At 30.7% G+C, this 144,179-nt stretch overlaps 7 protein-coding genes, 1 long non-coding RNA gene and 1 other non-coding gene across 15 annotated transcripts; 5 read left to right on the forward strand and 4 right to left on the reverse strand.

Moving 5' to 3' along the window:
• Positions 1-10,573: 10,573 nt before the first annotated feature.
• Positions 10,574-11,430, reverse strand: LOC140955004 (uncharacterized). The gene is made up of 2 exons (XR_012168722.1): positions 11,259-11,430; positions 10,574-10,844 (listed from the first exon to the last, which is right to left on the reverse strand). It is a non-coding gene; the product is annotated as an uncharacterized lncRNA (long non-coding RNA).
• Positions 11,431-12,710: 1,280 nt separating this feature from the next.
• LOC118050634 (uncharacterized) lies at positions 12,711-54,366 on the reverse strand. Of its 2 annotated transcripts, XM_035061024.2 has the most exons (7): positions 54,143-54,321; positions 52,643-52,786; positions 51,602-51,669; positions 51,456-51,506; positions 51,323-51,382; positions 50,788-51,243; positions 50,112-50,383 (listed from the first exon to the last, which is right to left on the reverse strand). In XM_035061024.2, exons 1-7 carry the CDS (start codon positions 54,285-54,287, stop codon positions 50,345-50,347), a joined length of 963 nt encoding a protein of 320 aa, XP_034916915.1. In that variant the 5' UTR covers positions 54,288-54,321; the 3' UTR covers positions 50,112-50,344. The 2 variants fall into 2 exon arrangements, with proteins under 2 accessions (XP_073262809.1, XP_034916915.1); XM_073406708.1 differs by lacking the exons at positions 50,112-50,383; positions 50,788-51,243; positions 51,323-51,382; ... (1 more) ...; positions 51,602-51,669; positions 52,643-52,786 and adding exons at positions 12,711-13,034; positions 13,114-13,173; positions 13,247-13,297; positions 13,393-13,460; positions 14,379-14,522 and having other exon boundaries at positions 54,143-54,366.
• Positions 54,367-68,140: 13,774 nt separating this feature from the next.
• LOC118050630 (serine/threonine-protein phosphatase PP1 isozyme 3) lies at positions 68,141-74,434 on the forward strand. The gene is made up of 4 exons (XM_035061022.2): positions 68,141-68,649; positions 71,961-72,520; positions 72,888-73,139; positions 74,138-74,434. The coding sequence occupies exons 1-4, from the start codon at positions 68,475-68,477 to the stop codon at positions 74,159-74,161; spliced, it is 1,011 nt and encodes a 336-aa protein (XP_034916913.1). The 5' UTR covers positions 68,141-68,474; the 3' UTR covers positions 74,162-74,434.
• Positions 74,435-84,708: 10,274 nt separating this feature from the next.
• Positions 84,709-86,583, reverse strand: LOC118050640 (phosphoenolpyruvate carboxylase kinase 2). The gene is made up of 2 exons (XM_035061032.2): positions 85,751-86,583; positions 84,709-85,233 (listed from the first exon to the last, which is right to left on the reverse strand). Exons 1-2 carry the CDS (start codon positions 86,532-86,534, stop codon positions 85,187-85,189), a joined length of 831 nt encoding a protein of 276 aa, XP_034916923.1. The 5' UTR covers positions 86,535-86,583; the 3' UTR covers positions 84,709-85,186.
• Positions 86,584-99,643: 13,060 nt separating this feature from the next.
• On the reverse strand, positions 99,644-99,715 carry TRNAK-CUU (transfer RNA lysine (anticodon CUU)). The gene has a single exon. It is a non-coding gene; the product is annotated as a tRNA-Lys (tRNA).
• Positions 99,716-110,187: 10,472 nt separating this feature from the next.
• LOC118050635 (transcription factor MYB4) lies at positions 110,188-112,439 on the forward strand. Its single transcript, XM_035061027.2, has 3 exons — positions 110,188-110,448; positions 110,865-110,994; positions 111,965-112,439. The coding sequence occupies exons 1-3, from the start codon at positions 110,316-110,318 to the stop codon at positions 112,368-112,370; spliced, it is 669 nt and encodes a 222-aa protein (XP_034916918.1). The 5' UTR covers positions 110,188-110,315; the 3' UTR covers positions 112,371-112,439.
• Positions 112,440-113,843: 1,404 nt separating this feature from the next.
• LOC118050639 (protein CHLOROPLAST J-LIKE DOMAIN 1, chloroplastic) lies at positions 113,844-118,601 on the forward strand. The gene is made up of 10 exons (XM_035061031.2): positions 113,844-114,111; positions 114,471-114,567; positions 114,681-114,785; positions 114,935-115,012; positions 115,601-115,656; positions 116,177-116,234; positions 116,507-116,632; positions 116,766-116,861; positions 117,618-117,689; positions 118,393-118,601. Exons 1-10 carry the CDS (start codon positions 114,005-114,007, stop codon positions 118,453-118,455), a joined length of 858 nt encoding a protein of 285 aa, XP_034916922.1. The 5' UTR covers positions 113,844-114,004; the 3' UTR covers positions 118,456-118,601.
• Positions 118,602-120,151: 1,550 nt separating this feature from the next.
• Positions 120,152-127,337, forward strand: LOC118050641 (cell division cycle 5-like protein). Its single transcript, XM_035061033.2, has 4 exons — positions 120,152-120,506; positions 120,864-122,582; positions 124,338-124,619; positions 126,094-127,337. The coding sequence occupies exons 1-4, from the start codon at positions 120,330-120,332 to the stop codon at positions 126,961-126,963; spliced, it is 3,048 nt and encodes a 1,015-aa protein (XP_034916924.1). The 5' UTR covers positions 120,152-120,329; the 3' UTR covers positions 126,964-127,337.
• A 5,474-nt stretch (positions 127,338-132,811) lies between these two features.
• On the forward strand, positions 132,812-137,485 carry LOC118050643 (low-specificity L-threonine aldolase 1). 6 transcript variants are annotated; one of them, XM_035061036.2, is made up of 11 exons: positions 132,812-132,971; positions 133,654-133,759; positions 134,273-134,720; positions 135,578-135,689; positions 135,873-135,923; positions 136,024-136,095; positions 136,189-136,321; positions 136,452-136,510; positions 136,779-136,879; positions 137,156-137,222; positions 137,320-137,485. In XM_035061036.2, the coding sequence occupies exons 3-11, from the start codon at positions 134,278-134,280 to the stop codon at positions 137,359-137,361; spliced, it is 1,080 nt and encodes a 359-aa protein (XP_034916927.1). In that variant the 5' UTR covers positions 132,812-132,971; positions 133,654-133,759; positions 134,273-134,277; the 3' UTR covers positions 137,362-137,485. The 6 variants fall into 6 exon arrangements, with proteins under 6 accessions (XP_034916927.1, XP_034916930.1, XP_073262629.1 ...); XM_035061039.2 differs by having other exon boundaries at positions 132,835-132,980; XM_035061034.2 differs by lacking the exon at positions 132,812-132,971 and adding an exon at positions 133,013-133,267.
• The last annotated feature ends 6,694 nt before the right edge of the window (positions 137,486-144,179 follow it).

Below are 144,179 nucleotides of genomic sequence, written 5' to 3' on the forward strand. Positions count from 1 at the left end.
TTATGAGAATTTAAACATGATGACTTTACTAGCGATTGGAGAATTTAAATTTTGAGATGCAGATATTGTTGGTGTAGTTTATAAATAAATAAATAAATAATTTTTTATATTACATAAAAAAAAAAAAAAAACATGTTTTAAGTATTTATATATAAATTTTTTGATTATGTGTAAATTAAGTAAAAATGAAGGTGGAAAGACGCTTATAGTAAACTTTCTTAATACTATTACTTGGCATTTATAATATTTTTAAGTCTAATAAAATTTGTTATTAAATTATTTTATTTTTATTTTTTTAAAGGATTTATATATATTCTAAAACTGCTACGGGATCGGTGGTCCCGGTGACTGTGACAATGACTAATTAAAGAAGAAGAAAAAAGCCAGTTGTATACATGCTACATCCCGACCTCATTAATAAGGTGACTTCTTAGAAAGGGGATTAAATTCATGGGATGGTACGTGGAAATGGAACTACGTAGCTCGGGAAATGGACATTAGAGTTGAAAATGATAAAGAGTTCTCGGCAGCCTAGTTTGATTTTTTGCTAGTCTATATTTTCGAAATCTCACTACATAGACAGGAAATCTCAAACCATTGGTACCTATGGAATACAAATCCTATTTTTGTTTCGACTACTGTTTAAATAGCCATATTTTTAATAAAATCAAAGATTATTGAATAAACAAACCTTATGTAGTGCTGCCTAATTTGGAATTGAAGATCAATTGTAAGACAGACAACAAAAAAACATTTTATACTACAATATGCTCTATTGCGAGCTCAGAATCATGCTATAGCCATGAGCACTGCACAAGTGCTCGAAATTAGAACATTGTAAAAGGGATAACAAAGTTTCGCCTTATGAAGCACACAAACCTACAAACTAAGAAGACAAAACAAAAGGCCAAGGAAACTTGAACATGAATCATGCGGGCAGTAGTACTGGCATACAATGGTGACGGTGCTGGGTGTGGGCTGTCATGGAAAAAAAAACATGCTCAACGGAAGAGTTCTTTTTGAGGAAGGAGAGCCAAGTATGCTGCGATGAAGGTGGAGGAAACTTTGATGTTATTAACTACGTTGTGGTGGTGGAGGGTAATGAGGGCTGCCATAGGTATGTGGTGGTGGTTATATTTTTGGTGGTGGAGGAAGACTAGGATGATGGCCATCATTGACTTTTGATGGTGGTAGTGGTCGTGGAGGAGGAGGAGGAGGAGGAGGAGGAGGAGATTCTGGTACTGGTTTCCTTTTTGGACTTGGTTGAATCACAGGAGGATTTCTTTTTGGTGGTGGTGGTGGTGATAGTCGACGTCGTAACGAGACATTAACCATGCAACTGGTTTGTGATAGTATCATCCCATGAAAAATGATGAATGCCAACAAGCAGGAATAGATTTCCATTGCTATTGTGGCTGCCTGCCTGTGTCGAAACTCAAGATATGATAGTGCTTTTTATAGGAAGATGATCAGAGGCATGGAGTTGTTGTTGGTAACTAATTTGGACAAAGCCCAAGTCAAGTCTACTGTACTCCGAAGCCTCAAGTTCTCACGCGTTAGAACATTCAAAAGTTGAGACTTCGAAGACTTTCGTAGAGATTTTTTTGGCAGAAGGACCTAAAAAGAAAAATCGTTTTATCCCTTCCAATGAATTCTAATTTCCCTCTTCTTTTTCGTGATAAATGACTAGGTGTAATCATAAGAGTGATGCCGAGTAAATCGATGCAGCTATAGGATGTATATGGGAAATTAATTAGTTTACCAATGGATATTTCAAATAAGGTAATATAATAGATTACAAATAGTTATTCCGGTAAATGTTTTTTGACAAATAAAAAAAAAATGCAAGCGTTGGCAAAGCTTTTTACACCATGAAAAACAAATTATAATTATGAATAGAAAACTATTATATATGTTTAATAAAATAATTTAAAAATAGAAGGAAATATCATCTAATTATATAATCTTGAATCAAATAACCTTCCCTTGATGAACCTTCTTTGGTAAACATGAATGATTAAAGAGGGAAAAAGGAGAGAACATAATTTAATTAATTGGCTTCAAGACTACCAGTCTAATGGTAACCTCTGTCTTGGTAGGTTAAGAGCTTGAATATATCATATATACTTACGGTATTCTTTTGGAGCTTTTAATTCATTTTTTTTTTCTAGTCTATATTTTCGAAATCTCACTACATAGATTATCATTTCAAAATCAATGATTATATATATATATATATATATAAACCCTATTGTAGTGCTACCCTAATTTGGTATTGAAGATCTAATAGTAAGACAGACAACAAAAAAACATTTTATGTTTGGCAATGAAATTTTACAATCAATAGGGAGCTATATAGGAGATATTACAATATGCTCTATTGCGAGCTCAGAATCATGCTATAGCCATGAGCACTACACAAGTGCACGAAATTAGACATTGTACAAGGGATAACAAAGTTTCGCCTTATTGAAACACACAAACCTACAAACTAGGAAGAAAAACCAAAGGCCAAGGAAAACTTGCACATGAATCATGCGGCAGTACTGGCATACAATGGTGACGGTGCTGGTGTGGCTGTCATGGCAAAAAAAACATACTCATTGGAAGAGTTCTTTTCAAGGAAGGGGAGCCAAGTATACTGCGATGAAGGTGGTGACAACTTTGATGTTATTAACTACGTTATGGTGGTGGACTTGGAGGGTAACGAGGCTACCATAGGTGTGTGGTGGTGGTAATATTTTTGGTGGTGGAGGAAGACTGGTATGAAGGCCATCATTGAGTAATTTTGATGGTGGTGGTCTTGGTGCTAGGATAATTCATGATCATGATTGTGTTAGTGGTTGTGGTTGTGGTTGTGGTTGTCATAATAATAGTAGTCGTAGTCGCGTAAATGACATCAACCATGCAACTGGTTTGTGATAGTATCAGGATGAAAAATGATGAATGCCAACAAGTAGGAATAGATTTCCATTGCTATTGTTGCTGCCTGCCTATGTGGAAACTCAAGATGATTGTGCTTTTATAGGAAGTTGAGACGTCGAAGACTTACTATTCCTATATATTTCGTTGACATTTTTCTGGCAGAAGAACCCAAAAACAAAAATCGTTTTTTCCCTTCCAATGAATTCTAATTTCCCTCTTCTTTTCGTGATAAATGATAAAGTGTAATTAAAAAAATAAACAAAAAATAATTTAAAAAACACTGCTAACTAATCAAATAATTTTTTTTTTATGGTTGAGCAAAAAATAAAAACTACAATGATGTATGCATTTGTTTGTTTTTTTTTTTTCTGGGTCTTCACAGTTTCTTACAACTTTTAAGCATGGTTGGACAAGTGAATTTTTAAAGGCCTAGAATCAAGTTTGATTTTAGTTCCTTTAATTTTGATTATGGATTTTTTCTATAGATATGGGCTCCCTAATTCACAATTTTAATTCCTTTAACTTTGATCTCAATTTCTCAATCACCATCTCTAAGATTCGTTAGAAAAAGTCCAACAACTAATTCACAATATCAACATAGAAGAGTGAACACACCAAAAAGTCCAACAACTAATTCACATCTTTACATTTATAACTATACATCCTTTTCATAATCGTTTAAAAGACAAGGGTATTAATAGCATGATGACTTTACTAACGATTGGAGAGTTGTTGTTTATGAGGATTGGAGAGTTTAAATTTTGAGATGCAGATATTGTTGGCGTTTAATGAAACCATATACTTCTCAAAAAAAATATAAAAAAACACATGTTTTTTAAGTATTTATAAGTATAAATTTTTTATTATGTAGTCAATTAAGTAAAAGTCAGGGTTCAAAGATGCCTTCTAATAAACTTTCTTATATTATTATATAAATATTTATAATATCAAAAGATATTATTTGGTATTTATAATATTTTCAAGTCTAATAAAATTTGTTATTACACAAAAACATTAAATACAATAATGTATTTTTTTTTTTCAAGTATTTAGATATATTCTGAAACTGCTACGGGATCGGTGGTCCTGGCGACTGTGACAATGACTAATTAAAGTCAAGACAAAAAAAAAAAAAAAAAAAGCCAGTTGTATACATGCTACATCCCGACCTCATTAATTAGGTGACTTCTTAGAAAGCGGATTAAATTCATGGGATGGTACGTGGAAATGGAACTACGTAGCTCGGGAAAAGTAACTACAGAGGTGATGGACATGAAAGTTGAAAATGATGATCGTTATCGGCAGCCTAATTTGAATTTTTGCTAGTCTATATTTTTGAAATCTTACATAGACTATCATTTCAAAGTAAATATATTATTCGAACCGATTGCCAGGACAGGAAATCTCAAACCATTGGTACCTATGGAATACAAACCCTATTTTTGTTTCGACAACTGTTTAAATAGCCATATTTTTAATAAAATCAAAGATTATTGAATAAACAAACCTTATTGTAGTGCTGCCCTAATTTGGAATTGAAGATCTAATTGTAAGACAGACAACAAAAAAACATTTTATACTACAATATGCTCTATTGCGAGCTCAGAATCATGCTATAGCCATGAGCACTGCACAAGTGCTCGAAATTAGACATTGTAAAAGGGATAACAAAGTTTCGCCTTATTGAAGCACACAAACCTACAAACTAAGAAGACAAAACAAAGGCCAAGGAAAACTTGAACAGGAATCATGCGGCAGTAGTACTGGCATACAATGGTGACGGTGCTGGTGTGGCTGTCATGGCAAAAAAAACATACTCAACGGAAGAGTTCTTTTTGAGGAAGGAGAGCCAAGTATACTGCGATGAAGGTGGAGGAAACTTTGAAGTTATTAACTACGTTGTGGTGGTGGAGGGTAACGAGGGCTACTATAGGTGTGTGGTAGTGGTAATATTTTTGGTGGCGGAGGAAGACTAGGATGACGGCCATCATTGACTTTTGGTGGTGGTGGTCTTGGAGGAGGAGGAGGAGATTTTGGAATAGGAATAAATGGTGGTTTTGGTAGTGGACGAATAATAGGACTGTTTTTTGGTGCTGGTGGTGGTGGTGGTCGACGTCGTAACGAGGCATTAATCATGCAACTGGTTTGTGATAGTATCATCCCATGAAAAATGATGAATGCCAACAAGTAGGAGTAGATTTCCATTGCTATTGTGGCTGCCTGCCTGTGTCGAAACTCAAGATGATTGTGCTTTTTATAGGAAGATGATCAGAGAGCGTGCGAATGATTTGTCAAATAAAATGCGAACTTAGAATCTTTGATTAGTTAGCTGTAACCCGTGAAACAGGCATGCAGTTGTTGGTGGTAATTAATTTGGACAAAGCTCAAGTCAAGTCTCTACGGCTGCGTTTGTTTTGCAACTGTTTTAATGATTGCGGTGAAAAAAATACAATAAGTTTTTCGGTAATAAATTAAATTGTGTTTTATTATCATAGGTTTCATTAAAAAATTAAATTTAAAATGTAGTTTTTATAAAGTAATTTTTATATATTTTTTTAATTAAGTTTCATAAAATCCTATTTATTTTTTTATTAAGTTCCATACCTAACTATACTTTTTAAAATTATAACTATAAAAACTACCTCAAAAACAAACACACTCTTCGCCTACTCTACTATGAAGCCTCAAGTTCTCACGCGTTAGAACATTCAAAAGATGAGACTTCGAAGACTTACTATTCGTATCTATTTCGTTGAGATTTTTTTGGCAGAAGAACCTAAAAAGAAGAATCGTTTTTCCCTTCCAATGAATTCTAATTTCCTTCTTCTTTTTCGTGATAAATGACAAGGTGTAATCATAAGAGTGATGCCGGGTAAATCGAGGCAACTAGAGGAATTAGGATGTATATGGGAAATTAATTAGTTTACCAAATGGAGATTTCAAATAAGGTAATATAATAGATCAGAAATAGTTAGCACTAGCCTATGTCCTCTCACTCCACTGCAGTTCGGGTAAATATTTTTTGACAAATAAAACAAATGCAAGCGTTGGCAAAGCTTTTTACACCATGAAAACAGATTTAGCCAACGCAACTTTCATGAATCATTACCTTTTTCTTATCTTGGTATGCCCTTAGGAGCTAATCCCAGGCAAATCTCTACTTGGAAGGTTGTCATTAACAAATTCACGATAGCTTTTCCTCATGGATGCTTAGTATGGCAGGAAGAATATGTTATATTAAGAGTGTTCTAAACTCATTGCCCATATACTTTTTGCCAATATTCTTAATGCCTAAAGGGGTATGCAAGCTTCTGGCATCCATTCAAATGAGATTCCTTTGGGCAGGGGTTGCTAAATAAAGAAAGATTTGTAAGGTTTAAGTACCGGGTCCTTGCTCGAAATGCATAAAGCTATGTTTCTCAAATGGCTTTTGTGACTAAGCACAAAATGTAAAGGTAAATGGAGAGATTTAGGAAGCATTTGCACCGCGTTCCTACCAAATTTAAATTATTTTTTTTTATTAAAATTTAATACGATTTGTATTTTTTACATCTTTTTGATGTGCTGATGTCAAAAATAATTTTTAAAAAATAAAAAAATCATTGGCATGCATTTCGGCACGAAAAGTTATTTGAAAAGCAACCGCTACCACACTGTCAAACATGCTCTTAATATGCAAAAAGCACCTCCCAAGTTTCGAGAATGGTCGTCATTATTTCAACAAGAAAATATCATGTATTTGAGAGGTAATAATGAAAACAATAAATTGTTAAGGATTATCTACAACACAAACAATAATCATCCGCTGCAGATAAATAAACTCACGTATGTTATATACCTACCCTCTGAAGGCTCCTTGTAAACATACAATTTCAGCTGAAACAAACTTCTAGTCATTATATTTATATTACATGCAGCTTGTACGTTACCTTATAAAAGGAGTTCACGTCAATAAAGAAAGTATGTTCAGTAATTTCCTTATGGTATCAAAGCTTACCCTTTCTCTCACAAGACTCCCCAACATGGCCTAAACTGTAGACGTTGTCATCATAAACTCTGAAATTCATGGCAATGGTGATACTCATCTCATTGCCTTTAATGCTAGTTCTCAACTTCCCCTGAAATTAACACCCTCAAATTTTCCTTCCTGACGTGCTCAATTAATGTCCTTGCTTATAGGCTACAACCTACAAGGATATATTGATGGAACCACTGGTTGTCCATCACAAACATTACATGATCCAACTACTGGATCATCTACTGCAGGTAATTCAAATCCTGCTTTCTGGCGCAGGTTTCGGCAAGATAACTTACTCCTTCATGCAATCCTTGCAGTTGTTTCAGAACCAGTTCTGCCACTAATCACCACTTCCACCACTGCCCGTGATGCATGAGTAAAAATACAACGACTGTATGCAAACCGATCACGCATGCATGTCATGCAACTCAAGGAAGAATTGACACTTATACAAAGAGGAAGCCAGCCAGTTTCAGATTATCTCAACACTGTCAAAAGACTAGTTGATGAACTCACTGTCATAGATACTCCCATCTGTATAGATGACATTACGTTATATATTCTCAATGGGATAGGGGCAAAATTTCATGATATAGGAACCACAATACGAACTAGAGAAACATCCCTCACATTTAAAGAACTCCATGATGTATTAATCAGTCATGAAAATTATCTCAAACGTATTGATGCCTCCAACTCCAGATTAATAGCCACTATCAATACAACTTAACACAGCAGATACTTCAAACCAACACGATCTTCAAACCCTCCTGCTGGTTACTACAAATCCAATCAACGTAGATACGTTTCCAGAGACAAATCCAGTCAGCCTCCACTAATTTGTCAACACACCAAAGGGCACTCAGCTAAGACATGTCGTAAGGTATCACGGCTAATATCTACAAATTGTGCGGCTACAAATGGTACACAGGAGAAAAAATGGTTCATGGACTCAGCAGCATCACATCACATTACCTATGTTCTTACAAACCTCTCAATTCACTCTGAATACGATGGAACAGATAAAGTAGTCATCGGTGATGGCTCAGGTTTGAAAATAACACATGTTGGCTCTATGTCATTGAGCTCATTGTCAAAATCTTTTCTTCAGCATCACATCACATTACCTCTGTTCTTACAAACCTCTCAATTCACTCTGAATACGATGGAACAGATAAAGTAGTCATTGGTGATGGCTCAGGTTTGAAAATAACACATGTTGGCTCTATGTCATTGAGCTCATTGTCAAAATCTTTTCTTCTGCATAATACTCTATGTGTTCCAAACATACACAAGAAGTTAGTTTCAGTTCATAACTTTACCCGCTCAAATAATATCTACATAGAATTTCATCTATTCTATTCTCTTGTGAATGATCGGAACACAGGGACAACAATACTTCGCGTTGACTGCTAGGATGGTGTCTATCCACTGCCATAGCTATCATCAATCAAGAAACCTTCAGCACTTGCACTTATCGGTGAAAGAACCTCCATTAATCTTTGGCACACACGACTTGGTCATCCCTCCACCAAAATATATCATTTTCTAATTAATTGGTTTTCCCTTCCAGTTTTAGGCTCCAGCCAAACTTTATCAACTCTGTGTTTAGCTTGTCAATGCAATAAAAGTCATCAATTATCTTTTTCCAAAACATCACTTACAAGCATACATCCTCTAGAATACATCTACACATATACATATATATGGGGGCCAGCAGCATCAACCTCCATTGATGGTTATCGATATTATGCTTTATTTGTAAATCATTTCACAAAGTATTACAAGTTATTTCCAATTCATTACAAAAATAATGTTCGATCCATATTTATTCAATTAAAAGGATTTGTTGAAAAACAGTTTGGTTTTCAAATTAAGAATCTATACTCTAATAATGGCGGTGAGTATCAAAGTCTGTATTAGTTTCTATTCGCTCAGTCCATAAACATGCTCATCACTACTCCACACACACCTCTACAAAATGGGACAAGTGAACGAAGACATTAACCATGCATATATGGAGGACTGCTTTTTGGTGGTGGTGGTAGTGGTGATAGTCGACCTAACGAGACATTAACCATGCAACTGGTTTGTGATAGTATCATCCCATGAAAGATGATGAATGCCAACAAGTAGGAATAGATTTCCATTGCTATTGTGGCTGCCTGCCTGTGTCGAAACTCAAGATGATAGTGCTTTTTATAGGAAGATGATCAGAGGCATGAAGTTGTTGTTGGTAATTAATTTGGACAAAGCTCAAGTCAAGTCTACTGTACTCTGAAGCCTCAAGTTCTCACGCGTTAGAAAATTCAAAAAGTTGAGACTTCGTAGACTTACTATTCCTATCTATTTCGTTGAGATTTTTTTGGCAGAAGAACCTAAAAAGAAAATTCGTTTTTTCCCTTCCAATGAATTCTAATTTCCCTCTTCTTTTCGTGATAAATGACAAAAGTGTGATAAAAAAAAAAAAATAATAATTTAAAAAACGCCGCTAATTAACGCGTTACCGAATGGAATGGTTACAGCAAAACTTAAAGACTATTTATTGCAAGGTGAAAGGAATAAGAAACGACTAGTGAGACGACTAGGGTGAGTCGTTAGAGGAAAGAGCTAACTTTATATTCATTAAAATCTCATCAAACTTCATTGTATTGATTAGAAAAACACAGTAAGATTAAAAATCCGTCAATCTAGCAAAATACGAAGATAATCAAGATAATACCGTATGAATATAAAAGAGGGGGCGGTGGAGGAAGAGGTCGGTGATATGGTTGAAATAAAAATAATAATTAAAATAGTTAGATGGTATTATAAATATATTATTTTTTGTAACATATTTTATAGAATTTTATGACCTGTAAATACTTTTTAGCAAATAAATAAATTTTATGGATGACTATATGGATGACTATAAAAATAATTTTCAAAAAATAAACATAGAAAAATCTAGAAAATATTTTCCTGTCAACTCTTAATTGTTTTTATTGAAATTCAAACAAAATACTAAATTGGACATGCATTAAGATGGGAAAATGAAGTACATGGATTACATATTAAATTATTAAATCAGACATCAAAAATATTTATACTATCAAGAGTTTTTTTTTTTTTCAAATTGTATATTTTAGGAGAAAGTAAAAATGGACAAAATGTTTTTTTAATTTTAAATTTTAATTTACTCATAATATTTTTTACCCAAAAGTAATAATTGGCAAATATTTAGTATCAATAATTAGCTCCATTTAACCATAATTAATTATATATTTATACCTTTTTTAATGAGAAGTTTGCCAATATGTCATATATATATATATATATATATATATATATATATATGGGCTTGGCATGCAGATGGCCTAGCCACTAAATGGCAATAAAGCTCTGCCTAATAGATTTAAGATATAATTCTTTAGCATTTCATGAGTCGTCCAGTCGTTCCATTCATCAATTTGTTCACTATTTGCTTACAAAAACAAAAACAAAAAAGAATCTTTGCATTATTAATAAAAACTTAAAAGATGGGGAAAATGTCATTAGTTCTTAAATTACGGACATTAAGAAAAAGTTTCATTAAATTAACAAAGAAATATGGAAAATAAATTATTTCTATAAGATGCATTTGGGGAAAAATGAGAAAAATTGTAAATAACTATTAAAAATAAATAAATGTAAAGCTCCATCACTAGTGTAGTGTCTGTTTTATGTAAAATATTTTACATGACTGTTTTTCGGACACCTCACAAACTAAGTTAGCATACAGCCACACAAGAGATGGCAAAGTGGCCTCCAAACTCAATACTTACAAGCTGCATTGAGGCTCCCTTCAATCCCACAATTTGTATAGAACTCTTTCGGAGCAGAATCATGATTGTTTCAGCCCTCTTACAGCTGCTGCAAATATCTAGAAAGCCAAGGGATCACACTGGTCATGAACCGGCAGTTTGTATAGTAATTATAGGGATCAACTAAATCACAAAAAAGATCAGAATCATGCCATACGGATATGAAATGAGAGATGAGGTCCATAAGGATGTGCATCCAGTGCCTTATGCTTGTAGCATTAGCTCACAACCAAACATAGGATCTTGGTCAAAATTAATTTGTATTTGGATCAAAGACATCTGAAAATGGAATCCGACTTGAAAATGCCAAGATTTTCCTAGTATATTATATTGCAACACAAGCACGAGCTATTCACATGCATATTCCTCTCATACATGATTAAATCTGGAAAGGTGCTTTTCTAAAGGAGCCAAAAACAGAAAAAAACTAAAAACAACAAAAACAAATCACTGGTTATATGTCAAGAAAAAACCTTAGTAGAAGCTCCGGGAATCTGTTTCAGATCTTCACGAGTTTGACCGCGGCTATTGCTTTCCTCACACTTAATGGGATTGAGTTGCTCTGTTTTACTTGGAACTGAGGCCTCCTCACCAGAACCTCCAACTGAACAGCTCTCTAGCATTTTATCTTCTTCCAATGATTTGCTGTCTTTTTTTGGAATAAGTCGATATATTGAAAGGGCTAACCAGAAGGTAGCCAAAAACAAGATACATGAAAAAAAAAAAATCACAATAACAAAAAGCAAACACAAAAAGAAAGGAAAAGAAAGTCAACAGATACATAACCGAAAAAGGACATTAGGAATGATGAAGCTGATACGCCATGCTAAAAGCCTTTATTTGGTGTTAGACCAATCTATAATACCTTCAGGACCCATAATTAAAGAAGTGCCAGTAGCCATGAAGAACTTATCTGCAGACTTGAGCCAATTTGAGAGGCGATAAAGAATTAAGGAGAAAATATCTTTGAAGGTCGCAGTTCCATCATTGAAGATTACCTTGTTCCTCATAAGCCATATACTCCAGCTAACACAACAAGAAAGCATAGACCAAGCCTTACGCTGGAATTTTCCGAACACTAGGTTGGGCCATTGATGTAAAAGATCATCCACACAGCAGGGAAGGCAACCACTAATACCCCACCAATCCAAGAATTTCATCCATAATTTCCACACTGGTCTACAATGGAGGAGAAGATGATTTGAAGTCTCAATCTCATTTTCACAAAAGATACAAAAGGCTTGATCAACTGGGATTATATTACGGCAAAGTAAGAAATCCTTAGTGCACAGTCTATTCTGAACAGCTAGCCAAAGAAAGATTTGAACCTTATGGGGGACCCTTTTTTGCCATATCGAAGCCTTGAAAGTTCTAAGCCCTGGATTCACAATCCTGTCAATAAGTAAAGAACAAGTTTTAACTGTATACCCTCCATCTGTTGAAGAGGACCAGACTTTTTTATCTAAAGTTGTTGCCTTTATTCGAAAGCTTTCTAGAGATGAGAGAAGGTAGACGACCTGCTCAGTTTCAAAGAGGAACAATTGTCTCCTCCAAGCTAACTCCCACTTCCATTCTCCTTGCTCCCAAATTCCCATGTCAGCAATTGTGGCATTCGGTTTAGTGGTAAGAATGTAGAGTCGTGGGTAGATGACTTTCAATGGAGAGCTATCAAACCAAACATCAGACCAGAATCGAGTCAGAGAGCCATTTCCCACTACAAATCTGCAATTATTGGCTAAAGCTGAAGAGACAGAGTCTGTTGAGGTCATAAGGGATGTTATATCCCTCCAGATACAAGACAATCTTCTACTAAAAATAGGGAAACCATTTTCAAACACCGGCTTGAATTTGTTGAATATCATCTTCTTCCACAGCTCATTACCAGGAAGAGAAAGCCTCCAAATCCACTTGAAAATAGCTATTTTTAGTATATTTATGGTTTAGTGGTATGAATCCAATGATTTGCTGTCTGGTCGACCACTGCTTGTGGAGTTGGAATAGCTATTTGTTGTGGTATTAGATACAAGGTTTTGATCTTTCTTGTTGAACTGTGTAGCTGCTGCTCGTGCACCAGCAATGGCTGCACTGAGACCTTCAGATTTCTCCACAACAGATGCTTTATTGTCAGAGAATCCCACAGAAATAGAACCTGGTTCCAGGGAAAACTGATCTTGAGGATTTGGGAGAGGGAATTTTACTGGCATTGGACCTTTAACAGGGACGAGACCTCTAATTGCAGCCTCATGGATCTGTGAGACAGGAATATGTTAATCCCAAGCACATAAAAAGCACAGGTCACGACATTTAACTTTGATGTACTGCATATACCTTCCTTTCCAAGTTATAAACACCTTGATACCCTCGCATCTCAAAAGGAACTAATAATTTCTGCATTTGTTGAGGTAAAATGATCAGCAAGCTAAGCACATTTTCAAATAATATATATTCACAGATTGCATACCTGTGGCTGCTCACAAAGCCAGCAAAAATCTGTTTGTCCTTCTAGCCTCACCTGTAGCAAAGAAACTCATCTAGATTAGTCACCAGATACACAAAAATATCAGATGACATACGTTAACGGACAGAAGGTAAGAAACAGCTGCCCACCCCGTCAGGTACTGCCTCCCAGCTTGCTAGCTCTTCACATTTCAAACAGCCAACCACTTCAACACACCCTGTATAATATATAAAGATATCGTATTTTGTATTCACAAGACAAAACAGGAAGCAGCGTTCTAACAATGCTCACTGGTTGTCACAACGCATAATCTAAAACTACAGAAAATAAGTTGAGGCTTCCTACTTCAGCTCAGGATAAACATCACGGTCATGTTTGTTTGTGGAGAATTTTACAGCTTTGGGAAAAAAAAATTCTACAGAGCACTGGAAAACAGCTAAAAGTTGTTTTCCAAATTCTCCACTATAGAAAACTAGGGCACTGCTTGTTCCCCTCTCATTCTATCTCTTTGTCATTCATTACTTTCAGGATAAGCCAAATGATGAAACCCTTATTTTCTATTTTAGAAAAATATTAGCAACCCTATGCGCAGGAGGTTGCTATTGTTGATCATTCACAAGAAGTTGAGGAGCATTTCCAATAGTTATGGGCAGGCGCATAAGAGGTCATGCACAAACATTCATATTAAACCCAGATCATGTTCTACTCTGGCCTGCCCATCCAGCAATTAAGTGGAAATTTAATTTGGTTTGATGCATTGTCAACACCCAAGGCTAGCCAGCATCTTTAGCCATGTGTGAGAGCACCCATGCTAGAAACCAATAACCATGTTTGTGAAATGGTCACACAGATTCCTCACTCCATTCATGAGATGGGACCAAAAATTTATGCCTACAGCATGATCTTAAGCCACAGTTGACTTACTGCTCCCTTTCATAGTAAAAAAATATATAGAGAGAGAGAGAACTCACAATTCTGAAAACAAAAAATGACACAAAGTGGTACCAGCAAATCCAAAACAAATTATTTCATGAATCTACAGAATTCATTGAGAGGAAAAGAAAGTGTTGAATTTGTTGCTAAGACTTGAGAAAAACATAGAAACACATGATATCAAAAGTACTCATGCAGATACCTAAGAGTCTTGAAACAGGATAATGTTCCGGAAACTTTAAGTCAGTAATGCCATTCACTGCATAAATTTCTCTATAGAAGTCTTCCATCGCTTTGATTGTATCTTCCTCCGGAACTTTACTTGCAGCATGAATCCAAAGGCGGCCTTCAAAATAGAAGATTCTTTACACTTAATAACAACTTCAACAAGAGGGGAAAAAAAGAGTAATGCTGAATCTATTACTTCATATTTATGAAATAAATGGAGTGTCCCCTGGACTTCCCACAAAAACATGCGTCATACAATTGTGGTCAAAGGGTTCCATAGTTAAGCCCCAAGACCTTTACTGGCTGTCAACTTTAAATTTGTTTATGCTTGTATTGATATAGATATTTGAATTCCAAGAAATCATTCCTTCCCAACATTGGTTAAATGATCATATCTTAATATTATAGAACCAGATTATCAAGTGGTGCATTGATTGTCCTATAAACAGTACCAACTAATTCATTTCCATGACAAAATAAAAATCCAAAAGGAAAAGTTGAAGTGTGCCTTAACAGAACAACTGGTGAGGAGAATTTTCATTGAAGGTAGCTACAGCAATGAGAAGGCATCTTGTCATAGGAGATTGATTTCACTTCTCTTATCCATGACTCTTCCATAGCCCACAAAGAAAAACTTAACCAAACTTCTGAGTTATCTAATAAGACAAACACATGTGTAGGTTATGTTATTCAAGCAAATCAATCCTAACATTTTTCTCAACGATGCTTCAAAACATTTAACTCATGCTAAGAACCACAACCTAATATTTCATTTCACGATAAACTAGGATAAACTTTTCTTGTGTTGTCTTTGTATCGGCGTACTTGTACATCTTGGAGTTTCCTCTTTTGAAAGATGAAACATGATACAAGAAGATACTCCTTTTCTTTTCTTTTTCTAAATTGAGCAAACTTCCTAAGATTAAACCAAAGAGGTAACCTCTTTTTCTAAATTGAGCAAACTTCCTAAGATTAACCCAAAGAGGTAACCAACATCCAACACCATGGAGGCATTCAATTTCCCTTAACCTTTCTTTTCCACTTTGCCATTTGAATTGAAATTCAACCATTCAAGTATCCAATTTAGCAAACAAGACAAAACCACAGCCTAAATAAAAACAAAACAGTGGTTTCAAACTTCTGTTATCTCATCAATACTTAGTATCATTCAAACCCTTAAAAATCAAAAGAGCAAAAAAAGTTTCAGCTAATTAAGCACAGCCTTCTGATAAACAAAAAAAACAAATCATTCCTTTCTTCTTCCCTGCTTTTCTCATCAACCAAACAACACCAAACTCCAAAGAAACAAGCTCTTAATATTTACTAAGCACAAAACTTGAACATGGTACCAATATCATTAATGCTTGACAGCACGTTTTGGCCCCGAGTGTTTCCGGATGTGCCTCGTGGATATTAGCAGTGTTTTCTTTTTAAGAAGAAGTCTACCATTTTTAAACTTCTCTCAAATCTTGAGAATATTCTTGTTGTTAATGCCATTTACAGTTTTTTCTGGAGCTATAGCTAGTACTTGCACTGCTTCTGGATCGGTGGTGCTGGTGACTGTGATGATGAGTAAATTAGAGTAAAAAAATTCACGACAGACAAAGCAGTTTAGGATCTTCTATTAACTATTAACTAAATTGTATACATGATATAGTTACTCTTGTGTCCAATTAAAAAACGAGATCCTTCCTTCTCTTGATTTTGGTGTCGTGATTATTGACAAGGCAAAAAAAAAGATGGAAGTGTTTTAGCCTTGCGTTTCAAAAGGATAAAAAAACAAAAAAGAAGATGTTGGAGTGCAAAACACCTCATGCTGTGAAAGTAATTCTTAGTATTGATTGATGGGATATCCTCAGTCATGCTACTCCCTCCTTGCGTGCCCATTCTTTTAAAACTCTTGAATTTTTATATTTTTATATACTGATATTAAAAATAAAATTTCAAAAATGAAACAAGCAACGAGGCTATCATATAAAAAAAAAACACTCAAGGCTATTATCATATAAAAAATCTCGACCTCATTAATTAGGTGACTTCTTAGAAAGGGGGATTAAATTCATGGGATGGTACGTGAATTGAGAAGGCCTAAACATGCATGCCAGATGGTGTTGGAAACCTTTGTAGCTTGAAATGCAACTGGATTGGAAGATGTTGGGAGGGCACATAATTAATAGGTACATACTAGCATCAACAAATCCTTTAACTATCACTCGTCTGGTCTACAAGTCCTTTATTAAAAAGCCTCATAGATAAAATACAAAGCAACAATTGTGATCAGCAGTAAATTGAGAAACAGAGAGTAGTCTCTTTTTAAGAGTTGGAACAATAAGAGCATTTTTAATGGTGAGTGGAGTACGAGGGACTTTAGAAGTACCAATAGCAGGCTTGCAGCCATTCCTGGTGCAGGAGAAGCAAAATTAATCATGGGCACATATTAACATGAAATACAGGGCGTGAGTCTTCCATTATAGCAATAGATACAGTTTATCGTAGAGTGCTAAGTGAAATTACTGTTTTAATCATTGGTACCTATGGAATAGAAACCCTATTTTAGTTTCGACTACTGTTTAAATAGCCATATTTTTAATAAAATCAAAGATTATTAAATAAACAAACCTTATTGTAGTGCTACCCTAATTTGGTATCGAAGATCTAATTGTAAGACAGACAACAAAAAAACATTTTATGTTTGGAAAGAAATTTCACAATCAATAGGGAGCTATAGAGGACTAGAGCTCCCTATTACAATATGCTCTATTGCGAGCTCAGAATCATGCTATAGCCATGAGCACTGCACAAGTGCTCGAAATTAGACATTGTACAAGGGATAACAAAGTTTCGCCTTATTGAAACACACAAACCTACAAACTAGGAAGAAAAAACAAAGGCCAAGGAAAACTTTGTTGGTGGTGGAGGAAGACTAGTATGAAGGCCATCATTGAGTACTTTTGGTGGTGGTGGTCATGGTGCTGGATGAATAATAGGTTTTTTTTTATGTAGTGATGGTCGATGTGGTGGTGGTGGTGGTGGCCGTGGTGATGGTCGACGTGGTCGTTGTGGACGTTGTCGTGGCGGTAATGGTCGACGTCGTAGTGGTGGTAATGGTGGTAGTCTTGGTGGTGGTCGTATTCCGGGTGGTAGTTTAAATGATATGGCATTAACCATGCAACTGGTTTGTGATAGTATCATCCCATGAAAAATGATGAATGCCAACAAGTAGGAATAGATTTCCATTGCTATTGTGGCTGCCTGCCTGTGTCGAAACTCAAGATGAATGTGCTTTTTATAGGAAGATGATCAGAGAGCGTGCGAATGATTTCTACTGTACTCTGAAGCCTCAAGTTGTCAAATAAACCAAGTTTTATGATTGACTATAAAATATTTTTTAGAAACAAATACATGAAAATCTAGAAAATATTTTTCTGTAAAATATTTCAAGCAAAACAAATAGACTATTAATTTTGTTTTATTAAAATCCAAATAAATACTTAATTGGACATGTATTAAAATGGGCAAATGAAGTAAATAGATTACATATTAAATTATTAAATCAGACATAAAAAAAATTTGTATACCATCAAGAGTTGTTCTTTTTTTTTAAGAGGAGATATTTTACCGGTATTGAGTATAATTCATTAGTTATTTTGCCAAGAAAAGATCAACCGAATTACTAGAACCAAAAAACTAGCAACCTTATCTCATGCCTCGGCTTGGCCTTCAAGCTCACGGGATAGAATCAAATTTCATCTCTATTAATTTCAGTTCATAATTGGTGGGCTGATGCTTTAACTAATTTAGTGAGAGCTCAATCTAGAATGATTAAAATAGATTTTCTAGCTTAGACATATAAATAAGAATAGTCAACATTGTACAACGAATCAAAGCCACTGCTGTTATTGTACCAGCTCATTACAGCTGTCCAGGCACAGTGTCAGGGAGAAGGATCATGGGCAACTAATTAATTATACATAAGACTACTTAATGTATGAGATCAGAGTATAATTGGTGGTCTTTTAAAAAAAAAAAAAATGCCAAGAGGACCACATGGTATGGCAAGTGGCAAAACGTAGAAAGGGGCCATTTACCCCAAGTGAAGGCAAAACTACAGACATACTTCAACAGTCTTATCCTGTTCTCATACAATCCCGAGAATGATCACCGATCTTTTGTGATCCTCTTCACGTGCTGTCCAGTGGCACTAGCATCACTCCTTGTTCAATAGGATCATGCATGTACTTAGCTTCAAAACAGTTGAGCATTGCTCTAGTAAGCTGGACAGGAACCCATTTGTTAGTCTTGATGAATAAAATTTATTTAAACAACTTGTATTCTAAAAGACAAAATAAGTTTGAGAAATGCAATAATGATACGACAATGACAAATATTTTATAAAAGTTATTGTACATGTTGTGTATTTCAGAGTATGCAGAGAAAAGATACTATATATATATATATATATATATATATATATAGAGAGAGAGAGAGAGAGAGAGAGAGAGAGAGAGAAATAAATGAATGAGGGTTCGGACAGATAGAAAATTAATTGGAGAGAACATGAACAGAGAAAATGAAGAAAGAAGACAACTGAATAATTGATCAAAACGTGTGACTCCCTCCCTCTTTTCCTTTTAAAATATAAAACAAAAACGAGACACAACTATTCTTATTAAAGAAGCATCTTAATTTATCAGGTAAAGTTTTATGATATAATTTATATTATTCTTTAATATATCCTCTCAATTAAAAGCTTTTTAAACTTGAAACTTGTACAGTTTTACATTACCTTATACTTGATTTATAAAGGTTTAAGTATCGGGTCGTTACTCGAAATGCATAAAGCTATGTTATTCAAATGGCTTAAGCACAAAATGTAAAGGTAAATGGAGAAATTTAATCTGCAAAAAGCACCTCCCAAGTTTCGACAATGGTAATTCATTATTTCAACAAGAAAATATCATGTATTTGAGAGGTAATAATGAAAACAATAAATCCATCAAGAATTTATGCATAAGTTTTAAGAAATAGCACTAGATTTATAGTCGGGAATGACGAGCATGTTAACTTTTGGAATGATATGTGGTTGGGAGATTCATCGTTGAAAAATAGATACATGAGACGGTATAGAATGTCTATATGTGACAATTTTGAACATGGGTTCATGGTGTAATGGATTCTGGACATGGCAGTAGGGTTGGACAATAGAGTTGAAGGCTTTTGATCTTGATCAAGTTTTTTTCCCTACAAGGCCTCCTGAACGAGATTCAGCTGTTTCGATGGAAACCAGATGCTAATGTCGAGTAAATAAGAATGGAACTTGCTCTTTGAATGATTTCTTAGAATAAATTTAACAGACTTTGCTCCAAAGGTTATTGTCAAGTAAATAAGAATTGCTTTTTAATATTAAATTTGACTGATAGTAATAAATTAATTAGAAAGCTTTTTAATTAATTTACTCATAATGTCCTTGATCTTTCTTAACTTTAAAGGATATCAAATTTATTTGCTTAAATTGTAAGGATATTTATTTCACTGTGATGACAAACAGATTTATGTGAATGCATGTATAGACCTTTGAACTGAGTTCATAACATATCGATTTATCATTTGTATTTTTATAATTTTGTTTCTTTAATTTTTTGAATTCAAATCCCCCCGTCCCTTTTTATTTTGGTATCTTATAAGAAGATTAAACAAAATTTCTCTTGGGTGTGATATAGTCTTCATGATCATACTACAAAATTATTTTATTTTTGATAATGAAATCAGTATTATATTTTGGTAGTTCCAACAACTGACCACAAGAAAATTGAACCAAACTGCAAAACATGCCCCATAATTGGAGTAATTTGTTGCAAAATGTATCCCTGTTTTACTGCTAATATGGCTTTATTTGAAGGAGACAATGAATAGTGCTCTTTAAGGAAACGACTCCATTTCAAAATTTCAACATGAATATTTTCGATTCGATCTTGGTTGTTTTGACAATTTTGTTATCAAGCCCCCTGGATGAATTGTAATTGGATCCCTTGATTTTACCTTCTTATCTAGTTTGGTCCTTGGTTTCAGATTGTTTCAATTAAATCCCTAATTGGCCATCAAACTTCAATAATTATGCAATTAAGCCCCTAATTTGACCAAATCAACTTTTTAAAATTATAATTGGACCCCAGAACTTTAATTTCTTCCAATAAAAGCCTAAATTGAAAAAAAAATCAATTTTTCTTGCAATCAAACCCTCCATAAATTCAATTAAACCTTAGATAAAATTTAATTGAGTCCATAAACATCTGATTTTGAACTTTTCCTCCTCAAATTGAATTTTCCTTGTCAACAAGGCTCTCACCAGTCAAAAATATAATGTCAAATTTAAATCTTTTGCATTTTTGAACCTCTTCAACCAATTTTTGACCTTTTTTCAGCATTCCAGCATCCTTTTTTCACTCCTATTATTTTTTGGATTTCTTATAAATATTTTTTTATATTATTTTTTTTTTGTATTTTCTCTTTTTTTTTTTTTGGAACCCAAAAATGGGTAACAACAGAGTAAATAAGAATTGCTTTTTAATATTAAATTTGATTGATGGTAAGAAATTAATTAGAAAGCTTTGTCTAATTAATTTACTCATAATGTCCTTGATCTTCCTTAACTTTAAAGGATATCAAATTTATTTGCTTAAATTGTAAGGATATTTATTTTACTTTGATAATCAATAGATTTATAAGAATGAATGTTTAGACCTTTGAACTGAGTTAATGACATATCGATTTATCATTTGTATTTTCAAAATTTTGTTTCCTTAATTTTCTTAATTCAAATCACCCCCTGATCTTTTTTATTTTGGTATCTTATAGGAAGATTAAACAAAATTTTTCTTGGGTTTGGCCTAGTCTTCAAGATCATACTACAAAATTATTTTATTTCTAATAGTGAAGTCAGTATTATATTTTGGTGGTTCCAACAACCGACCACAAGGAAATTGAACCAAACTGCAAAGCATGTTTTACTCTAACATTGCACTGATTGTTGGCCGAGTTTAAAAGTTTTGACTCAAATTTTAGCTACACAGGTAATGACCTCACAAGAAATTCAAACGATATCTGAAGGTGGACGAACACCAATAGTCGATGGATTCAAGTCATATAGATTGACAGTGTTTGGATTTTTAGTGGCTAGCCATTTAATAACTACTTAAATTTTGTTATGTTTTATTTTCAACTTTTAATTTGTTTTTACCAATCTCTAGGTTTGGTAACAAATAACTTTTTGTTATTTTGCTTTGGTCATCCTCTAAATAGTTATTTTAATATATTCCTTGATTATCATAAAATAACATAAATATTAAAGATATAGTCAAAAATAAATTATGCTATCTTTTAACCGAGTAATTTTTTTTTTAATATTAATGAAATTTTTCCAAAGATATCAATTTTTTTCCTTTTAGGAATTAAAAGATAACATATGGCAATATCCAAGGGCACCATACAAAAACAAAATTAAGATCCAATTAAATAATTTATCAAATTTTAAAGAAATTTTATTATTTTTTGTAAAAAACAAAAGCTAAGGATTCAATTTAATTTATTTATTTATTTTGGAAGAGAAGAATTTTATTAATCAATTGATTTAGCGAATAAGAGCATGGATAAATAGAAGAAGAAAAGTATCAAAAGAATAGCTAAACAATTTACAAATTAAACATGAACCAAAGAAACATAATAGATTTCTCTATTATTTTTATTTTGGTCTTCAAATTTCTAATTTTTCATTTTTTAGCTAATTTGGTGCTCAATTTTAATTTCTTTTCAATTAGGCCCTTAATTAATTTTCTAAATTGACTAATTGTTTCAAACTCATCCTTGAACTTTCAATTCCTTTCAACTTAGCCAAATTAAATTAATATAAATCATTTCTTCAATTTTGTTTTCAAATCAACCATCAATTATGACCTGAAATTTCTCAAACATAATTTTTACCTATGATACTCAATTATTGGTCTAATTTCAACAATTATTTTTTTTATTTTTTTCTTTTTAGATTTTTTTGTATTTTTTTCTTTTTTGTATATCTTATGATTATTTCAAGGAAAAAATTTAAAAAAATAATTAAATTTGACTACATTTGCTGAAAAGACACTTTTGTTTTTGGATTTTATGTATTTATTTGAAATAAAAATGAAGGGTAAAAAATTAAGTTCTGACATTTGGAGTGCTCCAATGATGGGCCTTTCCCCTTTTTTTCTTGATTATTTCTAAGTTTTGCATTTTATTTTTACTATTTGTAACCTTTTTTGGTTTTTATCAGTACTTATTTTAATATTTATCTTGTTTTTATGAGTATTTATTTTGCTTTAATTTTTCTTTCATGCTCTAATGAGTTTTTAATCTATCTTTCGAGCGGCTGGTAGTTAATGATTCAGAGTTTATATTTTGAGTGTTTTTTTTCTTCTGGGTCTTCATAGTTTCTTACAACTTTTGAGCATGGTTTGACAAGTGAATTTATAAAGGCCTAGAATCAAGTTTGATTTTAATTCCTTTAATTTTGATTATGGATTTTTTTTATAGATATGGGCTCCAAGTCCAAATTCTTTAGAGATTTAGAAGGCTTAGTTATATTCTAAAAATATTATTTTTATATGAGATAAATAAACATATTAAAAATAATATTTTGACATCCTTAAACCAACTCTTTATTTATTTATATCTTAAACTATTTCTTTATATCTTAAAATTAGAAAAAAAGGATGTGGCACTTGAAAAACTGCAGTACTAAAGTTCACCCAACCAATTTCTCAACCACTTGATAATGGATAAGCTCACCAGCTGTCATCTTTTTTTCATTTTCCACCTTACTAAGAAGATCCATAATACCAAATCTTAAATACTAAGGCCCAATGCATGCAAATTATACTTATCCATCCACCAACCATGTCAGTAAACAAAATAGCTATTACTAATGTAAATTACTACGTCCGATGAACACCAAACAACCCTTGTAATATTAAATAATATTTATTTAGTTTTAATTATTAAGAGTAGAATAGTATTTTCAATTTAACCTATATATAATTGTTTTGTATTTAGGTTAACTCTAAACATTTATAATAAATAGATTATTGAGAATTCTAGCCTCTTTTTATGTTTGATCTTAATTATTTTAACATGCTATCAGAGCTAGTTTTATGAAACGAGACTTAATCTCAAACACAGCTTTCGCAGATCCAACTGATACTTTGTCTTCTGTTTTTGCAAAATCTGGTATTTCAACTTTCCTTCAGCTTCTATAATTTGGTATTTTTGTTATGCCTATGCAATTGTTTTGGTATTTCATCTTCCTTTCAGTTTCTGCAAATTTGGTATTTGCATTCAGTTTCAGCAAATTTGTTTTGTGTTTTGACGTAATCATATTCAAGAAGTTATTTGTTTAGTTTCTGCAATCTCTATTCAGCTTATGCAATTTGGTATTTTATTCAAGAAGATATTTGTTGAGCATTTTATAGGTACACAGTTGGTGAAGTATGAGACAGTAAAGGAGGTTTGGGATCATCTGCAAAGGTTATTCACGCAATCAAATTTTGCAAAGCAGTATCAGTTAGAGAATGACATACCAGCTCTTCACTAGAAGAATATGAGTATGCAGGAGTTCTATTCTGCCATGACAAATCTTTGGGATCAATTGGCTCTTTCAGAATTGACAGAATTAAAAGCATGTGGTGCTTATATTGAGCATAAAGAGCAGCAATGATTGATACAGTTTTTAACAGCACTTCGCAGATATTGATGAATAATATTTATTTAAACAACTTGTATTCTAAAAGACAAAATAAGTTTGAGAAATGCAATAATGATACGACAATGACAAATATTTTATAAAAGTTATTGTAAATGTTGTGTATTTCAGAGTATGCAGAGAAAAGATAATATATATATATATATATATATATATATATATATATATATATATATATATATAAGTGAAAGAGACAAAAATAAATGAATGAGGGTTCGGACAGATAGAAAATTAATTGGAGAGAACATGAACAGAGAAAATGAAGAAAAAAGACAACTGAATAATTGATCAAAACGTGTGACTCCCTCCCTCTTTTCCTTTTTAAAAAAAAAAAAACAAGACACAGCTTTTTTTTATCAAAAAAGCATCTTAATAGCTTAACTTATTAGGTAAAGTTCTAAGATATAATTTATATTATTTTCTAACATATCCCCTCAAGTAAAAGCCTTTTAAACTTGAAACTTACACAGTTCTACATTACCTTATGCTTGATTTTTTTATCAAATAAATAGGAATGGTGAAATTCAAACTTGTCATCGTTCGGTCATTAAGGCTCTGATACCATGTCAAAGAACAAACTCAACCCAATAGCTTAAGCTATTAGATGAGGTCTCAAGATATAATTTATATTATTCTCTAACATTCTCATCTCTAAAAATCCTGCAATCTTTATTTAAACTTCCTGACATACCTGAGATAACCTCTGAAAACTTCCATAAAAAAACTCCTTCATGTGAGCCCTGAGCAGACATGAAGGTTGTTGCAATAAGCTTCTCCAGCACAACAGCTGTGGAATATAACTTCCACATAACTATCAAAAAATTATCTCATTCAATATCTTAAATTATTAAAAAATATTTAAATATATAATTTATATAATTTTCTCTAACATATTCTTTTAAGTAGAAGTTTTTTGAATTTAAAACTTATATGGATCCACACTATTTTGTACTTAATTTTTATGAAATAAAATGAGGGTGGCGAAGACTGTTTGATCAACAAGGTTCTAATATTATATCAAACAATTATATCAAACAACTATCTCACTCAATAATTTAAACAATTTAAACTAGTAGGTAAAGCCTTAAGTATGATTTATATAATTCAATCTAACAAGATCTTCATTCCCATGAATCATGATTTTCTCCAACTCTAAAAATTATGAACCCTTTATCTAAGTTTCCTGTTATGCTTGAGATAACCTCATAAAGATTTCATAAAACAAAATCCTTCATATAAGCCTTGAACAGACATGAAGACAGTAGTTGCTGCGATAAGCTTCACCACGACAGCAGCTGTGCAACAGTTCTTAACTCCCATGAATCACGGTTTGAATATCATGCTAAATATTGTCACCTTAAACCTGTTGATTGATATATTCTATAAAGAATGCAATGTTTTAAAGGCTCAAGGTGTCTTAAAAACAATGACTGAAATGGGTGTATCCAAACCCCAATTAATTAATACAAGATCAGTTTAAGCTTGCTCACTTAGCGCCTCTTCAATGCAGTTTAAGATAGAGGAATATTTTATAATTTTAAAAGCTTTTAAAAGATTAAAGTGATTACCGAAGTTGTGAAGATACTGGTGGAAGAAGAGCATTCCTCATTTTCTATGCAGTTTAAGCCATGCTGGATTGTGGTTAGAGTTGGTAGCAAAATGTGCTTTTGGTTGTCAGGTGAGTTTGGCATTCCTGACTTGGTGTTGTTAGGTGCTTCAACAACACCACTTCAAGAATGGCTTTTGAGAGTTGCGAGACTTGTGAGATCCACTTAGAACCACGCGCATCTAAAGCACCTTTTACTAAGATCAATGTAGTTGTATGTAAACCTAGAGCAATAGCATGATGAACCAAGAAGTCTTCGGGCCCTATTGTTAAGAATAATGAATTACTATTTTCATTAATAGCATTTAACCAGTCGGGCAACCATATGCTTCGACCTGCATTGAAGGCTAGACTATTCGTTAAAGATAAAAGTACATCGAACCCATATGAAGTTTTACCATGAGCGGATTGTATCCATTGGGCAAATATAGGTTCGATCAAGATTTGTTTCTCCGGAGTACCAAAAGCAAGCATGACATCATTATGAACATAAAGTCCTAAAGTATGGAATCCCAGAAAGAGGCTGGCCCAACTCAATTGGGATATGATAGCTTCTTTATGATCTAGCATTCTTGCCAATACATTATCCTCATTCTGTTCCGGATTGTAATCTCTAATAAAAAATATAGCTCCATGAACAAAAGCTCCTGTCATAATGAATCCTGCGATGTATTGGTGATGAGTATATAATGCAGCTTGAGTAGTAAAGTCTTGTGCTATAAACACATAAACAGGTAACGAATACATGTGTTGAGCTACTAAAGAAGTAATAACCCCTAAAGAAGCTAGAGCAAGGCCTAATTGAAAATGAAGTGAATTATTGATTGTGTCATAAAGACCCTTATGTCCACGCCCCAATTTCCCCCTGGAGGAATATGTGCTTCTAAAAGATTTTTTATATTGTGCCAAATCCTGAAGTTAGTCCTATACATGTGACCCACTATCAGGAAAAGAAATGTAATAGCTAAATGATGATGTGCCACATCAGTCAGCCATAAACTTTGTTGGTCGGGTGCCAGCTTGAATTGTTGTTGTTAGTATTGGAAGATGAGCGCCAACCTATGTTTTTGCTAGATGAATAGGTATAAGAACGATTTACTAGATGCGCAGAGGCAGGAAAATAGGCTTGAGTAGTGTTGTTGATATTTTGAAGAGATGCTTCAAAGTTTAGAAGTTTTTCATGAAGTTCATCAAAAGAGATTGGAGTATCTCGAGCTTGGACTGCCCTAGCCAACTCTTTGTATTCAACACCAAGTCCCTCAAGAATTATTTCTTAGAGATCTTCAATATCAATTGGTGCGCCAAGAATAGCAAGCTCATCAGCTCTGGCTTTTCAAAAGGAACTTAGAGACACCCATTGATCCTTTTATGATTTGTTTGAATTGGTTTTTCAATGTTTTGATTCTGCCACGAGATGGTTTGGCATATGTATTAGCCAATATTGTCCATGCTTCCTTTGATGTTTGTGCTTGAGCAATGAATGACATTATTGTGGGTGAAAGGGAACCAAGGATGGCATTAAGAAGTAATTGATCCTGTCATATCCATAGTGTGTGTGCTCGACAGGGATGTTATAATCCAATGAGATCATATCCTATAAACAGAGTCTGGAATTGAAGTTTCCAGGCTAGATAGTTAGTGGAGGTAAGTTTTACTAGTGTTTGGGTTGCTACATTGATGGTAATCAATGTGCTGTGAGATTCATTTGTGTTAAGTATGGTGGTGTTGATAGGCATTAGAAGCCAGAGGAAAAGAGGAAGAGGAAGAGGAAAAGGAAAAAAAAAACACGGTAAGATTAGAGAAAGATAAGATTAGTGCTCTGATACCATAACGAGCAAGAATGAGAAGAAGCTTGTTTAATCAATTAGGTATATATACAACAACAAAAGAGAGCAGAGCTGTCAGGATTGGTTAGCAGAATTGCCAAATCTTAAGCTAACAGAATGGTTAATAGAATTGCCTAATCTTAAGCTAACAGAATGGTTAATGCAGCCTGAATCTAAGTTGAATTACACATATCAAGATTTCTACGAAGGTATTATAGGTAAAAATCCAAATTCATTTGGACCTCTAAATAGATCTACAAAAATCAAGTCAAAATCCTACTTGTAATAGAATTCTCTCTTTTCACACTTAAGATTCATATGTGCAAATCTTGAGCTTTAGATACCAAAATCAGGTGATTCAAAGGCTCAAATTCATCTACATATTCAAGGCTACAACCTTAATGAAAGGATCCAAGTCGGATAAAATTGCTTTCAAGATGAAGATCCTAGTGCAAGATGAAGGACGAGTTTTATCTCGTGATATGATGGGAAACTAATAGCTTGGGAGTCTTATCTTAAGAAAAAATCTGATGGGATCAGATGAATTTTCTCTAGAGCCTGTAACCTTCTAATCTTTAGCTTTAATAGCTTATCATGAAGGTATCCTATAGGGACAGAGGAGAAGAGAAAAACAACCAAAACGTTCTCTGTCCACAAGAATTTTGAAAAGATCATCTTTGCTGCTGGAATTTGTAGAGACCATGAGACCCTAATTCTCAATTTCGATTCAAGGAGAATAGACTCCATCTCCATTAGCATTTGTGAGAAGAAACGTTGTCATTATAATCCATTCGTATTCAAGTACTTATTTATCATTATTTCAAAATTATATTATTGATTTCTTTTCATGCTAATTGAATTGGTTTAAGATAGCATATATGTTGTATGGTTTTCTTTCATTCATAATTGTTGTTAGAGACATGAATGAGAAGCAAAAGAGTTAACTTGATTGCTGCAACTTCCACTTTAATTTGTTTGGAAGGAATGAATTAATTGAGTTAAATTGTTCAAGTTTTTGAATGGTTTCTTAGAATAAATTTACTAGACTTTTCTTCTAAGGCTACTACCGAGTAAATGAGAATTGCTTTTCAATATAAAATTTGTTTGATGGTAAGAAATTGATTAGAAAACTTTGTCTAATTAATTTAATCATAATCTTCTTAATCTCCCTTAGCTTTAAAGGATATCAAATTTATTTGCTTGACTTGTAAGAATATTTATTTTACTTATGATCAATATATTTATAAAAATGGATGTCTAGATTCTTGAACTGAATTCATGACATATTGATTTATCATTTTTATTTTTAGATTTTTTAAAAAAAAAATTAATGATTCAAATCACCCCGTGCTTTTTATTTTGGTATATAATAGGAAGATTAAACAAAATTTCTCTTGGGTTCGACCTAGTCACGATCATACTATAAAATTATTTTATTTGTGATATTAAAGTTAGGATTATATTTTTAAAGTTTCGACGACCGACCACAAGGAAATTGAACCAGACTAGGAAGCATGTTTTATTTTAACATTGCATTGATTGTTGGTCTAGTTTAAAAATTTTGACTCAAACTTTAGCTACACTGATAATTACCTCACCAGAAGTTCAAACGATATTCAAAGGTGGACGAACACCAATAGTCGATGGATTAGAGTCATACAGGTTAACAATGTTTAGATTTTTAGTGGCTGACCATTTAATAACTACTTGGGTTTTTTATGTTTTTTTCAAACTTTTAATTTGTTTTTCCCAATCTCTAGGTTTTGTAACAAATAATTTCTTGTTTTTCTGGTCATCCTCTGAATAGTTATTTTAATATATTCCTTGATTATCATAAAAAAAGATAAATATTAAAAATATAGTCAAGAATAAATTATGCTATCTTTTAACCGAGTATTTTTTTTTTTTTTAGATATTAGTGAAATTTGTCCACAGATATCAATCTTTTCCTTTGAAGAATTAAAAGATAACATTTGTCAACATCCAAGGGTACCATACAAAAACAAAACTAAGATCCAGTTTAATAATTTATTGAATTTTGAAGAAATTTTATTGTTTTTGTAAAGAAAACAAAAAACAAAAGCTAAGAATTCAATTTAATTTAATTTTTTAATAAAAGAGAAGAATTTTGTTAATCAATTGATTTAGCCAATAAAAATATGGCTAAACAGAAGAAAAGTAACAACTAGAAAATTTACAAATTAAACATGAACCAAAAAAAACATAATAGATTTTGCTATTGTTTTCATTTTGGTTCCCAGTTTTTCAATTTTCCATTTTTCATCTAATTTGGTGCTCAATTTTAATTTTTTTTTTCAATTGGGCTTTTTTTTTATTTTTTAAATTGATTATTTATTTCAAACTCATCCTTCAACTTTCAATTCCTTTCAATTTTAGCCAAATTAAACCAATTTAAATCATTTCTTCAATTTCTTCTTCAAATCAACCATTAATTATGACCTGAAATTTCTCAAACTCAATTTTTACCTATTATACTCAATTATTGGTCTAATTTCAACCATTAATTTTTTTTTAATTTTTTTCCTTTTAGATCTTTTTTTATTTTTTTTATTATTATTATTTTTGTATTTCTTATGATTATTTCAAGCCAAAAATTAAAAACAAATAATTAAAACTAACTACATTTGATGAAAATACACTTTTTTTAGGATTTTATGTATTTATTTGAAATAAAAATGAAGAGTAAAAAATTAAGTTCTTGACATTTGGAGTGCTCTAATGATGGGCCTTTCCCCTTTTCTTTCTTGATTATTTCTAAGTTCTTATTTTATTTTTACTATTTATAACCTTATAAGTATTTGTTTTTTTTTGTTTTTTATCAGTAGTTATTTTAATATTTATCTTATTTTTATGAGTATTTATGTCGCACATGACCCCGCGCAACGGTTCGTTGGCTATTTTTCATTTGTTTGCTTAATTTGATTCATTGGGAGTCGTCACCTAGTATTTGCTTAAGAGTTGCTAGGAAACTCAAATATACTGGTCTTTGTCAGAAATTTAAAGGTAAGGGACTAGTTGTGGCTAGAAAAGATATTAGCATTCCTAGCACATCCTATATGAAGTAAGCTCCTTTAGTGATATAATCACAAAAATTTTCCATCTCGTGGCTAATGTCAGAAAAAGCCGAAACTGTCTCAATACCATCTCTTATCATGGTAACTCTTACAGCACTTTCACGGAAATTAAAGGGGCGGCAACTGGGTACTATTGTCAATTGCTCACGAATCATACGACAACAAGACCACTAACGGGGCCGGAGGGTTTTCAGAGGCTTAGTCCGGATAAGGCGGCAATGTTGGAAAGGGGGTGGCTATGGAGGAGCTTAAAGCAGCAGTGTGGGATTGTGATGGCTCTAAATTACGGGGGCCAGATGGTTTCAATTTTAAGTTTTATAAGAAGGTAAGGGAGTTGATTTGTCAGGAATTGTTAGAATAAGTTACGTACGGAGTTTTTTAGAACGGGAAGATTGCCAACAGGAGTTAACCATGCGTATATGGTTTTGATTCCAAAGGTAAAGTATATATAAGATATATAGTGCCAAAGATCCTCTCAAATAGACTCAAGCTAGTTATCTTGGAAATGAACAGCGACAATCAAACAACATTTATTGCAGGTCGTCAGATTATGGATGGCTTCTTGATTGCTAATGAGACAGGGCATGATTTACAAACTAATGGCAAGACAGGTATGATCTTTAAAGTAGACTTCCATAAGGCATTTGACACTGTGTTATGGGATTATCTGGATGGAGTGATGGGTTATATGGACTTCGGGGAAAAATGGAGAAGAATGATTCATGAATGTCTCTACAACAAAGTTATCAATTCTAGTAAATGATTCTCCATCAGTATAATTCCAAATTAGCAAAGGGATCCACTAGGGTGATCAATTATCTCTCTTTTCAACATAGCTACAGAGGGATTGTCAGTCTTATTTGAAAGAGCATCGATCTGTAGTCTACTCAGGGGTATCCGATTAAAGAATATGGATTTCTTCAGTCATATGCGGTATGCAGATGATACTTTAGTGTTCATGTCAGCTAATCTTCAATCATTGCTTAGGTGAAGAGAATTCTTCTCTGGTTTGAGTTATGTTCAGGATTAAAAATCAACTTCCATAAGAGCTCTGAGGTGGGAATTAATGTTGATGATACTTTCTGTGCAGGTTTAGCCAACGCAACTTTCATGAATCATTACCTTTTTCTTATCTTGGTATGCCCTTAGGAGCTAATCCCAGGCAAATCTCTACTTGGAAGTTTGTCATTAACAAATTCATGATAGGTTTTCCTCATGAATGCTTACTATGGCAGGAAGAATATGCTATATTAAGAATGTTCTAAATTCATTGCCCATATACCTTTTGTGAATATTCGTAATGCTTACTTGGAAGTTTCGAGAATGGTCTTCCTTATTTCAACAAGAAAATATAATGTATTTGAGAGGTAAAATGAAAGTAATAAATCCATCAAGAATTTATGCAGAAGCTTTAAGAAATAGCACTAGATTTATAGTCGGGAATGACGAGTATGTTAACTTTTGGAATGATATGTCGTTGAGAGATTCATCGTTGAAAAATAGATATATGAGACGGTATGTCTATATGTGACAATTTTGAACATGGGTTCATGGTATAATGGATTCTGGACTTGGCAGTTGGGTTGGACAATAGAGTTAAAGGCTCTTGATCTTGATCAAGTTTTTGCCCTACAGGGCCTCATAAACGAGAGTCAGTTGTTTCAATGGAAACCAGATATGCTAAAATCTAGAACATTGAAAGAGATGGGAAATTTCTAGGTAAATCTTGCAGTACACGAATTGATGGATTGGATTATAATGGAACTTGCTCTTTTACATCAAACATCTGGGATTCTGCAGCTCCTCCAAAGATTCAAACATTTTTATGGTCACCTGTGCAAAATAAATTGTATACAATATCCTTTTTATTATTATTATTAGACGGCTACTTCGAGTTGATCAATCATGTTGCTCTTTTTGTGCGGATGATCTAGAGATTTCAGACCATTTGTTACTTCAACGCCAGTTTTCTTAGAAACTTTTTCAAAATTCATCTCGTAGTGGGGATATCTCTTAGTGCATCCCAAAGACTTTTGATGAGCTACTATTCGAATGGCATGCGATGACCAAGGACAAATTTCGAAGGAAAGTGTGGAATCTTCTCTCTTTAGTGTTGGGTGGAGTATTTGGCTAACCAAATTTAATTTATTTTTCAAGGTGATAAGAGGTGATATATATATATATATATATATGTTTTGAGCTTATGAGATCTTATTAAAGGTTATTTTATGAGTCATATCTAAAAGACTTTGTAAAATAATTGATAAAAAATAAGAAAGTTTGCATTTTATGTTTCAGGTCTTACTTCATGTAACAAATTTTTCACAAAGTTAGAGTTCTAAAATGTGAATGTGAGCTAAATCTAACTTAAATTATACATATCAAGATTTTTAGGAAGGTATTATACATAGAAATTAAAATTTGTTTGAATCTCTTAATACATCTTCAAAAATCAGACTGGAATCCTATTTGTAACAGGATTCTTTGTTTTCATGCTTAGCATTTAAACATGTATATCTTAAATTTTGAATATCAAAATCAAGTAATTTTAAAGATCCAAATTCATCTATATTTAGGGCTACTGTCTTAATGGAATGATGCAGGTCAGGTAGAATTGTTTTCAAGACAAAGATGATATTGTGTCAAAAAATAATATCAACTCATACACAAACTATAGTGTTTAGGTGACTTTTTTAATAACAAGTTTAAGTTATTGTTTGACACATATTTCGGGATTTGAACTCATCTAAACTATTTTTATTATTAAAATTAAAATTATGATATCATGAATAAAAAAAAAATTATTAGTTAACAAATACCCTCTTCTTTCAAGCATGATATTGACTTCTCATTGGGTCTCTCAAAAGGAGCTCTCTATTTTTGAAGAAAAATAGTATATCATCATAGCAGCCATCTTTGAAGTGCTTCTTGGTCATCATCTTTAATAAGGGACTTATCACATATCACGACCTTTTTAGGTGACTTCTTAGAAAGGGGATTAAATTCATGGGATATGGTAACTTTGATATTATTAACTACGTTGTGGTGGTGGGGAGTAACGAGGGCTACCATAGGTGTGTGGTGGTGGTAATATTTTTGGTGGTGGAGGAAGACTAGGATGATGGCCATCATTGACTTTTGATGGTGGTAGTCGTCGTGGAGGAGGATGAGGAGATTTCGGGCCCCTTCTTGGACTTGGTTGAATCTTAGCAGGACTGCTTTTTGGTGGTGGTGGTGGAGATAGTCGACCTAACGAGACATTAACCATGCAACTGGTTTGTGATAGTATCATCCCATGAAAAATGATGAATGCCAACAAATAGGAATAGATTTTCATTGCTATTGTGGTTGCCTGCCTGTGTCGAAACTCAAGATATGATAGTGCTTTTTATAGGAAAATGATCAGAGAGCGTGCGAATGATTTCTACTGTACTCTGAAGCCTCAAGTTGCCACGCGTTCGAAAATTCAAAAGTTGAGACGTCGAAGACTTACTATTCCTATCTATTTCGTTGAGATTTTTTTGGTAGAAGAACCTAAAACGAAAGATCGTTTTTTCCCTTCCAATGAATTCTAATTTCCCTCTTCTTTTCGTGGTAAATGACAACGTGTAATAAAAAAAAATAAACAAAAAATAATTTATAAAACACTGCTAACGCGTTACCATATGGAATGGTTACAGCAAAACTTAAAACTATTTATTGCATGATGAAAGGAATATGAGACGACTAGGGTGACTCGTTAGAGGAAAGAGCTAACTTTATATGTTGGAGGAATGTCTCTAACTGGCAATTAATCTTCCTTTTTGATATACGTCCCTTTCTTTCCGTTTTGACTCATTTTAATTAGGGCATATCGAGTATTAATTCCTTAACATCTCTTCCAACTTCATTGTATTAATTTGCATCAATCTAAGCAAATTACAAAGATAATCAAAATAATACAAATGAATATGAAAGAGGAAGATAGTACCGTAGTGATGGCGGTGAGATGAAAATGATGGAAAAATAATTTGATAATATTAAAAGTGCATTACTATTTATAAAATATTTAATGGAATTTAATGGGCTGAAAATATTTTAAGCAAAAATAACGGGCTCTAAATTTTGTTTTATTAAAATCCAAATAAATACTAAATTGGACATGTATTAACATGGGCAAATGAATTAAATAGATTACATATTAAATTATTAAATCAGACAAAAATATGTATACTATCAAAAGTTTTTTTTTTTTCAAATTGTTATGTATATTTTAGGAGAAAGTAAAAATGGACAAAATGTTTTTTTAATTTTAAACTTTAATTTACTTATAATATTTTTCACCCAAAAGTAATAGTTGGCAAATATTTATTATCAATAATTAGCTCCAGTTAACCATAATTAATTATATATTCATACTTTTTTTATTAAGAAGTTTGTCAATATATATATATATATATATATGTGTGTGTGTGTGTGTGTGTGTGTGTGTGTGTGTGTGTGGGCTTTGCATGTAGATGGCCAAGCCAGTAAATGGAAATAAAACTCTGCCTAGATATAATTCTTTAGCATTTTATGAGTCCTTTTGTATTAAAAAAATCTCAAAAGGTTTTTTTTTTTCATTTTTTATCATGCAATAAGCACAAAAACATTCTTAAATCATGAACATTATATTGATAAATTATTAATAACCAAATCCTAAAAATATATTTTTAAAGACAAAATCTTGAAAGATGTTCGGTGAACAAACCAAAAATTATAATATATAACTAATTTTTATACGATAAATTAACAACGAATACAAAATGATATTACAACTTCCAATTATATAAAGCGTTACATGACTTCAAAATTCTTCAAAAATTCATGATATGAAATGTAGTTTTTTAAAAATCAGCTGCAAAGTTAAAAAAGGATCAAATTATTGGTTGGTCTTGGTAATTCTCTAAAAAACAAAGTGCTTGTTATCGTATCATCAAAGTAAAGTTTATAATTTGAATTGCGAGTTTTGCGAATTAAGCTTCAAAGCCCAAGTCGATCCAATATATAGATATATTAATATTAAAAAATATATCATCTTGAGTTTTTTTTTTTAAAAAAAAATCAAATCATATTCTTACTAATCATTTAGATTGTCTATGAAACCACCTAATTAAGTATGTGAAGTCAACTCTTATACAAATTAAGTCTAAACCTACACTACATAAAGAGTCAGGTCGAAAGATTTCAAATTTGATCCATCAGATTCTTTTTATTATTATTATTAATTTTCTAGCAATACAAATACTTTTTTTCTTTAATTTTTTTAATTGTATTGTTCAATATATATTTAAATTTAGTTGATTTTGAATTGGTATTTATAATTTAATTTTATTTGTATTTCGTAGGATTATTATAGTCTTAAAAAATTATCTTAGTATTAGTTAATATTTGATTTTGCAAAAGCTTATTTTTTTTTTTGTAAATAAAAAAAAATTATAACAAAGAAATATAATGGTTTAATTAGAGAAACAAAGAAATATAATGGATAACTACCATTTTCTATGTTTTTGATGAACTCGTTTGTATAATTTCTTAAAAAATCATGAAAAAGGTTTCATTAAAGAAACAAAGAAATATAATGGATAACTAATTTTTATAAGATACATGGAAAGTAGATACAAAAATGGTAAATGATTATGCAAATCAATACCTAAATTTAAAGCTTCATCCCTAAAATAAAAATAACTGAATAAATCATTTTACATTTTTATGGTAAAATCCCACAACTTTCGCTCATCACTTTGTAAGAAATATTTACTAAATATTTGGCCACTATTGTATACACAAGAACTACATGGAATAGATTCAGAGTTTATAGTCTAAGATGAAAAATACCATAAAGATAGTTAATATGTAGGAACTATATTCAATAATTTAATGTGTTGAAATGATAATTACAATATAAGGAAAAAAATGTCATTAAAATTTCTTAAATTATGGACATTAAGAAAAAGTTCCAATAAATTAACTAGGAAATATGATATATAAATGATTTCTATAAGATGCATTTGGGGAAAAAAAGAAAAAGTGTAAATAACAATTAAAAATAAATAAATGTAAAGCTCCATTACTATTGTAGTGTCTGCTTTATGTAAAATATTTTACATGACTATTTTTCGGACACCTCACAAACTAAATTAGCATATAGCCACAAGAAAAGGCAAAGTGGCCTCCTGTTATGTGTGGTCCCGCACCATGTGATGGTGAGACCACCACATTAATTAAAAAGAGAGAGTCAGCTCTCTTTAAATTAAATGGTTTGGCTACTTTAGAAGAGGGAAAAATAGAAAAGAGGAGAAGAGAAAAAGGGAGAAAGAAAGGAAGAAGAAGCAGTAGAGCAGCCTGTGTTCTTCCTTTGATTCCCAGCTCGTTCATCGTTGAATCGGGCTGAAATTTTGACAGCAGCTTCTAGACACGTTACTCTTCATTCTGGACTGTTGGATCGAAGATTTGTGGTGTAGAAGCTGGTCGTTTTGACAGAAAATGGGGCTGTCAGTATTGTGATTTTTTCTCAAATAATTCTTCTTTAATCTTGTTGTAATCCAAGAATAAGTTATTCTTGATGATATATATGTTGTATCCCTTAGTTGAATCTAAGGAAGAGCAGTTGTGAGCCCATTATTTGTTAATAGTAGAAGTTTTTAGATGAACTACAGTCCTGTGGTTTTTCCCGCATCGGGTTTTCCATGTAAAAATCTTGGTGTTGATTTATGTGATTATTTGCATTATATGTGGTCGTTGTTTGATTTTGTTTTTTACTGCACAAAGAGGGAAAAGGATTGGGACTTGTGAATTGTATTCCACTGAATTGATCTGGTTATTTGTTCCTAGTTTTCCCAACAAAGTGGTATCAGAGCACTAGTTGTGTAGATTGAATTTCTTGTGCAGTTAAAATGAAAAAGGAAGATTCGGGCATGATAAAGCTCACTTCCTCCAATTATTTTCTATGGAAAACAATGATGGAGGATCACTTATATTGCAATGATTTGGCTTTGCCAATTGAATGTAAAGGAATAAAGCCTGATGAAATGGATGATGCAAAATGGAATGGGCTTAATAGAAAGGCCACCGCTAATGTTAGAAAATGGGTATCTTCTAAGTCCATTAATCATATTTTTCAAGAACATGACTGCTATACAGTTTAGAAGATGTTGGAAGAAACCTTTGCTAAAGAGAGTGCACAAAACAAGGTTTTTGTAATTAAAGACCTTGTGAATTTGAAGTATAGAGATGGTGAAGATGCTTCAGTGCATATAAATGTATTCCAAGGGTTCTTGAATCAGCTGTCATTGATGAATCTTGAGTTAGCCGATGAAATGCAAGCATTAATCCTATTGAGTTCATTGCAGGATAGTTGGGAAACTTTGGTGGTGTCACTTAGCAATTCTACTCCGAATGGAAAGATCACTTTGAAAACAGTTAAGGATTGTATCCTCAATGAAGAGAAGAGGAGGAAAGGGACAAGCACTTCTGAGTCTCATGCACTTGTTACAGAAAGTTGGGGGAGAAGTCAAAGTAGGTTCTCTCGACAAGCAAGATAGAGAATCCAGCAATAGAAAAGGCAAATGGAAGCCAAGAGGAAAATCTCAATCAAGGAAGGGTTTTAAGTGTTATTATTGTGACAAGCCTGGGTATATTCAAAAAGATTGTAGAAAGTATAAAAAGAGATTTAAAAAAAAAAAAAAGTAAAGATGAAGACAAGAATGAAGAGAATGGTACAGCTGCAGTTATATTTGATGGTGATGTTGCCATTGTTTGTGAAGATGGTTGTGTTAATCTTGCATGTCAGGATACCACCTGGATTGCAGATCCAAAAAATTCTTACCATGTTACACCCCGACTTGATTTCTACACATCTTACACTGCTGGTGACTTTGGTCAAGTTAGGATGGGAAATCAAGGGATGGCTAGTGTTGTGGGCATTGGAGACATTTGGTTGGAAACCAATACTGGGTGCAAGTTGCTACTCAAAGATGTTAGGCATGTGCCTGATATGCTCCTACACTTGATCTTTACAGGTACTCTTAATGAAGAAGGCTATCACAATTACTTTAAAGATGGTAAATGGAAGCTCTCCAGAAATTCCTTAATTGTTGCTAAAGGGAAGAAGATGGGTCTCTACATGTCACAAGCCAAGGTGATCAAAGGGGAGGTGAATGCAATTAAAGATTGCTCTACTGATTTATGGCATAAACAGCTTAGACATTTGAGTGAGAAAGGCCTTGGCATCCTTGCCAAGAAGAACTACCTTCCATTGAAAGGTATGAATTTGAACACATGTACTCATTGTTTAGTTGGTAAACAACATAGAGTTGCATTTCAAAGATCACCTTCACATGGAAGGTCACATGTTCTTGATTTAGTTCATACTGATGTTTGCTCTATGATTGATAAGTCTCTTGGAGGTGCATTGTACTTTGTTAGTTTTATTGATGATCACTCCAAGAGAATTTAGGCCACTTGTTTGAAATCCAAAGATCAGGTGCTTGATGTCTTTAAGGATTTTCATGCCAAAGTTGAAAGAGAAACTGCTAGAAAGCTTAAATGTATTCGAGCTCGTAACGATGGTGAATACAGTGGTCCTTTTAAGAAGTATTGTAGGGAACATGGTATCAAGTTGGAGAAGACAGTTCCTAAGACTCCACAACAAAATAGAGTGGCTGAGAGAATGAACATAACCATTGTTGAAAGAATTAGATGTATGCTCTCTCATGTAAAGCTGTCTAAGTCCTTTTAGGGTGAGGCAATGAAGATTGCAGTTGCCATGATCAACCTTTCTCCATCAGTTCCTCTTGATTTTGATGTTCCAGATAGAGTTTGGAAGGGAAAGGATGTCTCTTATCCACACTTGAGAGTGTTTGGATACAGAGCATTCGTACATGTTCCCAAGGATGAAAGGTCTAAGCTTGACAGCAAGACAAAGCAGTGTATTTTCTTGGGCTCTGAAGATGATGAGTTTGGCTATAGGTTGTGGGATCTAAAGGAGAAGAAAATTGTGAGAAGCAGAGATGTTATCTTCTTTGAAGATCAAACCATTGAAGACTTTGAATAGAAGGAGAAAACATAGTCTACTATTTTTATTCCATCTAATTCAAATACAATACCTACTCCACAGTTACCTTTGATGCCTGCTAATCACGGGGGAGATTTGCAAAATGATGATAATGGTGGTTTTATTAATGAGCCATTAGTGGATGGTCCTAAATTAGCTAATGATGATATTGATATTATTCCTGAACAGGTTATGCAGGAAGCTCCAGATGAGCCACAATTGAGGAGGTCAACTAGACCTTGCCAACCTTCCACCAAATACTCTCCTCATAAGTATGTGCTGGTTACTGATGGGGGAGAGCCAGAATGCTTTGATGAAGTTATGTCACATGAGAAGAAAAGTGAATGGTTGAAAACAATGCAAGAAGAGATGAAATCCTTGCATGAAAACCATACTTTTAAGTTAGTGAAGCTTCCTAAAGGTAAGAGAGCACTCAAGAACAAATGGGTGTTCGGGTTGAAAATTGATGAACATTGCTCACAACCAAGGTACAAGGCAAGATTGGTTGTGAAAGGTTTCGGTCAGAAGAAGGGTATTGATTTTGAAGAAATCTTTTTACCAGTGGTCAAGATGTCTTCAATCTGAGTTGTGCTTGGTTTAGCTGCTAGTTTGAATCTTGAAGTTGAACAACTTGATGTGAAAACTGCCTTTCTCCATGGTGATTTAGAGGAAGACATCTACATGGAGCAGCCTGAAGGGTTTGAAGCAAAAGGTAAAGAGCAGTTAGTTTGCAAGTTGAAAAGGAGCCTATATGGTTTAAAGTAAGCTCCAAAACAATGGTACAAGAAGTTTGATTCTTTCATGGTGGATCATGGTTATGATAGGACCACATCTGACCATTATGTATTTATGAAAAAGTTTTCAAATGGAAACTTTATTATTCTCTTGTTGTATGTGGATTATATGTTGATTGTTGGCCATGATGCTAAGAAGATTCAGATGTTAAAGGAAGATTTAAGCAAGTATTTTGCAATGAAAGACTTAGGACTGGCAAAATAAATTCTTAGCATGAAGATCACACGTGATAGGAAGAAGGAGAAACTTTGGCTATCTCAGGAGAGATATGTTCAAAAGGTACTTGAGAGATTCAACATGAGCAACTCCAAACCTGTTTGTTCTCCACTTGCAAGCCACTTTTGTAAAACCTCCAGGTGAAAAATTATAAATTGACTAGTTTTAGGTAAAACAAAAAAAAATTCATAAATCTTGATTGGGTGATCAGAAAATTCTGAAAATTTGCGTGGAGCGTTCTAATATCATGCCTTAGATTGGGTTAAAATTTCAGAATTTTTAGAGAAATTCAGAAATTTGACGAAAAATCATAAATTCAGTTTTATTCATAACTCTTGAGAGTGTTCTAATATCATGCCTTAGCTTGGGTCAGGACGAATTTTTTTTTAATTGACCGGCCATCGGATTGAGCCGAAATTTTATGAGGAACCTTAAAATATACTGAATAAAACCTGGTTAAAATTTTAAGATGAATGGAGCTCGGCAGTGCTAGCAAAAAAATAAGGACCGTCAAATAGAGGCAAAAATACTCATTAGGGGTATAATAGTTATTTGCCATTGAAAAGAAAATATATAAGCCCTCCTTCTCTTTTATTAACTGCCAAATGGGCAGAAACAAAAGGATGAAAAGAAAAACAGAGCATAACGTGAGAGATAGAGAGAAAAGTAAGGAAAAACAATAAGGAAATTGAGAGAATAACTTTATAAACTTGCAAGTTAAACCTATAAAACACTAAATCAAGTGAAGGAAGGAGGATTGAGAAGGGGAATTCAGCTAACCTTGGAAGAGAAGAGAAATTTGGAGAAAAGCAATAGGTAAGCATGAGAAGTTTGGATTTAATGTTGATTTAGATGTTTTCCTAAGCTTATTTGATTAAGTTAGGAAGTAATTTCATGGAACTTTACCTTAGTTTTCCTTAAATCCTAGATTTTTGAACTTAGGGTTCTTATGTGAATTTGGGGGAATTAGGAGGGGAAGGGAAAATGATGAAATTATAGAGGAATAGAATGAAAACAAGTTGAAATAACAAGTAAATGAACAAAGATTTAGGGGAGGAAAAAGAAACACCACATTTGGCCAATGAAGGAAAAAAAATAAAAATGGGAGAATGAGTTTTGATGTTAATGTTTAGAAAAAAAAAACCATGTCTAATCATGATAAATGAAAATGTAAGAAAGACTAAATGAAGATATAGCATTTAAGTTGAGAAAATAATAATAATAATAATATGTAAATTCAAATTAAAAGAGAAATAAACTAGTTAAAAGAAAATATGAAGACAAGATGCCTAGATTGTGTTTGAATATAGTATTTAAATAAAATAAATAATATGATGTGAGGGTATAAAGAATAGAAGAATTATTTGATGGAGGAATTATGAACATAGAGAAAACAAAGAAGTAACTTGAGTTAAATATGAGGTTGTATGTAAAATAATGATGTTATATTTGAGAATGAATTTTTATTAGAACAAATTACAAATAAAAATATTATGTGCTTTGTGTTTCGGCACATAAGAAAAATATTGATGGACTAATGATATAATGACACTTGATTGATTCAGGGGCTGTGTCTGGAGTTGGTTATCAGACAGGAGGAGCTGGGTCATCCCGAGCAGAAGGTAGGTGAATTCGTCACCTCATTTTGTAATTTTTAGTTTTCCTAATTATCGATGTTGCTTATTTAATTGATATTAAATGAATGGAGCAAATGAATAATTTGAGCTATGATTATGTGAAATTATCAGTTTTATTGGTTAACAAAGAGGTTAACCGGATATGGGGTAATTCGTATAGAATTACCGGATTGTTTGACTAATAAAAGAGATTAGCCGGATGCTAGGTAATTCGAATGGAATTACCGGATTGATTGGCTAACAAAAAAGATTAGCCGGATACGGGGTGATTCATATGAAATTACCAGATTGATTTTGCTAACCGAAATGGGTTAGTCGGATTTTTGAGTAATAAAGAGAATTACCGGGTTTATTGGTTAACAAAGAGGTTAACCGTATAAGAAGTAGTTCATATGGAATTACTGGATTGATTGGCTAACAAAAGAGGTTAGCTAGAATGATAGGTAATTCGAATGGAATTACTGGGTCTATTGGTAACCGAGGAAGGAAAAATAAATTTTTGAGTATCTATATGGAAGTGTTAGATGTATTTGGTAATTAAGAAGAATTAGCTGGATTTTTAAGTCTTAAAAAGATTATGTAAATTATAGGAGTAAGTTAGATTGAAGTAGAAGTACTAAATTTCAAAGGTTAAGAGTAATTAATTAATATTAGATTAATATAATGAGAAAGTTAATTAGTAAGGTTGTTGTTGAAACAGGTACGCCACGAGGTGATGCAGATCGTTAGATGTAGGAATTCTCCTGTTTATAAATTACCATTTTGGAATGTAATATTCATGTATTTACTTTCAGTGTAAATCCTTTTGTGATGCAAAAATCAAGTAGAAGGTGTAATAGGTAGTGGATGTATTATATATATGTATAGTTATTAGTATGATCAAATCATTTTCAAAATGATAAGATAAGATTTATTATAAACATAATATGACTCTTAATCTTAATGTTGTATTTATGTAGTTAGTTAGCATTTATTATGTTTATGATGAATTTGTTTATTCTTTGGGTTGTTTTGGGAGTACATTTATGTTGATTTATTAATTGATAAGTATAAGTATTGCGTTATTGTTTGATGATTGGTATGTGATCCAGGATGATTGGATCAAGATGGAAGTCATAATGATATATAATAGAAGTGTTGTCGATAACTTGGTACCAACAAAAATAGAGAAAACTCTGCTGAAATTTTCAAAAAAAAAAATATCCCATAAATTTAGACATATTACCCAATATTTGACATTGGTAAAGAAATGTTTGGAGATTTCATGACATTATGATTTGAGACTGTTACAACTTTAAACTAAGTTCTAAGTAGTGTCCTTCAAGTGATGAAGAAGAGATGAGATGAAAAAGGTTCCTTATGCATCCACAGTTGGTAGCTTGATGTATGTCATGGTTTGTACAAGGCCGGATATAGCTCATGCAGTTGGTGTGGTTAGTCGGTTCCTCTTCAATCCTAGTAAAGAACATTGGTCGCAGTGAAATGGATACTCAGGTATCTCAAAGGTACTTCTAGTTTCAGCTTGTGTTTTGGTACTAATAAACCTGTGTTGGATGGATACATGGATGCAGATATGGCTGGTGATGTTGATTCTAGAAAGTCCATATCAGGATACTTGATGAAATTTATAGGGGGAGCAGTCTCATGGCAATCAAGGTTGCAAAAATATGTTGCATTATCCACTACAGAAGCTGAATATATTGCTCTTACTGAAGGGGGTAAAGAGTTGTTATTGATGAAGAAGTTCTTACATGAACTTGGCCTAGTTCAAGAGAACTTTGTGTTGCACTGTAATAGTCAAAGTGCAATCCATCACAGTAAGCATCCTACTTTTCACTCTCGATCAAAGCACATTGAGGTTATATATCAATGGATTCGAGATGCTATGGAGATGAAGTCATTTGTTGTTAAGAAGATCCAGACCGATGACAACATGTCAGACATGATGACCAAACCTCTATCGAGAGAGAAGTTTGAGTTTTGCAGAAGGGAAGCAGGCTTGTCAGAGCCATCTAAATTGAAGCTTACATATTGATTGCCAGTATGGCGAATTCCTCACATGGTGCGTGAGGGGGAGAATTGTTGTGTGTGGTCCCGCACCATGTGATGATGGGACCACCACATTAATTAAAAAGAGAGAGCCAGCTCTCTTTAAATTAAATGGTTCGGCTACTATAGAAGAGAGAAAAATAGAAAAAAGGAGAAGAGAAAAGGGGAGAAAGAAAGGAAGAAGAGGCAGCAGAGCAGCTCGTGTTCTTCCTTTGATTTTCAGCTCGTTCACCGTTGGATAGGGTTAAGATTTTGACAGCAGCTTCTAGACACGTTACTCTTCATTCTAGACGGTTAGATCAAAGATTGGTGGTGTAGAAGCTGGCCGTGTTGACAAAAAACAGGGTTGTCAGTATTGTGAGTTTTTCTCAAATAATTCTCCTTTAATCTTGTTGTAATCTGAGAATAAGTTATTCTTGATGATATATATATTGTATCCCTTAGTTGAATCTGAGAAAGAACAGTTGTGAGCCCATTATTTGTTAATAGTGGAAGTTTTTAAGTGGACTACGGTTCCATGGTTTTTCTCACATTGGGTTTTCCACTTAAAAATCTTGGTGTTGATTTGTGCGATTATTTGCATTATATTTGGTCATTGTTTGATTTTGTTTTTTACTGCATAAAGAGGGAAAAGGAGACTTGTGAATTGTATTCCGCTGAATTGATATGGTTATTTGTTCCTAGTTTTCCCAACACCTCCAAACTCAATACTTACAAGTTGCATTGAGGCTCACTTCAATCCCACAATTTCATATAGAACTCTTTCAGAGCAAAATCATGATTGTTTCAGCCCTCTTACAGCTGCTGCAAAAATCTCGTAGTGGGGGTATCTCTTGGTGCATCCCAAAGACTTTTGATGAGCTACTATTTGAATGGCATGCGATGGCCAAGGAAAAATTTCAAAGGAAAGTGTGGAATCTTCTCTCTTTAATGTTGCTTGGAGTATTTGGCTAACCAAGAATAATTTATTTTTCAAGGTGATAAGGGGTGACACACACACACACACACTCCTCTTACATTATACTTTTTAAGGTGTTTTGAGCTTATGTGATCTTATTAAAGGTTATTTATAAGTCATATCTAAAAGACTTTGTAAAGTAATTGATAAAAGATAAGAAAGTTTGCATTTTATGTTTCGGACCTTACTTCATGTAACAAATTTTTCACAAACTTAGAGTTCTAGAATGCGAATGTGAGTTGAATCTAAGTTAAATTAAACATATCAAGATTTTTAGGAAGGTATTATAGATAGAAATTCAAATTTGTTTGAACCTCCAAATAGATCTGCAAAAATCAGACTGAAATCTTACTTGCAACAGGATTCTCTGTTTTCACGCTTAACATTTAAACATGCATATCTTAAGTTTTGAATATCAAAATCAAGTAATTTAAAATATCCAAATTCATCTACATTTAGGGCTACTGCCTTAATGAAATGATCTAGGTCAGATAGAATTGTTTTCAAGACAATGATGATATTGTGTCAAAGAATAATATCAATTCATAAACAAACTATAGTGTTTAGGTGACTTTTTTAAGAACAGGTTTAAGTTATTCTTTGACACAAATTTGGGGATTTGAACTCATTTAAACTATTTTTATTATTAAAATTAAAATTATGATATCATGAATAAAAAAATATTTTTATTAGTTAACAAATACCCTCTTCTTTCAAGCATGATATTGACTTCTCATTGGGTCTCTCAAAAGGAGCTCTCTATTTTTTAAGAAAAATAGTATATCATCATAGCAGCCATCTTTGAAGTGCTTCTCGATCATCATCTTTAATAAGGGACTTATCACATATGCTTGGCAGCATGTTTTGGCCCCGAGTATTTCCGGATGTGCCATATGGATGTTTAAGGAAAAAAAAATTGAGAATTCTTGTTGTTAATGCCATTTACAGGTGCTCGGGAGCTATAGTACATGCACTGCTTCTGGATCAGTGGTGCTGGTGACTCTGACAATGACTAATTAAAGTCATGACAGAAAAGCTAGTTGTATATATGCTATAGACTATAGTTAGTCTTGTGTCCAAATGATAAGAGTTCTTATCACGACCTTTTTAGGTGACTTCTTAGAAAGGGGATGAAATTCATGGGATATGGTATGTGGAAATGGAACTACGTTGCTCGGGAAAAGTAACTACAGAGGTGATGGACATTAAAGTTGAAAATGATAAGAGTTCTCGGCAGCCTAGTTTGATTTTTTGCTTGTCTATATTTCGAAATCTCACTACATAGACTATCATTTCAAAATCAATATATTATTCGAACCGATTGCCAGGACAGGAAATCTCAAACCATTGGTACCTATGGAATAGAAACCCTATTTTAGTTTCCCTTGTACAATGTCTAATTTGGTATTGAAGATCTAATTGTAAGACAGACAACAAAAAAACATTTTATGTTTGGCAATTATGAAATTTCACACAATCAATAGGGAGCTATAGAGGAGATATTACAATATGCTCTGTTGCGAGCTCAGAATCATGCTATAGCCATGAGCACTACACAAGTGCTCGAAATTAGACATTGTAAAAGGAATAACAAAGTTTCGCCTTATTGAAGCACACAAACCTACAAACTAAGAAGACAAAACAAAGGCCAAGGAAAACTTGAACATGAATCATGCGGCAGTAGTACTGGCATACAATGGTGACGGTGCTGGTGTGGCTGTCATGGCAAAAAAAACATACTCAATGGAAGAGTTCCTTTTGAGGAAGGAGAGCCAAGTATACTGCGATGAAGGTGGAGGCAACTTTGATGTTATTAACTACGTTGTGGTGGTGGAGGGTAACGAGGGCTACCATAGTAATGTGGTGGTGGTGGAGGAAGACTAGGATGATGGCCATCATTGACTTTTGGTGGTGGTGGTGTTCGTGGAGGAGGAGATTTTGGAAAAGGAGGCTTAATTGGTGGTTTTGACGGTTTTGGATAACTAATTTGATTTCTTTTGTGTGGTAGTGGTGGTGGTGGTGGTGGTCGACGTTGTATCAAGACATTAACCATGCAACTGGTTTGTGATAGTATCATCCCATGAAAAATGATGAATGCCAACAAGTAGGAATAGATTTCCATTGCTATTGTGGCTGCCTGCCTGTGTCGAAACTCAAGACGATAGTGCTTTTTATAGGAAGATGATCAGAGGCATGGAGTTGTTGGTAATTAATTTGGACACAGATCAAGTCAAGTCTACTGTACTCTGAGGCCTCAAGTTCTCACGCGGTAGAACATTCAAAAGTTGAGACTTACTATTCCTATCTATTTCGTAGAGATTTTTTTGGCAGAAGAAAAAAAATAAAATCGTTTTTTTCCTTCCAATGAATTCTAATTTCCCTCTTCTTTTTCGTTATAAATGACAAGGTGTAATCATAAGAGTGAAATTTGGATGTATATGGGAAATTAATTAGTTTACCAAATGGAGATTTCAAATAAGGTAATATAATAGATCAGAAATAGTTAGCACTAGCCCATGTCCTCTCACTCCACTGCAGTTCGGGTAAATATTTTTTGACAAATAAAAAAAATGGAAGCGTTGGCAAAGCTTTTTACACCATGAAAACAAATTATAATTATGAATAGAAAAGATATTGTATATGTTTAATAAAATAATTTGAGAATTATATACATCAAGAAATTAATGATAAAACAAATTTAATGCTAACCAAAATCTCAGTCAGTAAATTGAGATTATGATGATGCACATTAAGATACTAATAATTGCATCAATCACAGAGTTCTCTAATTTTTTTAATTTAATTATATAATATTAATATTATTTCTCCAGAGAAAAGTAATTATTTCAACTCTATTATAACGAATTTCCTAGAATAATTCCATATTTTCTTATTAACATCTTTTTTAAAATAAAAAAAAAATTATGGTTATTGTAAGATTAGTAAAAACATGGCTTAGCTTTTAAAAAAACTTTTAACATGATAACTTTTTAAAAAAAAATATTGAGATGTCATTAGATTAAATTGATTTTGATTACCTCGCGACCTGAATAATAGATTTCACTAGATTTAATAACTTTATTGTTTTTCTAAATTATTTCTATTTAATTATATGATAAAAATAAATTCTCACAAAATAAAGCACCAAATATGAAATAGATATTTATTTTAGATTGTATTAACCTTAATGAAAACAAACAAAAATAAATCATGATGTCTGTTTCCAACTAATCTAATATTAAAAAAGGTAATATAAAAAAATCAACTAAAAAAATTAAAAGAACCAACAACTAAAATAAAAACATATCAGGTTTGAAGAGTAAACCCGTCAAACCCAGAACAATACTTCAAACTTGTAAACCAGGTCATGGATTTTATTGTGATTTTTAATATTTTTTAATTAAAAATATATTAAAATAATTATTTTAATATTTTTTATTTTTTACTTTAGCAAATTAAAACTATTAAAAAAATTTAAAAACACTCACATAAATAAACCAAAAATAATTTAAAAAACACTTAAAAAAATAAGCTGATGCGTTACCGAATGGAATGGTTACAGCAAAACTGAAGACTATTGATTGCATGATGAAAGGAATATGAAACGACAAGTGAGACGACTAGGGTGAGTCGTTAGAGGAAAGAGCTAACTTTATATTCATTAAAATCTCATCAAACTTCATTGTATTGATTAGAAAAACACAGTAAGATTAAAAATCCGTCAATCTAGCAAAATACGAAGATAATCAAGATAATACCGTGTGAATATAAAAAGAGGGGGTGGTGGAGGAAGAGGTCGGTGATAGTGATGAAATAAAAATAATAATTAAAATAGTTAGGATGATATTATAAATATATTATTTTTTGAAACATAATTTTATAGAATTTTATGACCTGTAAATACTTTTTAGCAAATAAATAAATTTTATGGATGATTATAAAAATAATTTTCAAAAATAAATATAGAAAAATCTAGAAAATATTTTCCTGTAAACTCTTAATTGTTTTTATTGAAATTCAAACAAATACTAAATTGGACATGCATTAAGATGGGAAAATGAAGTAATAGATTACATATTAAATTATTAAATCAGACATCAAAAATATTTATACTATCAAGAGTTTTTTTTTTTTTTCAAATTGTATATTTTAGGAGAAAGTAAAAAATGGACAAAATGTTTTTTTAATTTTAAATTTTAATTTACACATAATATTTTTTACCCAAAAGTAATAATTGGCAAATATTTAGTATCAATAATTAGCTCCATTTAACCATAATTAATTATATATTTATACCTTTTTTAATGAGAAGTTTGCCAATATGTCATATATATATATATATATATGGGCTTTGCATGCAGATGGCCTAAGCCACTAAATGGCAATAAAGCTCTGCCTAATAGATTTAAGATATAATTCTTTAGCATTTCATGAGTCGTCCAGTCGTTCCATTCATCAATTTGTTCACTATTTGCTTACAAAAACAAAAACAAAAAAGAATCTTAGCTATTTGGCCACTATTTTATACATTATTAATAAAAACTTAAAAGATGGGGAAAATGTGATTAGTTCTTAAATTACGGACATTAAGAAAAAGTTTCATTAAATTAACCAAGAAATATGGCAAATAAATTATTTCTATAAGATGCATTTGGGGAAAAATGAGAAAAATTGTAAATAACTATTAAAAATAAATAAATGTAAAGCTCCATCACTAGTGTAGTGTCTGTTTTATGTAAATTATTTTACATGACTGTTTTTCGGACACCTCACAAACTAAGTTAGCATACAGCCACACAAGAGATGGCAAAGTGGCCTCCAAACTCAATACTTACAAGCTGCATTGAGGCTCACTTCAATCCCGCAATTTCGTATAGAACTCTTTCGGAGCAGAATCATGATTGTTTCAGCCCTCTTACAGCTGCTGCAAAAATCTAGAAAGCCAAGGGATCACACTGGTCATGAACCGGCAGTTTGTATAGTAATTATAGGGATCAACTAAATCACAAAAAAGATCAGAATCATATACGGATATGAAATGAGAGATGAGGTCCATGAGGATGTGCATCCAGTGCCTTATGCTTGTAGCATTAGCTCACAACCAAACATAGGATCTTGGTCAAAATTAATTTGTATTTGGATCAAAGACATCTGAAAATGGAATCCGACTTGAAAATGCCAAGATTTTCCTAGTATATTATATTGCAAATCTGGAAACGTGCATATTCCTCTCATACATGGTTAAATCTGGAAACGTGCTTTTCTAAAGGAGCCAAAAACAGAAAAAAAAAACTAAAAACAACAAAAACAAATCACTGGTTATATGTCAAGAAAAAACCTTAGCAGAAGCTCCGGGAATCTGTTTCAGATCTTCACGAGTTTGACCTCGGCTACTGCTTTCCTCACACTTAATGGGATTGAGTTGCTCTGTTTTACTTGGAACTGAGGCCTCCTCACCAGAACCTCCAACTGAACAGCTCTCTAGCATTTTATCTTCTTCCAATGATTTGCTGTCTGGTCGACCACTGCTTGTGGAGTTGGAATAGCTATTTGTTGTGGTATTAGATACAAGGTTTTGATCTTTCTTGTTGAACTGTGTAGCTGCTGCTCGTGCACCAGCAATGGCTGCACTGAGACCTTCAGATTTCTCCACAACAGATGCTTTATTGTCAGAGAATCCCACAGAAATAGAACCTGGTTTCAGGGAAAACGGATCTTGAGGATTTGGGAGAGGGAATTTTACTGGCATTGGACCTTTAACAGGGACGAGACCTCTAATTGCAGCCTCATGGATCTGTGAGACAGGAATATGTTAATCCCAAGCACATAAAAAGCACAGGTCAAGACATTTAACTTTGATGTACTGCGTATACCTTCCTTTCCAAGTTATAAACACCTTGATACCCTCGCATCTCAAAAGGAACTAATAATTTCTGCGTTTGTTGAGGTAAAATGATCAGCAAGCTAAGCACATTTTCAAATAATATATATTCACAGATTGCATACCTGTGGCTGCTCACAAAGCCAGCAAAAATCTGTTTGTCCTTCTAGCCTCACCTGTAGCAAAGAAACTCATCTAGATTAGTCACCAGATACACAAAAATATCAGATGACATACGTTAACGGACAGAAGGTAAGAAACAGGTGCCCACCCCTTCAGGTACTGCCTCCCAGCTTGCTAGCTCTTCACATTTCACACAGCCAACCACTTCAACACACCCTGTATAATATATAAAGATATCGTATTTTGTATTCACAAGACAAAACAGGAAGCAGTGTTCTAACAATGCTCACTGGTTTTCACAACGCATAATCTAAAACTACAGAAAATAAGTTGAGGCTTCCTACTTCAGCTCAGGATAAACATCACGGTCATGTTTGTTTGTGGAGAATTTTACAGCTTTGGGAAAAAAAATTCTACAGAGCACTGGAAAACAGCTAAAAGTTGTTTTCCAAATTCTCCACTATAGAAAACTAGGGCACTGCTTGTTCCCCTCTCATTCAATCTCTTTGTCATTCATTACTTTCAGGATAACCCAAATGAAGCCCTTATTTTCTATTTTAGAAAAATATTAGCAACCCTATGCGCAGGAGGTTGCTATTGTTGATCATTCACAAGAAGTTGAGGAGCATTTCCAATAGTTATGGGCAGGTGCATAAGAGGTCATGCACAAACATTCATATTAAACCCAGATCATATTCTACTCTGGCCAGCCCATCCAGCAATTAAGTGGAAATTTAATTTGGTTTGATGCATTGTCAACACCCAAGGCTAGCCAGCATCTTTAGCCATGTGTGAGAACGCCCATGCTAGAAACCAATAACCATGTTTGTGAAATGGGATGGGACCAAAAATTCCTAACAGTATTTATTCCTCACAGTATTTACTATCAAAAATTCCTCACACAGATTCCTCACTCCATTCATGAGATGGGACCAAAAATTTATGCCTACAGCATGATCTTAAGCCACAGTTGACTTGCTACTCCCTTTCGAAGTAAAAAAAAAATATAGAGAGAGAGAACCCACAATTCTGAAAACAAGAAATGACACAAAGTGGTACCAGCAAATCCAAAACAAATCATTTCATGAATCTATAGAATTCATTGAGAGGAAAAGAAAGTGTTGAATTTGTTGTTAAGACTTGAGAAAAACATAGAAACACATGATATCAAAAGTACTCAAGCAGATACCTAAAAGTCTTGAAACAGGATAATGTTCAGGAAACTTCAAGTCAGTAATGCCATTCACTGCATAAATTTCTCTATAGAAGTCTTCCATCGCTTTGATTGTATCTTCCTCTGGAACTTTACTTGCAGCATGAATCCAAAGGCGGCCTTCAAAATAGAAGATTCTTTACACTTAATAACAACTTCAACAAGATGGGAAAAAAAGAGTAATGCTGAATCTATTATTTCATATTTATGAAATAAATGGAGTGTCCCCTGGACTTCCCACCAAAACATGCGTCATATAATTGTGATCAAAGGGTTCCATAGTTAAGCCCCAAGACCTTTCCTGGCTGTCAACTTTAAATTTGTTTGTGCTTGTATTGATATAGACACTTGAATTCCAAGAAATCATTCCTTCCCAACATTGTTTAAATGATCATATCTTAATATTATAGAACCAGATTATCAAGTGGTGCATTGATTGTCCTATAAACAGTACCAACTACTTCATTTCCATGACAAAATAAAAATCCAAAAGGAAAAGTTGAAGTGTGCCTTAACAGAACAACTGGTGAGGAGAATTTTCATTGAAGGTAGCTACAGCAATGAGAAGGCATCTTGTCATAGGAGATTGATTTCAATTCTCTTATCCATGACTCTTCCATAGCCCACAAAGAAAAACTTAACCAAACTTCTGAGTTATCCAATAAGACAAACACGTGTAGGTTATATTATTCAAGCAAATCAAACCTAACATTTTTCTCAACGATGCTTCAAAACATTTAACTCATGCTAAGAACCACAACCTAATATTTCATTTCACGATAAACTAGGATAAACTTTTCTTGTGTTGTCTTTGTATCGGCGTACTTGTACATCTTGGAGTTTCCTCTTTTGAAAGATGAAACATGATACAAGAATACTCCTTTTCTTTTCTTTTTCTAAATTGAGCAAACTTCCTAAGATTAAACCAAAGAGGTAACCTCTTTTTCTAAATTGAGCAAACTTCCTAAGATTAACCCAAAGAGGTAACCAACATCCAACACCATGGAGGCATTCAATTTCCCTTAACCTTTCTTTTCCACTTTGCCATTTGAATTGAAATTCAACCATTCAAGTATCCAATTTAGCAAACAAGACAAAGCCACAGCCCAAATAAAAACAAAACAGTGGTTTCAAACTTCTGTTCTCTCATCAATACTTAGTATCATTCAAACCCTTAAAAATCAAAAGAGCAAAAAAAGTTTCAGCTAATTAAGCACAGCCTTCTGATAAACAAAAAAACAAATCATTCCTTTCTTCTTCCCAGCTTTTCTCATCAACCAAACAACACCAAATTTCAAAGAAAAAAGCTCTTAATATTTACAAAGCACAAGACTTGAACATGGTACCAATATCTAAACTAGGAAAGCTCATAACTTTCCTATCATTACCTACACTACCAATAAAAAAACTAAAAGGGTTTTCATGATTTGCACCAAATATACATTCTATGACTCTAAATTTTCTTCTTTTTGTTACCTCTAATAGGAGTAGTCCATGACCTGCCTTCAATACGTTTGATGCCGTATACCAACAATGAAGCCCATGGTTGATGCATGGTCAAACACGGGTTCGTGTAGTTCCCATACCCCCTTCCACCTCCTCCACCTCCACCTCTTCGCATATCTAATGAACACTTTTCACTAATTGAGTTCGCTTTGGTTTTTCTCCCTTGGTTTTTTTTTTTTTTTTTTTTTTTTTTTGCCCGGAAAGGAGGAATCTGAAAAAATGAAATTGCAGGTCCTTTTTTTCACTAAACAAAAGTGTGGGTGTAGTAGACTTTTTATCACGTGACATTGACACGTGCAAGTTCTTTATTTTTATTCCTTTTAAAGTAGAAATTAGAAAAGGTTTAACAAGTTGATTGGATTTGTTTTTGAATTTAAAAAAAAATAAATGTTTTATGATTTTAAATTATTTTGATTTATTGATATCAAAAATAAATTTTAAAAAATAAATAAGAATATTATTTTAATATATTTTTTAATAAAATATATTTTAAAAAATAATTATTATTATAATTTCAAACACTATATTGTAATATGTTTTGAAAATAATTTATGTTGTTTTTTTAATAATTATTTTATTTGATAATTTTTTTAAATAATAAATAATAATTTGAACATTTAAATTTCAATAATGAATAAGAATATAAATATAAAAAATCTACCCACAAGTAATCATTATCATTCATGCGACTGTAGTCTTCCCTAAGAGCATCTTCAATGCAAAAATGCTATTTTAAAAAGCTAAATTGATAAAATAGCATTTTGAATAGTATAAATATAGCTTTTTTTACTATATTTATTCCAATAAAAAAAAAGTTGTTTATATTGGAGTGAAAAAAACAAGTGGTTTATTATTTTTTAATAAGTTTGATGTTATTTTTTTTTCAAATGACTATATTTTAGTTGGTTTATTTTTTTTACTGGCCCCACTTTGTTGGTTTTGGCTATTTAAAGAGATATATAGAAATAACATTTGTAAGAGAGAAAAAATATTTTAGCATTTTGTTTGACTTTTCCCTTAGAATATGTAAAATGAAAAAAAAAAAACTAAAACATTAATTTTTTATTTTTAACTTTTCATGTATCTTTTCCATTGGATGCTACATGGCCAGCAGTCTTCCCCTTCTAGTCGATAGCTCTATATGACAGCCTTCCTTGTTTCTGGGGCTCTGCTCCCTTGTCTACGAGAACAAAATGCATTAAGATTTGTTTACAACTTCCATGGAAGTGAGGACTTTCTCCAAACAATGATCTCACTCCAGTCCTCTCCTCTTTTGACAACAAAATATCATTCTAGTGTTGGAGGTGCTTCCCTCTTCAAAATTGAGCAAATCCCATATTTCTGAGTTTATGAATAAGGATGTCAAACCACTGGGAAAGGAGCATCCATGGTTGTGTCCATGCCAGTGGTCACAATGATAGGATCAGTAGAAGTGGTTCACGCCTATACCTCCATGCCAACGAGCCAGCGACACGATCGGTTCTCTCTGGATCCATGTTGTCACTGGAGTTAATGAGCTTCCAGTTCCTCCTAAGTGGTCTCCTCTTCTAAATCACTGGCTTCTATTACTCCCCTTGCTCTCCTCCTAGTACCCTTTCCCGCTGCAAAAAAATACAAGACCAAATTTGTGAAGGATTAAAATGCCAGACACAACGCTGCATTGGATCTTCACTGGCCAAAAGCATCATGTCTGCATATCCATCCTCACTAGTGCGAAGTGTTGGGATATTGTCATTAATAGACAACAACATGTGTAACCTAAGTTGTATTGTTAAAATCGCTATAATAAAAATTGTACCAACTATTTAACAAAAATGGTGCAACTCATGCGCTGTCACCATTTGTGCCATAAATTATGGTCAAGTTGCCTTATCATCAATGCATATAAATAAAGACATTATTTGAGAGCAAAATGAGAGAGAGTATGTGAAGAAAAGAGAGGAAAAGAGAAAGGAGTGGCTGTCATGTTCAACAGTGTGTCAAAGCAATGGGAGTTGAGTTTGATCAATGAAGGGATTTTTCTCATCAATGTGTGTTGTAACAATTTCTCTATATTTCTAATAATATTGGCTCTTTTTTCATGAATATAGCCGGTTTGTCAAATCACGTTAAATATTGTATTAATGTACTTAGCCACTAATAAACAGCTATTAATACATCATCAGTCGGATTCCCAGAAAATTGATCACAAGATGTTTTTTTAGAATTGAGAGCATATAAATAAAGACATTATTTATCATCGATGCATATAAATAAATACATTATCATCGTTGCGGGTGCTAGAGTGTTAGAATGGTTAAAATGGTTAAAATGGGCAGAGTGTTAGAGTTCGTTGCGGGTGCTCTCTCTGGGTAGAACAGCACCCTTGCTTCTCATATGTATATATAGTCTCCTATAATAATACAGTGTCTCCTGTTTACCTCACCACGATCCATTTGACTCTCCACCCAGGTACAGATTCTAACCTCCATTAATGGAATGTGTTTACTACGAGGGCAGCGACGAAACGTAAAGAGCTAGGTAGTATCGCTGCATGCTGCCATCTATACATCTCCTGATCAACTTGTAGCAAGTTTTAAAAATGGACACCGAGAGAATTATATGTTCGTAAAAGGTTAGAAATCTCTTAAAAGCTGCAAGTATCACCCAGCCATTAGGGTGAAGTTGGCTAAAACATATTCCATAGCTCGTGAATATGTTTTCTTTTTAGTGAAACCAGTCTAAGAGAGATTGTCGCCACACCTAAAAATAGAAAATGACATATTTATCTCGGATTCCCTGCATCTCCTACCCTCGATAATCTGGCTAGTTCTTTATTCAGGACGGGGAACTCTATATATCTTCATATGGAGTTGAGGATGATGATGGCATTACGGATATACATGGTTATTGCTATGAGAGTTACTGTTACCTTTTAGATGCCTTTCAAGAAATTCAGCAGCAACAGACCTAGACATGGTGATATATACACACACACACACACACACACGATACTTAAATCTTCGTACACACACACACACACGATACTTATATATATATATATATATATATATATAAGAACACGAAGATTTAAGTATCGTTGAACACTATCCCAGAGGAATAAATGGTAAGATATGTATAAAGAGCAATGTTTGCGCTCGTGAGTAAGGCAATCATGAGATTTTGGTGCAAATGTTCTTACACTTGAATGAAAAAAGTTTATAGGGCAAGTGCTCACCTGGGTTGCTAGGTGTGTGCTCTCTAGGCGCCAGCTCGCCCTAGGCTAGGCCCAAACGAGCATCCAGGTATGGCCTAAACCTTTCTTCTTCTATATTTTTTTCCTTTTTTGTTTTACACATAACCCTATAATTTTTCCTCATAAATACCCACACGACAATATTATCAAAATAAGGTGGTTATTTTTAGTTTAGTTTAGTTTTTATCTAAAAAAAAATTATAAAAAATTTATTTAAAAAAAATTAACAAGTTTTGGTTCGGTCAGGTTATTTTAAAATAAAAATCAAAACTCAACCGATAGGTTTTGGTTTGGATCGGATCGGTTTTGGTTCGGTTATTTTATATTAAAAACCAAAAATTATATTGTTTGTTGGGGTTTTTTTGTAATTTCTAGTGGGTTTAGTTTTGGTTTTGGTTTGGCTCTATTTTTTTTTTGTTCAGCTCAGTTTTATCAGTTTGGTTTTTTATCAATATCATTCAGTTAGGTTTGATTTTTTTATTTCAAGCTTATGAAATAGAATCGATTGATTTTTTTTAATATTTTAATTAATTTAACTGGATTTTTTTTTTACAATATTGGTTTTTTATTTATTTATGTTTTCAGTTAAACCAATTTTTCAGTTTTTTTCTAACCCCTCTGTCAAACCAACACTTTTATTGAAAACAACACGGAGACCTTTTCCACGACCAATGAACTTCACTCTCTTATTTCATAAGGTAAGAATCTAGCCACTTTAGGGTAGCCACCCTTGCAAGGCGAGCTACAAGTAGCGTCGCCACCCCTACGCATGTTGTTTTCCTTGGAAAAGGTAAAGCCATGAAACACGTTTTTATAAGACTTTCAACAGGAGAGGACATTCATCTCTCCACTGCATGCAACAAAACATATCTTCCTTTTTCTTTATCCTTGTTACTCATGATTTTAAAATCGGTCAGTCTGGCAAACATGTTAACCTGAGATTAAAACTGGACTGGCTTGAAAAAAAAAAAAAAGAAAAACCCGGTGTGACCTGATTGACCCAACTACAAATTTATTGACTTTTATTTATTTTTATTTTTTTTTACTAAAACAACATCATTTTAATTTAAAAAAATATATATTTTGACTCAACTAACTTGATATCCTAATCAAAAACCCAAAACCTGAACCTTGACTACCGAGACAATCACGGGGCGTTTAAAACTATGCTTTTACTTGCTCATCGCTACAACGATCTATCCGCTGTGAAAAAGCCTAGAGATTTATTGAAGTTTTTTTCTGATTTTATCGGTGCTTGATATTTGCCAAAGTTAGAGAACTTACATTAAGGGTCTGTCTTTTTCTCCCATGGAATTAGTTGGAATTTGCCTATTAGCAATAATATATTAAAGTAATGCTACTTGAACTTCCAATTATTCTTTTCAAAATGAGTTAAAAGAATAATGTTGTTTTTGGATTTAGGTTAAAATAACTAAATTATCAAGGTAAAATTACAATTTGCAACAAAGTAATTATGCAGCTTTTTTTATATGAAGTGTATTTGGTAATGTGACGCAAGGTGTTTTTTAATTGAGAATACATTAAAAAGATATTTTTAAAATTTTTTTATTTTTTATATCAAAACATTAAAAAAATATTTTAAAAAACATCAATTTAATATCTTTTAAGTAAAAAACAGTTTAAAAAAAAATATTGAAACGTTATAAATATGCAAGACAAAAGAAAATTAAAGGATTCTACTATGAATGAGCAAAAAACCTGAAAAACCGATTAAATCGAGAAAACTAAAAAAAATAACTGAAAAAACCAAACTGTAAAAAAGTAAAATTTTTATAAAAAGAAACCGACCGGTTCGATTCTGTTTTGGTTTTATAAGCCTGAAACCGAATTGAACCGAACCCAAACTGAAAAAAAAAAAAACTAAGCTAAACCAGTTTGAACTGGTTTTATCCTAAAAAACCGAACTAAACCGAACCAAAATCAGTCAATTTGAAACCTATTTCGGTTTTTTAAAAAAAAATTAGTTTGATTATTTTTTTTATAAAAATCAAACCGAATCTACCCTTAGATCTTACGCCATATTATAAAATTTTGCTTTCAAATTGGACATGGGTGATCACGATTGCACTTGTAAAAAAAAATATTTTTGACTTTAAAAATTTGATTTGATTATTTGTTTTCAAGATCAATTTGGTTTCGTTAGGTGACAAAGATGATGGGATCACGTGATAAAGATCTGTGCAAATCCTTCTTATCCTTCTTTTTTAAAGTATAATTGGTGCTAAGTCACCATTCAATTTTACTTTCATTCAAAACACCTAATAACATCTAGTGGTGGACTCAGTCAATAATGTCTTTTCTCCCTTTTAAAAAAAAAATGAATTCTAACTTTTTTTAGTATTAAAATGAAAAAAAAAAAAAAATGGACACGTGGAGCAATACGTATATAAAAAAAATGGACACGAGTGAAAAAAAGCTTCGACCTGGGCACTGAGAGCTCCCACCTACCTATGGATGAATAAAGTAAGTTGAATTGAGAATATGGATAATAATTTAACTTGAATATGATGAATATTGAATTGGATGAGTGAGTTTTTTTAATTATTTATTTTATTTAATAAATAACAAATAAGATATAAACATTGTTAAACTTGATTTTTGAAATCCAATTTAAACACAGCTCTATATATATAAATACACACGCATTGCTCCTTGTATCTAAATTTTTTACCTAGTAAATTTTATGATTTAATTTCATGAGATAAAATTTTAAATTATATTAAAAAGATAAAATTTAAAGTCAGAGGAACATAATATAAAATATATAAAAAAAAAAGTATAGTCCGTTTCAAAAATTTTAGAGTTTTTATTTGGATCCAATAATTCATTTTGTTCATTTTTCTATTCCTGAGTTTGAGAAATAAAATAGAAATTCATTGAAAAGCAATTAAATTACATGTTGGCTACATTTAGACCACTTAAAAATAAATGATATTTGTATCAATGAGTTTATTTTTTTTAGAGGAGTTCAATGAAGGTGGCTTTTCTCTCTAAACATGGTAAAAAAAGTAAATTAAGATTCATTTGGTTTATTTTTGATTTGGTTGATTTTTATTTTTAGAGTGATTTTGATATGATTGTAAAATTTTATGTGATTTTTCAAGGTTTATCTGATGTTTTGAAAGTGTTCTTAGATAAAAACAAGCTAAAATTTGGTTTTTTAGGTTCAAAAACATGAACCCTATTCTTTAGGTCACCTCAAAGACTAGGCGCTCGCCTATAATAGAAGATGATTTGTTTCCATTTCTAATAAAAAAAAATAGTTAGATTTTGATTTTTTATTAGAGCCAGATGCATTTATTCTCTTTTATTTTTACCCCTTTTCATTATTTGTTTCAATTTAAATATTAATCTTTTTATTTATTTATTTTTAGTTGCATGATGCTTCAAAGAAATTAGTTTCATTTGTAATAAATTATTTTCTTAAATATTTTATATAAATTGACTATGTTTGTAAGAAGTTTGTATATAAACAAAAATGAATATTTTATTTATTATTAGTGACAACATTAAACAGCTAAGATAATATGAATGAAAAGATTTAAAATAAAATAGTCAATTGGTGTTAAAAATATATGTGCACATTTATTTTTTATTTTTACTATAAAAATTAGCTTTTATTTTAATATTTAACTAGTATCAATAACGTTTTTTTTATTTATCAATTCATTTACTTCTTATTTTATTTTATAAGGAATAAACAATATCTCTTTATTTCTTAATTAAAAGAAAAATTATACATGAAAATATATCAATAACGTTGTAAATTAACTTAAAATTCTATCCGCAACACAAACAACATATTAGTATTTTAAGATTAAATCATTATATTTTAAAAGGCATCCACATCAATAACATGTTATTTTATTATATCCAAAATTAACCTAAGATTTTATCAGCAGTCAATAGCTTAACAAGGATGATAAAACTAAATATATGCTCAAAATACTCTATATCATAGTTTTGAAATCCAGTCCGACCCGGCAGATCGACCTAAAACCTGGCCGATCCGGGACTAGAACCGGGTCAGGTTAAAAAAAATAAAGGAAAGAAAAACATGTCATGATCTCGTGGGTTAACCTGGTAAAACTCGGCCAGAAATCTATTAACTTTTAATTTTAAAAAAATTAATTCAATCGACCCGATAATCCAAATCAAAATATAATAACTTAATAAAAACCTGAAGAGCAGGTCTTAAAACTATGCTGCAGACAACTACCTCAGATTGAAAGCATCCCACGCAGAGGTACCAAAGCAACAGGTTGCAGACCAATCATTTTCTAAGAATTAGTCCGACCTAAGACTAGAAAGTCTAGAACAGACATTTGCTTTGTTCAAGTGCATGGATTTCTGTTACTAAAACTTGGAGTGCTGTCTGCCACGAGCTTTATGGGCCCCATCAATAACTCCAAATGGGCCCGGTTGCCCCACCGCTCCTTGTCATTTCTTCTACTCTAGCCGCCTCAAAGCATTCACATTCTTTTATTAAAATCATTTTTTTAATATTTTTTAAAAATTATTTTTAATATCAATTCATTAAAATCATTTAAAAAAAATTTCAATCACATTTATAAACACTATATTAATTAAAATATCTAAAAAAAATCATTTTAGTTAGCTACCTAAAAAAAATATTATTACATTCATATTTGTTTAGAATAAAGACTTATGAATATTTTATTATTGTGTTTTAAAATTGATTAATGATTTTTATTTTCAAAATTCGAGTTATTAAAATATTTATAATTACACAACAAAATCATTTATATGAAAGCTAAAACTGCACCTTTAAAAATTATTGTTGCAATTTTATTGATGTTTCTCAAGAAATTGATTACATAAAATATCCTTACCAAACATGTTTAAAATGATCATCATTTAAATAATAAAATAAATTTTCATTCCTTAAACTCTTTGTCAACATTAATCCATAGAATAAGCATTAATATTTATTCTTCTACAATTACAAAAAACACTAATGACAATGAGAAGGTCACTATATCCACCATTGTTAAATCCATCAAAATCATCTTTACATCTACACCAGCACCCCTAAGACATTTTCTCCAAAAGTACATATAAACAAGTAAAAATGATATCATAAAATAACATTTCAATGTACCTAAAAGCTACATGTTTCTCTTTATTTATTTATTTTAGCAAAAACAATAAATGCATGAGTGCATTTGTGCTTAAGAGGGGTGTGCACATTTTATTAACAAACTTTGTGGAAACTAAATAGCTCAAGAAAAAAGAAATTATTAGGAGAATTTATATTTATATAAGTTGTCAAAACAAATATGTTTTTTTATTATTATTCAACAGATTTTCTTATTGAAAAAACTTGTCCAAGATTATCACTTCAGTATTTAGCTCATGCTTGTACTTAAGCATATAATAGTAATACCAATAATAATGTACCATACACTACAAAATACAAAGGAAAGAGCTCTATTAACTACAATAACAAAGAGTTTACTGGAAATTTATATACCTTAATATAAAGGAAATGGTAACCAATTCAATCAACTTATTGATCTCATAGTCATGAACATTCTTACGCTAATTATCAACCTATAAATAGTTTCACAAAATCAAGAAATTACTTGTTTTATTTTGATGCAAAAAAAAAAAAAAATACTAAACATATATGAAAAAGCAAGGTAAAGGGATAAATCAGGGCATATTGAATTGGAAATTACAAGGTGAATTGTTTTAGTATGGTGCAATGGGTATAAACTTTGACCAACTAGGACATCCATTTCTACAAGCATTCAAATATAAAAGTGATGAATAAATAAATAAATAAAACATGGCAAATGAGATTGAATCAAATCAAATGAGGGTGCTCATTAAAAGAGAAAAACAAAATATCAAACTAAATAAACATGTCGAAAAATAAATAAAGCAATTAAAAAGCAAAAGTGGTAACAATCAAAAGGGGAAGGATAAAAACTAGGTTTTGAAGATCAATTTATACCTAAATGGAGAACGAAGTAAAGAAGAATAATTATGTAACAACTTCAATTTTTAAATCATATTCGATAATAATATCATGTCATGAGTCATTTAAAATCATGAAAAAAAATTAAAAGAAAAAAACCTTATAATCCTTGATTCATGATTACAATTTACTATTTTTAGAGTCATTTAAGATTCTATTAAATTTAGATAGGTTTCTTTTAAAAGTGAACATTTTCAAGTATCGACATGAACAATCCACATACAAAATCAAGACTTAATTAATAATCCAATAATCTTGGACCTTTCTCATAAACAACAAAAACCATCATCATTTTCCAAAATCCATAACCATTCACATTAAAAAATATTTCCCAACAAGGAACATAATTAAGAGTATAAGAAATACTATGAACTAGTTGCATGCATTTTTAATTTAATAAAAAGGAATAAATCTTATGTTAAATTCCAAACCTAATAAAAGAAATTCAATAGTAACATTACATGCATATTAATACTAGTTTATTTTATATTACAAAGTTAGTCACAAAAAGAAATGTTATAAATAATATATTGCTCTGTCCAGGTCTTTTATAAACCTAAAATCAATTTATTATAAAAATACAAGTATATAACTCAATAATTTTCATAACAAAACATAAATGCCTTGATTTTTATTTCATTAATCCGAAGTCAACACTTTAAACATAAAAGCATAATCTTTTTTTACTTGTTAACTATTTGATTCCACTTAAATAATTCATTAATAACTCAACGAGTTAGTTATACTAAAACCATCAATCACATTAGCGTCATTAACTCCGCTCTGGACAGCTAATCAAATTAAATATTCCAGTTGTTAATTATATTGATACCACTAGCTTACTCATGATAACTAATTAAATTAAATATATTAGTAGTAAACTACATTGATATGACTTGCTTAGCTCCCGACAGCTAGTCAAATTAAATATTATAGCAGTCAATTACATTGATACCACTAACTTCACCCGGGAAAACTAGTCAATTATATTAATTTCACTAGCTCCATTTAGAACAACTAATCAAATCAATTCTTCTTTAGTATTAGCATTTTTATAAATAAATACACATGTTTAAGAATTTACAATTTGAAAGACTTAAGGAATCTTCTGAACAGAAAAGTGCAGGGCATCTACTTAGAGTCGATGCACAAGTCACTACTCTCTGCAATTGTCCTATTCCAGTAGCCTCTCTTGAACCATTAGAGATATAATTGTCGTAAACAATTCAATACATTATAATTGTTTTTCTTCAAATTCCTATTCAACCAATATAATCAAACCTTTAATAAGGAAAACCCTTAAAACTTCTTGCACATACACATTTATTAGGTTCATATTCATTCTCAAAGGTTCAATTGTCCTTTTTTTCTTTTTTCTTTTTCTCTAGGTTGGTAAAAACTTCAAGGTTTAATCCCTTGAGTTTTCATTATAGTTTCTTATAGTTTTTTTTAATACAATCATTCAAATACATTACATATTCACAATTCAACATAATCCTCATGGAAGTTTAAAACAACAACTCATTTTTCTCCTACCTTTTGGCAAAAAACATTTATTTAAGAACCAAAGGTTCCTTTTTTAAATTCCATACAACTTTCTTCATATGAAATCATATAACATGTTATATAACACAATCAAACATAATTTACGCACCAATTTGATTAAGCAATCCAAACTCTTTTATTTCAACACATGGTCAAAACTACCATTAATGGGAGACATGAGTTTTCTCCAATTTTTGTGTTAATTTGATATTACCCACTCATTTTACACATCACTTAATGCAATTTATTTTGAATATCACAACAATTAAATAAAAACATCAATTTTCATTCTTCTTAGTCTTGGCTGATTCTAACTTCAAGGGAAAATGGTTTCCTTTCAAAAAAAAAAATTTCATTAATTAATTTTACCTATTAGTTATTTATGATTAAGAACACAAAATTAAACAAAAATCATCATTTTAACCAACCAATCATCATAACCCTAACTTTACATAATGCAATCATTAACATTTATGCTTAAAATCATAATAAAACTTCGATCAATCATGGTAATAAAGTTCCTTACCTCTTAACAACACTAATTCAAGGTAGATTTTACAAAGAAAAACTCAATTCCTCTTTACTCTTTACTCTATCTCTCTAGCTTCATGAATCTCTAGCTTTTAAGCATCACAAACTTAACCAAAGCTTGAAATTCTTTGCTTTGATCCTTTTAAACTTTCTTTAAAGCTCTTAATCCAAGTATTTTAAGTGTTTTTTTTTATGAGAAAATCAAGTGAAAAGAAAAAGAAAATTCTTCCCCTCTCTTGTTATCTTTGTTCGGCCAAAGCGGCTTCCAAAAGAAGCCAAGGCTACAAGTTTATATTCCCACGTTATTGATATTTACAACAATGTCATTATGTCTAGTTCATATGTTTTTCATTTAATCGGATACATTGTCTCGATATTCTTTTTAAATACCGTACATATAAGTTTATTTCCCTAAAATTTCCTTTATAATTATCCAGTACTATTTCATTTTATTTTTTTATTTAACCTATTTCATTATTGAGTTAATCTTTCGATAGTTTACTAATACCATACAAATTTTATATGAGGGTTTACATATTTGAAATTGACGGTGATATTAAATTACAAGGAAAAGGCCTTAAAATAGAGAGAATGGAAAGACGATTTGAAACTAAAGATGTAAAATAAAGATGAAGAACAACCTACCCTTCAATCTTTCCTTTCCTCTATATCTTTTGTTTTCTTTTCCCGCTATCTCAAAACAATTTAAAGAGTTTAACAGTGCTCGCTATATGTAGCGGGCACTATTAATGAAGCTAGAATGGAAAGCTCGTTAAAGAGCATGAATATTATAGAGAAAACCATATTGACTACTATTATATCTAATGACTTTATTTATAGAGCAAAGTGTGGATGCTATCAATGGCTGAATTCAAAATTATTTTGGAGCACCCCTAAGCCATTGTTTGTGAGTTGTTCATGAAGCTAGAATGAAAAGCCTTTTATAGAGCATAAATCTATGGAAAAACACCACATTATTATAGCTTAGGACTCTCTTTAGAGAGCAATGTGTAGATGCTTTTAATGGCTGAACTTAAAATTAGTCTGGAGATCCCCTAAGCAATTGCTTATAAAATTAAAGTTATAAAACTCGACTTAGAGGTTGCCTTAGGGTAAAATATAAGTTATGGGTTGAAAGTTAGAATTAATCTGGGTCGATAAAAATATTTGTTTAAAAAATAGATTCCACTCAATTCTATACTCGTATAACAACTTTCTCTTTTCTTTTATCGTCTGTTTAATATTTATTGATCCTTGAAATCGATAGTCAAAGTATAGGGCTTGATCGTTTCAATCTTGATATATATTGATACAATTGTGTATATTTCATTTATTTGTCATCATTATATTACCAATTATAATGTTTGTAACAACAACTTCAATTTTTCCTTTCTTCTTCAATCCTTTTAAAAGTACAAAGAACAAGAAAGATGTAGCCTATAAAAAATTTAATCTTTTTCTCTCATTCCTTTGATGAATCCTTTCTTCATTGTCTTAAAACTTTAACTAATTCCCCCATTTCATATTCATCGTTGATTGCAATCAATTTCTCTTAGTTTTTCTCAGCCCTTGATTCTATCCTTTGCACATTACAAAGCCATTAATCTACTTTCCTCTCTCAAGCTTGATAATTCTCTGGATTTTACCTAGATAATAGTGTTAAACTCCTTAATCTTTGCAACTCGATTAGTTCAAAGATTAAACCTTTTTGCCATCATCATCTTGTCCTTAATTTTTCACTTCACATCCTTAATGATGATTTAATAATATCTTTTTTTTGTTCAGCTTTTCTAATTTCTATCAGACTTTTGGAAAATAAACTTCAATCTCTCAATTCATCATCTTTCATTAATTCAATTAAAATCTATTTAGAGATGCAAAGGAAAGATCTCTTAAAGATTTTTTTAACCAATCCAATATATATGGCAAAACTATAGGAGATTGAACCTTAAATCAAGGGATTTGATATATACAATTGGTGTTTCTATTTAATATAACTCTAATGACTTACATTAACACTTCCCCTCAAGTTGGTGTATAGATATATTTTTATTACCTAACTTGTCAAATGAGTCATGAAAAATCCTACTAGAAATTGTTTATGCTAGTTTATTTGTCAGCTAGTCTTTTGATTTAACAAATGAGAAACAAATAATCTTTTTTTTTAAGGTTTTGTTTAATGAAATGTCTGTTCAACTCCATATGTTTTGTTCTATCATACTGAATAGGATTTTATGAGATATCAATTGTAGTTTTATTATTACAAAACAAGTTCATTTTCATGTTAAGACCTAGCTTATTTCTATTATTAACCTTCTAAATTATTTTAATCATCCAAGTGAAGACACTTTTCACACATTTTATTTTTAAATTATCTAAGTAAAAAATTAGATTTCAAGATTATTATATCGGTCAAGTTTAATATTACCAAATAGTTTAAAGTTTTTCTTTTTTTACCTTCAATTTTTTTTTTATTCAAGCAAAAGCATGGCACCGTAAACTATTACTTTCTAATAAAAATTTCAAATTTTATGAGGTAAGACGTCTCATTCAGAACACTTTATGTAGCTATCATCATATTATGAAACTTATGACTTTTCTATATAGATAACAATCAGAGAGGAAGGAAAAACACCCTGTCTCAATCCCATTAACAAGATTTCCCCCTCTATGAAATTTACCGAACACTCGCTCCCCTCTCTCATCAGTCTAGGTCAGCCCATTTCTCCCTCTCCCTCCACAAATCCCCACTCCATATAAACGACACCCTTCTATTGACAAAACGTCACCGTCCACCATTCCTGGCCATCCCCCAAAGACAATCATGCAATTATGCCTATACTCTCTATCCCCTCCATCTCCTTCCTTCTCTCCATCTCCCAACAATCACAACCATTGACTTTTTGGCGTAAAAGTTTTGATTCTTAGTAGAAAAGAGTACATTTTTTTGAAGAAAAGAAGAAAGGATGGAGCAAGCAGTTCTTGATGATATAATCGAGAGGTTATTAGAGGTTAGAGGGAAACCTGGGAAGCAAGTTCAGTTATCAGAGTCCGAGATCCGGCAACTATGTGTGGAGTCTAGAGAGATTTTCTTGCGCCAGCCTAATTTGTTGGAGCTTGAAGCACCCATCAAGATTTGTGGTATTTCTTTTCTTCCTAGATTTGCTTTAGTTTGTGTTTTCTAGCGTTTTAAGAATGTCCCATGTTTTTATTTTAGCAACCCGTGTAAATTTTTGTGGTCTTTTATGCTTTACCTTTTGTTTATTTTTTTAGGCTTGGAGGGTTTTTTTTTTTCCTTTACTTTTTTTAAGGATTGGTGTTTAGTTGCTTGCCATGTTTTTTTGTAAGTAAAGATTGTGTCTTTGATGACCCTATTAAGATTTGTAAGTAAAGATTGTGTCTTATATGAACGTCACTTTGTTGGTTTTGTGTCTTGGAGGATTCTTTTGTGTCCTAGGTGTGATTTTATTGCTTATTATAAAGTGTTTGTAGGGACTTATGTTTTTGTTTAGATGAAAGGTTTAAATTTTACATGGATTATGGTAACCCCATTTGGTGTTGACTAGTTTGTGATTCTTGGATTGGATGGGGTGCTTCATTGAAGTGCTTTTTTGTGATTTGTAGTTGTCTTTTGGTGAAGCCTTGGAGAGTTGTTTTGGGTTTGTTTTACCTGAAATTGAAAGTTGTGACTTGCCAGTGATTTAGCAGTTGTTTATTGCTTCTTTTTGCTGCACAACAGTATCCAAGTCTATATTTTGGCGCAGCTATCTTTTTATGATGTCAACGTATTCTGGTTTTTTGGCTTGATTGGGCTCGCTTGCTTGTTGATTGTGTTTTATATTTCAATGATCCTTGTCTGTAGTTGGACAAACCCATAAATTTTCATTGTATTTTATGCTATCTTCGCTTGGTATGCTGCTCTTATTTGATGAATTTTTAATTTTTTTTTTTATGTTTTGGGCACAATTTCATTGCCATGTTGGTTACTTATCTTCTTGTGTATGTATTGGTTTTGGGAGAATTCATTTTGCCAACTGCACATGATACTTGGAAATAGCTTGTGGACAGTGGGTCCAACTTGGGGCTTTATGTTCTGGAGAATTCATTTGTCTTGTTTGATTTTGATTGATAGATGAATCTTACTGATTTGTATGTGTTTTGTATGTTCGTATATGCTTATTCGCAAGCTGTGTCAAGACTGTGAACTGAAGTTTGCATTTCATGAACTTATCACGGGTGTCAAATTGACTATTGATACATTTTATTACTTTTTTCATCTGAAAGCATTTCATTTATTTATGGAAACTTGTCTTCTTGTTTTATATATGTGCATTACAAAGGGATTAAATTGTACCAAGGCACGTGATGGGTTTGCATTTTTTATGTTTGTCCATTTATGCCCTTTGTATTGAATGTTCAACATTGAATTTTGACTTGCCAGGGAAATAGTGCAATTGCTTGCATTGAAGTTTAATTGTTTTTAATGAATTCGTGATTGGTTGAATTTAAATTGCAACCATGAACTTTGCATACATATCGAGAACTTCCCAAGAGATGTATGTGCAGTTTGGCTATCTTTATGCATCAGGATTAGGAGTTCTTAAATGTCTCAGAGTAATTCACTTGAATCAAGAGCTACAAAAAAATACATGTTATAGTTGATTAAGGTTATGCGGCGTTGTACCAAAGAAAAAAAAAGTTGCATGAAGAATCTGATCTTACAAATTCTGGCCTGTGTTGTGATTCCTTTTTTATGAAAGATGCATAATCTTGTCACAATTACCAAATATTGAGGCCTGCTAATTATTGACCCTCATAACTAAGTTATGCGTAACATTTTCTGTATATTAGCAAATCACATTTTTCCATGAAGAAATGTTTGTGAAAACTGTGTTTTAGACATTGCAATGTCTGATTAGTTGGGTGTACTAAGCGCTCTCTTCTTTGATAATTGGCAATAATTGCATGTTTGTGTTCTCCTGTTGTGGAGTGCCGAGGATCCTTCATGTGGGTTTTTGTTACATTCCCAAAATATGTTTGCTGATCTAATGAATTTTATTTGAGTTGCAGATTATTGCTTTTCTTTTTTATTTCTATTTGATGCTGATCTATTTTCTTGTATTGAATCTCTCTCCTGTTCTGTTGAGGGTTCACATATCCTTTTACATGATTTTGCTCATGCACACTGGGAAAAGATTGCTATGAAGTTGTTTTTTGTACCTTTCCTGTTTGTGTCTTCCATGCACTTGGCTTGGTTATGTGCGTGTTAGTATTCCTATTGACACTGCATGGCAGAACTTGCTCAGGATTTTGATTGCAGGCTAGTCATGCCCTAATACAACACCTGCATGATCACTACTATGGCCATTTAATGCTAATCATCATTTCCTGATCTATCCTTTTGGTATTTTTAAATGTCTTTGAGGTTTATGGTTTATTAGATGTCTAAGAAATGTTATTGTCTGCTTTTCATTGTCGTGTTATTATCAAAGTAAATGGTTTAATACTTCCAAAATATGAGTTATATACTTTTTTATTAATATTTTTGATATTTGACCTCAAAATTGCAAGTACAAATTGCACTAGGAGATCGGAAACTGCTTGTGTTCGGATCTTAATGTACTTGTGTCTTTTTTATTTTATTCAAGATTCTCTAAGCAGTTAACAGAATTTCCTAATTATTTTGATAGCACAGTATTTTGTTTTCTTTAGTTGCATGTTCTAATCTGAACAAAGTTTGAATGATGCTTTGTATTGATCCTTTGAATTATGTATTTCTCTCAAATACTCGGGTTTCAAACTTATTAAACCAACCATCAAACTTGCTCTCTTGATGAGTGTGTTGGATATTCAGTGACATTTGCTCAGGAAATTTGTCCTTATTCTCTTTGATGCAATCTTTCCCCATAAATCCTAGTTTCTTTGCAAAGTCTCTTTTGAAAGTCATTTCCCATGTAGAGAGAAGCTCTAGGTGTTTTCCATTTGCAGCAATCCACTTGAATATTTTCTTGAAAATGCTGTATATGCATTTTCTAGAAAACCCCATTTATTTATTTTTGGCCATGGCTACAAAAATGGTGAAGCCTTTCATCTCTCCAAAGGTGAACAAACAAACGTACTTATTATAATGGTAATCTTGTCCTCATTACTCTTGTATCAAATATATCCTTAAGGTCATTACATTCATGGTTTACGTGCTTGTGCATGATCAAATGTCCATTTATTCTTTGCTGGATGATGCATTGGTGATGGATTTATAGATGCAGTTCTCTTATGTTGTTTTGAAGTCATTGATTTAAAAAATATGATTGTGTGTGTTGATGAACAATCAATATAGGTAATATTATAAATTAGGAAAGAATTGGCATCTTTATGTATCACTAGATTTTTTTTTCTCCCCTTCCTTACTAAGGAATTTTCTACTGTTGTTGGAATATGCTTGTAACATGCAGGTGATATCCATGGTCAATATTCTGATCTTCTAAGGCTATTTGAATATGGTGGTTTCCCTCCAGATGCAAACTACTTATTTTTGGGGGACTATGTGGATCGAGGCAAGCAAAGCCTGGAGACAATATGTCTTCTCCTTGCTTATAAGATAAAATATCCAGAAAACTTTTTCCTCTTGAGGGGAAACCATGAATGTGCTTCAATAAACCGCATATATGGTTTTTACGATGAGTGTAAGAGAAGGTTTAATGTTAGGATATGGAAGGCATTTATTGATTGTTTTAATTGCCTACCTGTGGCTGCACGAATTGATGAGAAGATTCTCTGCATGCATGGTGGATTGTCTCCAGAGCTAAATAATTTGGAACAGATTCGAAACTTACAGCGCCCAACTGATGTACCAGACTCAGGTTTACTCTGTGATCTTCTCTGGTCGGATCCTAGTAAAGATGTTCAGGGTTGGGGGATGAATGACAGGGGAGTTTCATACACATTTGGTCCTGACAAGGTGGCAGAGTTTCTTCAGAAGCAGGATTTGGATCTCATTTGCCGTGCCCACCAGGTTTGAACTGTCACAGCAATTCAATTTCTCTTGGGCAGGCTTCTAGTTGAATTCATATCCACTATTACTTGTAAGGTTGTTATGAATTAACAATCTGGAGCCACACTTATATCCTTTATTGAATTGCTCAGTTTTCTTTTGGGAACCGTTCATATGTTTGGAGTGGTTTTTGAGCCAATTGGCCCTTGAATTTCTTTGTTTACCTCAAGAAAATGGCCCTTGACATTTTCCCTATAAATTTATAACTTACTGTGATATTGTCTCTGGTTGTCCATTCTATTCAGAGTTTTCAGTTATAACAGAGTTTATTCTTTTTCAATCATTTCTAAGACTTTATGATTCGTTCTTTCCTGAATGTATTTTGCAGGTTGTGGAGGATGGATATGAGTTCTTTGCCAACCGACAACTTGTAACTATATTTTCAGCGCCTAATTACTGTGGGGAGTTTGATAATGCTGGTGCTATGATGAGTGTGGATGAGACTTTAATGTGCTCTTTCCAAATATTAAAGCCTGCTGAAAAGAAATCAAAGTTTAAGCCTGGAAACACTTCAACCGGAGTAGGTGTTTTTGGGAGCACCATTACAGCCAAGCCTGGAAACCCTCCACCAGGAGTCAAGGTAAATGCATGACTTATAAAGACCTGAAATGCTGTTTTTCTAGTGGATTTTTTAGATAGATAAGATAGATAACTAGAGTACTCGATGTTAATTGTATGATAATGTGCCCTTTTGTAGTTCATGTATTTATTTAAATATTTTGGTCAAGACAGTCAAGTGGAGAAGTAGTTAATGTTTGTCCTTGTCTATGTTCTGGCAGAGCTTTCCATCTTTCATGGTCATCTTTTGAAAGTGATTTTAGTGTATACCTTTACAGTTTTTATCTGGCACAACTTTTAGGAGGGGAAAGTTTCAACCATTTTCTCATGTATCCAAAAGACTGAAAAGAAACTTAAGAAATTGTGCATGCTTCACAATTTGAACTCCAGTTTTTCTTCTCTTAACTTTTCCTTTCTCCATTACTTTGATACTTTGGCACTCTTTTGTGGCTGTCCTGTTGCTTGTAAATGTACTTTTCTCTTTCCCCTTCAATTGGAATAAATCTGCAGTTAGTGACTTAGTGTGAATGCTCTCTTCTACATTGGCTGACCAGGGATAAATGTGCCACCATGTTGAATTGACAGATGCAATGGTGGAGCGACTGTAGAGTTGGATGAAACATGGTGCATAAGGTGGCTTGTTTGTGGTAGTCAAGCAAATGGTTTTAGGGTAGTTTTAAGGGAAACTCATTGTTTAGTCATGGATAGAGAATCTTCTGCAATTTAATAAAAAAACTAATGCTGTGAGGAGGAAGACATATTTGTTCAACCCTCTTGAAGTTTGTATTATACAGCTTGCATGTGTTGATAGTGCTTTCTCAACTCTCTCTAAATGGGAAAACCACTTGCCATTCGTTCAAAAAAAGAAATTTATCTATTCTGTCCATAAAAAGGGGAGAATGCAAATTATGTATTTTGTCTTCGTTGCATTTGACTTATGCTTGTTGTGTGTTTCGGTATTTTTATTTTACATATAATTGCTGACTGTCATATTTTTTTGTTTTGTTTATGGCATTGCAGTCCTTCCTTGGCCCAAACGTATGACTGATGGATTTCCACGTAGAGATCAAGCTTAGTTGGACCAAGAACACTCCGACATTCAAGGTCCATTTAATTTCCTTACTGTATGCTGAAATTTGTATAAATTGGAGGGGGTGGTGAGGGTGGGGGGTTAGAATCCGATGCAAAGATTTTGCTTTCCTTATATAAAGTTGGGTTTGAAGATAGAAGGCTGAGTTCTCCTCTTCTTGATTGTACACTGATAGTTGCTAGAATTGCTGCTATGAATTGTTTCCATGTTGCTCTTATTGTTCCTCACATCTGGGAGCTTTTTAAAAAAAAAACCAGAGCTAGGGGCTGATCAGGGCAAGCACAAAGTCATAGGTCAGCTCATTTTTATTTATTTTTTAATTCTATAAAAAATTAAAAACAACATCGTTCTGAGAAGAAAAGAAAGGAAAAAAGTCAACGTGTTTTGGCCGTTTGACCGTGATACTAAAAACAGTGTCTAAACAATGAACTCGTGGATCTCAATACCATCTTTGAGTTTGAAGGAGCTGTGCAATACACGGAGATGGACTTTTTCTTTAAAGAGATGCTTCCCCCTCTATGTATTCTGCTGTTGTGTGTTCATCTTCTTAGAGGCTATGAGGTCTATAAAAGATCATATGTTTTCATATTATAAAGTGTGTTCAAAATAACCGAGTTATCAAGAAGAAAAAAAAAATGTATATATATATATATAAAGTTAATTGAAAAAAACAAACCGAGTGTTAAAATTGATTAAAAAATACATGAAAGAATCTCGGTTCGGTTTAAAGGGTCTGAAATTGATTCAACTAAACCTAAACTGAACCAGAAAATCACAAAAACAATAAAGGTATAAAAGGAAAATATGAAACAAAAACTGAAATTGAGAAAAACCAAGCCCCTCCCTCTCTCTGACAGCCCAACCAGCCACCCTCCCTCTCACTCCATAGCCCAACATCCACTTTCCCTGTCAATATTGTTCAATAAGCAGAACATAAACGAACGAAATGGAGTTGAATCGAGACGACTCATTGGTGAGTCAGATGGGCGGGGGAGTATGTTCAAATGATAAAACAAGTTGAAGAGAGTGAGGATTTGTGGCCTCAAAGACAAAAAAAAAAAAAAAAAAAAAAAAAGGATCTTCTATTTCCTGCTTTCTTTTCATGTAGTGATCTGATCTCAAGTTCAAATTTGCCAAGTTATAGACCTGATTTGAACAATAAGCGTCCACAGAGAGAGATGTATTTACTGTTCAATGTAGCATATATAGTTTATATTAGAGCAGAAGAACTTATGAACATTTTATCAAGAACTTGCTCTCAAATGCTTTAATGTCCAAGTTCTTATATTTTTTGTCATTCTATCTGCCCTTGTGCTTGCAATCTCTCATTCTAATGTATTGCAATTCTTTTTTCGCAGCTTAAAGTTGTGTGAAAAAGGAGATCCATCAATTCTTTTTATATAATTGAGGGATCGGACTTAATAAAGTTGTAATTGTGATAACAAGTTATTCTAAATAGTTAGTTATGATTTTATCATAATTAAATAAGGTTTGTTTTAGATAGATTACATAAATGATCTAGAAAATAAATTTATAAAATTGCTACTTTAATTGTTGGATTTTTAGATTTTAAAAATCTCACTTCAGAATCCTAATTTTGACTTATGATTTTTTTGTTATTTTTTTTATTTTATGCTATTTTCAGGTTTTATATTTTATTTCTTTGTAATCTTAAATTTTTATTTTTGTTTTGTAGTTGAGGTAGAGTTTTTGGTTTATTTAAAGCTTTATAAATCTTTTAAGAAAACAAATTTTATTATTGTTATTGTAGAGAAAATAATATCTACAAGCTTTTATTTTTTTAAAATTGCCTTCAGCTTCCAATCCGCATCAAGAACGTAATTCCTATAAGACCACATATTGTAAACTCAAAACTAAAAATGGATGCGGATGGAAGCTGAAGGCAATAAACTAACCATCTAGATGGTGGCCTAGTGCTTAACCTCATTATGGTCCTGGACCGTAGTAGTTATAACTTATAAACAAAAAACATGTTGGCCATTTCTAATACTTGGACTTCTTTTTGTGTTTTTAAAAAAAAATTATTTTTTACTAATTTTAAATTAATATATTTTTATTATTTTAAAATCATTTTATATGTTGATGTCAAAAATAATTTTAAAAAAAAAAAAAAAAATCATTGACATGCATTTTAATACAAAAAATTATTTGAAAAACAGCAACAACCACACTGCCAAGTAAATATACAACTTCCAAAGGAACAGAAGCGTTGGTTTGCCAACCTAACCTCATTCCGAAGGCACTGTTTATTTTTTTCAATGTTTGCTGTCTTTGGTTGTTCAGCAGATAGGGTTAGGGTTCTTGAATACGAGATCCATGGGAGGGAGTTGAATTGGGAACTTGTCCTGTGGAATCAACGGTTTTGTAGATTTTCTACAAGAGAAGGGAGTATGACAAGAAGCTTATATCTCTGCTGATGTTAGATTTTTGTTAGGAGTCCTTGGGAAAATTTGAGAAAGGGGAGAAGAGCTGACCGGCATGAAATAATTTGGAGTTCTTAAACTGTTTTTTAAATTTTTTTATATTTGTTTGTGAAAAGTTGTCAATAAAAAACACTTTTTTAATTAAAAAAAAATCTGGTTTGATTTTCATGAAAGTGTTTTCCTTTTATTTTGAACGAAAAACACTTTTTGAAAGTTATGAAAAAATTAGAAATGTCATCTTGTTTGCTGATTATATCAAATTTGGTCCTCAAACTTTTGATTGCTATATATATTTTGTTTTGAATATTTATTTTTCAATTTCATCCCTTAAAATTCAATTTTTATATTAATTTTGGTCCTTATTTTTATAATTATTATTTTCTTTTCCCTTATTATTTTTTAATTAAAATTTTATATCTATCAAATTTGGTCCTTATTCTTTTGATTGTTATTTATTTTATTTGAAATAATTTATGAAATGTTAATTATTATTATTTTAATTTTTTTATCTTTTAATTTTTTTATGTTTTAGATTTGATCTCTATTATTTTAATTATTATTTATTTTATTTGAGATAATTTATAAAATTATTTTTTTTTAATTTCATTCTCATTCAACTTTTTAATTTATAAGGTTTGTTTCTTATTATTTTAATAAACTTGAAAAAAAAATTAATAAGTTATTTTCCAACTCATTTTTCATGACATAACCAAACACTTAAAAGTGTCTTTCAATTTATTTTTCATATACTACCAAATATCGAAAAATAATTCACTTTCTCAAATTTATTTTAAAAAAAAAAATTATTTTTCAACAAACAAACGGGGCGATTATATATATATATATATATATATAAAAGAACTAAGACATTTTTAAGTCAATTCTCCATCAGGTTTGACGTCTATGCTATTTTTATGATGATTTTCAAGAATTTATGTTGCCTTTGCTTCTAAGAAATTTCTTAAATTGACTTGTCGGTTTGATTCTTTCTTTTTTTTTTATCAAAAATAAACTAGTCCTCGGTAGAAAAAATGCTTATAAACTAGTACATTGAGAATTTTAAGAAACGACTGGTCAAACGACATGGAAGGCAGACAAGTCAAGGGGAACCTTTCTTCACTCCATGAACTGCCATTTGTGTTCCAAAGCAATCCGAGGAGAAGGACAGGAAGCCATAATAATAAATTATCTTCTGGGCCATGAACGACAGACACCTCAAGGTCTTCTGCTACTTTTCTCGATATGCTATTCCACATATCTGCTTTCCTTGTGATTTCTCTCTTTTTAATATATAATCGTGCTGGTTTCACATGTATTATTTATTATTTAGTTATTCTTTCGAAACAAAAAAAATAAAGAAAATTAAGATAAGAAAATATATTTTTTGGAAATATTAATTAACCGAGCGCAGTCCACTCAAATATTCGGGAGAAGATCTTTGAATCCTTATGCAGTCCATTCAATGAATTGGGACATCTAGCAAATAAATAAATATAAATTTATTATAAATCTTCCTTGCCATTTTCATGATCCGATTCATATTAGGATGAAAAAAAAACCGATAAAATCAAAAGAAGAAAACTAGAAAAAAAAAAACAATTAAAAAAACTGAACTGTATAAAAAATCAATTAAAATTTTAAAAAAACCGACCATTTTGGTTCGATTTTGATTTTATAAGCCTAAAATCAAACCGAACTCAACTGAAAAAACCGAGTCAGACCAGTTTTGTCCTCAAAAACCGAACTGAACCAAAGTCGATTGGTTTGAACCGATTTTGATTTAAAAAAAAAAATCAGTTTAATTATTTTTTTTATATAAAAATCAAATTGAACCAAAAACAATCAACTTTTATTAGAACTTGTCTAAATTGTGTTAGTTTCATAATCCAACTCGATTTATATAATTTCTTTATTGTTGCATACGTTTTGAATATTTTTAAATTTTATATTTATTTTTATTTTAGTGCTTAGATGGACAAAATATATAAATAAATATTTTAAAAATACAAAAACAAAAGTATAAATGTTCCTAGAAGATTCCTTTATCATTCAACTTTCCTTCTCTTCTTTTTTTCTCTCTTTTGGCCCCCACAGGAGATGTGTTTTTCTCACATTTCTCATGGACTAAGTAGATCATTCTACTGGTAAGGTCTCTTTTTCCTTCAAAGAAAATGAAATATCCATCTCCGTGTGGAAGCTTGACCCCAATTACACTCCTTACTGAACATCATTATGGCAAATTTCCTGTGGCCATGAGAGCATTAAGTCAAAAGAAATGGCTTGATAAGTGCATGTGACCATATTGACACCACAAAAAAAAAAATTAAAAAGATGCTTAGTAGATTCTTGACGTATATATTTTGAAATCTGTCTTGACTAGCAGAGGAGCACTTAAAATTTTTTTGTAAAAATAAAATGAATCACATCACTTAACATACACGATGGGTTTGTTTAAGAGTCTAATTATGATTATTTTTTTAAAATATTTTTTATATTAAAATATATTAAAATAATATTTTTTTATTTTTAAAATCAACCCATCAAAATTTTAATCATCTACACAACAAGTCAAAAGAAATGGCTTGATAATTGCATGGGACGATATTAACACCACAAAAAAATAATTATGAAGATGCTTAGTAGATTCTTAGCGTGTATATTTTGAAATCTGTCTTGTCTAGCAGAGGAGCGCTTAAGAAACTTTTTGTAAAAATAAAATGACTCCTATTATTTATTTATTAAAAAATATAATTATGATTATTTTTTAAAATATTTTTATATTAAAATGTATTAAAATAATATTTTTTATTTTTTAAAAAAATATTTTTAAACCTAAACAACAAGTCAAAAGAAATGGCTTGAGACGTGCATGAGATAATATTAACACCACAAAAAAATAATTAAGCAGATGCTTAGTAGATTCTTAGCGTATATATTTTTGAAATCTGTCTTGACTAGCAGAGGAGCACTTAAGAAACTTTTTGTAAGAATAAAATGATTCCATTAAAAAATTGAATTATAATTGTTTTTTAAAATGTTTTTTATATTAAAATAATATTTTTTTTATTTTTTAAAAAATATTTTTAAACCTAAACAATAAGTCAAAAGAAATGGCTTGAGACGTGCATGTGATAATATTAACACCACAAAAAATTAATTAAGAAGATGCTTAGTAGATTCTTAACGTATATATTTTGAAATCTGTCTTGACTAGTAGAGGAGCACTTAATAAATTCCTTCAGTCACGGGTTTACTTTTATTTTCTTTGCAAAACAGTGTGCGTTTGTTTTTGCATTTTAATTTGTTTTTAAAATTTTTTTATATTTTAAAAATATCAAACTAATATATTTTTAGATATTTTTATGGTTTTAATGTGATAATATTAAAAATAAATATAAGAAAAACTTATTGTTATATATTTTTAATTAAAAAAAATTATAAAAATAAAACGAATCATTGTTTCTTTATTTTAAAAGTATTTTTAAAAAAATTAATTTTTTTTTTATTTTTTTACTTCAAATTAATATATTTTTAGTGTTTTTAAATCATTTTAATATGTTGATACCAAAATAATTTTTATAAAATAAAAAAATATATCATTAACATGTATTTTAACACAAAAAATTATTTGAAAAATAATTATAAGTACACTGCTTCTGTTTGACTAAACTATTAATTTGACTTTACATTTGATATTTCTAGACTAATTCTTTTTAGGATTTATCAGGTCTCAAGTTTGAGTTAGATATGCATTTCTTGTAAGAGTCTGGGACATCTCATGGTTTTACTCACTCACCTGGACCCATAAAATTCACTTTTCGAAAAGTGGGGTTTCCTCGAATTCAAAAAAAAAAAAATTAGGGTTTGATTCATATTTATTCGTGTGTGTATTTTTTAATTTATTTTTTAGCATTTCGGTCCACAATCATGGCATATATATGACATCATTGACGACCTAGAAAGAATTAAATAGCAAGGCCATTAATTTCTCCATCAATCTTCGACAATATTGCAAGCACCCATGTGAGCTTGCACTATGAGACGCAACTTAAGATTACGAAATCAAAAAAGATTTTTTCTAGTGATATGTAATTGCTTGTTCAGGAACCAACGCTTTTTTTAAAATTTAAATTTAAAAAATATATTTTTTATTTTTAAAAAATTATTTTTAATATTATAATTTTTAATAAAAAAATAATTTGAATTATAACTGTTACTACATTCTTAAACATTCTAAATATATATTTTTTTAAAGAGGTTTACATCCCTTATGATGTTGCTTATATCATTTTTTTTATTTAGACACTTAAGATTAGTTTTAAATTTTGAATAAATACCTTTATGTTTATGTTTTTGTTTTTGTTTTTGTTTTTATTTTTATTTTTGTTTTTGTTTTTGTTTTTATGTGTTCAAGAAACTAAAATGGTCAGATAAGAAATTAAGATTGAAAGAGACATTTGTAAACCTCCTTTGGCCACCAAGTTTTTCTGCGACAAATGATGGATTGCCTTAGAAATTGGTAACATGAAGACAGAATTGCTCAGAGGAGAAAGAAAGAAAAAAACTATAAACCAATTTCTCATCACATCACATGGGTAGGTCCTAGCTAACTTCCAACTTCCACTAGTTGGTGGATGATTTTTTATTTTTATTTTTATTTTTATTTTTATAATTTAAGTTCAGTGCTTCATTACTTTTGGATGGAACTATTATAATCACTTCATGTAATATTATGATGTGTTTGGTTCTCAAGAAAACTGTTTAAGGAATCGAAGAAGTAACTCTTTTTTATATTTTCTTGTATTTGGCATCGTGTAACAATTTGTATAAATAAATTTTTAAAAAATGTTATAACTTTTTTTTTACCCAAGATCTTAACAAAAAAAATTTAGTGAAACTTATACAAAATTATTATATATTAATTAACCAAATACTTTTAAAATAATATTCAGAGTAGAAGACAATTTCAACCCGTGGTATTAAAGGAAATTTTTCAAGGAATTGAAGAAGGAATAGCCATTTTCCTTTACTCTTTTGATCTTTAGTCTAATTATCTACTAGTATCCATTAGGTAAAGTTAGAATTGAAGTCCAAACATAGTTTAATTTTGCCATCACCAAAAAAAAAAACTTGTTTTTACTTAGAAGCATGTTTAGGGTTTGGGAATTGAAGGGCCATGTATCCTTTTTCAAGTTCAATTAATTTATTTGGGATTTTTTTTGTAATCATAAATATCCGAATTAATTTACACGTATCTCAATTAATCTTTCAAAACTCTGGAGTTAATAACTATATAAATTTTCAGTAACCTTAAAATTTATAGCACTCAAATTAATAAACTCTAGATAACAAATTCAAAACCTAACTAATTAAATTATATTTTAAAAATTATTTATGGTACCATTTTATTAGGTCAAGATGACCTAGTATCTCTAGATGATGGAGTTAAGAAACTAACTAATTAAACTATATGTTGAAAATTATTTATGGTACTATTTTAGAGTGTGTTTGGAAGTGTGGTAGTGGTTGCTTTTTAAATAATTTCGTACTGAAATGCATGCTAATGATGTTTTTTTATTTTTTAAAAATTATTTTTGACATCAGCACATCAAAACAATTCAAAACGTGTAAATCGAATTAAATTTTAATAAAAAAAATTAAATTTTATAAGAACATAATTTACACTGCTTTCCACGCACCTTCTTATTAGGTCTAGATGACCTGGTACCTCTAGATGATGGAGATAACTTATCAAATTAGATGCTGGATCTATTATCACACCTAACAGGAGACCAAGCATGCTTGAGTCCCAAGAGATCACTTTGTTTTTACACATAAAAAGATGGTCAAAGACTCCAAAAAAAAAACAGACACGTCACACGTCGCCCTCTCTCCTCTGTCTGTACTTGTCTGGTCCTATGCCCCTTCTGAAGATTCCTCAACTAGGAACCATGATAAGCTATCAAAGAAGCTTTCACACCTGATCCCCATCCAGCAAGATTCATCACTTCCAGCTAGTCCCTCACCAGCCCATCTGCTACAAAGTCCTAGCTCTAGCTATTTTATTTCTATTTTATTGTTTATTTTGGATTTTTTATTTTGGATTTGTTCATCTCTTGGCAGGCTCCCCACAAGATTTTAAATTCATTTCTAGGGTACAATAATGCAAGATTCACCTGCTGTCTTGAGAGGGATCCTTTTGTCCTCCTAGATAGAGTGAGTTTTTTTTTTTTTTTTTTTTTTCTCAATAATGGATGTTGAATCCATTTATTTAATATGAGTCACACCATCCTACTCATGATACTGCCTCATTTTCATTTATTGAGTTAATTCATGTTTGATGTGACTTCAAATTGTATTTATTAAATGTAATCCGGGTTATTTTAAGGTAAGATTTGAGTTATAAATTGAATGGTTCAGATAGTTAAAATATTATATTATTTGAGGGGGGAAAATAAACCAAAATTTTACTAAATGAAAGTTAGCTAGATCGAATTATTTATAAATTAATGGTTTTTTAGAATAATATGAATATTTGGATTAACTTGTATATATCTCAACTAATTTCTTGAGTTTTAAAATTTATAATCATGTAAGCTTTTAATAATCTTAAATTTTATAAAAGTCAAACTGATAATATTTAAAATATAAATATATAATTTGATTAGTTAAATTATATATTTTTAAAATTTAAATTAATATTTTTTATCACTCCGATCTGGAGTGTAATTAATTATAATTAGTTGATATCAATCACACATAACAAAAGAGTTTTTTGCCAAGCAATTAATGTTGCTGGCACAATTTTCAAATAAATATGACATTTAATAACTCAAATTTCCTTTTTAATATCTTAAAGAAAATACTATTTATTTGAAAAATTAATTTTTAGCTTGATGCTAATCTCGTAAGCTGGGGCAATTTAATTGGAGGTCGATTCCCAATTTTTATTTAGAATTCATTCTCAATGCTCAACTTAATTTTATCACACATAGATAGTTAGTTCTATTTATTTATTAAAGTGTTTTTTTAATTATTTTTTATTAATAAAATATTAAATAAATATTTTTTCATTATTTTAATGTAATAAATTGTCAATTATCTCACTTTTTTATAAGTCTACCCCCCTGCCCCAAAGGCAAGGGAGCTTTGACAAAAGATCCCATATCTTAAGGCAAGGCAAGAGGAGAGGTCTACAATGGTGCCAAGAAACAGCATAATCTAAGCATATGCTGTGTGCATCCTGTAATCGTGGAAGCCACCTGTAAGCATCCAACCTTTGACCTCACTGCGTGAAAAACGGTTAGCATAAACTTGGGAGCTAAGACAACGTTATTGATTCTTGAATCACATTGCTCCGACAGCATCGTATTTTTCACAGATTATTAAATATATTTTAATTTTGATTTGGTAGAGTTAGTTTGATAAATTCATAATTTGAAATACGCTTATGTGTCAAGGTTTAATTTGAACTGATTTAAAAAATAACTTATTTATAATAGATGTCATAAAGTTGATTGGTGAATTCAAAAACATTAAAGTTTTTTTAAAAAAATAATTTTTTATATATATAAAAAAATAATAATAACAGCATATGCCATGGCATATCCTTGAAACATGCCTTCATGACAAGATGACGCAGCTTGCATTTACTACATGGCTACACAGAAAATCAAACAAAAGTTGCACTCAGATCCAAAAAAATAATAAAAAATGGAGGATTATTTATTTTTTTTGTTTTTTTTAAATTATTTTTTTTTATTTTTAAAAAATTATTTTTAATATCAACACATAAAAAATCATCATACTCTAAATTTACTTCTCAAAATCAAAATTTACTTATCAAAAATCACTAGTTTAAATACTACAAATTTTAGAATCATACTACTTATATAATTGTTAATTTCATGACCTAAAAAAAATTAGTAGAAATACACGTAAACTGGTCCAGACAGTCATAATTAAAAAAAAAAAATTATTTTTTTAATAACATTTTTAAAATATAAAAACAACCAAACTATAGCCAAGATATGACAAAATATTAACAAGAATACTGGTAAAAAGTTAAAGTAGAGACATCATATTAAAGTAGAGTAATATTACAAACTTTCTTTAGCTTTCTCACTTCCTTGAATTCTTACAAAAAAAAAACAAGCAAAGGCGGGGAAAGACGGGATTCTCAACCATTTTCTTCTTAACTATCTACAGCCTCTCTTGGATTCTCTCTTCACACAGCATAAACAAGGCCAAAAAAGATAAAACAAAACAAAAAAAGGTCACAGTCCTTTGCAGCAGGGCCTCCCACCGGAGATGATGCCATGTGACTGTTTCTTTGTCCATTTCTCCCGTCCTCTCTCCTCTCTGGCGTGGAAAAAACTGAGATTCTGGAAGTATTCACCATAGGGTTTTGTGCTGCACAAAGAAAGGTCGGGATCTTGTGACTTGATAGGTAGTTGTATATGTACACACCGCAGAGTGATAAGCTATTAGCAGTACTTGCTTCCAGTGTATTTTCTTGGATTTTACAAGGGCAGATTAGACCATTGAAACTGTCTCTCCTCCACTCAAGATCCATGGGTGCCCTGCATTCCACATAGCAAGAAACAGAGTGAGCCTCATGATTTAGGAGCATCGAAAGAGTGATTCAAAGCCAGAGAAGAGATAGGATTTATGTTTGGTTGATGAGAGATTTGTTGAAAAAGAAAAGCCTTTTCAGCATTTTAACTGGTAAACTCTGTGATCGGAAGAAAACCCATCTTAAATTATCAAAAACAGAGGATTGTGCTATAACGGTTCAAAAACCTGTTTGGTTAACAAGAAAATTGTGAAAATAAAGAAAGCCCATCTTGGAAACCTAACTCATGAACTCATTAATCAAAAGAAACCCCACTTCGAATCCTCAAGAAGATCACCAAAAGTCGAAAAAAGTTTTAAAACCCTGTTTGGTTAACAAGAAAATTGTGAAAATAAAGAAAATTCATTTCAGTATTCTATCTCATGAACTCAGTAATCAAGAGAAACCCACTTCGAGTCCTCAAAAAGATCACCAAAAGTCTCAAGACTTAACCCAAAAATCTCAAAAAAATCGAAGGAACTTACTCAGAGCTTGCTCAGCTGAAAATCTCCTAGAAACGTCTCTACAGATCATCTTCCTCAACAGATCCTTAGCTTCCGGGGAAACATTTCTAAAAACCTTAGGCGGAAATCTCAAATTCCCTCTAACAACAGCCTCAAAAATCTCCTCAACAGTCTCCCCATAAAACGGAGGAAATCCAGCCAACATAGCATACAAAACCACCCCAGCACTCCACACATCAACCTTCTCATTATAATCCCTCCCCATCACCACCTCCGGCGCTACATAATACGGTGTACCCACCAGCCCACTCACCGTCCCATCCTCCGCTACCCAAACAGCCGACCCAAAATCGGCCAACTTCACCCGGTCCATCTCATCAAACAATATGTTATCCGGCTTTATATCTCTGTGCACGATACTAAACCTATGGCAATGCGCTATTGCTGCCAACAACTGCTTCATTACAGACGCAGATATGGCTTCGCTGAATCCCCCATTACTCTTTATCAAACGATCATAAAGAGTATTCTGCTCGCAAAGCTCTAATACCATGTCAAGAGAGTCTTCATTGTCGTAGACATCGAAGATTTCGACAATGTTTGGATGAGGAGACAGGAGGGACATGATCTTTGCTTCGTTTTGAAGACACTCTCGGTCCGTTGGATCCGTAAGGAGATTCTTGTCTACAGATTTACAAGCAAAGAAATCGTTCTTGATGGGTGAAAAACAACGAGAGATTGTGCCAAATCTACCGCGGCCGATCTCTTCACAAATTTGATAGTTGTTCTTTAGGGTCTCACACATTTTCTTGAAGGTTCTTTGGAGTTTGGTTTTATTACACTAATTTTTGGTTACTCCGTTCTTACTTTATAGAGGAAGAGACAGAGAGGTGAGGGAATTTGTCTTGGGAATATTCTTAAATTAAAATAGAATCGATGAACTGTAATTCAACTAGTGGGTCCGGTTATAGTTATTAGGGTCTCTGTGAGTGTTTGAGAAGTTGTATTTTAAAATATTTTGTATTTAAAAAAATTATTTTTTTATTTTAAAAAAGTTATTTTTAATATTAAGACATTATAAAATTTTGAAAATATTAAAAAAATTAATTTAAAAAATAATTAATTAATAAAATTAATTTTTAAAAAAATACTTTTAAAACACAAAATAAATAATTTTCTAGAATTTCATATTAAAATGAATCAATCATTTTAACATGTCAAAATATTTCCCATCAAATTCCAATCAAAATAGTTTTGATTTTTTAAATTAAAATAATATTAATTTAATTTAAAAAATAAAACTCTTCAAAAACCATTTTAAATTAACATAAATTAATACGAGTTAGCTCCCTAACTCATATTTCCGAGTATTAAACATAGTTTAGATTTAATAAATTTGAAATGAATTAATTTTATTGATGTGTTAATTATTTTTTATAGTAAAAAATTAGAAAGAAATTTGAAATCAACTGATTTTATTAATAAATTAATTATTTTTTATAATAAAAAAACAAGAAAGAAGGCTTTAAAATTTGACATGTATTTGTATCAATTTTCACACATTATACTACAATTTTTATTATACAACCTACACATGAATTGTAGCATTTTTAAAATGCATAGTGTTTTCTTGATTTTTTCAAGAAAAAAAATATAATTTTACACAACAGTCCGTTATAATCTAACACTAATATTTAAATACTTTTTTAGAAAATAATAAAAAATATATTATTTTTGATCTTGGATTTAGTAATTTTAGGTTGTTTTGTGTGGTAAAGATTGTTAAGAGAGAATTTCTCAAGGATTTTATTGTTATATCCAAACTTATGATTTTATGAGTTTGATATATTATTTCTTTAAAATTCTAGTAATTTAATTTTAAAAAAATAATTATTGATTACGAATATTTTATCTTGCAAAGGATAGCTTTTAAAAAAGAGAAAAAAACAGTGATGCAAATACGAATTTTAGCCTTTTGCAAATAAGAAATTTGAATAAAATTAGCCTTTTGCAAATAAGAAATTTGAATAAACTTTTGGTGCATGGCAAACAGGCGTGTCGTCTACTCTCCAACTACCTGTTGGATATACGCAGAAGCCACATATTTTGAGCGTATAGAAACGCACTTTTATATATTTTTAAAAAATATATATTAAAAATATATTTTTTATATATATATATATTCTGAATTGTTTTGATTCTTTTTATATTAAAAATAATTTTTTTAAAATAAAAAAATATTATTCTAATATAAAATATATTTTAAAAAATAATCAAAACCATATTCTCAAAACTCATAAGGAATGCAATGCCAGTAGCCATGTGTGTTGAATATTTTTTAAAAGTATTTTTTAATTAAAAATATATTAAAATAATTTTATATTTTTTATATTTTATATTAAAATTTATTTGTAAAGCATTTTAAAAAATAGATTTAACCGTATTAATAAACAAAAAATAAATATAATAAATGACGAACATGGTTTCCCTGTTAGAAAATTGATGGGGTTTGTCGTTTGTGTTTTGGAAAGTAGGGGAATTAAAAAAAAATTTCTTACAAGGAGAAAAACAAATGGATTATGAAGTTTCCTTTGTCTATTTCTTGATTTTTATTTATACATAAATTTATTTGTTTTCTGAAAAAAATATCTCTGCATTGCCATTATTGCTTACCTAACTCCAAATCAAAATGTACGATGACATTATAATATCTCACATTTGGGTTTTTCTAGCATGTATCATGAGAAAGTACATATTAACCGATAAAAAAATATTTTATTTTTATAATTATTATTTTTCTAGTTCATGATTTAATTTTGCTGGACATAAAATTTAAAATATTTTAGTTATATTAACTTTCGATATTAAACTTAACTCAAACTAGCAAATCAACATGAGACTTATTTGAGCTGGGCTCAAAAGAGTAAGATGAAACTTATCGGTTCGGTTTAGTTTTTATCAAAAAAATATTAACCAAACTGAATTTTTTTAAAAAAAAGTTGAATTGAAATTAGTTCAAATCGACTGGTTTAGTTCGGTTCAATTTGTCTTTTAAAAAAAATCAGTTCAAACCAATTTTACTCAATTTTTTCAGTTTGAACTCAACTTTTTTTGGGTTTTTTTGGTTTGGATTCAGTTTGATTTTTTCGATTTTAAATTTATAAAATTAAAATTGAATCGAACTAGTTTGTTTTTTTAAAATTTTATTTGGTTTAATTAGTTTTTTTTATGATTCAGTTTTTTTTCTAGTTTTTCAATTTTTTTACTTATCTCTAGCTAACATCGTCAAACCTGGATAATCTGCTAGATCAATCTATAATGCAATCGTCTTAATCAAAACTCGATTTAAATTTTATTTTATTTTTTATAAATAATATTATTTTAATTTTTTTAAAAAAATAATCTTAAAATAACATCATAATATATCAACCTAACTCAAGTTAGATTAACTTGGCTAACTCTTAGCCCTGAGATTAAACCAAACCTTGTTCCAGATTTAATAAATCTATGGGATGTATTACGAGTAAAGAATCCATGGTATTCAACGGTGCTAGTTAATTTGTTTGAAATATGTAAGCATAATTAAATAAAAGGAAATTACGTAACTTTATTATTCTATAATTTAGTTGTTTTGTATTTACCTTTTATATTTTAAAAATTATAATTTATATTTTTTATAAATGTAAAATAAACTAGATTATAAGATGATGTAGGATGTAAAATATTATGCACGATAAAATTTAAAATATAAAATATAGTTACAGAAACACAAAAAATAAAGGTGTTAATTTACTGTAATTAGCCAGCATGAGGAATGCATTTAAATTAGATCTAGAACATGTTGTTTTGATATTTAAATTGTTTTTTTAGTTATTTTTAATTTTTAATTTTTTTTTCTTTTGATTTTGTCGGTTTTTATTTTATATAAACAATTAATGTGTTATTTTCTTATCAGATTAAATTTCATATTTTATGAAAAAATATCATAGCTTTTTTTACCATTTAAAACTACAATCTTAATCTCAAAATCCTAATTTTTATCTAACAAATAAAATATTTAAAAGTACGGATAATAATTAATTTTTGAAATGTTTTTAATTTAAAAATACATTAAAATAATATATTTTTTTATTTTTAAAAATTTATTTTTCATATTAACTTATCAAAATAATTTAAAAACATCTTTTCAATCTACTAATTCAGCATTAAATTCAAGCTGATTGCATATAACACAATGCTGCCTGCAGACAGCAAAACGAGCAGCAGTTTTCTCTCCATTGATCCTGAAACAAAAACAAAAGGCCAATTATTCACAGCACTCCCACCAACTCATAATAATGAAGAATTATGAGCGAAATACTTTCAGCTGAACTCCACCACCTGTGGGATTATTATATATATCGTATCGTATGTAGCTTTAAGAAGAAAACTTATATATTCATCCTTCTCCACATAACCAATAATAACTTGAAATTGAATGATTGATGAAGAATAAGGTAGAACATAGTGGAATCATTTCTTATAAGCTAAATATTTAACCTAAATAATCATCTCAACTTAATAGTTTAAATTGTTAGGTAAATTCTTAAGATATAATTTATTATTCTCTAACACACTCTCATGAAATCTCTTTGGGCTTAAAACTTGAACAGACTCATGTTATCTTGTACTTGATTTTTATCAAATAAATAGGATGGTGAAATTCGAACTCGTGACCACTTAATTATTAAGACTCTGATATCATGTCAACAAAATCATATCAACTCAATAATTTAAATTGTTAGATAAAATTTTAAAATATAATTTATATTATTCTCTAACTCTTACTTGTTCAAAAATCATCTAAGAATATCAAGAACAACTTGCAAAAAAAATTCTAATTGTGGTAGAAAATGTGCATTATTATATAATATCTTATGTAGAAAGTGTTGCCGATATGTTTCTGTTGCAAAATAAAAAAAAAAACCTCAGGCATGCCAAGCCTAAAATATAATAAAAACAGTTATAAGTTTAAAGTCTTGTTTGTTTGTCAAAAGTAGTTTTTTTTTTTAAAGAGAATTTTAGGAAAAGTGAATTTTTTTTCTATGTTTAGTAGTGTAATGGAAAATAAGTTGTAAAATATTTTTCAATGTTTGATTATGTTATGGAAAATAAGCTAGAAAATAATTTATTAATATTTTATTTTTCTCAAGTTTATTAAAATAATGAAGAACAAATCTTACAAATTAAAAAGTTGATTGAAAATAAAATTGAAAAAAATATAATTTCATAAATTATCTCAAATAATATAAATAATAAAAAAAATAATAGAGATCAAATCTAAAAAATAAAAAAAATGAAAGATGAAGAAATTAAAATAATAATAATTCAACATTTCATAAATTATTTCAAATAAAATAAGTAACAATCAAAAGAATAAGGATTAAATTTGATCGATAAATTTTTTAATAAAAAAATGATAAGAAAAAAGTAAATAACAATTATAAAAATAAGGACCAAAGTTAATATAAAAATTAAAATTTAAGAGACAAAATTGAAAAATAAATATTCAAAACAAAGTATATATAGCAATCAAAAGTTTGAGGATCAAATTTGATATAATCAGCAAATAATACAACATTTCTAAATTTTTCACAACTTCTGAAAAGTGTTTTCCACCCAAATTTTTCAAAAAAATATTTTATTAGAAACCAAGTCAAATTTTTCTTTGACTGGAAAATATTTTCCGTTGACTGACTTTTCTAATAATAAACAAACACAGAAAAGTTTGAAAAGTGATTTTTCAAAACTAGTTTTTAGAAAACAAACATAACTTAAATTTAATCAAGTTTAAAATCAGTCAAAAAGCTCTACTAGCCCAATTATAAGGGTTTTATTGTTTGTAACAAGTGGGGATTTAAAAGACCTTCATATTAGGTATAGAGAATGATTTTTTTTTTAATTAATTTTAGATTTTAATTATCTTTCATACTTAACTTTAAATTCTTTTGGCTATGCCAATTTTTACTAATTGATGTATTTTTCTATCATATTACTGATTTTAAATATCTAAGTTTTCCTTATCTACTTCTCTATAATATAGAATTATAACTTTAGTACCTAAACCTAATATATTGTACAATGTCTCTCAAAGTTAATTAATCATGATTCAATAAATAATATATTAAAAACATGTTTTTTCATTACTAAAAAATAATAAGTTTAATTGGTGTTTGAAAGTGTGTTAACTATTATTTTTTTAAAGTATTGTTGATTGAAAATATTTTAAAATATTATTTTTTAATTTTAAAAATTATTTTTGATATTATCACATTATTATAATATAAAAATATAAAATAATAATTTAAAATAATAAAATAATTTTTTTTTAAAAAAAGAACTATTTTTAAAACATAAAAATCATCGTATCTCCTCCACCATATGTTAGGAATAAGGTGTTAAGCAGTACACAGAGGTACATGTCCTGTCTCCACTCTCCACTACTTCAGCTGCTGCTTTCCATTCATTGTTTCTGCACATCATTACAAACACAATAATGCATTAAGTGCTATCACATCAATGGTCTTTTTTATTTATTAAATTATTGTCTTCGATTTAATCCTTATCTTTAGCTACTATAACACCGAAGTTTTGTCACTTCCCTACCACTTCCTTTCACTCTACAAGAAATCAAGTGGTTGTTTTTTCTTGTTAGCATGTTTGTTTGGAATAAATGATAAAATAACATGATTTGAAAAAAAAAAGTATAATTTATACATGCATGATTGAAAAATATAAGATTTAAACTTGTTGGTATTTAGATACGTGACGTTTTAAAAAATATATAAAATAGTTTTATATAAATTAAGATGAGGAGAAAAGGAAAAATAAAAAAGAAATTAGATAGCGACGGCATACACTAAAGTATGTGTATCATGATTGAAAAATATAAAATCTAAATTTGTTGGTATTTAAAAACTTGGCATTTAAAAGAAATTATAAAATGATTTTATAAAAATTAAGATGAGGAGAAATAGAAAATAAAAGAGAAATAGATATAAAAGGCACATTAAAGTTTTAATTGTAACATCATTGGTACCGTCAAAATGATACCGATAAAATAAATCTAGCGATACCAAGAAAAGTCACCAACAGTGTTCCAGGTGTGCTCCACTTGCTGCTCAAAGTAGTATATGATTCACTTGTTTTTGACAACAAATGTGACCATTTGCATTCATTGTTAGTGATCTTTTTTAAGTGTTATCACATCAATAACTTTTTTTATTAAATTATTGTCTTCTATTTAATCCTTATTATCTTCGATTTAATCCTTATCTTTTAGCTACTATAACAACAAAGTTTTGTCACTTGCCTACCACTTCCTTACACTTTACAAGAAATCAAGTGGTTGTTTTTTCTTATTAGCATGTTTGTTTGGAATAAAAGATAAAATAACATGATTTGATAAAAAAAAAATAGTATAGTTTATACATCTCATGATTGAAAAATATAAAATTTAAACTTGTTGGTATTTAGAAATGTGACATTTAAAAGAAATTATGAAATGGTTTTATGTAAATTAAGATGAGGGGAGAGAAAAAATAAAAGAGAAAGAGACATCAAAAGCACATTAAAATTCTGATTATGACATTATTAATATCATCAAAATGATACCAACAAGATAAATCCAGTGATACAAAAAAAGATTATGAACAATGAATTGAATGTGTTACACTTGTTTCCAAAGATGGAATGAGACTTGCTTGTCTTTAGCAATAAATGTGATTCTTTTACATTCCATTATTGATGATATTTTTTAATGTTGTTGGATTTTTTGTGGAGATTTTTCAAATAATATTGATGAAATCATAATTTGTTTAGATTATTTTATAATTTCTTTTAAGATATTATGTTTCTAAATAACAATAAGTTTAAATTTCATATTTTTCAATTACAATATATGTAAATTGTATTATTTCACCAAATTTTTTTTTATAAATCGTGTTTATTTTGATGATTGTTTTATTTAAAAATAATAAAAAAAAGTGATGTTAAAAAAGAAAGAAGAAAAAGTGACATAAAGGAGAGCTAGCTTGACTATCGAAAAGTTTTCTTGGCGGGGCATTTTCCACTTGTTGAGCATTTATATGTCTCCCACCATTATCAACTTTTCCACAACAAAGTAAATAAAACAAACGTGCCCCTCTTTGCTTTTCTTGATTGATGAATTTCTCTTTACATTTTCTTAAACAGGGAACAACTATACTCTGCCGTGACATAACCTTCTAGATTATAATTTATTCGCAAAAAATTGGGGGTGGGCCCATGTATCCATACATTATTGTTTACTAAACAACATTCAAGCTATTTATTTTTGTATTTTAAAAATATATTTTTATATTTTAAATTATTTTTAATATTTTTATATCATTTTAACATGCTGGTGTTAAAAATAAATTTTAAAAAATAAAATTAAAAATTATTTTAATGAATCTTTAAATAATAAGCATCTTAAAAATTAACCGTTGTCACTATACAATAACACAATTTAAAAAATTATAGATAATATATGTAACTTGACTTCTTTAAAAGTTATTTTAAATTTTAAATTTAAAATAAATAATATGAAGTAATATAGTATTTTAATTATAATCATAAAAGAGTATAGAGGCAGATTTTCTATTTAAAAAATGTGATCTAATAATTTGATGATTTATTTTAATTTTTTTAAACAAGTTCTTTTTTTGTAAAAAAAAATCAAACAATTTTCTATAAATAGAATTAAAATACATTGGAATAAAAATATATATTAATTTTCTATAAAAATATCATTTCAAGTAAATATAAATCTTCTTATCTAAATCTATGTTAACATAAAATAATATCTCTATAATATTGTTTTTTTAAAGAAATCACACGTCATATGTGACTTTTGATACGTCACCTTCAACTTCACAAATTATGTTATTTTTTAATATTTTTATATATACCTTTTATTTTGAAAAAAAAAACTAAAAAATTCAGGCCATTTCACCTTTATTTTTGTTGTTGGATTCAGGTGAGTGATTGCCGGACGGTGTGAGGTACAGATAAAGGACACACCAAGCAGGGCCACACACGTGGCAAAGTATGGAATGCTTTTGAAAAGGATGGGTCCCTTTCCATCAGTACGGCCACCAAGGCCCCACTCGAGCATAGAGCCTGGAGCCCCTGCCAGAGGACAATAAAAAAATGTCACCATATAAATTATTTAAAAATATTTCAATAAATAAATTCGTTTGTTTTTGGAATTAACTCTTTCATATTTGAAACTTGGAATGATCTTGTTTAAATTAATTTTCCATGCTTAAAATCTGAATAAGAGTTCATTAATTCTTTGTGATTGAATTATTGCATTTAATTGTTAATACAAAATATTTTTCAATGTAATATGCTAAAATTAGGTATAATAAAATAAATTTCAATACTTGTAAGAGATTGAAGAACTGTCTGAGAATGTGGTTATAATTACTTTGCAAAGTATTTTTTATGTTAAATGTATTAATATAATATTTTTTTATTTATATCTTTTTTTAGATCAGTGCATCAAAACGATCTAAAACATATAAAAAAATTAATTTTTAATAAAATAAATTTGAATTTTTTAGAAATGAGGTTTGCATCATTCTCAAACCTTGTCTTGGCATGAAATAATTTTTTGAGGAATCATGATGAAATGGTTTTTTTCTTCATTCTTTTTTTTTTTTTTTTTTTTTCTTCATTCTTGGTAAGGTTGGTCGAAAGTACTAATAAATTACTAAAAATAACATGGGATACCAGCCAATTAAGAATTTAATTTATTTTGATGGATTTTGATATAATCTTGATTATTATATTCTTATTTTATCTATTTATTCTCGTTGCTTAGTAGATATTATTAATTACTTTTAAAGTCTTGACTATAAAAATAAAGAGCTATTAATTTTAAGATTCTACTATTGTTTTTTTTTTTTTTTGCTAAAGATAAATACTTTATTGCATTGGAAAAAAAAAGTTTCTTATATTCCTTGAACATAGAGAATTAAATCGATTTATATGCAACCGTAAAAGCATCCAAATACATGCAATGAACATTTTATTTAGAAACTAAAGATCTATAATTCATATCTAAAATATTAAAATTATTTTTATATGCTTTTTTTTTATAATGGAAAAACCATTCCAATATCTTAGATCCTATTTGAAGTTGAAATGCAGTTTGTTTTTCATCAAAATTTATTTTTTTAATATTTTTAAATTATTTTAATATGTTGATATTAAATATAAAATTTTTAAAATATATATTATTTTAATATATTTTTAAATGAAAAACTACCTCTACCAAAATCTCAAACCTTAATCTTTTACTTGATACTCTTAACCACCAAAAAAAAAAAAAAGAAGAAGAAGAAGTAAGGATTGATTAATTATCAATATATGTAATTAAAAATTATATTGTAATATAAAGAACCGTAAAAGGGTTGACCATGTGATGCAAATTGATGGAACCCTTTGGGCTGTTTTTCTAATATGCCAAGAACCTAACCTAGCTAGGTTTGCAAGCCTATGCCCATGTTCACATACGTAATTGCTTACATAAGGAAAACCAGCTAGCCAGCTTGCACCACGTGTACGCAGACGTAATTGCTTACGTAAGAACAACCGGCTTGCACCATGTTTTCTTTTATCGTCACAAGTGTTTGATATTATGGTTGTTATTGTGTTGTAATTTTAAAATTATATAAAATATTATTAAGAATAAAAAATTAAAATTATAATACAAGTAAATTTAATTTATTTTAAACTAATTTTAAAAAAAATATTATTCAACAATTAACTACAATGGTTTTTTGGGGGAAAAAAAAACTAAATTTTTCTCATTATTTTTTTTTTTAAAAAAATTTAACTAAACTTTTCTTACTAGTTTTTCAAAAAAAAAAAAAAAATAAATATTGTGACAGTGGAGCCATGCTCCACTGCTTCCTAAAAATAGTAATGAGAATTCTTTAATTCTGTGGCTGGACAGTAAAATTTAGTGGACCTTACAGCTAAAATCAGGTTTGTTTTCCTTTATCAAATATTAAAATCTGCGGGTGAATCTCACCTGTTGCTATATTACCAAACACCATCTAAACCTACCTAGACTAGTGGAGGAGGAAGCAAAGGGCATTGTAGACGACACTATTCCTTCAATAATGTTGTTTTTTTCATTCAACTCTCTCTATATATAAAGACATGACAAAAAAAAAAAACAATATTGTTTTTATTTTAACTTGATTGATTAAGTTAAAATTTGGTTTGATTTTAAAAAAAATTTAAAATAATATTATTTTATTTTTTAAAAAATCTTAAAATAATATATTTTTTTAATGACACAGGACTGCTTACTTAGCCTATAGATCATAAATCATAACAAATTTAATACCTTTAATTATTATTATTATGAGAAAGAACATTGTTTAATTTGGAACAAGCGCTTTGTGCTTAGTGTGTTTTTTTTTTTTTTTTAATATGTAGTTAGGTCACTAAAATAAATAAACAGTGGGCTGATACCAAGAAACCTGGTGGTTTTGTGTATTAAGTTAGGGCATCACATGGTAAGTGGAACAACTATGATTACACAAATTGTATTATTTTAGATTTATTCCAAAGTATGGATTTAGCATATAATAATAATAATTAACTTATGCTTGTCGCTTCATACGTGATGGGGACATTAGATTTCACACACTGTTATTTGTGATCCGAGGTATTGAATTTTAATTTAATAATCTTATAAGAGAATTTTCAGGATTTATTGTTTTTATTCTTACATTTCAAGTGATATCTTACAACAAACGCAAAAACAAAAACAAACATCCTCTCATATTATTGGGATTTGCTTCTTTTTATATACATTTACCTACACATGATGTCTTTAAAACTAATGAAATTAAATTAAAGAATACTTCTATGAGAAAGAGTTTAAAATGAACGTTAAAAAATTAAATAACAAGAATCAAAATAAATTAAAAATAAATTAAAAGAGCTCGAAGTCCATTGCTAAATCACACATGGAAAAATTCAAATTCGATCCCTGAATTCCAGTGCATTATTTCATCCATGTAGTTTCTTGATTTTATATTTCGATTCTAAATTTATTTTTATCACATTTCAATAGCTAAAGTTGTTTGAAGATAAATAAAGTCATTGGAGAAGAAGGGTTATATAAAGAGGTTTGTTTTCAACATTCTGGTAATAAAAAAATTTAATTTTGATATCAATAAATTTATCTTGAGCGGTGAGATTTCATGAAGATGATTTGAATTTTTTTTTTTTTGCTAAAAAAAATAAATCGATTAATATTAGCTTTGGAATATCCCATTCGGATTAACAAGGCTAATTGATTATTGGTTTAATTATAAAGACACACATACATGAAAAGGGTACCAATATTTTTTCGAAAGTGAAAAGGCATATAAAAAAACAATAATATACAGCACCTGTTTAATTTACAAATAAAATATATACCTATCCTTGCAGGGAAAAAAAACCCTGTATGCTTTAATATGACCGAATCCTGCATGAATATTACATAGTGTTAAAAATAAATAAATCATATTCACCATTGTAAAATGTCAATTATGTGACACACTTTGATTGAAGTAGACTACCCCATTCAGCTGGGCAATTTAATTTAATATAGTTTACTCAATCATCCTTGTATTATTTAACCAACAAGATTTAACGAGTTAATTCATAACCAAATTGGATTAGAACTTAATCCAATAATAGGTTAGAAAATAACTTATTTAGTCAAATCCTGACATGCACTAAGCTTTTTGAATAATCACTGAGAATATATTAAAAATATCTTAAAACTAATAATCAAAGCAAAATATAAGGAAATGACAAAAGAAAAAACAAAAATAATATTGTTGGTTTGTAACTTGATTAATTAGGTTAAAATTTGGTTTGATTTAAAAATAATTTAAAATAATATTATTTTATTTTTTAAAAAAACTTAAAATAATGTATTTTTTTTATTGACACATAATTACTTACTTAGCCCGTGATTTGGATCATAAATCATAATAAATTTAATAACTTTAATTATTATTATTATTATTATGAGAAAGAACATTGTTTAATTTGAAACAAGTGCTTTGTGTTTTTTTTTTTTTTTTTTTAATATGTAGTAAGGTCACTAAAATAAATAAACAGTGGGCTGATACCAAGAAACCTGGTGGTTTTGTGTATTAAGTTAGGACATCACATGGTAAGTGGAACAACTATGATCACACAAATTGTATTATTTTAGATTTTATTCCAAAGTATGGATTTAGCATATAATAATAATAATTAACTTATGCTGGTGGCTTCATAAGTGATGGGGACATTAGATTTCACACACTGTTATTTGTGATCCGAGGTATTGAATTTTAATTTAATAGTCTTGTAAGAGAATATTCAGGGTAGATTCAATTATAAACACTTTGATGTCTACATTAATCTTATTATAACTAGGGCTTATTATATGGTTTAATTATACCAATATGGTACTAATCTGAGCCAGATGCCGTGTTTTGTGTGTGTATGATGTTATGATACCTTTTATGATTATGGTTTAAAAAAATATAAAATTACATTATAATTAAAAAAAAAAATTTATAGTTTTTTTATTATAAAAAACCACATAAAAATATAATAGATGTTGATTAATTAAATATTTGATATTATAATACCTTTTAATTACAGTTCAAAAAGATAAATTTAGAGTATGATTTAAAAAGATAAATTGTTAAAAAAAATATAAATTATAGCTTTTTCATAACAGAGACCCATAAAAAGTATAAATATAATATATATTAATTAATTAAATATTTTTAAAACTGTGCTGGGTATTTTAACTATGTTTGAAACGGTTAAAACATAGAATGCCCCTGGTGAGGTTCGAACTCACGACTTCTTGCTTAAGAGGCAAATGCACTACCACTGTGCTACAGAGGCTATAGCGTAAGTGATTTCTAGTACTATATATTTAACCTTTTATACACATAACCACAATGCCAATTCAATGTAAGGCCCTGTACTTGGTACCAAAATCGCCAGGTGGGTGCATTTAATATCTAGAAACCCTTAATATTTCTCGTTTTATTTTTCAAGTCCCATCATATTTTTTCCTCCCTGCTATTTGAATCCAAGGCAGACACCAAACAGTTAGTGGTGGCAATGTCAGTGATATTCATTACTGGATTAATTACCAACATCTGGAACCATAAATGCAGAAAAAACTTGAGCTACTTTCTCTGATACATCCCAACTGTTCTGTTGAAAGCTAACATCTTGTAAAATGGAACAAAACATGATCTTTGCAATGTTTTCCCATCAGATTGTGATAATGTATGCTTCATATTAGATTGTTAGAAATGATGAAAATGTATCAGGAAGACAACTACAAAACAAAAAAAATTATTCACGTCATATCATTCCTCGCCAGATTCTTATGCTGAACGATGCAGTTTCAGTGAGTTAAACTTAAAATAAATAGCTGAAACTCAACATCAAAATGGTGACAGAGCCAGTGCATCGTTTCCTCCTGTCAAAGAAGAATGCTGTGGAACATGATTAGAGTTTTGGTTCTGAGCTTATGTCGTAACTGGTGCTCTCAGGTTTAGACGAAGAGCTACTAACATTTGAATAGTGTTTTACTTTTGTGTGTGGCTCCCACTGAAACCATCACTTTGCTATTGCTGACGGAGTATCTACTGCCCAAGAACTCAACTTTGGTTGGGGATTCTCATGGCTTGCTTCACCACCTGGCCTGCAATCATGTGTCCTGTCCTTAGCTTTATTTCACAAATCCTTCTTGTGCTTTAGTTATCTTCAAATATATGACCCAAACATCCCAATATATAGGCAAAAACGTTATATTATTACCTTTTGCCAGCCCGTCAACTCTTCAATCGCCTCCCTCCATACTATAGTATCATGATAATCTCAGTCTTGATTGCTGAACATTCTATTTGTTTCTGCAATAATATTGACATTACTACCAATAAATGGAGGAATGGTTGTTATTCAAACTTTGTTTCTTTGAAACGAGGTATAATCTATGGATGGAGGGAAGAAAAGTAGTTTTAGAAGCTTGGAATCATGATAACTAGGAACCATGGTGTTGCACAAACAACTTCAGAATCTCAAATCAATCGAAAAGTAGAGGAATTTAATGACAACAACCATGATCAATCAACTAGTAAACATAAAGGATCTACATGATTCCACATCTTAAGTCTACTCCACAGGCTAGATGATCAAACAAAATTGTTTGGTTTTCTTTGTAAGTTAAGTTTGATAAATTTGTTTCTCACTTGGACTTATAATTTCAAACAGCAGATGGTAAGTCGCCAATATTCAAGAAAGAGAAGAAAACAAAATGGAGCGGAAGTGTTGAAGGAGCAATATATTCTCCATGTATGATATAAATTATTTAGTGTAGTGTTTTGGGAATATCTTGTTGGTTACAAGGTACATCGCTCCTCATGCATGCATGCTACTGACGACGGCACGCTTCTTGAGCCTAACTAAGATCCACCAAACGTATTTCCTTCAGGATCTTTCACTTTCATGTCTATAAGATGAATTTTCAGTTGAAAAAAAATGAGAAACTGTCAATTGTTTGGGTGGCCATGATTCCTTTTCTCTATCCACTACTCGTGGATAGCGCCATCTCAAGAAGAATCATATTTACTTCAGATCAAATAGGAGTTTTGGAGTCTTCAACTTGGATGATCAGAAAGGTTCCATCTTCCCATCTTGCTCATTGCAACCAGTCACGGTTTACTGGAAATGAACGTACAATTGAGAATGAGATACTGGAGCTTGCCATGTTAAGAAGGGGATGCAACTCCCATGGGGAGCGCTATATGTATAGAATTGGAACACGATCAATATTCTTTGTTATTTGATTTAATCTACCCAACATACTGTGAGCATCTGTTGTCATTTGACAGCTAACCGACCTTCACACTTTCAAAAATCACCTACAGCAATGCTTAAGAGGTATCGTATATAGTTTTCTTTCCAGTAGCTGATTGCTTCAGAATCTAATTTTTTCTGATCTGAAGAAGTGCACTTTCTAGTTTTGCTTCACTTGTGAACATCTGAGCAGTCTTAGATTCCACAGAGAAAGTATTTTGAGGCAATCATCAATGTGTACCGTAAAGGGTATCCTGATGTCCTCGAGCAAGAGTTCAGGACTTTGAAACACTTTTCTTAGTCCCAAAATATCGAAACAGATTAACAATTTCTGGAAATACATATTTAATCATAGAGCAATCCTGTGAGATGGGTTCAGGAAAAAGGGGTTCCGGTTATATTTTCAGAAACAATTCAAGCATAGATTTTACAGAAACATGAGGGGATAAAATCGATGGAATACATAGAAATAAAGGCATGTGCTATGAATTTGAAGATCCATTTTAATGGAAGATGACAACCCTGCGAGATTTCTTGGATGAAGTCATGGAGCTTTGGAACGGACGGGGAGATTCCGGTGATGGTTATCTTAGCTAGCCTCTTGCTTTGAGGAGGAAACATACTGCAAGAAGCTGGACTGGAAATCTTTGCTCTCATGCATGTTAGTGCAGAATCCGTATAAACTTAATTTCACACTATTCCAATAATTGATCATAAATCTTTGCAAGAATCTCGAAATTATAATCCATTTATTGAGTTAGAATCTACACTCAATCACCTTTACATTCATGTATAATTTGTCTAGTGGATCCTTTTACAAAAATTGCAATGAATCCCACTAAAGGTTGCTGCCAAGCAGTCTATTCAGCAGTCTACGTACCTTTCAATCTTTCAATCAACTCATTTTACAAAAATTGCAATGAATAAGCTTTCTATTCCTATAAAATTTGCACTAAAAAAAAGTTACATAAACCAAGCAGGATGAGTGTAGTCAGAGGATTTGTTATTGTTGAACAATAGTGTTTTTAAATTTCTTAAATTGTTTTGATATTTTAATATAATTTTTTTTTAAAAAAATTTAATATATTTTTAATAAAAAATATTATTTTAAAAAATTCACTATTACAATACCAAATACTGTCTAATTCAATAACTTCAGCTCTAATATTTACTCAAAAAAATTTAATAAATATCATAAAGCAAAATATGAAGCATTTTTAGACTTATATATACAAAGCATATATATTAAACTTAACCTAGGATGAAACTTGGTATAAGTTTGAAGCCCTAGATTGAGTGAGGTAATTCAAATTGATTTAAATTAATTAAAGAAAATTAAAGTAAAAAAGATATGTTCTGAATTTTATTTTTAAAAAAAATTAACCAAAATTTAAATAAGTTGACTAAGTTACTAATTTATTAAATTATAAATTAATATGTCAATTTAACTACATCAAACCAGATCAAAGAGGTTAACCTCCAGATAACCAGAACCGCTGATCAAGCAAAACTTAAATTCTTTCATATTAAAGGAATAGAACGAAAGCTCCTGTCATGCACCCAAAAGCCTTTTAAACATTTTTAGAATTATATCATGTCCTGTCAAGATATCATTATTATGGAAATCATCAATTATAAATATTTCTTTAATACATTTTATAATTAACTCTTAAATTATTTAAAGGTGAAACATGCCAATCAGTTCATCCAAATGACATGATTATTTCCTAATTAATATTGATGTTTTGACCTAATAATAATCGAAAATTTATATCCATTAATCATTTCAAATTCATAATATATATATATATATATATATAATATTTCCTAAAAATTCATCTATATGTTTCGATATTTGGACCTAATAACAATTGAATATTTATGTCATTTATCCCATACCCATGATAAAAAAAAATATAACATATTTTCACGAGAAAATATTAAACTTATATCATGGCTCTTTACATACTTGGGTAACATTTGTTTTAGTGTTTAAAACTACGTTAACATGTATTTAACTTGAAAGAAATATATCAAATTAATGTTTTTGATGATTTTGAAATGCTAATATTAAAAATAAAAAAATAAATTTATTTTAATATATTTTCAAACGCTTTTTAAAAAGCACTTTACTTAACAATATCATATATACACTTAACCTTATGAGTGTTAGTTTTAAACATGTGATCTTAATGCAATGTCCATTCGTTAAAACAAGGTTTTTTTTTTTTTTTTTCTAACAATAACTTTATAGCCACTAATTTTATTGTTTAGCAAAAGGAAATCATACATGACCAGAAAATAAAGAGTCATGATAGGGCTGGATCTCGGCCAAAAAGCCCATAAAATATACATGTTTGAAGCTTCATTGCTTGAATAATGGGCCTAAGGCCTAGAAAACAAACTATACCTTGGATAACAATATCCATAACCTAGTAACCCAGCTCTTACTCCCGGCATACCTAACTTGAGAAAATTGGTAGGACCCCATGCTCCTTCTCAAACCAATATAGGATAAGGATATCTTTGATCAAACCTAATTCCAATCTTTACAAACTAAGGAATAAAATGAACATTAGAACATACTCTCTTAATCACATGTCCTATTAGATATTTGTTCAAATTTTCTTATCTACAATACATAGTCTATAAAATCCTAAACAAAAGTAACTTTTATACAATGACTCATTCTCACCTTGATTTTTTGTCCCTAAAAAATCTAGAATTGTAAATAACAAATACATTGATCATCTTACTCTTACATTGATACATTAATATAGGTTCAAGATAAGTGATTTTCTTTTTTAACAAAAAGCTTCATCTTCTTATAAGATCTTATTTTTAACCTAAACTAATTTAGGTATCAAAAAGTCATATAAGCCTATAAAAGACTTACTTTACAAATAATGAAGCTTTAAGAAAAAGTTCACATACTTTCATCTTTTATTAGGATTAGAAGAAACTATTTTGTACAGTGAAGTTTTTGAGAAACCTCATTAAATTAAAAATAAAAAAATATAACATCTTTTAAGGCAACCATACACCTAGGTGGCCCTCTTTGGGCGACAAGCCCGAGCCTGACCCAGCGACTAGTATAATTTTCTTTCCCTTAGAATTTTTCTTACACATTTTATTTTTCAGGGTACTAACAATTTAAATGTGTAGCACACATAAATATTTTTATCTCGCACGCATAAATGTTTTACATATATGCACTATTTTCTATAAACAAGAGTTACATTTCTGCTACATCTACCAGCCCACATGAACATCAATGTAAATAAATGCACTCCATCATAGATATCTGGCACACCAGCTTCTTCTCCAATAATATGCCATGAATATAACTCATGATGCAACAACACACGAAACGATGAATCGTCTTGTTTGGCTAATGATACAATTCCTCCTCTATGAAAAACATTTCCAAGCTAGGGGTATAAATACACCCAATATCACAAATAAACGAAGACTAACTGTGGAGACACATACTCTTCATAACAAAGAGTCATAAACTCTCAACCCACACAAACTCTTCAGAGCCACACAAAGCCAACTACACCTAGATATGCATATTATGTGCTTTTTTTTTCTTTCTTTTTATTTTATACATTATCTTTCCCCACATATACAAATATTAACTTAAACATTAGATAATTCTTCGTTACATGAGGGGCTTACTTTTTCAGAAACTTTCAAACATAGGTTTAGCCCATTTCACATGTCAGAGCCCATCTTCACAATAGATCGTGGAAAGCCTAATTTATATGTCAAATTTTTTTTATGGCTTTATCAGTGGTGTTATCTGTGGGAACCTGAATAAAAATTCATTTAAGTCCTTTTACTTATCATATAAAACATTTTGTATGGCTAGCAAACCTCTAATACATATAAGAGTGAATAATCTCCGCACAATAAGAACTATGACTCCCCCGGGTCTCTAATAACTCTTCAACTAGGTGCAATTGCATAATAATATCATTGGAGCGATGCAATTGCATATTCACACTCTTTCACCTATGTAACAACAACTTCTCATGCATACACCACTAAGTGCATAAAGATACTATAATTTTCCAAAGTAACATATGAAATGTAAGTGAGTAATGCTCATGTTTCTAAACTCAAAAAGAGTTATAGTCCTTGTTCTTATATGACACACTCTAAAAATCCAGTTGCCATCAATCTCAATTTGAATCTTACTCGCACACCAGAAAAAGACTTAGGCGTGAGATAAGATCCATGACTCAACGAGTTGCTGAATACATCCTACTAGGAAAATCTTAACTTTTTTGTAGAATCCTACGCACTTGACTCTTTAAAGATTGTATTTATACAAAAGCTAACGTAGATAACTACAAGAAAGTCATAAACCCTTAGGAACACATACAAAATATGACAAGTATTCTAGAGCTTATCATATAAGACACAAATGCTATATGCCAAGTTCTTCTAATAATGCATCATGGATTTGAAAGTTTATTGTAACATAGCCTCGAGCCTGACTTTATTCCCTACTTTTATGATCTTAACTCCAAACTCATCTCTCACTTTAGAAATAGTATTCCTTTCAAAAAAAGCACCATAGAGCTCTTCATTATCATATAATGAAAAAAAAAGAAAGTATCAAAGCTTATATCTAAAGGTTCAACAAAGAAATGCTTAAAGTAGAAAGACTATTTGAACCCATCACCACATAAGCTCTTATTAGTTAAGTATACAACTATTCAATGTGGGAAAAGTTATACATTCTATTCAATACAAATCTCTCTAGTGTTAAAAAAATGATGAAAAAACATATTAGGATGGAAGAAACTAGTGTGACCAGACAGAGACACTTATGTTTTCACTCATACAGAGTTTATGCAATATCCTTATCCCATGAAAAATGGTGCAAACATAAGGAACCTCAACAAATTATGTATTTTTCATCGTGATCATATGCATGACATTGTGGAATGTCATGTCTTAAAAAAGAGATAGAAATATTACTTACCAAAGGCTACCTTCACTAGTTTATGAGAAAATAAAAGTAGCAATGATTAGGAAAAGAAGTTTGCTTATTTGACACATTGCTGGTGATCAAATAATCTCTAGATTATCTCATCTATTGTATCTCCATCTTTTGAAAATTTTGAATAAAAAACAATATTTTTTCTCCACATCTCCACTATGTGAATCTCCATAAAAAGTCTCCATTTCTCCAAATATATCTCCACAAGGATCATTCTTTATGTCTTTGTGACCACTTGATTCTAAAAGGATCATGTATGCTTGTCCAAAAAATATTGATAAAAATGTCTTATGATTTTATAAAATATGACAAACATTTAAATGCATAACCATAATGGTAACATTTTTATGTAAGCATGGAAATGATGGTAATAGTTTTTCTTTCTTTTAGTTAATTAAAGTCTTGTAAACATTACAAGACTTAAAAAGCAAATGATAGGAGTATGATTTACAAAAAATAAATAAATTATGGTCATTACCATGCATCTTAGTGATCCTATGCCTAGCTTGGGCTACTAGCCTCCCTAGTCGCTCCTTGAGCAACAATGTGTAATCATCCTCTAGGCGATCAACTAGTCGCCTAAGCCTAACCCAACAACCAGTCCATTTTTTTTTATCTATCTATTATTTTTCATTTCTTTATACCATTTTCTCTCATACTTATACATTTATTTTCCTAAGTATTGAAAATTTTACTATATAAGACGTATAAATTTTTTTTTTATCTTGCATGTATAAACTCTTTACATATATGCACCATTCTCTATCACCATTTGCTTCATTTCTACTGCACCTACTAGGTCACATGAATATCAATGAAAATAAATGTAATTCATTTTTTTGATAGCCTAGAGAGTTATTGATTATCTATCTTAGATAAGAATAATTTTGTTGTCAATTATCTTATCTCTTTTTATAGTAGTTTAAGAGAGTCTATGACTATTTAGAAATATAATAACGGTTATTTTTCAAAATAATTTTAGTTTGAAAATATATTAAAATAATATATATATATATATATATTTTAAAAATATTTTTGATATAAACACATCAAAACGATTAAATAAAACCAAAAAATATTAATTTAAAACATTTTTTAAAAAAATTTTAAAAAAATATAATTGCACCGTTAAACAAACTTAAACATCACTAAATGTAATCATGTCACGGGGATCAGTCTTTTTCAGCTAAAGTTGAAGATAAAACGAATAAAAAAACATAAAGATTACACTCTTTTAATCCTTCCATCAAAGAAAAAAATAATTATGGCGCACGTTGGAATTGAGAAATGAAAAGAAAGAGTTGAGCATATGATATGCACTCTTCGAATTTCAGACCACAAAAAAGACCACAGTACTAAAAGTACACAGGACATCAATCTATCTAACCTAAGCTACAAGCTAGGATGTAATCCACCGGCAATATCAACTATTTCAATGTATAATAAGTACTTTCTTTATTTTTAATAATTTGCCATGATTGATTTGATAACTTGTGTTTGTTTGTATTTGTGATAGTTTTTTTTTTAAATTATAAAAGAATATATTTGGGAATTAAATAGTTTATATTCTTTTACATCTAGTTAATATACAATTATTTTTTAAATTATAATTTTGTAGAAGTTAACATATTATGTTTTTTTTATTATTAAAAACCTGTTTTATTTATTTATTTTACATATAAAATCCATCCCAAAATAAAACCTGTGTTTTTTTAAATGATAATTACAAAAGCTATCATGATGTTAAATACATTAAAAATATATGTGTGTGTGTATATATATATATATAATGAAGTATAATTAGGATAGTTGAATAAGAAGATTTAATTTTGTTTGATAAACAAATGAATTTTAAAAAACTTCTCATCATCGAATAGAGCAAAAGAGTACTATTATCCATGTGATGCCCAATTGTTATTTTATTGTTATTTTTCCAACCAAATCTAATGTCGGCAAAAGTAAAGGATTTCCTTTGAAATATTTCACCCAAAAAAAGGTGTAGCTTTCGAAGTATATGTATTTTTTTCTTGGAAAGCTTTATCAAGGAGAAAAGTATCAAGATCTTTCCACCTTAGTCAACATTTTTTTTTATTGTGCCTTTGACCAAAGCTTTATCTCGAAAGGACCACATTTCTCACACTTTCTTTTAGATTTTACATCAATCTTGACCGACATTACTAATTTACACTTTTTAATACATCTCTTCCATTGAATAATTTTTAAAATTTTTAAATTTATATATTTAATTTTTATTAAATAAATAAAAATAGTGAGATTCAAACTCGTGAGCACTTGATTATTGAGATTCTAATATCATATCAAAAAACTATATCAACCTAATAACTTAAGTTTTAGATGATATTCTAAGATATAATTTATATTATTTTTCTAACAAAAAATAACTTTTTAAAAGGATGTTTTTGAATATTTCATAAAGTTTTACACCATAAAATAAATGAATTTAGTGTGATATTGATGTCTATTAAATAATTAACTCAACTTAAAAGTTTAAGCTTTAACTAAAAATATTTTAGACTTGAAACTTGTATATATCTAAATTTTATTATATTGTTAATTAATTTTAATTAGAAGAGAGAATGGTAATAAAAAAAATTTGCTTGGTTAGTAATATCTTGATACTATGTTAAAAAATAAATTTAATTTTAAAATTTAAATTATAAAATGAAATTCTAGAGCAAGATTTTTCAAACTATAAAGTAAAAATCCAAGAAAAATATGAGGTGCGAAAGTACTTTGATCAAAAGTTTTTCGAACAAATGTCAAACAGTTGATTTTCTAAAGATCATCTTGACTTAATGTCAATGTTTTTTAATTCTATTTTCACTGAAATACTCAAATTCTTGTCTACGAATTAAAAAGAAGTTGATGATGGCGGCTAGAACATCATGGATGAAGCCCATTGTCGCCGTGGAGCACATAATTTTTGACAATTAGACACCAACTTTAGAGAAGTAAACAAGAAGCATCTATGTAGTGGGAGCGTATGAACAAAAATACGTGGACAAAGACAACGTCGTATGCTTTACAATCAAGCAAAAAAAAAAAAGTGATAGTTGAAGAGTTCTTCGATGGCCCTTCCCTTAGAGATCATCGCAAGAAAAAAAAAAGGGAGGTAGGTTCATTGAGTTTGCTTTTGAAAACTATGCAATTATTGGAATTTTTTTTTTCTTGAAAATTATCTAATTAATAAAATTTTGAGTGATTTTTTTAATGATTTTAATATGTTAATATAAAAAATATAATTAAAAAATATTTTTTTGAAAAAAACTTCACAAAAATCATTAGTTTAAGTGTTATAAACCTTAAAACCATAAAAAATTTATATAATTATTAATTTTAGGATTTCGATAAATTAGTATGAATATAGAAAACTGCTCCGGACATCTATATTAAATATAAAAAAATACATTTGTCAGCAAATATAAAGGAGTAAAAGGATACTTGGTGAGACCTTTGAAAACTATGCAATTCTTGGGCCATTTGTGGCACAAAGCTACTATAAAGGAATAAAAGGATACTTGGTTAGACATTTGAAACGTTGATAGCTTAGAGAGAGACACACACACACAGAGAAGTATCCAAATTCGTGGACAAAAAATGGGGAGAGCTCCATGTTGTGAAATGATGGGGTTAAAGAAGGGACCTTGGACTCCCGAAGAAGATCAAATCTTGGTATCTTACATTCGAAGTTATGGCCATGGAAATTGGCGAGCACTCCCTAAACAAGCTGGTAATTGTGTTCTTCATGCTTTAGTTGTCTCTAGATTGTTAACTTGCTCTCTTCATCTCTGTTCCATGCACATTTTTCTTTCTTTCTTGATAAATCGATGGCAAAATGCAGTGCTAGAAACGTAGGAGGAGGCTAGAGAGCAAGAATATTAAGCAAAGTAGCATGTCAAAGACTTTGATTTTCGATATATAAGCTTTTCCTGAAGATGTATGTATGATCTGTTCATGAATTGTTAGGGACAGTGATGAATTTTAAACCCAAAGTAGAGTATTTCTTGGAGCTAGCTGCAGTATTTCATGGAATTATATATATATATATGTGTGTGTGTGTGTGTGTGTGTGTGTGTGTTGAGTGTTGTGTCATTATTTGAGAAATTATTTAGTCCCTTAATATGCTCTCCTTAAATTTCTCTTCAGGTTTATTAAGGTGTGGTAAGAGTTGTAGGCTTAGGTGGATAAATTACTTACGTCCAGACATTAAACGAGGAAATTTCAGCGATGAAGAGGAAGAAACTATCATTAAGCAACATCAAATTCTTGGAAATAGGTATGTGTAGTTCTTGAGTTCTCCATTTTTCTTTTATATTATATCTGTACTTTAACATTTAATAACTTCTGAGGATTGATGTTGTTGCGATTATGATAATGATTTTTTTTAAAGTATTTTAATTTTATTGTGATTGTGATAATGATTTAAAAATATTAAAAAAAATATTATCATAATTGCAACATCACTTTTTTATTATATTTTTTAAATAAAACAATCATCAAAATAACATAATTTATAAAACAAATTGGTGAAATAATACAATTTACATATATTGTAATTGAAAAATATAAAATTTAAACTTGTTGTTATTTAGAAACATGATATTTTTAAAAAAATTATAAAATAATCTAAACAAAATATGATATCATCTGTATTATTTGAAAAATCTCCACAAAACAAATTCAACAACATTAAAAAATGTCATCACTAATAAATGTAAAGAGTCACACTTGTTGCATATTAAGTGACTAATATTTAATGCCCTGGGATGTAGTTGTGATTATGATAATGATTTTTTTAAAAAAATATATTTTAATTTGATTGTGAATATTATAATTGTGATAATAATCTTAAAACATTAAAAAAATATTAATTTAAAATAAAAAAATAAAAATAAATGCAAAATTAAGTAGACTCAATCTATTATATGATCTCATTCACTGTAATTACTCATTACAAGAAAATTGGAAAACAACATGAAATATTTCGTCGACGTAAACATCATTCCATCGATAATTTAAATTTAACATGAATTTACAATGAATAAATTGTCACAACCCTAAAAGCAGGCATGAGTGTCAAGGATGATAGCTCTACTCTCACAACCCTCATATATAACACACTTGAACAAAAGATTTAGTGATCTAAAGAAGATTAAACATATCATGTATAAGCTCAAAAACCATATCACTTTACACGAAGGCCCCGAAACTTAATGGTTTTTTTATTTTTATTTTTGGATCCTCAGATGGTCTGCTATAGCAGCAAGATTACCAGGAAGAACAGATAACGAGATAAAGAATTATTGGCACAGCCATCTGAAAAAGAGATTTCAACAGAATATGGGTCGACGCCCGGTTGAACGTTGCAGAGAAACACCAGAAAGGGCGATGGTTAACAACACCAGTTCATCACAGCCTGCGAATTTCAAGGTTCATCAAAGTAAATGTCAAAGGCAAAGCTCCTCGGATAATGCTCCAACTTTCCAGGAAGCTTCGTCCCAAGAAATGTTTAGTTCTATGGCCACGATGGAAGCCATGAATGGTCTCAGTGGTAAAAATGATATGGATGAGTTTTGGTATGAACTTCTCGTGAAAGCAGGAAACTCAGGAGAAGCGTTTGAAAGCTGGGGACAATTTGGATGGTCTCTCTAACTAAACGTAATGTTTCTCTTATTTTAAAGAGAGTATATGAGATGCAGTAGTTTATGTTTTTAAATGTGTTTTATTTGTAAGTAAAAATATTAAATTAATGTTTTTTTTAGTATTTTTAATAATTTTAGTATGTCAATATTCAAAATTAAAAAAATATAAAAAAATTATTTTGATATATTTTCAAATAAAAAATATTTTAAAAAAAAACATGCACCACAATACTAAATTATAATTTTCCTTCATTCCTTTTCTTTTGAAACTATATTACTATTTGCCCTTAGTTTTATTATTTGATTGACTTATTCATAACAAGTTTAATTCATAATAATTAAATAATAAGATAATTAAAAACAATTAAATTATAAGATAATCAAGATAATTTCCTTTTTAATTTAAATAACTGAATGATTTTTTTATTATACTTATAGTAGTGGTTTCCATGAAAATCCAAAGCATAATGATTTTCGAGTTGCCACCAAATTTTTTTAAAAATATTTTATTTATTTTATTTTTACATTGAATATTGAATATTGAATATTGAAATTGAGTTAAAGTTATTTCATTTATCATAGATAATTAGTAACTCATTTCAGGCTATATAAAAGATTTACTATGATATTAATAGCTTATATCATGTTGAAACAACTTATTCTATTGTTATTATATCAAATGAATATCATGTGGTTTAAGAATAATTTTAAAATAAATTATTTTTGCACTCAATTGTTAAAAAATCATAACTATGGTTAATTATTTTTATCCTTATTTTTCATCCAATGAAAATATTCTATATACATATAAATTATCTTATGAAAGTCCATGGAGATGGCCTAAATATGAATTATTTAGATTGAAATTCAACTTATAATATGAATTTAATTTAGAAAATCTAAAATAAAAATAGTTATATTTGTCAACAAGTACCTCTTTCTATTTAATTTGTTTTTCAAATTATATTTTATATGTTTTTCGATAATTTTAATATGTTAATGTTAAAAATAAATAAATATAATTTTAATTAATTTTTTAATTGACTATAATTTAATCACATTTTCAATAAATCCATTATTAACTACATTAATAATTAAAGTTAATTTATAAATAAATTATGTATATAAAATTGAAGCAAAATTTAAGAAATTAATTGACAAGAAAACATTAAGTGTAGGAATAAATTTATAGATTTCTAATGTCAGAAATTAATATAAAATTATTAAACTTGATTTAGTTTATGATTAGACTGCTAGATTAAAGTTTATCCAGATAAAACTAGATTAATTAAATCATATATCATTTTAGGATTTTTTAAAAATTAAAATAAACTTTGTTTTAATTTTTAAAAATAATTAAATTTAATTTTCATCGTGAATCAAATTAAATTACAAGTTAATTTATCAAGTCACCCGGACCCAGTGACTTCTCACATGTTTTTTTTTTTAAAACCCAATCTAACGATTGATTTTATAAATAACATAAAAGAATAGAGAAGCAAACGGATTCCGGAAATGGAATTGAATTGCCATGGTGGAAACAAAAACAAACAAGCACTAGCGGATAGAATCTGTAAAACTATCAAAAACCCGAAAACTCAAATTCAACAATTCCCTCCCGCAGAACCATAATCATTGAAATCAATGGCTTTGGCGATTTCAAATGTCCTTAAATGCCCTAAACCCCAAATTCCCCTGAGGAATTACACTCTCAAGAGCTCAGTCTTGAAACCCCCAACTTCCTTTATCATGTAATTGTGAATTCTCGTTAAAGTCCCAATCCTTTTGCATAATCCCAGCACAAAGACTCTTAAAGGAGCTAGGTTTTTTGTTTGGAGCTTAGTATATGTAATGATTCTTAATGGGCACAGAGGTTTTCAACTGTTTGGTTGCTGAGAATTTTTCAGAAAGAAGCTTTGCCAAAGTTTGAATTTTGAGCTATCATCATTTTTCTGAAATGGGTTTTTGTATTTTAAGACTCTTAATAAAAAAATTGATAAATTCAGTTATGTATGAGTGTATGTATGCCGATTATATATATATATATTGGTTTAATTGCATTTGGGGCATATAATGATGGTAGCGTTGTGTTTTAATTTTTTTTTATCAGATTTCCTAGAGCGGTAAGGGAGCATAAAAGTTTTGTTTGTGCTTCTGCATCAGCGGCAGGAGGTTCTGGGTCAGATAATGATTTAAACCCATATGAGGTAATCTTGGATAACTCGAGGTTTTGCACTGAGGTTATGATGTTATAGAATTGTTATGTGTACGAGGATGTTGTGCTTTTTGTTCGAATTATTTCTGGGTTCGTGTAATTCAGGTTCTTGGTGTGAATCCCATTGAGGGGTTTGATAAGGTCAAGGCAGCTTATGAAAAAAAGCGCAAGGAGGCCGAGAAACAGGGTGATGAAGCAGCTGCTGCTCAAGTATGCTATTACTTTTATCTCCTTAAAGAAAAAGATTTTACTGTTTTGTGTTGATTTCTTCTTATCTCTACTTGCTTATGTCTTTTAAATGAGGAATTTGTCTAATGTTGGGGATCCTGTCTTGTGGTCTTGCTATTTATCACTTCCAGCTAGAGAAGGCATATGATAAATTGATGATGGCTCAGTTAACTAATCGGAAGAAGGGTGTGACATATGGTTCATTCAAGGTATGGTTCATGATGCACTTTATTTTATTTTATTTCATTAGAGCCTTTGAATTGATGAATTAATCATGAAATATCTGATGATATTTGCGGTGGTCTCCACATTGTTCCATCCATGTGTAGGTGTCTAGATAGATTATAGTTAACTAGTAGAAGAAAATTATCAGCTTTAAAATCCATGTAAAAAAAAACTTAATATGCTCCTAATAAGCACCCAAAATTTTCTAGCTATATCTGGACGTGCCTGAAAGAAACCCAAAAGAGGCCTCTTCTAGATCAAGTTCACGATTGCTTTTCTTTTATAGAGTAAAAACTTTATCAGTGACCTCTTCTCTATGAAATGGTTTGGCAATCTCTTCTTAACCACGTATCAAAGTTACTTGGGATACATTAAGAATCTTGTGTATGCAACATTTTGCTGTGCAACTTTGGGGGCTATCTATTATCTGCTGTGCCACTTTGAAAATTTTGTTGATATTTATAGATGCCTTTATGTCAGAGATGTTTAATTGATATTCTGATCATTTTTAGGATCCATTTCGTTCTCCTATTGATTATCCTAATATCCTTCTATGTATTTTTAAAATGCAGGTTGCCAAGGACATAAAATATGCTGATAATCAGCCAGTTGTACCATGGGGACCAAGGTCCTGAGATTATTCATTATAGTACTTTAAATAGAATGTGGGGCAAAATTGATTTATGTGGTGCTAAATTGATTTATTTGGTGCTATGCACTTAAAATTTTTATCTCCTGTATTACCTTTATTTATAGTTTATGATCCTATAATCAACCATAGATTAAACCTTAATGAGAACATTGTGAATTTGATAATTGCCTAGAGCGTAGTTGTACTGACCATGGCTGTATGAAGAGGGTTGGATATTCCTGAAGTGAAGATGTGAGGGCTACTTACTCTGTCATATCATGGGAAATTCTTTCCTCAACATTACATATAAGCTTATTAGGATGGTATTTTGTACATTTTATAGAAGTTATGCACATTTCCCTTTTCTTTTAGTTTTTCTTTGCAATTTCTGTCAAGGATGGGGTCTGATTTGCTTTGCTTTAATTAATTAGAGATCTTAAAAAAGTTCCTTTTCCTTTTTCATGTATGTTATAGTCGCTCCTTCAGCAGTATTGTAAAGTCTCCTACTATGTTTCAGGTTTACCAAGTCCAGTGAAAATGACATGCGGATTAACTTGGCAATATCTGCTGCATTTGTAAGTAATTATTAATGTTTCTTTATGAAAATTCTCTGTGTTTTTGTGGGTGTCTGTGATATGTTAGGACAAGGAAGTCTTTAGTTTCATGTGTAGCTGTCAGCAATTAGGAAGGTGGCATGCAGTGTTGTAGCTGCTAGATTGTTGTTTCTACTGTCTATTTGTCCATTTTTATTTTTAGTTTTAGCTCTGAGCTTAATTTTTTTAATAACAGTGATGCTTTCTGCGTCTTTGTTAGATTCCATTCTCATGTTTTGATTGTCTTTCTGCAGACAGCTTGGATTCTTATCAAACGCAATGCTGAGTATAAACCTCTTCAGTTTTTGGCTTTTGCATTTGTATATCGAATTTTTGAGAAGTTAAAAACCTTTGAACCTCCTGTATCACCGACATATTCAGTGAGTATAATTTAGGCTGCAACATTTTTTCCATCTTGTGTTAAATCAAATTTGGAGGCACCGACAATAAGCTTGACTTGCCTGATCAAGTTTTTCAATCTGCTATAAACACCTGAGATGTTTTTGGCTGCAGGAAGATGGTGAAGATGAGGGGCGAACACTGCAGTTGGGAAAACGGATACTTCGTTCTCTCGCACTAGTTTTTGGCTCTATCACTTTTGCCTCCTTGGTATTATACCTTTTCCAATTTTTTGGTGTGGTTTCGGAAAGGTTGTTGATAAGCTTGCACATCAGTGGCTTAATCTGCAACCAATGTTTTTGGAAAACTAATTGGCATGCTATACAACACGCATTCAATTAAATTAGGCAATCCTGAGCTTCTTAGATTGAAAATAGAAATGTTTCAAAACTTCTCCATTCTCTCACTAGTGTAAGGTTCTAAATAACACTAGATCTTGAAATTCCATGGTCACTAAGTAACTTTTCTTTGGAATTTGCTTTATGAATTTTATGGTAAATGGAAGACCATATTACATTTGCAAGATTTGTCTAGCAACTCTTCGCTAATCAAATTGGAAAGTGATCTAAGTTTTTGCATGTTTAATGGTTTCATAAAGGGAAGAATTTGATTTGTGATGAGGAGGCCACCATGGGGAGGGGATGGGGGGATACTTCAAAGTATGTGAAAAAATTCTGTAAAACCATTTAAACTAAGATGACCTTTTATCTTTGTTCCTTCTCTAAATCTCCGCTTCTGGTCAATTGGTTCCTGCACATGGTCTTAGGTAGACTATTTTCATTTGATTTGTGCTGCGTTTGCTCTTTTTGTTCCTGTTCCATTAATTACTGAAGGAAAATACTTCTCAAAACCATTGGATAGGATTATACTTGCCTCTTTGGTTTCTCTGTTGATGCATCATAGTTTGGTTTGAGTTATTGTTCTCATGTATGTGCCTTGCCATTGATATTGACTGATACCTTGCAGGCATACACTGGTATTTTGAATTTGATTGAGATGGCTGGCAGTTACATACCTGCTTTTCTTTACAATAATCAGGTAGCAATCTTAACACATTGTCTTGAATAATGGGCTTCATCGTATAGATATAGAGTTGCTTTTGAACTAAAATTTAGTGATTTTGTGGTTAAAAATATTTTTCAGAGATTGGTTTAAATGATTTTACATATAGTAGAGTGCTTGCCTGTATTCATAAGGTTCTTTGTAAACTGGGAATGGCAACTAGCTTTCGCATGAGCACTTATGGGCCAGAAAAGCAATCCAAAACTAAAGATACAACTAATTTTGATCAAACAGGCGAAGTGGCTTTGATACGTTATTCACAACAATCGGACTTTCGTCTTGATATAATAAAGGGCTCCATGTGAACACAAAGGCGCAAAATAGCTATTTTGAAACTGTTTCAAGCAAATTTGCATTCACCCCTTTTTTTAGACAGAATAGACAAATTTCTTGCAAAATCACTATCTTACTGGTATAAGTGATCTCATTGCAGTATTTCTTTGGCCAATGTGCTTGATGGAGCTCCATCATTGCTTTTGATACCTGCTTTATGCATCAAATATTTAGCTTGTGTGAAACACGCAATTATTTAGTTATTGGATTCGTCGAACTCAACTGCTTATGGTCAAAATTTGTGGAGCAGCTCATTCTTCATTTGATGGTGTTTCCTTGTCCATGTTTTCCATCTGTTGTTGACCTGTTTGGTGCCTGCTGTGATATAACATGTTTTCCTGTGTAGGAACTGCTAATCACCACTGCTACATCAGCCATTCTCTACATCCTGGCATCATATTATCGGTAAAGAATCCGTCAAGAGGCCAAAGGAACAGTGCATAAAGCTTTTTATCTTGTTTCTTGTTTTTTTCTCAGTTTTTTCAGTTGTGAAATGAAATGAGGAACTTTGTAAAAATGGAACAGTAATAGGAAAAGAAAATTTTGGTTAAAATAGCATTGCTGTATATTTGTTCTGCACTTGTTCTGTTTGTGGCCATATACAATGGATTAAATATTAAGTATAAATACTTATCAATTCATAATCATTTTTAATTATTTTGTTTTTGTATTAATTCCCAAATCATTTTAAAATAATTTTTTCTTACCATAAATGGTTTTCCCCCTTAGAGAAGGTAGTTTTTTATAGCTTTGGAAGGAGCAGACTTCCCGTTTAGAGTGAATTTTTATAGCTTCTCCTCTTTTCAAAGTGTATTTGAAATTATTTTTTGTTTTAAAAAATATTAAATTAATATATTAGGTGTTTTTAGGTGATTTATTGTGCTAATATTAAAAATAAAGAAAAATGTGAAAAATATCATTTTAAAGTATTTTTTTTCTTCTTAAAAGTGATTTAAAACTATAAAAAAAAACACTTGAAAATATAAATTTAGTATTTATTGAGACAAAATGTAGCTTCTCTTCTCTTTTCAAAGTGTATTTTAAATTATTTTTTGTTTAAAAAAAATATTAAATTAATATATTAGGTGTTTTTAGATGATTTTATTGTGCTCATATTAAAAATAAAGAAAAATCTGAAAAGTATCGTTTTAAAGTATTATTTTTCTTCTTAAAAGTGATTTAAAACTATAAAAAAAACACTTGAAAATATAAATTTAGTATTTATTGAGACAAAATGAAGCTTCTCTTCTCTTTTCAAAGTGTATTTTAAATTATTTTTTGTTTAAAAATATATTAAATTAATATATTAGGTGTTTTTAGATGATTTTATTATTCTAATATTAAAAATAAAGAAAAATCTGAAAAATATCATTTTAAAGTATTTTTTTTTCTTCTAAAAAGTGATTTAAAACTATAAAAAACACTTGAAAATATAAATTTAGTATTTATTGAGACAATGCATTTTGAAAAACATCTAAATCTCAATATTAAACAGTAATTACTATTATCATACAACTCAAGCTATTGTTTGTTTCCTAAAGCAGAATAAATTATAGAATGTCAGTCTGAATCTTATTTATTTACGAAGTTATTAATACAAAACTGAGTTACAAATTAGACAATCCAATATTATTTTAATTTTTTAAGATTAAAATGATTTTGTTTTAAATTTATTTTAAAATGAAATTAAAATTTAATTGGGTTAATTTCAGATTAAATTTTTTATGTATCTGTTTCTTGCCGGCTCTTAAAGTCTATTGGGTGGGATTTAATAATTGTGTTTATTTAATTAATACTTGTTGCTAAACAAAATAATTAAATTTTATTTTGAAAGTGTGGCTGTGTTTGTTTTTTAAAGTATTTTTATATTGAAATATATTAAAATAATATTTTTTTATTTTAAAAAAATTATTTTTAAAATCATTGCAATTAAAATAATCTAAAAATATATAAAAAATTAATTTTTAATAAAAAAATTTAAAATTTTTGAAAATTTTGGTACAATCATTCAAACAGACCTATAAATTTAAAACAGAAAACGCCCACCGTCCGATCCAACGATCATATAAATTGGCGGCCCAATAAAGAGAGACACCTTCAGCCCAGATCCATTCATCATCAGACAAAAAAAAAAAAAAAAACTTGGATTTCTGCGAGACATATCTCTAGCTTTGCTTGACCGACTGAAGAGACAGAAAAACACAAAAACCCTAACAAATCTCATTCTCCTTCCTTTTTGCAAGATTTAAAGATTAGTGGGATTTGAAAGAAAAGGCAGGCAAGATGAGGATCATGATAAAGGGTGGAGTATGGAAGAACACGGAGGATGAAATACTAAAAGCGGCGGTTATGAAATATGGAAAGAATCAGTGGGCTCGTATTTCTTCTCTTCTTGTTCGTAAATCTGCTAAGCAATGTAAAGCTCGTTGGTATGAGTGGCTTGACCCTTCCATTAAAAAGGTACGTCCTTTTCCCCTCTTTTTCTTATTTTCATGCCCTTCTTGGATTTTGATAGATTTTGTTCGGTTTCTTGAAGATAAATTCTTGTTTTGTTTTTGGATGGATGATGATAGTGGAGTGGTTTTTGATGAATGTTGAAGTGGGTTTTATTTTTAAGGGTTTTCTAAGGTGATTGTTTGGCAGAAGACTTTTTTTTTTGGATAATGGAAATGTAGTGATTTTGTTGATGAATGGTTAAGTGGGTTTTTAGGATTTTGATTGTTTTTATTAGGAAATTAGAAAAAAACACATGTTTCCTGGAATTTTTTGGTGGTTTTAATGATGAATGCAAGACAGTGAAAGTTGGGATTTTTGCAGACTGAGTGGACTAGAGAGGAGGATGAGAAATTACTGCATCTTGCTAAGCTCATGCCCACTCAGTGGAGGACGATTGCACCTATTGTTGGACGGACTCCATCGCAGTGCCTTGAGCGTTACGAGAAGCTGCTTGATGCAGCTTGTGTTAAGGATGACAACTATGATCCTGGTGATGATCCACGGAAATTGCGCCCTGGTGAGATTGATCCAAATCCGGAATCTAAGCCTGCACGTCCAGATCCTGTTGATATGGATGAGGATGAGAAGGAAATGCTCTCGGAAGCACGAGCTAGGTTAGCAAATACTAAAGGTAAAAAGGCTAAAAGAAAGGCTCGGGAGAAACAGCTTGAAGAAGCTAGGAGGCTTGCTTCCTTGCAGAAAAGGAGGGAGCTGAAGGCTGCTGGTATTGATAATAGGCATCGAAAGAGGAAGAGAAAAGGTATAGACTATAATTCTGAAATCCCCTTTGAGAAAAAACCTCCTCCTGGATTTTATGATGTTGCTGATGAAGATAGACCTGTGGAACAACCTAAGTTCCCAACCACCATTGAAGAACTTGAGGGGAAAAAAAGGATGGACATCGAAGCACAGTTAAGAAAGCAAGACATGGCAAAGAATAAAATTGCTGAAAGGCAAGATGCCCCATCAGCTATACTGCAAGCAAACAAGCTGAATGATCCGGAAACAGTAAGGAAGAGGTCAAAATTGATGCTTCCTGCACCGCAGATTTCAGATCATGAATTGGAGGATATTGCAAAGATGGGGTATGCTAGTGATCTTCTTGCAGGAAGTGAGGAACTCACAGAAGGGAGCGGTGCAACACGTGCCCTTTTAGCAAACTATGCCCAAACACCACGCCAAGGAATGACACCACTACGAACCCCTCAAAGAACTCCTGCTGGCAAGGGTGATGCTATAATGATGGAAGCTGAAAACCTAGCACGGTTGAGGGAGTCGCAAACACCATTGCTAGGGGGAGAGAATCCAGAGTTGCACCCTTCAGATTTTTCTGGTGTTACTCCTAAGAAACGGGAGATTCAAACACCAAACCCAATGCTGACTCCTTCTGCAACTCCTGGTGGTGTTGCTCTTACGCCCAGAATTGGCATGACACCGTCAAGGGATTCTTTTGGGATGACCCCAAAAGGAACTCCCATCAGGGATGAACTCCATATAAATGAAGATATGGATATGCATGATAGTGCAAAACTTGAGCAACGAAGACAGGCTGATCTGAGAAGGAATTTGATTTCTGGTCTTGGTAATCTTCCACAGCCCAAGAATGAATACCAGATAGTCATTCAACCGCCTCCTGAGGAAAATGAAGAACCAGAAGAGAAGATTGAAGAGGATATGTCTGATAGAATAGCCAGGGCAAAAGCTGAGGAAGAAGCTCGGCAGCAGGCATTACTTCGGAAGAGATCAAAAGTACTGCAGAGGGAACTCCCTCGGCCTCCTGCTGCTTCTTTGGAATTAATTAGAGATTCTTTGCTGAGAGCTGATGGGGATAAGAGTTCCTTTGTTCCTCCTACATCAATTGAACAGGCTGATGAAATGATAAGGAAGGAGCTTCTAGCCTTACTAGAACATGATAATGCAAAGTATCCACTTGAAGAGAAGCCAAGCAAGGAGAAAAAGAAAGGCTCCAAGCACCTTTCAAACAGATCTGCTGCTTCTATTCCTGTGATAGAGGACTTTGAAGAAGATGAGCTGAAACAAGTATGCATTTTATAATGTCCTTGCTGAATAACATCTTCTCCCATTTCATGATTTTATCATTACTTTTGTGGTCATATGCTTCGTATGTCTTTATTTTTGTTTGTGTGTGTAACCATATATCTCTTGCTTAACTTCTTTGATGATGTTATTAGATCCATCTCAAATATTCACTGTTGTTCAGCACTGTGTATCTTTCATTAATGTAGCTGCATTACTTCTAAAGTATCCACATTTTAATGCTTCTTATTCAATTTCCTGTACTTTTATTCTTTGAAGATAATTATATTTAGGAAGTTTTTATAATTACTTTTGTTTTCCATGGAAGTTTCTCCCTTTTTGTCGCCTCAGTATTACACTTTTGCATGCATGCTAAATTTAACAGTTGCAGGTTTTGACTATTTATTAATCTTATAAGCATGTGTAATGTTTAGATCATAGTCAGTATCAATGGTGGTTTTTTTTTTTTGCTTCCTATCTAGCTTTTTTTTGGAAAGCCTTATTGTGGTTTTTTTTTCCTTCCTATCTTGCATTTGTGGAAAGCCTTATTTTAAACTCCATTCTTAACTGAAACCTTATCCTTTTTTTTTTCAAATTTTGTTCACCAAGGAGCCAAACCTTCACTACATGCTAAATTCCAAAAGATCTTGTCTCACTTTCTATCAAGCGACTTTGAGTGACATAGAGGCTTAAAAAAAAGCTAAAGATTAGGAATGAGTGACCTTGTGTCTCTGATCATTGAAGAGTAGAGAGGTCAGAGAAAGATTTGTATCCAAAAGTGATTGAAGTAGAAATTATTTGCTAAGATACAAAGATGGTTCTAAATACCTGCTATTACCTTTTATCTGCAAATGTAACAGGATTTCAACTTCTTGTTATACTAATCCCTGTGATGTCATTGGTTCTGCTATTCACATTGGTGATGGGTATTATAGCTGGCCATCATGATACATGATGACTCACCTTTACAATATATTATCTCCTTGGAAAATATCTTGTGTCTCTCCTGTTGTAATTGAAACTTTTTTATGCTTCTTCCATTATTTCAACATTTACATTTCTCATGACTCAAAATGGTGGGTCCTATAATTTTGAAGCTTGATGGAAGATATGATGCAATAGAAGCATAGAAGCTTTGCCTTGCACCTTCTACCTCTTAATTATTCTATTAAAGTTTCATCAAGTTCTGAATGTATTCTTCTCAATTAAAAGATTTAGGGTAAAAAACTCGTTATCAAATTGTTTTTGCAAGTCATTTTTTAACTCACTCACTTTATGTTGCGTAGTGTGTACATCATAGTTTGCACTTTTACTTTTTGTGAAATCATTAGCACTCCTTGGAGATGATGTTCCAAAAATTATCAACAATTCACCTTCATGAATTATGTTAACACTGGCATTGCCCACAATCTATTTACCACAGGTGAATCATGAGCCATTTTTACCTTTAGGTTGACATGGATGGATTTGCTGTGTATCTTCAAACCCATATATTTATGTTCTCTTTCAAGGTTGCATCTTTGTATAGTCATTTTTTTCATCTTTGGATACAAAGCATACAAGGCAAAAATTACAAGATGTGTTGGAAATGTATTATATACTGGCAGATTGGCTAGTTTGCTGGATGTTCTTTTTTATCTTTATTCTAATGATATTTGCAATGTTGGAAAATGTATTGTCATAGGACTTTACAAGCATGTCTAGTGAAGAGTGATTGTCTGTTTGCCCACTGACTGATGGTTACATTCTTCTTTACAGGCTGATAATTTGATAAAAGTGGAAGCTCAGTACATACGTGTAGCTATGGGCCATGAAGATGAAACCCTTGATGAATTTGTTGAAGCACACAAAACATGTATAAATGACCTCATGTACTTCCCCACTCGCAACGCTTATGGTCTCTCCAGTGTTGCTGGAAATATGGAGAAACTCACAGCATTGCAGAATGAATTTGAGAATGTGAAAACAAGGTTAGAGGCTGAAAGGGAGAAGGCATTACGGCTTGAGAAGAAGGTTAATGTTCTCACACAAGGTTATCAGGTATATTGTGGTTCATCAACTATTTCTTTGTTGTGACTCTAGACATACTGTACATTACACCACTCTTTTTGTTGTTATTTTTGTTCCTTGTGGTGCGCAACTTGTCATTGATTTTCTTTCTTGCAGCAAATTATAAGGATCTCCTTTTCTTACTGTGTGTTAATTAGTTTTTCTTACTTTTTGTAGTTTCCACCCTTTTTTCTGTTCTTATGATTGAATAGAGTATTACTTCTTATTCCTTTCACTAGATCTCTGTTCGGTCGGTACAGTCGAGCCAGAAAATAATACAATTGAAGTTGGAGTAGTACCGAGAACAGGATAGTAGCAAAGGTAGAGAGAAGTAGAATTCCCTGTAGGAGAGGGACTAAATAGAAGAATAGAAAAATAGTGCAGAGAAGAAAGAAGCCTCTGTAGGAGAGGGATAAACAGAGAAGAAATAGAGGAGAGCAAAATTTGATTATCACTGTTCAATTTATTTTCAACAAGTCAACATAGAAAAGGTGCTCTTAAATAGGCAGCAAAACCCTAATATTATCTCTTTTAAAGAAGGAAAGTCAATATCAGTAATTAAGAGAAGAATCCTAACTGAATGAAACAACTAAAATCAAACAATATTAAAGCTCATTTTCGCGTATAATTGCATCTTATTACTCTGTATGTCCAAATTGATGTTGCTTTATGAATTTATGGTCATTGGAATGTATGGTCTCAAAGAGCACGCTAAAAGAGTTGCATTATCTTTGTTGCAGAATATAGTCATAGCCCTTTGATGGTGACACAGAAATTGCTATTAGATTAGTTTATTTGCTGTTGTGAGGTCCTTGGATTCAAAATATTTCTCTGGTGCTGTTTCATTATCAACTCCATAAATTCTGAAGCAGCAATCTCTATATTATGATCTCTAATGCAATATAAATTCCTGTAATATCATGCTTTCGATTTCTTTCTTTTTCACACTTTTTCCTTTCTGTTTTCGGATATAAGAAATAAAATGTTAGCTATTGGCACCTATTGAAGGAGATTTGGAAGTTAGCTGTAAGCACAAAATGTGGCCAGGCTCTCTCTAATGCTTGTTATATTAAGATATCTAATGCGATGTAACTTCCTGTAGTTTCATGCTTGCTTTTTCTTGGTTTTTGGTGACTTTTCCTTCCTGAGATTTGTATGATAGCTGTGAGCACAAAATGTGGTCATGGCTCTCTAATTCTATGCCATACTAGCAGGGCTCTCTAATGCTATGTTAAACAAGCAGTGAGAAAGGTGGAAGGGGCCTTCTTCACCTTTCGCCTATGCTGCAAAGGAAAGGCTGAAAGCCAATTCCAGAGAACTTTGCACTGAGTTCTGTAGATTTGCTGATCTTTAGAACCCTAGAGTACTGATTCCTACTATGATCTTATGCTTGTTTCAACCCTCCATATAGCTTGTCAAGATCACAATTCTTACGGTGCTAAATTTCTTATATTTGAATGAACAGATGCGGGCAGAAAGGCAGCTTTTGCCGCCAATTGAGTTGACCTTAAAGCAGATGGACACCTCTGGAACAGAACTAGAGTGCTTCCAAGCTTTGCAGAGGCAAGAGCAATTAGCAGCATCACACAGGATCAATGGTCTTTGGGAGGAAGTTCAGAAGCAAAAGGAGCTAGAGCAAACTATGCAGAGGAGATATGGGGATCTTGTGGCTGAGCTGGAAAGGATACAACAGCTCATCATTAATTACAGAGCACTAGCAATACAACAAGAAGAAATTGCTGCAAAGAATCGTGCACTTGAGTTGGCAGAAGCTGCCATACTGAACTCTGAACCCGTGACTCCAGATGAACATGGAAATTCTATGCCAGTTGGTTCATCTGACAAGAAAGTTTTAGAGCAGCAAATGGATGTTGATTCAGAGAAGGTGCACGGTGCACTGGCCACGGATATAAGCTTAACCAATAATGTGCCTTCTGATGAGGGGCAGATGACACATGTACAAGGTAATGGCCATGAAGCTTCTGGTGCTAATCCCTTGAGTCCAGATGGAAATAACCAAAATGGAGTTCCAGTTCTGACAGAGAACTCAATAAACAGAGGAGATATTATATCTACTGTTGGTGTTGCAGTGGAGATTAAGGTGAATGATGCTTCTGTTGATGGGGATGCTGGTGATGTTATGAGCACAGAAATTATGGATGGCTTAGCTTCTGTTGAAGGAGAGAGTATCCAAGAAAGAGCTGATGACTTTGACAAAGCTGATATGATGCAGGTTTCCAGTGGCGGAGATGATAAAGTAAATCGGGATGATAAAGTAAATCAAATGAAGGATGAGGGAAAAGTGCCTGTCATTGATCTTACTAACTCTGATTAGGGAATTCAGGATTGGACGGGGAAAGTGTCCCAGTTGTTCAACAAGGGATAGAAACTGCTGAAGAATCCATGAAAATGTTCCTCTATTCTTGGATGATTTCTGTGAACAAAATGAAGCACGGCTCCAAGGCTAATCTCGTTATGTGCCTGGTTGATAATGATATGGTTATTGTTGTAGTGATTAATCAGATTTTTTCGGGAGTTTTCCTTTTCCTCTCATGTTCCTACCAGAACTGGACATGGATGCCCATCATTTTGCTCTGTTTTGCCCAAAAGAAACCAGGTAAAGTACTAATCTGGTTGCATGTACTGTTCGGTGTAACTGTTGTTAGGTCGAGGAATCTTTATATTTATGAAGGAAAAATGTTGTATTCACTTCTCCTCTGTTGAGTATTCAATTAATGAATGGAAAATTTTGTAATGAATCAAGAATAGTAGTAGCCGAGGGCATGATGGTTCTGCTCGCCGGACCCTGGGGCTGTTCACGGTTGTCACATGTGGTGTTTTATAATACCGGCTTGAGCTTATCCTGGTTGTGTCCTTGTGTTCCATTGATTGAGATCGTTTCTCGATATTCTTGCCACCGTTTAGAAGTTGGCGAGAGATGAGTTTCAACGTTAGGGCAGCTGCTTTGAAAGGCGATTGTCATGTGTGAATTTTACCATTTGGGATTTCTAAATATTCAACTTCCATAGCAATTCTCCGACTAGTGAACTATGGCTCGAAGCATCCTAGCCATTGTATCTAGTTTCCATGCATTATAAGACGTCTGGTGATTTGAGATTTGAGATTTGAAGAGGTAGCTGGCTAGGAAAGACAGAGAGGATAAGCTGACACTATTTTTCATTTTCATGTTTATCTTTTCAACTACATATATTTTTATATTTTTCATATCAATCTGGGATTGATTGGTGTTGGAAAAAGAAAAACACAAATGCACCCATCTCAGCCATAAATTATTATCAAGAATTCGAATGAGAATTGAATGCACTAAACAAGCTCACTGGATAACGTGGTTGAAGTCATCGTCCCATTTGAGCCACGCTTGCCAAACTGGAAAATGATGCGTGTTTTCCCCAAATTACACTGACTCTAGCTGAGTTTTAATTTGAATAAGTTCTAACTTTAGTTAATTTGACTCAACTCGATAATTCAAGTTCTAAACTAGATCGGTTTCTAGGCAGAATTTAATAAATATGTTAAGTAATATTTTTATTATTTCGACTAACTACATTTTCACAATTACAAGTAAAAAAAGCTCATTTTTTTTTATCTCAGAATATTTTTTTAGAGACGTTAGAGACTAGCTAATCAACCTGGACATGATTTCTATTCAACACTCACAAAAATAATTAATTGAAGCATCCCCTTTAGTTCCATAAACAAACCTAAAGCACTTTCAGATGCCATGCATCCCCTGTTTTCTTTATTCTTTGGTCACATTCTAACGTACGTAGCCAACCGTAATAATATTTTTTTAATGATTTTAACGTGCAAATATAAAAAATTAAAAAATATTTTAACATATTCTTAAATAAAAAATATATTCCATCATCATAAAACAAACGATATACACACAACCACCACTAGTTTTCTTGCACATCCACTTTTAGGTTTAGCATATCCAACCAAATTTAGATAACATTTTTGGCATTATCATCCCAACTAAACACAACCCAAATCGAACCTTTCTTCCTGCTGGAAGGATAAACTCAAGCCTCCTTTCAACCTCTCTCCTCCTCTGAATTTGTGTACTTTTACATTAGCCTATCGACCACTAGCTGCTTGCATAATACATGTATGCTTTTCATTTTTATAAGCCATTATTATTGGAAGAGCCTTCCGTTATTGATGAACGAGTACCTTAAATGTTTCGTGAAAAAATCTAAAATCATATATATATATATATATAAAAAGCTTAATAACGAGATAGTAACTCATTGATAGGTGATTCTGAAAACTATTAGATTCAATATCATTAAGTTTAGTTATATGTTGAGCCTAAATAAATATAGATTTGGTGAGCTGTCAGACTCAATATACTTCGATTCTATCACGTGCTGAATCTAAATAAAAATGAGTTTCACAAAGATACCTAATATATTTGAGTTTAGTCATAAGCGAAGTTCAAGTGAATAAGTTTGATGAGTTGTCAGAACTCACTTCCTTTATACTTGGCTACATGTCAAACCCAATTGGTCTGAGGGGTATTATAGACTTGTGTTAAGGTTATAAAACTTTGGTTTTTTTTTTTTTAAGACTTGACATGAATTATTATGTCAAAAATGATTGTCTCCCTACATCTATATGTATATAAAATATCTTCCAATGACCTACTATATTTTCATTTCATTAATGATGTGTAAAAGATATTTGTCTATCATTAATGATGTGGAATATTTTTTATCTCTTATTAATATCATGACTCTCAAACCCTTTTACTTTATCAAAATAACAAAGTTCAGGGATTATAAATATCCTATAAACCACTTAAATAAGGGGTTCACAATTTTCTTTCTCCAAGTATTATACTTTAATTCATATACCATTTATCATATCAAAACAAGAATAAACACTTTTGTTATTAAAATTTATAGTTTTTTTCTTTTATTTATTTATTTATAATTATTTATTTAAAATCATTGATTTTATCATTAGAGAATCTCTAAACCCCTACTTAAAAGGAACTCTTTTGCATGTGCTACAAGGACTTGTACCACCAATTATATATTTTCCAAGCTCTGGAGACGGAAATATTAACATGGACATGTGATTACTTATTATCCAAATATCAAATAACATCATTTCTAAGTATAACATATTTTGAAACATCATTAATTATTTTGCATAATATTGTCGTGTTAGGCTTTGTAAAAGTTTTTTCACAGTAATTTGACACAACATTTCATTGTTATTAAACCCGGTTAGCTTAGTGGGTGAACCTAAGACCTAGCCTAGATTGGATTAAAAGAAAACCATGTGGGAGTTGGTCCGGTTAAACAGAATCAAAATCCAACTTGATTTTTCTTTAAATATTGTTATTTTTATTTTTTTTAAAAAATAATTTTAAAATGATTTTATTTAAAATTAAATCAAAATCAATTTATATTAACTCATTTAATTCATAACCCGAGTCTCGAACAAAGTGACGGCAATGTTGAAATGGGCAAATATACAAGCATAGTAAAAATAGTGGGTGCTCTTTGTGGCCCTTCTTGTTTTGAAGGTCCATAATTCCAATTACATGTACAATATTCTTGAGTGCGATTGATGATGGTAGTGGGGTTTCACTTTTCTAGATTCCTGGATCCCTGTAGAATCTTTATTAAAGTATTAGAATCCAAACGATTTTTGTGTCATTTTCAGGGTTAATGCCTGATGTTCTCTTCTCTGTGTGAAGAGTTGCCATGAGATTCCTTCTTTCTTTCTTTTTTTTGAATATTCTCAGTTTTTATTTTTTCATTAAAAGGTTATCGTACGTTATAATCTTTGAATTTAGATTCCATTTTTTTTAATGATATATATCTCGAATCTTGATCACTTTCGTGACATTAAGAGATTATTTTGATTTTCCCAGTAATATTGTATTAACTTTGGGCTAAGGTTGGTATATAACCTTAAGATCTGTTTAGAAATGTAGTTATTGTTGTAATTCAAAGTATTTTTTTAACTTGAAGATATATCAAAATAATATTTATTATTATTAGTTTTTAAAAATTATTTTTGAGATTAGTACATCAAAACGATCCAAAAACATAAAAAAATAAAATTTGAAATTTTTAAAAAATGTGGGTTGGCCCGTGTTTCCAAACGGAGCCTTAAAGTATAGTAATGAATCCTAATTTGTATTGTATCTATGTATATTATTTTTATTAAAATAATATTATTTTAAAAAATTTAAATTTAAATTTTAAATGGATTAACTGAATCATAAATCAACTGAAATAATTATTTTATTATTTTAAAACCTAGTCCAAATTAAATTTTAATTAACACACCAAACCAAATCAAATTTAATAAAAATGACTCAGAATCATAATCATAAACTACTACTGGCCTTATTTTTTTTTTATCAGAAATTGAAAGTAGAAAAAAAAAATTTGGGATTGCTATATTCAAACATTACAAAAGTCTCCAATTCCTTTTACTTTTTTTTTTTAAAATATTATTTTTAAACATATTATTTTAATTTTTTTTTTTAATCATCAATTCAAATTAACCTGTTTTATCAGAACGATGGAATTTAAAAACCATGCAACAGCACAAAGTAATTTTTTAAAAATGCATTATTCAAAATCTATTGACATGAAGTAAAAACTACGTCCTAAAAAAATTCTAAAGGATTAGTCAATTTTTAAGGAAGAAAACCAAATGGAAGCCAATGGAAAATTTTCTTTCTTGAAAAGTAAAGCCGCCAGCCGCCAATAGAGTTGCTTTCCATAGCTAAACATTTATTAAAGAAGACCCAAATTAAATCGGTCCACCTTCCTTAATTTTTATATTACCCGCTGCAATTATATTTTTTTCTGGGTAATTTAAAAACAAATTGAACTAATTAGTTCATATTTTCTAGTGAATTAAGTACTTTATAAATTATTTTCTTTAACACACAAATTTATTTTAAAATATCTCCTCTCATTAAAAAAAAACACCTACCATTAACAATATACTAGGTGGTCCAATGATAAGGGCTTGGAATTAAGATATTTGTCTTCCTTTATAGTTTCAGGTTTGAATCATATAGTTGTTAATATGATAATTACTGAAGACTTATATAATCATTAACTTTAAGGTCTGTGGAATTAGTCGAGATATACACAAGTTAACTCGGATATTCCATGTTAAAAAAAAAAACCCTACTATTTATATCAAAATTATAAGATTTATGAAAGTATTAATCTTCATAACTTGATTAATGATATGATTAGCATTGTAATACCTTTTGCTTTTCAAATAAAAAAATATTAAATTACATTAATGTTAGGTGTTTTTCTTTTGTTTTAATGTATTAATATAAAATTTTAAAAAAAATTTGAATAGGTAAAGTTCAAGCTTTTTTTTTTTTTAATTTAAACGAATTAGTTTAAATTATCAACTGAATTAAATACTTTTTTTGTTATTTTATTTAATACAAAAAATTATTTTAAAATACGTTATCATTGAAAAAAAAAATACTATTTATGTCGAGATTATAAGATTTATGGAAAACTCCTTTTCTTATAACTTGATTAAAATAGTAATACGATTATTTGAAAAACTAGTAACACGATGATTTGAAAAACTAGTAACGTATACTTTCTTGACTATTATAAATAGGTTAGATTATTAATTATAATGAGATAAGGATGGAATCAACCTTAAACATATAATCAATATGTATATAAACGTGTTTATGTAGGGAAGTTATGTAAAATGTTTTTCAATTAAAAATATATAAAAATAATATTTTTTATAATAATTTTTATTTTTAATATTAACTTATTAAAATTATAAAAAAATACTTAACAATCTAATAATTTTTAAATGAAAAATAATTTTAAATATAAGCTATTAAAAGCAAAAACGAAAACAAATTATAAGAAGCATTCAGGAAGCTACCTAAGTGTCATTATTCCTAGTGGATTACATGCATTCCTTCCACCACGTAGATAGCGATTTTTATGTGTTTTTTTTTTTTTTTTTTTTTATATATATGGCAGTGATCGATTTTTAAAGTATTTTTTTAAATATATAAAAATAATATTTTTTTTACTTTTTTAAATTTATATCTAACATTAATACAATAAAAAAATATTAAAAAAAAATTTCTTAAAAAATTTAAAATTCTTAACTGGTCGGCGTTCCAAAACAGTATGCTAGTGCTGATACAGTACTGTCTTGTCTCTCTCCCTTTATAAGGGCAGGCAGTGATTAAGCTTTATCAGATTTCAAGAAAGCAAGAGAGAAAGAAACAGAAGGTTTTTTCGTAATTTCTAGTGGATTGCATGCTGCCACCGGCTGCTGGTGCAGGTTTATCTTGTGATTCCTCTCTTTTTAGCTTTTTAACTTATTTATGTGGTTTTGGCCACTGCATGCCATGCCAAAGCATTTCTGTCCCAAGTGGACAGGTTAGCTAGCTTGTGTCCTCGCTCACTCACATGAAATACACAATTCTGGTTAGCTTTGTTTTCTGGATTCTTGTTCAAGATTTTTCTTCAAGTCTTGAAAGGCTTTCAGGGTGATGTATTCTCCAGGTTTCTTTTAATTATATTAAGAAAAGTAGAGGGCTTGTTTCATTTCTTGACCTTGAGTCCCTGGCGGGTAAGGTTAGTTTCTTGGAAATTTTGTTGAAATACGTACATATTTAAAGATGACTTGCATGGCTTTTTGGTGGTTTCCTTGAGCTCAATGTATAAAACTCTGCAGATTTTGGGCTAAATGAAAGAGTTTGATTTTAGCCTAAACTTCTTCTTGAATGAAAATTGGAGTCAAGGTTGCTTATAGAGTGATTATTGTAAGATTATTGCGTTGATTAACTGGTTTTTCTTTTGTTCTTGTTCTTGGTGACATGCAAGTTAGAGTTGATTTCTCCGAGTTCATGTATGGAAATGATCTTGCTTAGTTTTTCCTGATAATTTTTGTGGGTTTTGAATTCTAATGTATATTACAAGTAATTTGTATAGAAATTCTCATGATTCTTGCTTGCGTGCAGAATTTAAGGGAGTGGGCAGCCAGTTCAATTGAGAAACTTTCTTGGTGTCAGGTTTAGAGGTTGAAATTTCAGGGTTAAAATCAGAAAAGAAAAGGAACTTGCACAGGTAGTCCATCTCTGTCTTTCTTTCTTTGCCTTTTCATGTACAGAGTTAAATTCTTCACTGGGTTTTAGCTAATATCTCTTTAATTTCCTTAAGACTAGTTCAATATGCATTGGGCCTGCTGTACTAGCCCTCACAGTAACAGAGCAACTGAATAATATTATCAGTGACTTGGATTATCCCACTTCGATTAAGGATCAATTTAGTTGAATTTGGTTTCTGATCAGATCTTAAAACTTTGGTTATGAATTAAACAAAGATTTATATTGTCTTACTTTCTTGTAAAAATTAGTGTTAGAAGGAAATAGTCATGACTTGTGAACATAACTCTGTGGTTGTCATTTTTTGGGTTAAGAGGGGCTTAAATCCTCAGCAGTTTTGTCGTTAATCAATTTTCCTTCACAATTGGAAATTTCTATCTTAATTTGCTCTACATTTTGAAACTTTCATAACCATGTGAAGATATGAATTTAGGAGTGGACTGATTTTTTGTTATTGTTGTATTGTACTTTATAGCAAGAATGGTGACTAGAACAGTGGATCTCCGGTCTGACACTGTCACGAAACCAACTGAAGCAATGAGGGCTGCTATGGCAAATGCTGAGGTTGATGATGATGTCTTGAGTTATGATCCAAGTGCATTACGGTTAGAAACTGAAATGGCAAAAGTCACGGGCAAGGAGGCAGCTCTATTTGTTCCATCAGGCACTATGGGTAACCTTGTTAGTGTTCTTGTGCATTGTAACATTAGGGGAAGTGAGGTAATACTTGGAAATAACTCTCATATCCATATTTATGAGAATGGAGGCATCTCAACAATCGGAGGTGTTCATCCTCGGACCGTGAAGAATAACGATGATGGAACGATGGATATTGATTTAATTGAAGCTGCAATTAGAGATCCTAGAGGGGAGATTGTGTATCCAACTACCAGGCTCATCTGTTTGGAGAATACACAAGCCAAGTGAGTGTTTTTATTCTTCCATGACATTAAAATATTTTGGTGGAGTAACTAATTTATGTTGCACAATGGTTTATCCCATCTATTACTCTAATATTTTGTGACTCATATTTTGATGTTGGCATGTTCCTTAATGTATCTTATTGTGATCAAGTTTCTCTCCACTTGCAAGTGAGGACAACATCGATATCTCCCTTGGTTGTCTATCAATGTTAGGGAGCTCAATGATTGTATCACTGCAGATAGAAGCTGCACACTTCCAAATTTTGAATTAAAAAAAAGTGGAGTGAACTTCACCTTGATCCCTGTAATTTTCTGTGAGGGACAGTTGGTAGATTTGGTTTAACACTGCTTTTGTTTTTTCACTTTCCTGTTGCTTTCTTAGTCTTATGCTAGGCGCGCTGCTTCTGCAACTGTAGATGGTAACTTCTGTAAATTTTGAACGAAAAGACGGAACCTCTTCTAGCTCAACTGGGTGGAATTTAATAGAAAATTGCATATCTAGGACTGGATTAAAAAAGAATTATTAGTGCATGTAAGAACAATTATATGGCTTTAAAACCGAATGGAGCATTGGAATCTATCAAAGTTTTTAGTGAACTTCAGGTGCTCTTCTTCTATATTGACTTGGATATGGGATTTTTGTTGAACTTAGTTAATACTGACTAGCATATTACTAACAGGCTGTTATTTAATAATTGATAATTGCATTATATTTCTGGATACTCTGTTTTTCTTATTCTTTTTAATTTTCTGAAATTTTGGTACCATTGGAAAGAGATTCATCTTTTCTTTTGCTGTATCTTCTACATTTTTAGTTCAACTGTTATGTCTTATGGGATGATCTCTAATCAATGCAGCTGCGGTGGTAGATGCTTGTCTGCAGAATATACCGACAAAGTTGGAGAATTAGCTAAAAAGCATGGTTTAAAGCTTCACATTGATGGGGCTCGCATTTTTAATGCATCTATAGTGAGTAAAACAATTTTCGATGTGCTCATTTATGATTATGTAATAAGTTTGGGAGCAAATTGCTCTTCCACGCATGTGTTGATTGAGATAATGCATGTGCTCCATTGTTTTCTGTGATGCAAAAGCATGCACAATCTACTGTTTCCACCTTCCAGTATCTGATCCAGAAAAAAAAAATCTCAGGCACTCGGAGTTCCAGTTCACAGGCTTTTACAAGCTGCAGATTCAGCTTCGGTATGATTATGTGGCCAGGAATCTAATAGTCACTTTCGTTCTCAAAATGTTGCTAGTTAATGAATTCTGTTCCTTCATGTATCTCAAACTTTTGAACCAGGTGTGTCTATCAAAAGGTGTAGGTGCACCTGTTGGCTCTGTTATTGTTGGTTCCAAAAGTTTTATTGCCAAGGTAGGATGAAATTTTACTTTTTTAAGGAAGAACACCAACTTTTTTTTTTTTTTTTGGATACTAACTCTCGTATTATCATACGTTCTCTTTTAGGCTAGAATCCTGAGGAAAACCTTAGGAGGTGGAATGAGACAAGTTGGTATCCTTTGTGCTGCTGCTTTAGTTGCTCTTCACGAGAATGTTCCAAAGCTTGGGGATGATCACAAGAAAGCTAAGATGCTAGCAGGTACATGGTGTCCCTATTTATATAATTTAGCCCTTTCCTTCTTGTGTTCTATAATACAGAGTCACTCTCTTTTTGCCCCCCCCCCCCCCCGCAAATCAACCGATAATCTTTACTTGCTTTAACTTTTTAGAGGGGCTGAATCAAATTAAAGGACTAAGGCTGAACGTTGCTGCTGTTGAGACCAATATTGTGAGTAATTTAGTTGCCAGAAGTTATAAAATGTGTATTTCCCAGTTCATCAATTCATCTCGATTGCAAAACTCGTTCATAAGTATTTGTGGTCCTATTATATTTCCCTGTTTAATCGAGTATTTTTCTGTAGTTTCAACAAATTCATGCACAAATATGAGAACATCTCTGTCTCGTACACATCTCTACGTTTGCCTGTTCAAAGCTTTTATTTGGTGACCCTGGACAAATGATACATTTACACTTGTTTATAATTTTGTGTGACCAGATATTTTTTGACGTAGTAGAGGGAGCAAAAATCACAGCAGAAAAGCTGTGCAAGAACTTGGAACAGCATGGTATACTTGTAATGCAAGAGAGCCTAGTCAGGTCCGTTGAAACCCCAAATATTCCCATGAATTCTAGCAAAAAAGAAAAAGAAAAAGCAGCGCATCTCATTTGGTTTTATGTTGCTTGAATTCGCAGTAACCATACTAGTTTTATGTATGGTTACAGCCCTACGACAAATCAAAAAACCATCTCAACAGTTATAGGTTAAGGTCCTATGAATGGTTCTATATATTAATCTCTAACACGTCCCGAAGATACATACTTGCATGGCTAGCTAATGCTGAGTTCTTTTCTCGTCTTTCTCGCCACTTTCAGGATTAGGGTTGTCCTTCACCACCAGATTTCAGAGAGTGATGTGCAGTACACGCTCTCCTGCTTTAAGGTAGTTGATGCAACACTGCTCTCCATTTATATCTTGCTCATTTCTAATGGCTATTCAAGAACTGAAACTTGAATCTCTGCTGATTTTAATATTGCAGCAAGCTTTGGCTGGGAGGGTGCAGGAAGAAAATGGCAACTAGTGGAAGAAATTGTATCAATTCATGTTGTATCAGATATCGTATCAATTCTCAAGTCAACTCATGGTCGAGTTTAATAAATATGGAATAATATAGTAATAATAAAAAAAAACTTATATTGTATCAATTCATATCTTTGTTTGGGCTTATAAGCTTATGTGTTATGATCTTGGGCTCTTCCTTTGCTTTTGTTGGGCTTGTGTAATGCATGGTCACTTACGAGTCCTAAGGTTGGTGGTGTTTATTTTCGTGGTTAAATTATATTTTTAAAATTTTTATTTATTTTAAATTATGTTTTTGTATTTTTAGATTATATGCTAATATTAAAAATAAATTTGTTAAAAATAAAATATTATTTAGATATATTTTTAAATGAAAAGTATTTTAAAAAATAAGTGTTATTACAATAATAAACATGAGCGACCCGATTAATTAAGATGTTAGTTTTAGACACAAAAAATTATATATATTGGATAAATTTATAATTTATCTGGTTTTGTTTTTGTTTTTTTTAAATAAAATAAAAAACAAAACAAATAATAATTTGTACAGTGGTTTTAAGAATTTTTAACCTGGAGAATTTTTCTCAGCATGACACACAAATCATTGAGTAGGTGACCAAAATAATTTCAAAAAATAAAAAGATTTATAATATTTTTTTTTAAAAAAAAAAAGGAAAAGGAAAAATAATTGTTGTAGCACACAGATTTTCAAGGGTAAAAATCTTGGTACAAGAGTTTAAGAGAGAGGCGAGGTGCAAGAGGCTTTGTGTATCCTATTATCTCTTGACTAAGGACACTCACATCTCGATTGCATACACACACTCGCACACATATCGAGCTAAGTCCTTCTATCTCTTCAAGAATTGCCACACAACTCGAATTCAATTTTGATTGATATGGAAATTGATTTGAAGAATTATCCCATATCATAACGCATTTAAAGAAAAAAACAGAGATTAATTAAGAGTTCCAACATTTATTATCCTACTTGCTATACCTAATCAATTGATTAACTTGAAAAATTCACAATTTTTAGCATAACTAGATTTGGATTTCTAGTTAAGTTTGATTGAATATTGACATGATAAGGTTTTAGTGACCCACTTAATCTAGTTAAACTCAGCCAGGTCACGAACATTATTATTAAAAAATAATTAGAATAAAATAACATTAAAAATAATTGATCTAATGACTTGTGAGTTGATCCAATTACTTATAAGTTGATCAAATAATATGTGGATTAATTTAGAGTCATAAGCAGTTATTTAACGAGTTAAGTATGAGAAATATACTTGCATTAAATTTAAAATTGATTTTTTTTAGTTACATTGGATTTGTTTTTCTTTTCAAATGTAAGGAAGCATGCATGAATAATTTAACCAATTATGGTATTATAAATTTATGTTGCATTGTAGAATTAGCTATATTATTATGCTGTTGATTTTTTTTTTATTTTTTTAATATACAAAAGAAACATCCTAGTGTTGCTAGTGTTTTTCTAGTAGATAAAAAATTAAATCAAGTAAAGGTTAACTTGATATAACTTGATTGACTTGGTGGGTTCAAAAATAGCTCGAGAGATTAGTAAAAACATAATTTGACTCAAAGATTCAAGATACTATTTTTAAAAAATATATATTGAAATGGCACAAATATTGAATTGATCCGAGTCAACCTGTCAAACTTGTGACCTGAATTATGAGACTATGATAACCTCATATAACACAAATCAAAACTAATTATAAAACTCAATTCTCAATCAACCTAGTGTTAAATAAAAGAATCAAGAAATTTTTTTTAAAAAATAACTTGAATTAACCTATCAAAACCATGACCCGAATTATGAGATCGAGATAATCTTATAAAAAATAAACAAAAAAAATAATCCGAATCAACTCGGGTTGACATGCCAAATCCACGATCAAGGTCTTAAGACTATAATAACCAACAAGTCAAAACAACTTATACAACTTAATTTTCAATATAAAAAAATTACTAAATGATGAGAATGAAAAAAAAAATTCAATCTAAAAACAGGACAAAATAAAATAACTTGAGTTTACATGGGTTAACATACAAAACATATGATCCAAGTCATAAGATCATGATAACTTTATAGAAAGCAAATTAAAACAAATTACAAAACTTAATTCATAATCAACTCAATGTTGAATGATAAAATTAAAAATAAAAAAAATTCAAGTCAATCAGGTTAACCCACTAAATCCTCTACTTATGTCATGAGATCGAGATAATCTCATAAAAATTAACTAAAATAAATCATGAAACTTAATTTCTAATTAACCTAATGTTAAATGGTGAAATAGAAAACAAATATCAATTAAAAAAAAAAAAAAAACTTAAGTCAACTAAGTTAACTCATGACATGGGTTATAAGACTAAGTTAACCACATATAAAACAAACCATAATAAATTATGAAGTCCAATTCTAATAAAATCAAATATTGAAGAATAAAATTAGACAAGAAAATACATAATAAAAAAAACACTATTAAAATTAATAATTTTTTGTGAGGTAGTGCATAGTAAAAACATCATCTTTTTTTAATTTACTGTTAATACTATTACTACTACTAGTAATAATAATAATAATAATAATTTATTTGTGCCCTCGTGCAATTATATGATAGCATTCTCTATCATTGTTGCAAGTCGATTTTTTTATCTCCTTAAATACCCTTAGAAAATATTTCAATATAAAAAAAAGTGATTTTTAAAAAATATATATATTTCAAAATAAGGGAATAAAAAAAATGAAATCAAGGGTGGAATTGGTAAAAAACACTACTAAGAAAATGGTTGAAATTGCTTAAATAATTGAAAATTAAACACTACATGCATGACATTTATTTAATTAATTAAGGATAAAATTAAAAAAAAATATTTAGAAAAAGGTTGCAATTGGCCGAAAATAGAAGAATTGGGAAACCAAAGACTAAAAGAAAAGTAAACTTGGAGGACTCATTAAAAAAAAAAAAAAGAATATTCTTCACCAAAACAACGCTATTTTATTTTAATCTCATTTTATTTTCTGGGGTTAAAGTACTAGTGTTAGATTAATTTCGTAAAACTATGCTGGCATCTTTTTACATAGTCATGTGTACGAAAATATTTATTTTTAGAAATAGAAAACTTTTTACTCATGCATCATTTTATTTTAATTTATTTTTAATGGCTTCCCAATAGCACTAATTTCATTTTGTAAAATCATGTTGTTGTCTTTTTACATAGCATAGCATGTGTGTGAAAAAAAATTATTTTTAGAAATCAATAACTTTTCACCTATATAGTTTTTTTTATTGGCTTACAATAACATTATTAGTATTTAGTAAAACAGTGTTGTTATATTTTAATGTATGTATGTTTAGGATAACAAAAGGTGATTCGATTTCTACTATTTATAGATGAAAAAATATAAAGAAAAAAGAAGAAAAAAAAATCATTGTTTTAGTAAATAGGGATTTATGAAGAGGAACAATTATTTTTTACTCTCAATTAGTTCTAATTAATATGGATGAATGTGGGACATTATTCATTTTCAAAGTTTTTACATATCTAGTCCATGGCCTGGCTTGGTTTATGCATGTAATAAACAGATTAATTTAAATTAATTAAATCTATTTAAAATATAATTGTTTTAAAATTTAAAACAATGTGATTGAATTGAGTGAGTTATTAATTGATTTATCAAGTTAATTGAGTTAATTTTAATCCAATTTAATTTAAATCTAACCAGAAATAAAGAATAAAAATCAGTTTAACAAGCAACCAAATATTTATCTTTCCACGGCAAGTTTAATAACATTGTTCATTCATATAATATTCTATTAACACACATCAACATGTGCATCTACATGTAAGAGTGTTTGAGAGTGTGATTGCAGTTGTTTTTCAAAGTGTTTTTCGCTTGAAAATACATCAAAGTAATATGTTTTTTAATTTTTTATAAATTATTTTAAATATTAACATATTCAAATAATCTAAAAATAAAAAAATATTTTCAAAACATGAATACAAGCAATACTTAAAGCTTATTTGATAGCGTGGTTACAGTTATTTTTCAAATAACTTTTCATGTCAAAATACATGCTAATGATATTTTTTTATTTTTAAAAAATTATTTTTGACATCAGCACTTCAAAATAATTAAAAAATACTAAAAATATATTAATTTAAAATTAATAATTTTTTTAAAATTACTTTTAAAATATAAAAACAAACATGTGTTTAGTATTTCATACTCTCAGGGCAGCCAAAACTGGACATTATCCATTTCAATTTTCATTCTCTTTGAATATATTTGTTTTAATCCTCTTATCGGGAGTAGTAGCAAACCTAGTCCTCGATAGCAGCATCTAGCTCAGGGAGCTAACAACATGTCACCTCCATGGCATGCAGCCATGGAATTCTTTATGCAGCTTTCGATTCTAGATGCAGGAAATATGTTTGTTACTCAAAATGGAAGTTTTTAGACTTACCCTTTTGTATTATAAGTTTAATTCGTTCCTTTATCTAGGCAGGATTATAGTATTCTTTGTGTACTTTCCATGGCAGTGATGATAATCGAAAGCAGCAAAATTAATTCCCCCTGATGAACCCTAGCTAGGCCTATCTCAACATGAACAAAGCTTGTTTCTCTTGCTTAATCCATCGATTTCTATCTTCTGAAGAGATTGTGAACGATGATCCTTGACATTCTCTGCCCTTTTTTTTTTTTTTTTTTTAGTTTAACGTGGGTGTCCGGGCCAGCTTACGCGCACCTCGACTAATCCCACGGACCCTGAAGTTAATGACCATGTAAGCCTCCAGTGGCCATCATATGAGCAACCTAGGGCTCGTACCTGATATACCCTTTTTCTCCGAGAGAATGGAGGTTTGGGATTTCTAGTTAGAGGAAGAGGCATAGTTGTCATACTCGACTTAGAAATAAAATAATATATATATATATATATATATATATATATATTATATGATTAAGTTGATTTATGAGTTTTTATTTAAATGATAATGATAATCAATTGTTGGGTCAATAAACACTAAAACTTAGATAGGTCAATTAAGTTTTACCAGGTTAATATCTTATTTGATATAGGTTAGACTCTAAATTTTAAATTTCTTATTAAAGGCACGGGAAATTATTAAGTGCTATTAATTTATTGTTTTCTAACCCATATAAATGTGAGGTTTAGGATAATAAGTATTTGTAGGTCCTACTTCTACTTGCGTAAGATAACATTTTATTAGTGATAGAGAATGTTATAAATTATTTTTTGAAATATTACTAAATAATTTAAATTTTTAGGTTGAAATTATTTTTTAACATAATATTAGAGTTCTACGATTAAGAGATCACGAGTTTGAATATCATCATCTTATTTATTTGATAAAAATTAATTATAAAATACTATAACCTTGTACAAATTTTAAGTTAAAAAGTTCTTATTTAAGGAAGTATATTAAAAAGTAATATAAATTATATATTAGAATCTCATGTAATATCTTAAAATTTTAAATTAAAATGATTATTTAAAAATTGAGATTTACTAATGATTAATCTCTCATTATTTTTTTCCCCTTTAATAGGCCTAACATCTACATAAAAGGGTAAGCTCGCTCCCTCCCTCCCTATCCAAACCTTAAAACCCAAATCTTTTAACTTCTTAATTTTCAAAGAACAATTTTAAAAACTAACATAATTATGATAAACACTAAATATTGAGAAATAACATTTTAAGATTATGATCCAATGATCCATTTGTATTTTTTAAGTTTTTTTTCCTTTTTTATTAATGTTTAACATTTTGCATAATTATTTGTTCCCCTCGTGTTATATTATAATAAAATCAATCACAAATAATTAAACTAAATAATTAAAATAATCTTAACCCATTTAGTGATAAAAAATACAAAAATAAAAAATAAAAACAAGAAGAACAAAGTAACTCATGGACATCTTCTTCTTAATTTTTTTTTTGTCAAATAACAATTTTCTTCAATAAAAAGAAGGACAAGAGGAGTTCAATATGGTAGGAACGGTTAGTTTAGGGATCACAAGAAAAATACAAAGAGAGAACAATAAAATGTTCCATTAATGAAAGATATATATCATAACTGTCTACTCGAGCTATCACACCAAAGTAACTTTGAATTATAGAAATGAAAACCTAAATGACGGTCCTCTAAGACGTTAAAATTACGGGATAATAATAATAATAATAATAATATAAGAGTTGTAAAAATTGTACTATAAGATTCGATAGCTAAAGAATAAATATAAAGTTGAAAGAAATTGAACATTAAAATAATTGCCAAGATTTCAACTCATAAAGAAACAGCTATATATATTCTCATGATCTAGCAGGAAATAGGAGTGAAGTTTGTAAAAATAATTCTTCTTCTTCAAATAACACTTTCTCACGGAAAAACTTTGGAAAGATAAGCTAAAATTTGTTATGAAAAATACCACATTTAATGTTTAATGGGTTACTTTGTTACAAACAACACAACCACATGATATCAGAGTGGTTTAATTAGTCAGGTTCTGGATTTGTTTTTCAGAGATTATTAATTTAAATGCTATAAATTTCAGAGTTATTGGAGACTTATATGGTTATTAATTTCAAAACCTCTAGAAATTAGACAAAATACGTGTAAGTTGGTCTGGACATCCACAATTAACCAAAAAAAAAAAACAAGTTACAATATTACCAACAACACGTAATTTATAAAAAATTTATTTTAAAAAAATATTAAAAAATGTTATTCTTAAAAAATACTACACTAGTTAGTGAAGATTTG

The sequence above is a fragment of the Populus alba genome, chromosome 19 (assembly GCF_005239225.2).
Source record: "Populus alba chromosome 19, ASM523922v2, whole genome shotgun sequence".
Lineage (NCBI taxonomy): Eukaryota > Viridiplantae > Streptophyta > Magnoliopsida > Malpighiales > Salicaceae > Populus > Populus alba.

What these genes read in the sequence shown, in the direction of transcription:
- LOC118050639 (XM_035061031.2), top strand. Translation starts at nt 114,005, where the DNA reads ATGGCTTTGGCGATTTCAAATGTCCTTAAATGCCCTAAACCCCAAATT. An exon ending in TGACATATGGTTCATTCAAG is followed by an intron (nt 115,013 to 115,600) that starts GTATGGTTCATG and finishes TTTAAAATGCAG; the next exon opens with GTTGCCAAGGACATAAAATA. An exon ending in GTTGTACCATGGGGACCAAG is followed by an intron (nt 115,657 to 116,176) that starts GTCCTGAGATTA and finishes ACTATGTTTCAG; the next exon opens with GTTTACCAAGTCCAGTGAAA.
- LOC118050634 (XM_035061024.2), bottom strand. Translation starts at nt 54,287, where the DNA reads ATGCGAAGAGGTGGAGGTGGAGGAGGTGGAAGGGGGTATGGGAACTAC. An exon ending in ATGGACTACTCCTATTAGAG is followed by an intron (nt 52,787 to 54,142) that starts GTAACAAAAAGA and finishes TCTATTTTGAAG; the next exon opens with GCCGCCTTTGGATTCATGCT. An exon ending in TTTATAACTTGGAAAGGAAG is followed by an intron (nt 51,244 to 51,322) that starts GTATACGCAGTA and finishes CCTGTCTCACAG; the next exon opens with ATCCATGAGGCTGCAATTAG.
- LOC118050640 (XM_035061032.2), bottom strand. Translation starts at nt 86,534, where the DNA reads ATGTGTGAGACCCTAAAGAACAACTATCAAATTTGTGAAGAGATCGGC. An exon ending in TTCAGCTGAGCAAGCTCTGA is followed by an intron (nt 85,234 to 85,750) that starts GTAAGTTCCTTC and finishes TGTGGAATGCAG; the next exon opens with GGCACCCATGGATCTTGAGT.
- LOC118050635 (XM_035061027.2), top strand. Translation starts at nt 110,316, where the DNA reads ATGGGGAGAGCTCCATGTTGTGAAATGATGGGGTTAAAGAAGGGACCT. An exon ending in AGCACTCCCTAAACAAGCTG is followed by an intron (nt 110,449 to 110,864) that starts GTAATTGTGTTC and finishes ATTTCTCTTCAG; the next exon opens with GTTTATTAAGGTGTGGTAAG. An exon ending in CATCAAATTCTTGGAAATAG is followed by an intron (nt 110,995 to 111,964) that starts GTATGTGTAGTT and finishes TTGGATCCTCAG; the next exon opens with ATGGTCTGCTATAGCAGCAA.
- LOC118050643 (XM_035061036.2), top strand. Translation starts at nt 134,278, where the DNA reads ATGGTGACTAGAACAGTGGATCTCCGGTCTGACACTGTCACGAAACCA. An exon ending in GCATTTTTAATGCATCTATA is followed by an intron (nt 135,690 to 135,872) that starts GTGAGTAAAACA and finishes AAAAAATCTCAG; the next exon opens with GCACTCGGAGTTCCAGTTCA. An exon ending in CTGCTGTTGAGACCAATATT is followed by an intron (nt 136,511 to 136,778) that starts GTGAGTAATTTA and finishes TTGTGTGACCAG; the next exon opens with ATATTTTTTGACGTAGTAGA.
- LOC118050641 (XM_035061033.2), top strand. Translation starts at nt 120,330, where the DNA reads ATGAGGATCATGATAAAGGGTGGAGTATGGAAGAACACGGAGGATGAA. An exon ending in TTGACCCTTCCATTAAAAAG is followed by an intron (nt 120,507 to 120,863) that starts GTACGTCCTTTT and finishes GGATTTTTGCAG; the next exon opens with ACTGAGTGGACTAGAGAGGA. An exon ending in TTCTCACACAAGGTTATCAG is followed by an intron (nt 124,620 to 126,093) that starts GTATATTGTGGT and finishes TTGAATGAACAG; the next exon opens with ATGCGGGCAGAAAGGCAGCT.
- LOC118050630 (XM_035061022.2), top strand. Translation starts at nt 68,475, where the DNA reads ATGGAGCAAGCAGTTCTTGATGATATAATCGAGAGGTTATTAGAGGTT. An exon ending in AGCACCCATCAAGATTTGTG is followed by an intron (nt 68,650 to 71,960) that starts GTATTTCTTTTC and finishes TGTAACATGCAG; the next exon opens with GTGATATCCATGGTCAATAT. An exon ending in TCATTTGCCGTGCCCACCAG is followed by an intron (nt 72,521 to 72,887) that starts GTTTGAACTGTC and finishes TGTATTTTGCAG; the next exon opens with GTTGTGGAGGATGGATATGA.